General features: G+C 41.5%; 8 protein-coding genes and 2 pseudogenes across 16 annotated transcripts; 4 read left to right on the top strand and 6 right to left on the bottom strand.

The window, feature by feature from the left end:
- The first annotated feature begins 6,398 nt into the window (after nt 1-6,398).
- On the top strand, nt 6,399-10,168 carry LOC144536679 (uncharacterized). Its single transcript, XM_078279942.1, has 4 exons — nt 6,399-6,486; nt 8,545-9,282; nt 9,880-10,031; nt 10,160-10,168. Exons 1-4 carry the CDS (start codon nt 6,399-6,401, stop codon nt 10,166-10,168), a joined length of 987 nt encoding a protein of 328 aa, XP_078136068.1.
- A 2,842-nt stretch (nt 10,169-13,010) lies between these two features.
- On the bottom strand, nt 13,011-20,668 carry LOC144536568 (UDP-glucuronosyltransferase 1-2 pseudogene; annotated as a pseudogene). Its single transcript, XR_013503758.1, has 2 exons — nt 20,540-20,668; nt 13,011-17,689 (listed from the first exon to the last, which is right to left on the bottom strand). The product of XR_013503758.1 is annotated as a UDP-glucuronosyltransferase 1-2 pseudogene (transcript).
- Nucleotides 20,669-25,385: 4,717 nt separating this feature from the next.
- On the top strand, nt 25,386-30,768 carry LOC144536742 (galanin receptor 2a). The gene is made up of 2 exons (XM_078280002.1): nt 25,386-25,874; nt 27,726-30,768. Exons 1-2 carry the CDS (start codon nt 25,513-25,515, stop codon nt 28,363-28,365), a joined length of 1,002 nt encoding a protein of 333 aa, XP_078136128.1. The 5' UTR covers nt 25,386-25,512; the 3' UTR covers nt 28,366-30,768.
- Nucleotides 30,769-34,181: 3,413 nt separating this feature from the next.
- On the bottom strand, nt 34,182-55,942 carry exoc7 (exocyst complex component 7). 7 transcript variants are annotated; one of them, XM_078279902.1, is made up of 21 exons: nt 55,721-55,942; nt 55,488-55,553; nt 53,399-53,583; nt 52,939-53,044; nt 52,337-52,559; nt 51,404-51,571; nt 51,061-51,072; nt 47,964-48,056; nt 46,183-46,251; nt 44,925-45,070; nt 43,674-43,826; nt 43,458-43,556; nt 42,332-42,394; nt 42,040-42,106; nt 39,356-39,421; nt 39,143-39,263; nt 37,107-37,202; nt 36,966-37,029; nt 36,347-36,388; nt 36,076-36,209; nt 34,182-34,470 (listed from the first exon to the last, which is right to left on the bottom strand). In XM_078279902.1, the coding sequence occupies exons 1-21, from the start codon at nt 55,796-55,798 to the stop codon at nt 34,368-34,370; spliced, it is 2,154 nt and encodes a 717-aa protein (XP_078136028.1). In that variant the 5' UTR covers nt 55,799-55,942; the 3' UTR covers nt 34,182-34,367. The 7 variants fall into 7 exon arrangements, with proteins under 7 accessions (XP_078136028.1, XP_078136022.1, XP_078136024.1 ...); XM_078279896.1 differs by lacking the exon at nt 46,183-46,251; XM_078279898.1 differs by lacking the exon at nt 47,964-48,056.
- Nucleotides 55,943-57,126: 1,184 nt separating this feature from the next.
- tvp23b (trans-golgi network vesicle protein 23 homolog B (S. cerevisiae)) lies at nt 57,127-63,246 on the bottom strand. Its single transcript, XM_078279904.1, has 7 exons — nt 63,160-63,246; nt 62,618-62,694; nt 61,153-61,297; nt 60,519-60,608; nt 60,203-60,328; nt 58,436-58,564; nt 57,127-58,342 (listed from the first exon to the last, which is right to left on the bottom strand). Exons 1-7 carry the CDS (start codon nt 63,169-63,171, stop codon nt 58,316-58,318), a joined length of 606 nt encoding a protein of 201 aa, XP_078136030.1. The 5' UTR covers nt 63,172-63,246; the 3' UTR covers nt 57,127-58,315.
- A 1,400-nt stretch (nt 63,247-64,646) lies between these two features.
- trim16 (tripartite motif containing 16) lies at nt 64,647-78,233 on the bottom strand. Its single transcript, XM_078278854.1, has 6 exons — nt 77,344-78,233; nt 73,586-73,681; nt 70,888-71,121; nt 69,753-69,924; nt 67,890-67,985; nt 64,647-67,159 (listed from the first exon to the last, which is right to left on the bottom strand). Exons 1-6 carry the CDS (start codon nt 78,079-78,081, stop codon nt 66,582-66,584), a joined length of 1,914 nt encoding a protein of 637 aa, XP_078134980.1. The 5' UTR covers nt 78,082-78,233; the 3' UTR covers nt 64,647-66,581.
- Nucleotides 78,234-84,965: 6,732 nt separating this feature from the next.
- Nucleotides 84,966-98,080, bottom strand: fads6 (fatty acid desaturase 6). The gene is made up of 6 exons (XM_078279993.1): nt 97,795-98,080; nt 92,307-92,473; nt 89,555-89,735; nt 88,031-88,218; nt 85,342-85,521; nt 84,966-85,115 (listed from the first exon to the last, which is right to left on the bottom strand). Exons 1-6 carry the CDS (start codon nt 98,078-98,080, stop codon nt 84,966-84,968), a joined length of 1,152 nt encoding a protein of 383 aa, XP_078136119.1.
- A 2,914-nt stretch (nt 98,081-100,994) lies between these two features.
- LOC144536282 (pre-mRNA splicing regulator USH1G-like) lies at nt 100,995-112,293 on the bottom strand. Its single transcript, XM_078279330.1, has 4 exons — nt 112,005-112,293; nt 105,289-105,733; nt 103,180-104,000; nt 100,995-101,536 (listed from the first exon to the last, which is right to left on the bottom strand). The coding sequence occupies exons 1-3, from the start codon at nt 112,166-112,168 to the stop codon at nt 103,182-103,184; spliced, it is 1,428 nt and encodes a 475-aa protein (XP_078135456.1). The 5' UTR covers nt 112,169-112,293; the 3' UTR covers nt 100,995-101,536; nt 103,180-103,181.
- Nucleotides 112,294-113,853: 1,560 nt separating this feature from the next.
- Nucleotides 113,854-123,256, top strand: LOC144536135 (proton channel OTOP3-like). Its single transcript, XM_078279090.1, is given in 8 exon segments — nt 113,854-114,331; nt 115,431-115,567; nt 117,833-117,891; nt 118,029-118,165; nt 119,776-120,458; nt 122,751-122,813; nt 122,815-122,916; nt 123,016-123,256. Coding segments are annotated over 8 exon segments (1,719 nt in total). The 5' UTR covers nt 113,854-113,964; the 3' UTR covers nt 123,187-123,256.
- Nucleotides 123,257-127,724: 4,468 nt separating this feature from the next.
- LOC144536569 (proton channel OTOP3-like) lies at nt 127,725-141,742 on the top strand (annotated as a pseudogene). Its single transcript, XR_013503759.1, has 7 exons — nt 127,725-128,627; nt 129,281-129,417; nt 135,759-135,817; nt 135,955-136,091; nt 137,077-137,759; nt 141,197-141,362; nt 141,462-141,742. The product of XR_013503759.1 is annotated as a proton channel OTOP3-like (transcript).
- Nucleotides 141,743-142,740: the final 998 nt, after the last annotated feature.

Raw genomic sequence — 142,740 nt, 5'->3', positions numbered from 1 at the left:
CCATTAGGTGGCGCTATAGCAGAAAAAACCCCGTTTGGCCCTATAACTCCCACACCGTACACCGGACATTCAGAAACCATACATCCACGCGTTACCTATAGCAAAGCTGTGGTGTATTGAAGGATCTATGTCTCTAATGTAAATGTGATCAATTGCTGTAGGTGTTGTAGGTGAGGTAACGATCTGATTGTAACCTTGATGAGTCATTAAGGTTTTTATAGATTTTGAAAGTAGTACATCATCATTGAAATCTCCCATTAGCCTCTCGATATTTACCGACGTACCGAAGTAATATTCTAACAGGTGATTTTAACGTCTACCAAAGTCATTTTCTGGTAAGATACTTGTACTTTAACTCAAGTATTGCTTTCAAGTTCCTTATACAAGACTTGCAGGGTGCAAAGGTTGCAGAGGATCCAAAGCAAAATGGGGAATCATTTATTTTCACTACAACTCCATCCATAAGTAACACAATGACAGAATGTATGACTAATTTGGTCATGAGTTTCATACACTTTCTGTAATAAAATAACGAAAAGCAAAAATCCTATTAGATGGGGGGAACCCCAAACGAAATCTTATCAAAGGGGTGGTCTAATTTGTGTCAGTTCAGGGGTCTTTGATGTGAAGAAGTTTGGTAACCGCTCTGCTAATCTCCTGTGATGTTGACGGCTCCTGATAGGTTGTAAAGGATGCTGAAGATAAGAATCATTAGCACAGAGTCTCACTAACACCATCTTGCTTGTCCTCTGTATGCACTGGAGCGACACACACACACACACACACACACACACACACACACATACATACAGGTAGGTCAACTCAAAGTAAAGTCACACATTCACACCTACACCACCCAAAGCCACACTCTCCATCAGCCCTCCAGTTTCTGTCAACCTAGTGTGTATCCTGTGTGAAACTTTAAACTGAGTAAAGTGATTCACAGCTGACCATCAACACACAGTTACCTTCAGAAATACCTGTTTTCGTGTAATGATCTATGTGCTTTAACGTTACGTTGGCCAATAACGGCCATAGTGAGAAAAAGAACTGATCACATATAATATATTTAATGTCAGTTTGTTACTGTACCTGTGTTTGGGCTCAGTGCAAAGAAACAGGGCCAAAGTAGCCGTGAAATGATACATTTTAAACTATGCTCTGTTACACAGGCAACAGTGTTTTTTTCTAGGTTTTATGGAAGACTTCGGTGCACATATTTGACAGAGGGTTTAGGGGTCCTCCTTCAAGAAAATGTTATGTTTTTCAACAAAAAAATGCAATTTTACATCATTTTGGACCATCATTATAACCGTGGTTGTGTCTAAATGATGGAAAAGCTAGAGATAAATAAATAACACTCAAAAGCTTAAAGACAAAACTTGCTAAAGAAGCCCACTGGGGACCAACTACAATCATTAGATCTGAGAAAAGTCGGCTTAGATGGGGCCCAAGACATCTTGAGTGCTACAGTGTTAGGAAGACCCTGGACAGGAGACAGAGGCTGTTAAAACAATGATGGCCTGCATTTCCTTTCTCATCAGTCATATCAGTGGCAACATGTTTGTTTAGAGCAGATCTCTGCAGCTTCTCAGGGATGATTTTCCCCGCAGAGAAAGAGCATTGTCTCTCTTATCTCGAAGCCTCTGTTGTTACAACATTTCCTGCTGCTACACAGCACAGCAGCATGTTTGGCATTTCACTGCATCACCAAATCAAGCCATTAAGGCCACGTCCACACGTACCAAAACAATCTTTCCCCCCCGTCTTCCCTGGCATCGTTTCAAGAATATTAGCGTCCAAACGGATCCATTTGTAAATGACTCAACACACTACTTCATATTCCCGGCCTATAGATGGCGCTGTTTCTGCTGCAGAAATTCACCAAAAAACAGAGAAGAAGAGGCGGAGAATGCGCATAAAGCTTGCGCGCTGTATACAAACAGAGTTTTAGTTATTCAGAGTTTAGTTAAACTGGGATACATTTTTTTATGGAGCTTGCTTTGTGCACGAGGTCATTCAGTTCAATTCAATTCAATTTTATTTTATTTCAAGTGCAATATCAGCACTGTACAACAGTAAAAGTTAGGATTAAAAATAATTAAAAAAAATACATTAAAATCATTGCGGATATATAGGTACATAAAAATGAAATGAAAAGTGGTACAAGGGTAAAAACAAAAGATAGAGGAAGTCATAATTATGGTCCATAATGTTTGGAAAAAAGAAATGTTTTGAGTTTTGATTTAAAAGTTGTGTTAGAGTTGGCTTCTCTGACACAATACAACGGAAGGTACGGGGCTCGATAAGAAAAGGCACCGAGGCCTGCCGATATCTTTTTGACCCTAGGAATTCCTAAAAGATTGGTACCCAGGGAGCGAAGTGGTCGCGCGGGGGTACATGGGTTAATCAGTTCGGCTAGGTATGAGGGTGCAAGGCCCTTCAGCAATTTGTAGGTTAAAAGGAGGATTTTAAAATCTGTTCTTGCCTGTATGGGTAGCCAGTGGAGTGAGGTTAAGACAGGAGTTCCAGTCATATCTCCTGGCCCTTGTCAGTACCCTGGCTGCTGCATTTTGGAAAAGCTGCAGGCTTCTAAGTTGTCACGTTGAAAGCTGCTGGAAACACACTAATCATGAAACCTTTTTTGGCTTTTGGCCCCTGAAAATGAAGCAGTGTCTTATGGTGACGATGCAACCAACTGTACCAAAGAATTAGTTCTTTTTCTTGTTTCATTTGAATAATTTTGAAAGCGCAGAAAGGTCAAATTATCCAATAATTCACAAGAAAACAAAGCAAAGATTAGACAGAAAGTATGAGAAATATCCCCATGATTTTGTAAAGCAGATTTTTTTTTTTACTTTCCCTCATTGCAAAGAAAACTCCCACACGCTGTCTAACTTGCAAAAAATATAAATATAATAGTAGGCAACGTTTTGGTACTAGACCATCTTTAGGCAAATGGTGTTACATCCTGAGAAGCCATCTTTTGTAGGAGGTGACTGTTTTTGTGGACCAATCAACAACTTCCCCATTAAATTAGGTATAAATACATAACATTCATTCACATATCCATTGCTATAGACATAGGTTAAACTTCAATACTTTTTATTTATTTATTGTAAGAGGAATACCTCTTGAGACATCTCATTTTCGAGAGGGTCCTTGGTAGGACTGGACAATACAAGAGACAAGACATTGCAGTACAACATACACATTCACTCACATACACACTCACTCCCCCTAAACCCATCCCCAGATGTTATTAGTGTTAAAAATGATCATAACAGAGAAAGTATGAGTAGTGATTAAAAACAAAAAGAAAGAGAAATAACAACGAACTGTGAGAAATCAGACAAATCAAAAACAAATACACAAAAAGCAATCACGCATTATGGAAAGCATTTACAACAATTGTTTGTTTGCAAGTAATTGAACAAAGATGTCTTGAAGCAACTCAAAGATGTGGTTGATCTTAGTGACCCAGGCAAGCTATTCCAATCAAAGGGGGCTTTACATTTAAATGAACGCCTGCCACTTTCTTTGGAAATGTGAGGCACATTAAAGGATAGGTATTCGGTGTGTCTTAAGCTAGAATTTGTTTGGTAAGGTGTTAAGTATTGTTTCAAGTAGGATGGATAGTTAAGATATATGCATTTGAAAATGATCTGGAACCAGTGAAACTGTCTCCTGGCGTTAGGTGACAGAATAAAATGGATCCCATGCCTTTTTTCACAAATAAGAGGAAAGTTTTCATTCATGGTGGTTTGCAGTTTTCCGGGCTTTTTCAATGTAAAATATGCCCAAATATAACATGAATGGTTCCAAAAAATGAAATGGTTTCAAAACAGTAATAATATACAGACTACACTTTGACATACAGTAAACCCGTCTGTGATTATCCACTCAACACCCTCTGATCTTAACAATTAGTCAAAATAATTCATAATTTCCATTTTTTTTAACTCAGAAATTTGGTATAATTTCATAGACATGAGGTTTGTTGACCATGATTTCCAACAAGAAGTGTAAAACTAGTGACAAGTTGGAATGAAGTTGGCTAAGAAGATGTGGGCCTAACGCAGAATTGGGAGATAAGTAGGTGAAACAGACCGAGGACAACACAAGGGTTAAAAGCACTCTTTTCTAATTTATAATTGATGGGTGACGTGATAAGTCTAATGTGTGCATCGGTGAGCGTGTCTGACATGTTGTGTTAGTAAAATGTTGCAGCGAAGACAGATCGGTTAGAATCTTAACTGTTAAAAGACCCCACAAATAAATCATTTACTCTATATAGAAGAAACTCAGTTTGTTTTTTAAAGGCCAAACAATGAGATGCAGTTGTGCCATCAGGGACTATTGTCAAGAGAGAGAGATAAGGTGACATCCAACAGAATTGGCCATTATTAGAGGATCTCCACCCATTGGATGTAAAGCAGCAGGAGGTGAGAGGGCTATAAAGGACACGTAGGTTCTCAAAGTATGTTAGGGACGTCAGCTGCTTCAACGAGACAACAACCGCCGCAGGACACGAGTGCTACGGACCACAGGCATTCACTCAGGTGAGTACGGCTGCTACTGAATATATTTAAAACTATTTCTTCTCAAAAGACAGATTTGTGTGGGGATTGTGAGTAATACTACCGAACACTTTAACCCCACAGTCACACACGTTCAGATTGATTTACGCTCTGAGGTCTGAGGGCATTTTTAGATATCTTCTTGAATTCTCCTTTTAAGGGTACTTGCATATAACTGATCCCTGCGTGTTCCATATCAAAATGTTCAGAACAAACTCAGCTTCCTGAATAGTGACGCCCAGAATTGTTCCAGAGCAATGTTTAAAGAGATAATTTGGCCCTAAAGCGGAAGTATGTCTCAAATCTCTTGTGAGAACATACCTACACTCAATTGTTTTGGTGCTTGAAATGAGTTTACAAAATGTCTTGGGTTCACAAAAGTAGCGTAATATATGAATTACATAGTAAATAAATGCATAAAATGAAATTTTGTAATATTTTTAGAGTAGGAGTGTTGTCAGACTCGCCGATGGGTCTTTTGTCCTCTGAGGGTTAAGGAAAATTCATCACTTAAAAAGTGGACAGTGTTAAATAAAAATCCCTTGAGATTGTCTGGAAAGGGATTTCTAAAAGTGTCACTGAGAAGCAGTGGTAGAATGTAACTAAGTACATTTACTCCAGTGCTGTACAAATGTTGAGGTACTTGTACTTTACTTGAGTCTTTTCCTTTCATGCCACTTTCTACTTCTACTCCGCTACATTTCAGAGAGACATATTGTACTTTTTACTCCACTACATTCAACTGACAGCTTTAGTTACTAGTTACTTTACACGTTAAGATGTTCGAACACATGTAGTCTATAAAATCTGATGTTTTATTATGAATTAAACTACCCAACAATATAACAACCTACAAGTCCAACTCGTGATTATTTTCATTATCGATTAATCTGTTTTCTCGATTAATCGTTTGGTCGATAAAATGTCATCCCAGTTTCTCAAAGCCAGTTTTAATATGATATCAAACAGAAAAGAGCAGGAAGTCTCCATATTCAAGAGGATGAAAACAGCATTTCCGGATTCATCAGATTAATCGATTATTAAAACAGTTAGCCGACTAATCGTTGCAGCGGCGAGTCGTGTCATGATATCACAAGCAGTTTGTTTCATTCGTGCTCGTGTTTTGTCCTTTACTTGGGAACTTGAGATGAGCAACCGTTTCTTCACACTTAATACAACATATTATAGGATCATCATCACATTATTATTACAATAACATGTTCACTGCTTTTTAATGTTGTAGCTGATGAAGAAGGATCACATTTTGATGTATTTTAGCAATGGTGTAGTCTACGTGATACGCAGGTATACGCAGTGTACCCACTAAGAAAGCTCCAGGATTTCCATATACCCTCTTTAAAATGCCCAATGACACGTAACAACATGCTTTCCATTATATTTTTGATATATTTTGAATTATCATCTGTGTTCTTTTTCTTCAAATAGGCTAAATAAAGGGATTTCCACCGTACATTGGTGAATAAAAGCGTTTTCAAATGCAGACAATGAAGTTGTTGATGCTCAAAACTTCCCTGGGGGAGGACACCCAGCCCCCCACTATGATATGCCCCCCCTTCCCCAAAGGCAGATTCTGGCCCATGTATATAAGCCAATATATATATATATATATATATATATATATATATATATATATATATATATATATATATATATAATATAACAATTTTACAGCTGTTTTAACACAATGCTTCCTCTTTTTTGTTTTGTTTAAACTGTGCAAGTACTTTGTTAAACAGCTGTCCGATGTATCCCTGACATCAGCAGGGTTCTTGTTGCTCTGCTCCTCTAAAAGGTAAAATGGTCGGTCATCAGTTGCTCCCCTGGATGAATAATCCAACGTCCGGCTCAATCTCAGCCACTTCTGCCAAGAAGGAACAGGAAATATGTGAGTATTACAGCAACACTTCACTTAGCTTTTATAAGCACCAATAAACAATAAAGAAATGGTTTAACATTCCAGCACATCATTACATTAACCTCACTCCTGTCATAAATACTACTAATAATATTGAATGTTTTTTTTTTCTGTTTGTTGCAGCTTCAGATTGCCTCCGAACCAGAAAAAAAGTGAGGTGTCACTACTTGTGTCAAGTGGTCGGTCTCTCGGCACTCTGCTTGTTGCTGCTCGTGACCTGTGTAACACTCTCAGTCTTGTGTAAGTTGTCGACGGGACTGTCAAAGTGACGATGAGCCAAAATGAGTGGCCGCAGAATAGACTTTTGGGTTTTAAAATAACAATCTGAAATTGTTTTAAAGGTACTCTAAGCGATGTCACGCGTTTTTTTAGACTACATGTTTCGTCACATATAGCAAACATCTCCTCACTATCTGCTAGCTGCCTGTCCCCTGAACACACTGTAAAAAAACGCGGTCTCTGTAGATAGCCTAGGGTCCACACACGCCAACAAAAACAAACTGGTCCAACCTGGACCATGCAAACATACACAAACCGTGTTCCAGTATTCAGCCAATAACGAACAAGAAGGATTTGGGGGGGGGGGTGGTAGTGCGCTGAAGCACAGAAGGGAGGGAACGGGATGAGGAGGAGGGAAGAGCGAACTAGTCTTCGTTTTGTTTGAAAATACTTTGAACGTCAACAAGAAGTAACGTCACCCAACATCGCTTAGAGCACCTTTAACATTTTAGAAAGTACTTTTTGTTGCTTTCTTTTCGAGTGTAAGACGAGATGTTTGATATCCCTGTCACGTGTGTGCGATACAAAGCTAGAGTCAGGACGGTTGGGTTAGCCTAGCTTAGCATAAAGCCTGGAAGCAGAGGGAAACAGCTAGCCTGTCTATGACACCTACCGACACCTTTACACCTGCTTTAACACTTGGGGGCAGTAGAAACATGTTGTGAACCTAACTTGGACATATTATCGCCTTTTAAGTTGATAAACTTGTTAGCAAACAGTTTATTTACAGTTTATTTCCATGTCCAGCATCATCATTCATTGGGAGTCTTTGTGTCTACCTAATGCTTTGGCTATATTGAACGTGTAACGTAGGCGGACCGTTGGCAGAGCGTATGTGCCGCAGAATGTATCTTTTAACTGGCTACATCTGCAGCGCACACACGTCGTAGCATTGTTTGAGTCACAGGCGAGACGGAGAGCTTTAGCATTGGGATTGTTGTTGTTTCTTAAAGTGCTCATATAATGCTCATTTTCAGGTTCATAATTGTATTTAGAGGTTATATCAGAATAGGTTTACATGGTTTAATTTTCAAAAAACACCATATTTTTGTTGTACTGCACATTGCTGCAGCTCCTCTTTTCACCCTGTGTGTTGAGCTCTCTGTTTTAGCTACAGAGTGAGACCTCTCACTTCTGTTCCATCTTTGTTGGGAGTCGCACATTTGCAGTACCTAGGTAAGGACTACTAGCCAGTCAGAAGCAGAGTATGAGGGCGTGCCCTGACAGTAGCTAGGTAAGGACTACTAGCCAGTCAGAAGCAGAGTATGAGGGCGTGCCCTGACAGTAGCTAGGTAAGGACTACTAGCCAGTCAGAAGCAGAGTATGAGGGCGTGTCCTGACAGTACCTAGGTAAGGACTACTAGCCAGTCAGAAGCAGAGTATGAGGGCGTGCCATGCTAGCAGCTAGGCGAGCATTATAACGTGTTCCAAAGTGACCACGTTTGTCTCTGAAGTAAAGGCTGGACTACAATAGAGCTGTTTGGAGCAGTTTGTGAACAGTGTTTTCTGTTGGAGATGGTAAGTCCCTTTGGGGTGGACTTTGGGCTTTTTCACTTTGTTAACCTATAACGTGCACAAAAAAGATATATAACACAATAAAGGAAAGGGGAAAAGCCAAAAAGCATAATATGAGCACTTTACATTTTTTGGTGCCGGCACAGCGCTCTGAAAACGTCAATTTGCTGTCAGCTGTCATCAGAGGACACAGGTGACGGAAACAAGAAATAAAAACAGAAAAATGTCTTTCAGATAACAACAAGTCAGACAAGAGGCCCGGATGGAAAAGCCTCCTGTTTGACTACCAGAACATCAGCGACGGCTACCTCGCTCTCACGACAGTGAACAACGACCTGCGAAGAGACAACCAACTCCTGCAGGAGCACGGCGCCCGGCTTCACGGACAGAACCAACTCCTCAACAGGACTGCAGATGATCTGATGTCTGTTAATCTCGCTTTGAGCTTTGAAAGCGCAGAGCTAATGGAGCAGATTGGGAATCTAACTTCTTTAAACTTACACCTCGCGCAAGAACACGAGCGGCTGCTTCGGCACACGTCTGAGCAGGAGAGCAAGGAGCTGAACAAGTCTCAAACTATCAAACATCTGGTCGACTCCAACGCCCAGCGAGAGCAGGAGGTGCAGCGACTCTCTGACGTCAGCGGCCTTCTGAGGGATGAGCTGGTCCGAGCGAAGGAGAGGAATCAAGGACTTCTGGAAATCAACGACGAGTTTCGAGGAGAAGTTCAAAATCTGAGCGAGAAGATCGGAGCTTTGTCGAGCGCCGGCTGCGCGAAGGCATCGGAACGCAGCACGCAGCTACAGGAGAGGCCGCTTCAGGAACAGAAGCAGAACCTGAGCGCCGTGTTGATGAAGGAGAGGCGGGAAGCAGCAGAGCGAGATACAAGCAGGAGAAACGAGCTGCAGTCCATAAAGGAGGCCTACAACTCCCTGGACCTCTACTGCCCTGTGGTTAATCTCAACACAAAAGGTACCTATGCACTTTTACCCCCCGTATTTTACCTCCCATCCCCAAATGCTGTGTGGACTAGCCAGACCCTCCTCTAGCACACTTTGGAGGAGGCTCTGGCAAAGCGAGACTACCTTGTGATTGACAAGTTGCTACCACTTCAGTTTCCTTAGGTTCTCAGTCAGATCCACCTTCTCGTCCAAACATGGTCACTTCTGGCTCCAAAACCAAGATGGCGACGGCCAAAATGTCAAACTAGAGGCTGCACAACGGTCCACGTCCACTTCTTTTATACAGTCTGTGGCTTTTTGTAGTTTTTGGACAACAATGGAGCACTATGGCACAGAGGCAGAAGATACAGTATGTCAGGCTGTGATACGCACACAATACTTATTACACTAGTAGATACATTCGTTGATGTTATCTTCATGGGATCTGTTGAGAGGAGGAGAAATATAGAATATCACTGGACTTATCCTTTAAAAAATCAAAGAAATCAAAAGAAAAGTAAAAAGCAGCACACAAATACAAAGGAAAAAACAGAAGTTAAAAGCTACAAATTTGGCAACAAGCCAACTGCAGTATACAAAGAAAATGTTTCTTTCTTTTCCCCTACAGAACGGATTTGCAAAAAGTGTCCAGACAGCTGGCATCAGCATGAGACCAAGTGCTACTACTTCTCCTCTCAGCAGCTGACCTGGAGCTCCAGCAGAGCCTGGTGCCAGACGCGGGGGGGCGACCTGCTCGTCATCAACAGTCAACCAGAACAGGTAGAGGACAAAAACAAGAGAACATGCAACAATTCAAAGATGGCCATTAGCTCATCTGATAGAGAGGCCCGATGCCCTTTGCTGCATGTCATCCCCCTCTCTCGCCCCCGTTGCCTGTCTCTCTTCAGCTGTTCTGAATAAAGAAAAAGAAACTAAAAAACATCTTTAAAAAAAAAAGAAAAAATCTGTTTAAAACTGTTTCCAGGCCAACACATTGTCATTAATCTGTCCCACCGCTTAAAATACGGACGCTTGGTCACGTGCCTTTGGCGTTGTAAATTTCCTTTAGCGTCGGGACTACTGACGTCACTTTTGACGCTCTGGGACAGGACGTATTGACTGACATGCGGCACTAGAACGGGAGAGTTAGGTTTAGGGAAAGAAGATGGGTGGGGTTACAAAATGTACGTTTCAGTGACACGCGGGACAAGAACGGGACACGAACCCCATTCTCCGGGGTGAAAGTCCTGGGTTGTTTGACCCATCCACCACCACCCCAACCTGCCTCCTTACACGGCATTTCGGTCTTTCATACTACTCGCTACCGTTGTCGCTCTTAATGCTATGTCATCTTACAGCGCCGTGGTCGTGCCGCTGCTCTGCCCGGTGCGTTCCATACAGACGCTGAAGCGTGCTTTTTGCATCGGTTCTGATGCTGAGAGCCACTGTCCAAGCGTCCGTATTTTACAAGTTGGGAGTGAGAACAGAGTTGTCCCAGGCATGGTGTGATTTGAACCATCTTTTCTGTTTTTAGAGGTTTATTTTTGATAGCAGCCGGGCTGTGGAGGCGAGCAGCAGTCGGCTGTGGATCGGCCTGACAGACGCAGAGGAGGAGGGGGAATGGAGCTGGGTGGACGGCAGCCCGCTCAACTCAGATCTTCAGTAAGTCAAAGCACCGGAGGGACACTGTGACCAGAGGTGTCAGACAGGGGGTGGAAAGGGAACTGAGTACCCAGGGCCCTCATGTGAGGAGGGCCCAAAAAGATGCTAGAATGAATAGCTGTGGGTGCAGGGAGGGGCCCATAGGAAATGATTTCTACAGGGCCCAGAATTTTGTGTTATGCCCCCGACCGTAAAAACACTTCAGGCAGAAATGCTTCTCATGCTGATTTGATTTCACTGTTTGTGTATACCACAAAAATACAGAATAAAACAGTTTAGCTTAAATAACATATGTCCATATACAAACAGATTATCTTATATATTTGCAAATGAGTAAGAGTCATACTCATTTCTTTCTCATTTCATACTCCTTTCCTGTCCTACATCCTCCTGTCCAAATTCACTAAAAGCCCAACATTTTCCACTATAAAAAGGATTTTTTTTTATTATTCGTCGTGCTGCATGGTATGTTGCTAAAACAAAGAAATATGTGAAAACACAACATATTTACATTCAAGGTAACTTAAGTATTATGCCGTTTTTGAGCTTTGGGTCTTTCTAAGTTTTTTTTGTTGAGAAACTATTTTTAAAATGTGAAGGTTTGAATTGCACAAACTAAGAATTATATATTTCTAAGAACTGTTAAGTAACACAAAAGTAAATCACAGGTTTTAACCGGCTTAGTCAACTCAACTCAAACCGATCAGTCTATTATCAAAATAGCTGTCGATTAATGTAATAGTTGACAACTAATTAATTAATGGAATACTCTTTGCAGCTCTACCATTCTGTGTCACTGTCTGAAGGATGTTTGCACTAAAGGGACATTGTTACGTGCTGTAAATAAGACAGTTTGAGGATGATGTAACACATCTCTTACTGCAGGTTCTGGCTGAGCAGAGCGGGACTGGGGATGGAGCCTGACAACTGGAACCTGGACGACCCTCTGGGAGAAGACTGTGGACACATAGACACCAGGGAAAATGCACTCAAGTCCTGGATGGATGGTTCCTGTAAGACACTTTACAGATGGATCTGTGAAAGGAATGTTTAGATGCTCCAAGAACATTTTCACATTGTAAATATAGCAGGAACACAGTTAGTTTTCTATATATAGGAAGCTATAGGATTATTACTGTGCAGACTGTTCTCATGAACCATTCGTACATATAGCGCCAAAAAGTAACACTGTAATATGTGTGTATTCCACGTATTTATTCTTGTCAGCACCACATTGATTGCAGCTGTATAAGAGTGCGTAGGACTGTGTAGGGATGAGACCGGGGTGGAGTTTGTGTCCCTGGGAAAAGCTTAAGACTTTCACCCAGGAAGTGCGTGTTTGTGTCCCTGGAGTACTTCTAAAAGGGTAGGTTTGGGCATTGTTTTGATTTTAACAATTCAAATTCCAATTCCGATTCTTCCTTTTGCACCCGGTTCTTGGCGATTCTCAATTCTGAATCTTTGAAGGGTGGAGTTGAAGTGGGTCACATGCTAATTTCACAGATAAAATGGTTTACATTAAGTTTTACCAAGCTTTTTCAACGTAAAATAAAGCCCCACTGCTTACTGTGCTCCATGGCTTCAACACAACAAGCGCCTGGAAGTACTGTACGGTGGCCACTACGGAAACCAAAACATGTTGGAACCGGTTCTCGTTGCCCAATCCTACTTAAGGGGACTGGTGTTTTAACCCAAACCACAATCTTTTTTCTAATCTTAACTACTGTTGTCACCCATGCACTCACTTTTGTCGGCTGAACTCAACTGCAACATCCGCTGAAAGGACCGTAACCCCGCAGTGCTCTGTACCCGGCTCACAGTCACCTTTTCTCTGCTAAATTTCATCATCGTCATGTGACCGGCTAATAGTCACCTTCATTTTGTAGGATATTATACGAATTGTTGTGCCAAAGTTTTCGTATGATATCATACGAACCCGTTCACGAATGCGTTGCTCTGTGACTTGCTATGTATTCAAATCTGAGTGGTGGTAGTGTACATGTTTTTTTTCAAAATTATACAGTATTTTGTCTTAAGAGTACAATTTTTCATTGCTCTTTTGAAAGAAATAAAAACAGTATCTGCCAAATATATTTTCCTACTTTTTTATTTTATTCTGTATACATTTCAATAGGTATAAGTGATAAGTGATAAAACACAACACAAAGTTGCAGCATTCATTAAGAAATGTTGATCCTTATAAAAACAAACACACATGAAATAAGGCACTTAAGTGCATTTTCTACATCTTATTATATCTCGGATCTGCTTGCTATGAGTAAGAAAATGAATAAACAACTAATAGTGTCACTGTTTTACTGTTACTGAGTTGAAGTATGTACAGGCGCACAGTTGTCCGCTGAAAAGAAATCAACGTATCCACCTACTTTTCTGCAGTTGATGTATACAATAGTAAAAACACGTACAGATGTTTTGGTTGTTTCGCATGCTGTACTTTTAAGATTTGATGGTGAGAAGCTCCAAAACGTTTACACATATATCCCAGAGGAAAATCAAGTACTGTATCTTGAGCTTAGTTACATTTGAATTCTTTGAGTGTGTGTCTTTGATGACTAGTTCATTTAACGTCGGCATGCTAACATCAATCAATCAATCTCATTTGTCAAATACAATGTGTACAAGATACAATTCTACATGTTTACAATCACAATGCTAACATGCTGATGTTAAACAAGTAATGTTTACCATGTTCACCATCTTAATTTAGCATGTTAACATTTTGTTTGCAATAAACACAAATTACAGCCGAGGCTGATGGGAATGTCATTAGTTTTGTAGGTATTTGATCATTAACCAAAGTATAGGTTGCTAATTAAGATATTAAGATAAGAGATGAAGATAAAGACATCACCAAAGTTCATCAAAGTTTTTGCAATTCATCCTGGTGGGATCATAAACGTCTGGACAACATTTCATGACAATCCAACATATAGTTGTTGAGACATTTCATCAAAACCACAAATGACACCAAATCTCAAGGTGATGCTTAATGAAAAGTCAAAGGATCGCCACAATTATTAGGAAACATCCTCTGGGCACCATAAATATTTGTACCAAATAAAAATGGCAATGCATCAAAAAGTTATCAAGACATTTCACTCAAAACCAAAAATCTCATGGATTACCAAAACACGATTGTCTTAACAAAATGTTTATGGCAACCCATTCAATAGTTGTTGAGTATTTTCCATCTGGACAAAGTGGTGGACCGACAGACCGACATTGTCCTCCCTAGAGCAACAGCTCTGGCTAATAGTAGGGGTGTGACGATGCATCATGAGTCGGTTGAGTATCAGTATAGATGTGTAAAAATTACAACCATATCGTGAACAATGACATCAAAAATTAATCGCAATGCAATTTTTTTTAAAAGCCTAGGGTGTAATCTACTTTAAATTTCACTTGTTTGACTGATAAATAAAGTAATATCTTTCAGTCATTTGTCTGCAGCTCATTCTGTTAAAGAAATCCTGAGAAAATCGTAACATGACCTGCCTGTTTTAAAAGCCAAATCTGGACACCTTAGTTCTTGAAAACTATCGTCCGATCTCTAAACTTCCTTTTATGTCCAAAATTTTAGAAAAGGCAGTTGTCGTGCAGCTACAATCTTTTTTAGATCTGCATGATATCCTTGAGGTGTTCCAGTCTGGCTTTAAAGCATTTCATAGCACAGAGTCTGCTCTTATAAAAGTTTTGAATGATCTTTTAATCTCAACAGACTCTGGAGATTCTGCAATACTTATGCTTTTAGACCTCACAGCAGCATTCGACACTGTTGACCACAGTGTTCTCATCTCTCGTCTTGAGCACAGTGTGGGGATTAAAGGCACGGCACTCGAATGGTTTAGATCATTTTTATCAGAGAGAGTGTTCAAAGTTAGCTTTGGTGGCTCTACTTCACCCGCAGCACCGCTGACATGTGGAGTTCCTCAGGGTTCTATTTTGGTGCTGATTCTCTTCTCCCTGTATTTGCTTCCCCTTGGTTCCATCTTAAAGAAGCCTAACATCAGCTTCCATTTCTATGCAGATGACTCACAGATCTACTTACCTATAAAAAGTAAGGGTGATAATTCCCTAAAAAGACTGCTCGATTGTTTTTCTGACATAAAAGCCTGGATGGCCTTAAACTTTTTACATTTTAATGAAAGTAAAACCGAAGTCATGATATTTAGACCCAATAGTGCTCTTGGTGCCTCCCAACTGGACTTGGGTCCTCTGACACCCTATGTCAAGTCCATGGTAACTAACCTTGGTGTTAAAATGGACAGTGAGTTTCAACTAGATCAATTCTGTTCTAAAAGCTAGTTTCTTTCAACTCAGGCTGCTTACCAAACTGAAGCCATTTTTATCTTTCACTGATTTTGAGAGGGTTATACATGCTTTTATTACAACTCGCCTGGATTACTGTAATGCTTTATATGTAGGTATTAACCAGGCCTCCCTCTCTAGATTACAAATGGTTCAAAATGCTGCCGCTCGGCTCCTTACCGGAACTCGGAAACGAGATCACATTACTCCTGTTCTTGCCTCCCTTCACTGGTTACCGGTTTGCTTTAGAATACATTTTAAGATTCTGTTGTTTGTTTTTAAATCTCATTATGGTCAAGGCCCAGCGTATATCGTTGAACTATTAAAGCCGCACGCGCCTCTGAGGTCGTTAAGGTCTGCTGACCAGCTACTCCTTGTTGTCCCTAGAACACGGCTCAAAAATAGGGGAGATTGAGCGTTCTCAGTCGTGGCCCCAAGGCTGTGGAATGAAATGCCTCTGCATGTCAGATTGGCCCCCAGCCTTCACATTTTTAAATCATGACTTAAAACTCACTTTTATTCATTGGCCTTCAAACCTGCTTGAGAGTTGTGTTCTGCATTTTCATTTTCCAGTTTGTTACTTGTTTTAAATGTTTGTTTTGTTACTTGCGTGTTTATAATCATGTCAATGTCCAGCACTTTGGTCAACCTGGTTGTTTTAAATGTGCTTTACAAATAAAGTTGGATTGGATTGGATTAAAATCATGAATGGTATCAAATCGTGAGTTGAGTGTATCATTACATCCCTAGCTAAGAGTATAGAATAACGCCAGCCCTATCCTTTAAGATCACTTGTTCATTTAAATGTGCACTAATCTGAGGTGAGTCAGTTACTACTCCTTCTTGGTTTTTCTTCTCCTGCACAATCGAAGGCAAAGGAATCGTATTGATCCAACTACAATGGCTGTCAGCATCAACAAGATTGCTATCAAAAAACATACAACATCCACAGAATAATAAGCGTACCAGGACATCTTATAAGACTCAGTGCGTAAATGTGCAGCTCCTTTGTGCCTTATAACAAACTCAATCCAGAAAATGGCCGTTTCCAGAGGATGCATCGGTTTATCCAGGTGGAGAGAAGAGAGTCGCTTCATGTTGTTTCTGTAGGAGGGATTGTGGATAACTTCTTGTAACGCTTCCAGGAAGTTCTGACGAGTGACTTTGGTCACATCTATCACCTTAGCGGCTCCTTGCGCCTCCAATCTCAAACAGTTCTCAAACTGGTCAAACATAAGGGGGATGCCTACTATCGGCACTCCGTGGAAGATGGACTCGTAGATCCCGTTGGTGCCACCATGAGCCACGAAGGCTTTAATCTTTGGGTGACCCAAGAGGTCGTTTTGGGGCATCCATTTCACCAGGAGGGTGTTGTTGCCCAAATTGTTGGGCCGCTCCCCGACATGCCTCCATATGACTTTTTGAGGAAGGTGGGCAAAGGCCATGGCGATTTCAGAAGTAATTTCTACAGGTAGGCCTTTGACGAGTGTGCCAAGAGACATCAGGATGACTCCGTGCTCTCCTGAACTTTGAACAAACTCCTCCAGTTCCGATGATAAAGGCTCAGAAGGCTTACACTGAAACCCACCGATGTAGACGATGTTTGGCATGGTGGGTCTAGGGAATTCAAAGACAAAGTCCACCCTCATGAGCCAGATGTCTGCTCCCTGCAAAAGGTGATAGAAGTTCACATCTGGACCAAAGTACTTTTCAACCAGTCGATCATAGTAAGGGCATACAAAAAACCTGTCAATGATTGTGTTGAAAAAATAATGTAGCGTGTTCTTGACCCGTTGCCCAAAGTTCATCTTATCCGACACAGCGTTTCCTGAAGTTGGAACGTAGGATGGTGGGGATGGAGCCACCACAAAATGGCCTTCTCCACTGGTGATCCATCTCACATTAAAAACAGTTGGCAGCTTAAGTTCGTGAGCCACCAGAACCCCTACAGGCAACCCCGGGTCCAGAAGAACCATGTCAAACTGAGTGTCACGAAGACTCTGCATTAGAGTCTTGTTCTCTAATATTTTTACCCCCAACAGGCTAGCTTGTTGGTGAATAATTGACAGCGAAGGAAGCATTTCCCAGTAGAACTTCACAAAGCCAAAAAGAGACGCCCCTTCTTTCTGAATCTCCAGCATCTTGGCCAAGAAGGTTAAAAAGAAGTCCTCCTCCTCTATGCTCATGGCTTCCGGTAAGGTGACAGTGATGGAGCGGTAGTTTGGTGCGCTTTCTTTGATGTACCAGCTAGTGGCTGTGCGGACCACAGTGACCTCATGGCCCCTGGCGTGGAGGCTCTGGATCAGCAGGTTCATGTTGATCCAGTGGCTACCATCCAACGGGAACACCAGGATCTTTCCAGCGTCGACACCGGGGCTCGACAGGAGGGAAACGCTCGCCACCAAAAGCAGGAGGGAAACACCTGGGAGGCTCCCCATGGCTTAACCCTGAGGGAAACAACAAACATACAAGTTTAATGTGACTAATCGCAAATTTGTGATGAGTCTTTATATCAAGCTTTAATTATCTACAGGTGCTGGTCATATAATTAGAATATCATGAAAAAGTTGATTTATTTCAGTAATTCCATCCAAAAAGTGAAATTTGTATATTATATTCATTCATCACACACAGAGTGATATATTTCAAATGTTCATTTCTTTTAATTGTGATGATTATAACTGACAACTAATGAAAATCCCAAATTCAGTATCTCCGAAAATTAGAATATTACTTAAGACCAATACAAAAAAGGATTTTTAGAAATGTTGGCCAACTGAAAAGTATGAACATGAAAAGTATGAGCATGTACAGCACTCAATACTTAGTTGGGGCTCCTTTTGCCTGAATTACTGCAGCAATGCGGCGTGGCATGGAGTCGATCAGTCTGTGGCACTGCTCAGATGTTATGAGAGCCCAGGTTGCTCTGATAGTGGCCTTCAGCTCTTCTGCATTGCTGGGTCTGGCGCATCGCATCTTCCTCTTCACAATACCCCATAGATTTTCTATAGGGTTAAGGTCAGGCGAGTTTGCTGGCCAATTAAGAACAGGGATACCGTGGTCCTTAAACCAGGTACTGGTAGCTTTGGCACTGTATGCAGGTGCCAAGTCCTGCTGGAAAATGAAATCTGCATCTCCATAAAGTTGGTCAGCAGCAGGAAGCATGAAGTGCTCTAAAACTTCCTGGTAGACGGCTTCATTGACCTTGGACCTCAGAAAACACAGTGGACCAACACCAGCAGATGACATGGCACCCCAAACCATCACTGACTGTGGAAACTTCACACTGGACTTCAAGCAACGTGGATTCTGTGCCTCTCCTCTCTTCCTCCAGACTCTGGGACCTTGATTTCCAAAGGAAATGCAAAATATACTTTCATCAGAGAACATAACTTTGGACCACTCAGCAGCAGTCCAGTCCTTTTGGTCTTTAGCCCAGGCGAGGCGCTTCTGGCGCTGTGTCTTGTTCAGGAGTGGCTTGACACAAGGAATGCGACAGCTGAAACCCATGTCTTGCATACGTCTGTGCGTGGTGGTTCTTGAAGCACTGACTCCAGCTGCAGTCCACTCTTTGTGAATCTCCCCCACATTTTTTAATGGGTTTTGTTTCACAATCCTCTCCGGTGCAGTTATCCCTATTGCTTGTACACTTTTTTTCTACCACATCTTTTCCTTCCCTCGCCTCTCTATTAATGTGCTTGGACACAGAGCTCTGTGAACAGCCAGCCTCTTTAGCAATGACCTTTTGTGTCTTGCCCTCCTTGTGCAAGGTGTCAATGGTCGTCTTTTGGACAGCTGTCAAGTCAGCAGTCTTCCCCATGATTGTGTAGCCTACAGAACTAGACTGAGAGACCATTTAAAGGCCTTTGCAGGCGTTTTGAGTTAATTAGCTGATAAGAGTGTGGCACCAGGTGTCTTCAATATTGAACCTTGTCACAATATTCTAATTTTCTGAGATACTGAATTTGGGGTTTTCATTAGTTGTCAGTTCTAATCATCAAAAGTAAAAGAAATAAACACTTGAAATATATCAGTCTGTGTGGAATGAATGTATACATTATACAAGTTTCACTTTTTGAATGGAATTACTGAAATAAATCAACTTTTCATGATATTCTAATTATATGACCAGCACCTGTATATTGGGGCAGTGGTTAAAGGTTAGAGACGCGAGCTTGTGACCGGGAGGTCGTCGGTTCAATCCCCAGACCAACAGGATAAAATCTGTTTCGGGAAAGAGCAGCGATTGTCCCTCCCTCATTACCACCACTGAGGTGCCCTTGAGCAAGGCCCTTAACTTCCAACCGCTCCAGTGGAGCTGCTCAGTGGCAACAGATCAGACTGTGGTTGTACTGAGCAGCGTCCAGGTATGAATGTGGAACTGTGTGAATGTGATCAGGGAATTCCTGCAAAGGAGAGGCTGCATCTCAGTGAACCTTCCCTGAATAAATAAAGGTTAAAAAAAATTTGCACCCTCTGGGCCAGTAAGAGCGTTCGCCCCATGTAGGCTGAGTCCTGCAGCGGCCCGGGTTCGAATCCGACCTGCTGCCCTTTGCTGCGTGTCATCCCCCATCTCTCTCTCCCCTTTCACATCTATCCACTGTCACTACAATAAAGGGAAAAGCCCCAAAAAGTAATCTTTAAAAAAAAAAAGTGCTCCCTCTGACAATCTTAAAAAACAACAAAAACATGAGGGAAAGTTGTCACTGATGAACCATTTTCCGCAATGAAATAAAAAGTGACGAAATGCATTACATTTTTGTTTGAACTTTTCAATACTTGGAAAACACATCACTTCAAATATAAATTACTATGTCATGCTGCCAGCAAATTATTTTGTTGCACTTCCAAATCCCATTTTCTAGATGTTAGACCTGTGGCTATAGGGTTTACAGAGACAACCAGAGGAAAATTACCATGTGCGCCACAGTGCCGTCTATAAAGATTAACCCTGAAATGTTGCTTTAATAGTTCAAAATCCAGAGGAATGCATACGGCTGACTAATGCCTGCTGTTGGTATGGTTTCTAATCTCATCATCTGCATTAAGCAGAAACTTGCTAACAGGCTATATAAACTTTGCACGCATAAGAAACATACCCTCAAGTATCCAATTTCCTTTCTGCATGTCTGTTGTTGAGAAAGTTAAAAGAGGAATGTAACACTGTCGCCTACAGATCAGCCACATTCTTTGAGTCCTGCACAAGTTAGAGAGTCTCTTCTTTTCAGTAATGCTGTGTAGGCATTTAACTGAGTTGCTAATGTATTGTAGGAAAAAAAGGAAGTGTTATAACCTACCTTAAATCTATAAAAAAAAAGCAGAAAAATGCACTTTGAGCCTGCTCTGGAGAAGTGAAAGCCCAGCGTCTGTATGGAAGAGAAGTCAAACTCCAAACACGATTATTGTGTCGTATAAGAGAGGATGTTGGGGGAAGGGGGTGCAACAAATGGACTTTAGTATGCATGTATGTATTTGGAAAGGGGAGGCGAGGCAACGTTTTCCCACAGAGCCAATCCTCTTTCTCTGTGTTGCACACAGTGTTTTTGTGGCCTGCAGAATGAACGAGGTCATCCTGCAAACAATTACAGAAGAAATTACAAGAAAAATGTTTTGTCAATGAAAGGGAAATTCCAATACACTTGAGTACTTTGTATGTTTTTCCCCTGATATGTTCAGTCCATTGAAGAATAATGTGTTTGGTATTTCTGGCCCAGTGACTTATTAGCAGCTTAAAAAGTTGTTATAACTAAGGTTATCCACATGAGACACATGCAAATCCAATCAGATTCGAGTTAATCGTATCTATTCTGCTTAAGAAAAAGCAGTTTTTGCACGTGCATTCTCTTCTATTCTGTAAATGGCAAATGTCTGCCACATTTATTAAATATATTAAACAGAATATTTTTGAGTCTTTGACCATTGGTCGGACAAGCGATTAGAAAAGGCCTCAATGTTTGTCAATAAAATATCAGAAAATAATGATTAATCCGGAAAAGAATCAGCGGATCAATCAAAAATGAAAATAATCGCTATGTGCTGTACTTAAGTACAAATGTTGAGGTACTTTACTTTACTTGAGTTCCTTTCATGCCACTTTCTACTTCTACTCCGCTACATTTCAGATAGACATATTGTACTTTTTACTCCACTACATTCATCTGACAGCTTTAGTTACTTTACACATTAAGATTTCTGCACACAAAACACATGTAGTTTATAAAATCTGATGTTTGATTATAAATGAAACTAGCCAACAATATAACGGCCTACAAGTCCAGCTGAAATGATTCGACCATTAAACACACAACTGTTTGGTTCCTTTACACTTTCTACAATGGGAGGATTTTTCTGCATCGAGTACTTTTACTTTTAAAACTAATGTAGTTCAGTGTGACCACAGGGTGGGGCAGACTGAACTCTTCCCAACACATTCTCACTCCCATCGCGCAAAATACGGACGCTTGGTCATGTGCCTTTGGCATTGTTATTGATGCTAAAAGTCACCTTTAGCAACCTGAAGCAGGGGCATTGGACTGGGGGGGAAAAGGGGACTGAGTACCCAGGGCGGTAAGGGCAGTGTGAGGAGGGCCCAAAAAGATTCTAGAATGAATAGCTGTGGATGCGGGGAGGGGCCCATAGGAAACAAGCCCTTTCTACAGGGCCCAGAATGTTGTGCTACGCCCCTGTCCTGAAGGGAAACAAAGGGTCAACAGGTGACTGAAAACAAACTGCTGGCTCATTTGGATTGATTTGCTGCAGTCTGGAAGTCAAAAGCAACCCTAAAAACAACAATAATTGAAGTATTCAAATACACCTATTCTGTTCTAATTTCTTATTTTCTGCCAGATATATTTTTCAAACTGCATACAGTACAGCTGATCATCTATGGGACAGAACACGCGCTGGGTTGGAGTGACCCAAGTGTTGGGAAACGAAGACGATAGATGGAAAAGAAACAAAATGTGTAAATGTGTGTGTGTATGCATGTATGTACGCATCTGTGTCTATGTGTATGCATGTGTTTATGTGAGTGTAGGTAGGTAGATATACGGTGTATGTGTATGTAAACATGTATACATAAGTGAAGCATCAAAAGGGGGTAGGACCAGAAATTTTTTTTTTTTTCCTACTCCTTTTTGAACATGGGAATTTCTTATTTGAATCACTTACAATAATTTTAGAAGATTGCGCTGAGATGTACATGTCTTTATGTATCTGTTATTTTAATTGTATTATACTGTATGTATGTATGTATATATATATATATATATATATATATATATATTATATATTTAATTTTTTTACATGTTCAAAATAAACTACAAACTAACCCAGTTTAACCCAAATGCTGGGTTATCACCTAGTGATTGAAAGTAACTATTGCTGGGTTAAATATTACCCATAAACTGGGTTATTTTCTATATATTGGTATATTGCATTATTGTATTGTATAATTCATAATAATTTCCTATAATCATACAATCACTCATTATACAATAAGAGGCCGTATTCTTAACTGTATAAAAACATCAAACTAAGTTAAAGCCAATTAACTGACTGAATAACTTTAATTAAAGGTTAATTCAATATAGGTTCTAGATCACAAGTCATCTAGACCACTGGTTCTCAAGCTTTTTTCAATAAAGTTCCCCCTTTGAACAGTTTTTTTTAAGCCATGTACCCCCTGACCAGCGCGAATAATCCAGCAGGGGTTGTAGCGGATTCCGTGGTCTGTCCCAGGACCATGGTCTCTGGCAGGGACCAGTGGTTACTGCCACTAGGGGCGCTAGAGACACTGGTCGCGACCAGTTGCTCTGTGGCACGGATAGTGGTCTCTGGCACGGACCAGTGGTTACAACCACTAGGGGCGCTAAAGACACTGGTCGCGACCAGCTCCTCAGTGGTCTGCCCTGTGGTCCTTGTGGTCTGTGAAGCAGCTTTAGTATTTTCTTCCTTTCCTGTCGTTTTGGCAGCACTGTTAGCTGGATAAATGTCAGAGATCATAATCTTTTGTCTATAAAACACACTATATCAGATATATTATGATTATTATTGTTATTATTATTGATTATGAAGATCCGTGTGGTCAGGACCAGCTCCTACCTGGCACGGACCAGTGGTGACAACCACTAGGGGCGCTAAAGACACTGGTCTGTCTTGTGGTCCTTGTCGTCTGCCTGTTGTCTTGACCAGTTACTGAGTGGTCTTTGGAGTAGTTATTGTACATTTAATACACCTTCTCCCCTTTCTCACTGTGCTGAAGAAATGTAAATCATTATCTTTTGTCTGTCAAATATTATTGATCATTACTATTAATAGAAATCATAATAACAATGATTACATTATTATTATTAGTCATAGTTGTATGAGTAGTAAGCTTTTAAAATGCAACACATTGGTAAAGTTTAAACCAGTCAGGAAGACACGGAGCTGCATAGTCGATAGTACTACTCATACAACTAGGACTAATAATAATAATTTAATCATTGTTATTATGATTTCTATTAATAACAGTGATCAATAACATTGGATAGACAAACGAGTATGGCTTCTCACATTAGGCGATTCTGCTAACACAGTGAGAAACGTGAAAAGTTGTATTAAAAATAAATACAAACAAACACTCCACAGAACAGATCACAGAGGAGGTGGTCAGGACCACAGGTCATTTTAGTGCCCTTTGTGCCAGTAAGAAGCTGGTCATGACCGCTGTGCCACTGGTCGCGACCAGTGTCTCTAGCGCCCCTAGTGGTTGTGACCACTGGTCCGTGCCAGAGACCAGCTGGTCCTGACCACATGGATCTTCATAATCAATAATAATAACAATAATAATCATAATATATCTGATATAGTGTGTTTTATAGACAAAAGATTATGATCTCTGACATTTATCCAGCTAACAGTGCTGCCAAAACGACAGGAAAGGGGAGAAAATACTAAAGCCGCTTCACAGATCACAGGGACCACAGGGCAGACCACTGAGGAGCTGGTCGCGACCAGTGTCTCTAGCGCCCCTAGTGGTTGTGACCACTGGTCCGTGCCAGAGACCACTATCCGTGCCACAGAGCAACTGGTCGCGACCAGTGTCTCTAGCGCCCCTAGTGGTTGTGACCACTGGTCCGTGCCAGACCACAGAATCGGCTACAACCCCCTCTCAATTTTTGGTAGAAAAAACTAAAAAGTCTATAAAAAGAGGAAGAATACAGCGATAGATTTACTAAACAACAGCCTTGGACCAGGAACATATTTAAATGCTGATGGAAAAAGGAGATAAAAACTTTTTTTTTAAAAACTACAAAACCTTGGAATAAGACAGTAAAGAAGGAAATAAGGCAAGAATAGATCGAAAATAGTAATAAAAACTTCGAAAAAAAAAAAAAAAGGTCCAGCCAAGGACCCCTTGGAGCAGTGACCCCCTACTACATATATTGTATAAAATGAAGTTGCATAATAAACTGATCCTACTACAACGTGTAGGGTGGCCTAAAGCCTTTATACATACCTGTTTAGTGCCTAGAATACATCATTTTATAAATCATGTTTTAATGTTAAACAAACATGTGGCACAGTGAATCCTTAGGATGAACTGTATCTGTGGATCTTAGTGACTACCTTACCTATGGGCCAGTAAGCCATTTTTTCCATAAATAGGCTAATTTATATTAGCTAATAATATGTTTGATTCATGTTCATTAATTGCCCCGGCCTCAGGGACAAATAAAGTTATTTGAATTGAATGTTAAGACATTTTAATTTTTGAAATCAAATTTTCAAAACATTATCAATAATTTGGTGGCCCCCCCTGCAGTAACTCTGAGGACCCCCTAGGGGTCTCGGACCCCCTATTGAAGATCTCTGATATATCATTTAATTTTCAAGAGAAATGTGAAGGAGAATTGCCTAAAAAAATAAAAATAAAAATAAAAAAAAACTTCAGGAGCTTGAAAAAAATGACATCCTCCGTGCAGCATACAGGAAATAATCACGTCAATGTGTAAATGGATGTATATCACAGTTAGATGACATACATTTCTATTTTGTTTTTTCTTCAAATTAGTTGAGCTGCTCCACAATCATTCTAAGTATCCCCTGGCAACAGCAGACGTACCCCCTGGGGTACAAGTACCCTTGGTTGGGAAGAGATGAATGCTCCAGGTCTAAAGCCTGCTGCGCTGCGTCTGGATATAGAAACTGGGCGCGCAAAAGAAGCGCGCGTCTCCACGAGCCGTGCCCGTTAGTGTTGTTGGAGAGATATCTGCCCCCGTGGATTATGAATGAATATAACATAAATATGAATCTCTCCTCGGTGAATTTCTCCTCCTGGAAAGCGGACTCGGTGGTCATTTCTTTGGGCTTTTCGGTCATTTTCCTGGTCGGCACCGTGGGGAATTCTCTGGTCCTCGCGGTTCTGTTGCGCAACGGACAGATGAACACCAAAACCACCAACATGTTCATCCTCAACCTCGGAGTAGCGGATCTGTGTTTTATTGTGTTCTGCGTGCCCTTCCAGGCCACTATCTACACTCTGGATGAATGGGTGTTCGGTGCTGCGGTCTGTAAAGTCGTGCACTTCATCATTTTCCTCACCATGTATGCGAGCATCTTCACCCTGACAGCTGTTTCCCTGGACAGGTGGGTCCACTACATTTCACAAAGTTCTACACAAGCTGCACGACCAAGAGCAAAACGCCATGTTATATATTGTGAGTGGAGATAGGAAATACTATAATAATATAAGTATGAACTAATATTTTATGGAATTATCAGTAAGTTGACAGGGGCGTTGTCAGGATTTTAGATAGATATATAGAAAAATACTTAATATATAGGCTAAATATATATATTGAGATATAATTAAAAAAAGAGTAAAAGTTTCATGTTTTTGTCCTCACTTCATGATGTTGGGTGACGTCACTTCTTGTTGTTCAAAGTATTGTCAAACAAAACGAGGCTAGCTCGCCCCTCCCCCTCCCTTCAGTGCTTTTGCACACTAACCCCCCCATCCCCCACCCCCAAATCCTTCTTGTCGGTCATTGGCTGGAACAGTTTGTTATGGTTTGGTGGTGCAGGTTGGTGCAGTTTGTTTTTGTTGCCATTTGTGGAGCCTGGGCTGTCTACAGACACAGTGTGTTCAGGGGACAGGCAGCTAGCGGATAGTGAGGAGATGTTTGCTGTATGTGACAAAAAATGTTGTAGCCTAAAAAACGCTTGACATCGCTTAGAGCACCTTTAAATAGAAAACAATGTATAGACTCATACAAAAGCTATCTTTCTCAATCATCATTTACGGCCTACTAGAAGTGTGTGACAATGTCTGTATCTGCAGAGACGCTGCCCTCTGCCTCGATTCTCTCTTTTCTTCTTATTTTAATGAGTGCAGGACGTTTATGGGCGTCAACAAAGAGCTGTTGGGTCCCACATGGATGTGTAACCCCCAGCTAATAACATCATGCAGGGTGTACAGCCCGTTGTAATTTTTTTAACGGCTGCTTTATCCTTCAGCATCTCATAACGACATACAAGTTTAACTGACACGGCCTTAGTTTTGGGATTATTTACACTGTGTGTGTGTTATGGGGAGTGGGGGGGGCTGAAAAAAGGATCAAAGTATATGGTGTTAATTTTGTGTTTTTTCAATAAAACACTGATTAGAAAAAAACAGACAGGATGAAGAGCTGCATTCACAAAAATCCGGCAATACGGCATCTTCCCACGGAGGTGTGTGTGTGTGTTTTTTGCACTCTAGAACGTAACTGCTGTGAAACAATCAGAAAATGGTGTTTTATTCCTCTGACTCACTGCTTTGTTTGGCGAAAAAAAAAGCAACTTGTGCTCATCACTTCTGCTCATCACTTCGATGTCTGGATAAGAAGGTCATTAATAAACTGGCCACTGCGTATTTGGCTGAGATTTTAATGGTTTGCGAGCACAACAGGTCATTGCGTCAACAACGCAACTTATTTTAGAAGTCCCAAGGTCGAGGTACATACTGTGGAGTGATCGCACTTTTGCGGTCACTGACCCCATACTTTTGAACAGGTTACCTTTTAGAAGTTTTGATAGATGATGGTGATAAGCGCAGCAGAGTCGTCAAACAACTGCCAAGCAGCCAAGAAATATGGTGTCACAGAATGTAAAGTACGGAGATGGCGAGGCCAAAAGGCCGTCTTACAAACGCCAACAGAAAAGCATATCGTAGTCCCCAACCAGCCGCTTCCGTGAGATTGACGGAAGGTTTGCGATTATCCATCCATCCATCCATCTTCATCCGCTTATCCGGGGTCGGGTCGCGGGGGTAGCAGCTCCAGTGCGATTATGTGATTGGAAAAACGAAATGGGGCACTGATTTCAAATGTTTAAATGACATGTTGATTGATTGAAATACATATACTGTATATAATCAACACCACAAACTATACAGCGCTTAAAAGATTCACTCCTGTCAGGAATGAACATCTGGATCTCTTCTCTTTGCTCTTACAGGTATTTGGCCATTTGCTACCCGCTCCGCTCCAGAGAGATGAGAACACCAAAGAATACCCTGGCCTCCATCTGCCTGGTCTGGGCCTTGGCCTTGGTTTTCTCAGCACCGTATCTCAGCTACTACTCACAGATCGACCTGGCCGGTACTGTGGTGTGTATTCCTGGCTGGGAGTCCAAACCACGCATCATAATGGACGTGTGCACCTTCATCTTTGGCTACCTCCTCCCCGTGCTGGTTCTTGGCCTCACCTACGCTTGCACCATCCGATACTTGTGGACCAGCGTGGACCCCGTGAAGGACATGTCCGAGTCGAGGCGGTCCAAGCGGAAAGTCACCAAGATGATCATCGTCGTCGCAGCTCTCTTCTGCCTCTGCTGGCTCCCCCATCACCTGGTCATCCTCTGCATGTGGTTCGGACGCTTCCCACTCAACCACGCCACCTACGTCCTCCGCATCCTGTCCCACCTGGTGGCCTACACCAACTCCTGCCTCAACCCCATCGTCTACGCGCTCGTCTCCAAGCACTTCCGCAAAGGCTTCAGGAAGGTGTTCAGCTGCTCGCTGAAGAGGAGGGAGGTCAACAAGGTCCACGTCGTCCAGGCGGTGAACACGGTCAGCAGCATGGAGATGTCCAACTGAAGACAGCGGCCTCCAACCGGACCTGATGTAGAAGAGGATGAGCCGTCTGAACATCATGAGCTACGACCCTCTCTTTAGATCAGGGGTCTTCAACGTAGGCCAAGGACCCCTTAGCTGAAAGAGAGATTGTATAAAAATGTAGTTGCATATTAAATTTGGCCTGATGGATGAATATTCATATATTATGTATACATCATCAGGGTTTCCCCAGTGTATTCTAAGCCTGGTAGCCCACCGAGCCTAAATTGCTCTCCACCAGTCCTAAGCCACAAACATTTTTGAATGTATTTTTAGCTTTTAGCACTGTCTTAATGTAGAGTCCTATGGAATCTGTCTTATAGCTTTTTTAAATTCTCAATTACGCGATTCCGTCCATGTTTCGGTTGTCACAGAAACTATTGGGCTCTACATTAATGCTGCCATCAGTCTGTGACTGGCCCCAGACGGGCCCCCGTCAAAAAAAAACACTTGCCACCGGACTAACAACTTTTCTGGGGAAACCCTTATCATGTTTTAATGTTAAAATACATGTGGAAGGCACAGTGTATTCTTAAGCCTAACTGGGTCTGCGGATGGCTACCTCAGTGGCTACCTTATTTAGTAAGCGTCTCATCGATGTTGTGTAAACCAAATGTTTTCTTGACATTTTAATTTTTGAACAAAAAAACATTTAAAAAAGAAAAATAATAATTTGGCGGCCCCCCTGCAGTGACTCTGAGGACCCCCCCCCCTGGGGGTCACGGACTCCCTGTTGAAGATCTGTTTTAGATGACATAATTTCCCAAAAGTATTAATCTAACCGGACTTCAAAACATCTAGACTTGTCTGTAAGGAAAGACATCAGTGGCAATAGAGACGCTGCCTGCACAGAATTATTGATCGGCAATTGCAGAAGAAAATGATGAACGGAGGAAAACCTTCACCTTTACGGACAAAAGGACAAATGCTGTATTAGACACAGTGAAGGCCATGTGAAAGGCTAACCCCTAAATCCCACCAGGCGGGTCTGCGCTGTGTTCCGGCGGTGCCGTGACCCGGCAGAAATCGCAGCCACTCAAGACAACGCTTGTGATTTCATAAGTCGCAACGCAGTACCCTTTCTTCGGTTATTAACAGTATTATTAATAGGCTAATATTCATACTAAAATAGGCTATATATTATGATTCATTGGGGGAAAAAACAAGCAATTACGTGTAAAATCAAAACATGCAGCTCCCTCACACAGCCCGAATGGAATGATCCTTTGTTTCATAACCACGGTTACAGACGCCGTGAGATTGGTAGTCGAATCAAGCTCCTTAGATCGAATCGTCGACTATTCGGGGTCACATCTACAAGATACACGTATAAATATAAATATATCCAAGGCACATGCAATGATCAGTCATGCAACTGCTGAATTATGGTACTGGCACCTTTTTTTGGACCAATTCAGGCACTGTTTGGATCCATTTTAGATGTAGCTCTAATGGGACAATTAGCAAGTCCTCACACCTTAATTTGTGTCTAATCCGTTCTCTTTGTGGCAGAACTAAACACGTAGTCAGCACGTGGACGCCGCTCTAAACACCACAACGTAGCAACGGTGGACATGACTCAACCGATACTCTGAGCCTGACTTTTATGGTTGGCCAGATTCTCAAGTACCTTTCCTGGAAATCACACAGCTTAAAGGGCAAGACTCACAAGACATGGCTCTGCTACTTAGTTACTAACCTTTTATTTTTAGACACAAAATAAAGGGATTTTACCGCTTTTGTGTTCAGGGACTTGTACGATTAAAGTTCAATATTACTAATAAATTAAGCACTTTTAAATAAAAAAACAAGATACGTGCTTTACCGTATTGCGAGGGAAGTGAAATATAAATTAAATATTAACAAAATGCGACAAAATCGAGAAGAAAAATAAATACTAGTTCAAAATAAAGTGTTTGAATCCAAAGAAAATGTGCCAGATTTAGGCCATTGGTGTCACCCAAAAAGTGTAACAGAATAAGAATTTGCAGAAGGAATGACTCACTACAGTTTAGGATTAAAAAACTCAAGATGAGTCACACATCAAGAGGGTCAGTGCGGAAACGGTCTGAGGACCTGTGGCTGGTGTTGCCATACAGATTTTCAAATCACATATCTGAATATTTGTGTTGCTAATTCAGCATCTTGTACATGATACCTCAACAATCCTCAGTGTTATCTCTAAAGTTATTTTGACTGTTGAAAACATGCTGCATGATCATTTATTGTCAGTGGAAACCTCAGTGTTGTGTGTGGATTATATATGACCGACTGTAACAACTCACAACATAAAGTTGATGTTGCTGTAATATCAGATACAAGTTTCTTTGTGTTTTCATGCCTGCTGACAGTTTTATCGTAAGAGTTGTTGAAATAATAAATCAAGTTACTTAAAGTCCTGCACGTCCTGCTTTCCTTTATTGTGTTATATATCTTTTTTGTGCACGTTATAGGTTTACAAAGTGAAAAAGCCCAAAGTCCACCCAGAAAAAGACTTACCATCTCCAACAGAAAACACTGTTCACAAACTGCTCCAAACAGCTCTATTGTAGTCCAGCCTTTAGCTGCTAGCATGGCACGCCCTCATACTCTGCTTCTGACTGGCTAGTAGTCCTTACCTAGGTACTGTCAGGGCACGCCCTCATACTCTGCTTCTGACTGGCTAGTAGTCCTTACCTAGGTACTGTCAGGGCACGCCCTCATACTCTGCTTCTGACTGGCTAGTAGTCCTTACCTAGGTACTGTCAGGGCACGCCCTCATACTCTGCTTCTGACTGGCTAGTAGTCCTTACCTAGGTACTGTCAGGGCACACCCTCATACTCTGCTTCTGACTGGCTAGTAGTCCTTACCTAGGTACTGTCAGGGCACGCCCTCATACTCTGCTTCTGACTGGCTAGTAGTCCTTACCTAGCTACTGTCCCAACAAAGATGGAACAGAAGTGAGATGTCTCACTCTGTAGCTAAAACAGAGAGCTCAACACACAGGGTGAAAAGAGGAGCTGCAGCAATGTGCAGTACAACAAAAATATGGTGTTTTTTTTTTTTTTTAAATTAAACCATGTAAACCTATTCTGGTACAACCTCTAAATACAATTATGAACCTGAAAATGAGCATAATAGGAGCACTTTAACTCTTCTTTGTCTCATGTCATCAACTTCAAACATGTTACAGTTAATAGCTTTCTGAGATCCTTCCTACATGTAACACCGTGTTGAGTGGCCTCCTATCACACGATATCCCATAATGACTGCTGTGCTGTAGAGGACGTACACTTCAGGCTTCGAGAGGTTGACAAAAGTTACTCGACCCAGATTTAAAACTAGAATTACCGCCTCACGATTGTACGCCTCCTCCAACCAGTCGAGTTGCAGTTTACATCCATGTCTGTCCAGACTCGCATAATAAATGTAGTGAAGACTTTGAAGGTATTTAATAAAAAGATATTAAGGTATTTTTTTTTTTGGCAAAATGTAGATTCTTCTTCAGCTAGACAGCACAGAAGATCTAAACAATCGCCAGTGTCTCCAGTGTAGTATCCGACCTTCTGCTCCTGAGTTGTGGCGTTGGTGAATGACCAGAAATGTGTTTTTGCTTTATGGCTCACACACTGTGATTATACACCCCTCCCCATACACACAGAAACATGTGATCTGTGAATCATTGTGGGACTGCAATCATATTCATATATATATATATATATATTCATATATATATATATATTCATTCATATATATTCATATATATATATATTCATTCATATATATTCATATATATATATATATATTCATTCATATATATTCATATATTTATACACACATATATATACATATACACACATATATACACATATATATAATATATTTATATATATATATATATACACACATATAAAAATACACACATACCAGCCTAATAGCTGGTTTGATTTGCATTGATATGGATCTTATCTCAGTTAGCTATTAGGCTAACTGAAATAAAACCATGCCAATCTCTAGGTATGGTGAAGGGTATGTGATGATGTGGGGGGGGGGGGCTATTTTAATTCCAAAGGCCAAGGGAACTTTATCAGGATGCATAGTATCCTGGATCCATGAAATAACTGGCCTTTCAAAATAAAAGTCTGCCTGCCTCTATGGGAATTTAACATAGGAGTGTGTATAATTATAGCCTGTGTATTTTAAGGAAGAACATTTATTTATTTATGATACATTATTCATTCACAAAGAAAATTGGTGTCCTTAAAGGTTGGATTTTTCCTCATGTTTTTAATTAAGGCATTAAGATCAATTTCCAAAAGTTATGAATACTTATGAGCAGCACTGTATATACACATACATACATATACACACACACACACACACACGTTTGGATGTGGTGTGTGTGCGTGCGTGTGCATGACGGAAAGGTGTGTCAGATGGTTTGTTGGGTGTTTTTTTTTCTCATGTTTGTGTTTTTAATGTTATCTGTTGATCATGGAGTAAGAAAAAAAAAAAAAAAATGATTTTCTGTGCGAACCATAGACTGTATAAACACTTATCTTGTGTGACATTTTGTCATAATAAGAGTAGGAATTATTGTGTTATGACCACCTAAATCTAGTTCATCCTTGACTCCAAGTGGATATTTGTGCCAAATAAAAAGGGTTATGAGATTTGTTTGTTTGAACATGTCGTTTCGAGCCTTTAAAAAAAAAAACACAGCTACTGACTGAACATGTTGCAGTCTTTCTCCACGGAAACACAGCACCGAGATACACACCTCCTCTGCGCACGTGTTTTGGGTGTTTGAGCTCATTAGGGTTTCTTTCACAAAAAGGTCACAACCGGTGATTTCAAGTGTTCCTTCTAGAGGAAACCTTTGAATGCTCGTTACCAACGACCTGGAGGCTCTAATGATGCGTTTCTGCGCTGAGGTATCGAAAAGAGCGGCTTCTCCTCGCTCCTCTGTGGTGATCAACGTAACCAAACTGACACTCAGCGTTCAGCTCCGTCTGTTATTCCTCATGTCAGTAAAGTGGTCTAATTATCGGCCCTGCGCTGTTGTGTAACCATCTTCTACAGCAGTGGTTCTCAAGCTTTTTTCAACAATGTTCCCCCTTTGAACAGCTTTTTTTAAGCCATTTACCCCCTAACCAGCAGGAATAATTTGTAGGAAAAAAAAAGTCTATATAGTCTATATACAACGATGTCAGCGATTAGATTTACTAAACAACAGCCTTGGACCTGAAAAAAACATTTAAATGCTGATGAAAAAAGGCGACACAAACCTTGGAAAAAGACAGAAGTCCAAAATAGTAACAAAAACTTCAGGAAAAAAAACACAGTAGAAAGAAGGAAGGTAATAGGGCGACAAAAGTGACAAAAAATTCAAATAAGCGACAAACTTAAAAAAAAAGTGACAAAAACTGTTTTAAGAAAAAAAGACAGTAGGAAAAAGTAAGGAAGAAGGGCAAGAATAGGTCAAAACAAACGACAAAACCTTCAAAAAACGCGACAAAAACTTTGAAAAAAGCGAAAAAATGACAGTAGAAGTAGTAGAGTAGTAGAAGTAGTAGTAGTAGAAGTAATAGTAGTAGAAGTAACTACAGCCTTGGAACTGAAAAACATTTTGCAAAAAATGTCACGTACTTCCTGTAGTCCTCCAGAGTACCCCTAGGGGGACACGTACTCCCTGTAGTCCTCCAGAGTACCCCTAGGGGGACACATACTCCCTGTGTCCTCTGAAGTACCCCTAGGGTGACACGGACCCCCATTTGAGAACCACTGATCTACAAGACGAACTGCGACCCAGGACCGATTCACAGAGTTCCCTTTTATTTGTTTGAAATGCTAAGCTGGAACGGCTAAATTACATAAATACATCATGATGTTATCTTTGTACAAAAGCATTCATCGGACACAGCGAGGGGGCGGCAGTAGTGTGAGGAGAGTGTGAATCAAGTGTTGCGTTTGGAGAGCGTGAGGAACGTGAGTTGGGGTTGGCTCAGGCCGACGTGTCAAACAGCTTTTCGATCATCTCCTCCACCTCCTCCGGCCGATACTTGTGATACTTCTCCGGGTTCTTGGTGAAAGAGATGTTGGCACATCTAGAAAAGAAAAATTGTTCTGTGTGAAAAGGGAATCGGACCAAGAGGGGTTCTGATTGGCTGGCAGGTGTTAAGAGTCGAATTACAGTAATTCAGGCTACATTTACATCGCTACGTTTTGGTTTCTAAGCGGAGTTTTGAGCCAAAAGCGATCTCCGTGCACACAAGTGTTTTTAGCTCCAGTAGAAGAAGAAGAACAACAACAACAACAACAACCCCGCAGATTCCAAACCAAAACGGGTCAGAAGTGTTTCCAAATGTCTCCGGTTTAGGGGCTCGGAAACACCAGAGCAGGGGGAATGAGAGGGGGAAACACCAGAGCAGGGGGAATGAGAGGGGGAAACGCCAGAGCAGGGGGAATGAGAGGGGGAGACGCCAGAGCAGGGGGAATGAGAGGAGGAAACGCCAGAGCAGGGGGAATGAGAGGGGGGAAACACCAGAGCAGGGGGAATGAGAGGGGGAGACGCCAGAGCAGGGGGAACGAGAGGAGGAAACGCCAGAGCAGGGGGAATGAGAGGGGGAAACACCAGAGCAGGGGGAATGAGAGGGGGAGACAACAGAGCAGGGGGAATGAGAGGGTGAAACGCCAGAGCAGGGGGAATGAGAGGGGGAAACGCCAGAGCAGGGGGAATGAGAGGAGGAAACGCCAGAGCAGGGGGGAATGAGAGGGTGAAACGCCAGAGCAGGGGGAATGAGAGGGTGAAACGCCAGAGCAGGGGGGAATGAGAGGGGGAAACGCCAGAGCAGGGGGGAATGAGAGGGGGAAACGCCAGAGCAGGGGGGAATGAGAGGGGGGAAACGCCAGAGCAGGGGGGGGGGAATGAGAGGGGGGAAACGCCAGAGCAGGGGGGAATGAGAGGGGGGAAACGCCAGAGCAGGGGGGAATGAGAGGGGGGAAACAGCCAGAGCAGGGGGGGGGGAATGAGAGGGGTGAAACGCCAGAGCAGGGGGGGGGGAATGAGAGGGGGGAAACGCCAGAGCAGGGGGGAATGAGAGGGTGAAACAGCAGAGCAGGGGGAATGAGAGGGTGAAACGCCAGAGCAGGGGGAATGAGAGGGTGAAACGCCAGAGCAGGGGGAATGAGAGGACGAAACGCCAGAGCAGGGGGAATGAGGAAAGGAAACGCCAGAGCAGGGGGAATGAGAGGGTGAAACGCCAGAGCAGGGGAGAACCGCAAATTAGCTTATAAAGCTAGTCGTCGGGGCAGAGGGTAAAGTAAAAAGAAATCTCTATTTCTATACCACTAACAAGGCTCAAAATAGCACCACACTTCCACGGTAGCATAATGAGGGTCCCTACAGGCAAACAGAAGCATTGAGAACTTTGTAAGTGTACAGACAGTTCATTAAAAAGATAGATTATAAAGAAAGTACCGTTCACGTATACAGGTGGGCGCCATCTTGGGAAAGCAGTCGCGACATGAACGGTATTGTCTTTTTTAATAAACTGTCTGTACGCGTTCTCAATGCTTCGGTTTACATGTAGGGACCCTCATTATGCTACCGTGGAATATCCCAGAGAACGGTCGACTCGGTACACATATGTAATTAACCCCTAGGTTCATTTTTGCGGCGTGTTTCTCCTTTAAGTCCAGACCCCTCTCACCTGAGCAGGAAGGCCCTGTAAGCATCGGACACCACTCTCCTCTGAGCCTGGCGGATGAAGTCTCGCTGCTCTTTGTCTGGGATGGCCCAACCCTTCTGGATCTTACACAACTCCTCCAGCCCGTCGTTAAAACCCTGAGAGGCAGCGAGCGGGGAGAAAAATGGACACATCCGTTTGTTCTTTTACATTCGTGCTACGAACTGCGTGGCTCTGTACGGGATTTGGTTTGTTGGAAGAATTTTTGGTTACGTGAAAGTGATTCGGGGCTCACCTTGAATTTGTCTTTAATCACCTGTCGCTCTTTGTCCTTCAGCTGGAGGAAGGCGAGACCTCGGTTACAGAACGTATACGTAGCAGACACACTCATGACAGAAGGCAAAATGATTCAGAGTTGACACGTTCTATGGATTTTTAACTAGATATTTTTTTAAGACCTTCGGGATTAGACTCTACAGGTGAATAGGGTCAAAACCTTTAACTGACAAAACCCATCAAACGTCTCCAGTTGATTACTGATATTAAGGCAGTTCTATTTTATATCACACGTTTTCTGATATTGTATGTTTAAATAGGCAAATGAGGCATTGTCTTGCTAAATATGTGCTAATTTGCAGGCATTTACAGAACAGAAATGTGGACATTGGATAAAGCCAGGTTCAAAATGTTTTTACACAGGGAATTATGGATAGCTCCATAATCTCCAGCGGTAGCTAGCTAGCTAGCTAGCTTGGTTAAATGTTTCAAAACAAATCTAGTTGTAGTCTTGCAACGTGTGACCCTGAAAGATCCCCAGTCTTTACATGTTATGACAGTCTTTAACGTTAGATGTGAAATGCTTCTGTACCAAAGTTGGTGCTTTTCTCCGAGAATGAAAGACAAAGAATTCTGACCTTTGTGCCGGGTTGGAAGACGGGCATGTTCCTGTCCGCCAGGTGCTCTGTGACTTTCAGCCAGCTGCGACAGAGTTACAACACATTGAGTCATAGTGAGCGGTGGACAGCAGACACGTGGAAAGACTTGTCGGAGTTTACCTGCGCTGGTACATCTGGATCTGTTGCTCGATCAGCTCTCTGTACGAACTCTCAGCTTTCTTCTGAGTCACCGTCACCAGCTGGATCAACTCAGACCTGAACACATCCACAGGGGACACGTTTCAAATGTACCGGACAGATTCACTCACGCAAATTAGATTAGATAGACTTTAAGTGATCCCAAAATGGCAAATATCAGTGCTACAGCAGCAAAATATCAGACGCACTGCACACATACAGAATATACAAGACATAATAAATAGGATAGAATACAACAAACATTCACAAAATGAAGATAAAATAATACAAAGGAAAGAATGTACATTTATAAAGATGTAAGTAAAAACAGTAGCATGGTTTGGTATGCAGTAAGTGGATGTTTTGTGTAATTTGTGGCCTGACATTTCCTGTACAAAAACCCCTGGTCTGGTCCTTTAAAACTTTAAATGTTAGCTAAAACTCATATACATCACAATACTGCACTAAGTGCAACTTGCACAAACATAAGTTTTACTTACATACTATTTAAGTAGTTGTACATTTTATTCCCAACCTGTATACACGTATATATTCCTTCCTTTGTATTTTTTTTTGTCTTCATTTTTTGAATATTTGTTCTTGTATTCAATCCTATTCATTATTCCTTGTATATTTTGTATGTGTGCAATGTGTCTGATAGTGAGATGATAGCACTGACATTTCCCAATTTGGGATCAATAAAGTCTAATATAATAATAATAATAATAATAATAATAATAATAATAATTTATCTCTGCTACAGTTCATCTACACCAGTGGTTCTCAAGCTTTTTTTGGGCCAGCCCCCCTATCCATAATCCAGGTCCCTTACCCCCCCCCCATCAAATAAGATGTAGGCTAGTTGCCTTGAATATTAATGATTAGGCCCCATTATTGTCATGATTATTATTGTTGGTGCCATTGTTATAAAAAATGACGTTAATGTTTGATGGAGACTTTAAAGTTCACAATAAGACTGATACATAATGCTGCAGTACGGAGTTCTTTTAAGATGATACTTTGACGTCCCGTTCCCGTGAAGGCAGCACGGAGCTGACAGAAACACAGAAGAGAAGAAGAAGTGGCGTAAACTGGCAGGTTTTAATGTTGCAGACCACTGGTTTTTGCAAGTAGTTTAAAGTGCTCATATTATGCTCATTTTCAGGTTCATAATTGTATTTAGAGGTTATATCAGAATAGGTTTACATGGTTTAATTTTCAAAAAACACCATATTTTTGCTGTACTGCACATTGCTGCAGCTCCTCTTTTCACCCTGTGTGTTGAGCTCGCTGTTTTAGCTACAGAGTGAGACATCTCACTTCTGTTCCATCTTTGTTGGGAGTTGCACAGTCGCAGTAGCTAGGTAAGGACTACTAGCCAGTCAGAAGCAGAGTATGAGGGCGTATATGAGTATACTAGCTAGAAGCTAGCGCTGCTAGCGGTTAGCTACCTCGTTTCCAATGGCAAAACACTGCTGCAACACTACAGAACTACTTCCATGTCCCTGCTCTGCAGGTATTCCATGCAAAGTTGGAAGTGCGCCCTTGTTTAGAAGAAGTCTCCCGGCTAATCCTGCCTTGTACTGACCGAAGTTGGAGAAACAGCTAGCTGATGTGGTATTAGCTAAAGTGGTTAGCACACACCAAATGTTTCGGCCATTGACGTAAAAAGCCCTGCCGATTTTGAACAGCTCACCCGGAGACTGAAGGCAGGACACATTCAGAAACCGTATCTCACTCAGAACAGCATGGATGGTTTTTTTTCCCAAGTTTGTATGCGTGTGGAAGCACCAGAGACACAAAATAACACCCCAAAAGTGATTTTTTCATAATATGGGCACTTTAAAGTGTAAACTCGTATTGTTGTGAATCGTTGGTGTAAACTCGCCTTAAAACAAACGCCCCCCCAAGGGCACCTCAACGCCCCCCCTTCCAAAATATTGCTTCCAGCTCCCTGCGTCATCCTCTGAACGCCCCCGTTGGGAAGCGCTGATCTACGCGGATGAAGGAAAACTCACTTCTCCAGCGACTTGAGGATGTAGTTGTAGTTGTTGTGCAGAAAAATGGCGCTCAGCGCCAAATCCTCGTACACTTTGGATTTACTGAGCAGGTTCAGCTGCAGGTTCCCCAACACCTTACCTGAGAGGGGAACACCGTGCATTAGTTCCCAAAACAAAACCTTTTGGAACATTTTACAAGAAAGGGAGGTAGTGGTTTCTTCCTTTACTCACATATATAAGAACTGAGGAGCCTTTTGTTGAACTCGGAGGTGTAGCTGCTCGCCGATGAACTCGTCTCTGAAAGAAATACAGAAAGCTGTTAGAAGAGCAGAATCTACTTTACTCAATGGCCCACAATTTAGTGTTTCACAACTACATTTAATCTAACACTTCTTTTATGTTATTCTTTAGATCAAGACTGGGGGCATAATCTACATCTCCACTCAAAGTATTAATTACAGTGGAAGCACTCAGGTTGCCATGGTAGCGTCTAAAACCTGCACTTCAGCACATGCACATCACAAGCATCTCATGAAAACTGACTCCTCTCTCTCCTGTCCTTCGGAATTAATTAGCTGCAATTACAGTTCCCAGAATCAGCACGAACACACTCAGAATCTAACTCATCACGGGGGGCCCGGACGCGGGTCTTTTTGCTTACCTCGGGGGTCTAAAGGTATATTGTAAGTGTCCCCCAGTACTAAAAGGGCCGAGGCAAGGCAGAAGAGAAAGACAAAAGAGGCACAAGTGCAAAAAAAGGGTTAGAAAAGATTTGTTAGTGCAGAGTAAGCCAAGTAAGCAACCAGTCATCAGCCAGGCAGCGAGGGGGTTGACAAGAGTCGGGTAATGAAAGAGGGGGAAAGCAAACAGGAGGGAGCCAGAGACGGATTGACGACCCCCACGTGAGTTGTGATCGGATTAGAAATGTATAAAACAAAATCTAATTCATCTTAAATTAATACATATTTTCTGAAATATTACTGGGATTGATGCAAGGGGACTGAATCTGCTGGCTCCCTCTGAAAAGAAGAGAAAAGCCATCTGATGCGGCACAAAAATACGGAGGGGTGAAGGTGAAAACAAAATCAGTCACAGATACAGAATGAGTCATGAAGGGGGGGGAATGAGGAAAAGCTCTGACAGTTGACAGCTGAATGTTTTATTCAGGGTTTTCTGCAGGTTTTACCAAGTCAAATTTAAGACTTTTAAAGGGTAACTACCGTTTCTTTCAACCTGGACCCTATTTTCCTATGTTTTTGTGTCTAAGGGACTGATGGGAACAACAATCTTTGACATTGGTCCAGTATTAAGCGAGATTAAGAGAGATGTTAGTTAATAGGACAATTGTCCAGCTTGTATTTACCTTCACAAAAGTGCTCGCTTTGCCACTGAATGGCTCAGATTAATATTCTATGTGTCTGACAACATTATGGAAAGGATCCCTTCAGAGATAGACCTTTAAAACCTCTTTAAGACCTTTCTGTTTAACCTGAAACAGCTCTGAAGTCGCTAGCGCTAAACCCACCAGACTCCATTTAAAAAAACAATACTTTTCGCGTGTATAGAGCAAACATATTTTCTCATGTAAATCAGTAAACTATATGTTTATTTCAACCAAAACTTAGAGTTGTGATGGTTGGAAAAGTGGAAAGACGATCCAAAACGGCTTTTCATAGTTTTATTTTATTTCTGTCGACTTTGAATGAAGTGTGTTTACGATGCTAAAATTACTGTTTATTTACATGGAGTCTGGTGGGTTTAGCGAACACAATTTCACGTATGTTTTTATGTTTAAAAAAAAAAAGGATCTTACTCTTTAACAGAAAGGTCGACCTCCTTAGAAATCCTTTCCATAATGTTGTCAGACACTTAGAATATTAATCTGAGCCAGTCAGCGGCAAAACAAGCACTTTTGTGAAGGTAAATGTCCAGGTTAAAGTTAAAGCTAAATTTCCAGCTTTGAATACGTGATGTTAGCAGGGTTTCCCCCAGTGTATTGCAAGCCTGGTGGGCCACCAGGCCAAAGCCACTGGGAATTTAGTTTTAATATATTTTCAAGACTTTTTTTTCCCCAACTATGGTTACAGTACGGGGCGGCTTGGTTGGAAAGGCAGAAGTAATCATAGTTTCAAAACTCGAGTTAGCTTTTAGTACAGACATAATGTAGGGCCCTACGGAGTCTGTCTTTAACCCTCGTATCGTCACGACAACCATGCACTTGTTGTCCTCTGGTTTGGTTTGCCTGTTTACGAAGCATAAAGTAGCCCATACATTATCACCCAATTCTGTGTTACATCCTCTTAGCCAACTTCATAACTTATTACCATTAGTTGTAAACTTATTTTTGGAATTTATGGACAATAAACCTCATTTACAAGAAACAATGCCTCATTTCTGAGTAATATAAGCAGAAATTATGAATTATCTTGAGTAATAGGTAAGATCAGAGGAGCGTACTGTATGTTTACGGATTATCACAGATTTTCACCATGAAAGTAGTGATCATCAATTAGTGTATGGAAACATCCATGTTATTTTGGAGAAATTTGGTTGAAAGACACCCGTATTTCTGATACAGAAACTTTGAAAGCAGGTCAAATTTGACCCGAGGACAACATGAGGGTCAAGCTTCTTTTTTTTTCTTTTTCTCAATTTTAGCAAATTCGTCACAGAAACTATTGGGCTCTACATTAGCCATCAGTATGTGACTGGCCCCAGTCGGGCTCTCGTCGGAAATAAAAGACACGTGCCACCAGGCTAAACTACTTTTCTGGGGGAGACCCTGATAGTTTAGATCACAGACATGTGATGAGGACCACTGCTGATGTTAGCACTAAAACGGGAAACGGTATCTAAGCGGCCGAGCGGGGCGGTGGTGGGAGGCGGGAGATAACGGCGGCTAACGGCTGTTGAACCTTGTGAGGCCAGCATGGCTCCGGCTGTCTCGTGGAAGTCCAGCAGCTGCTGCAGGAACAGGATGGCCTGCGGGGGGGGGGGAGAGAGGGAGAGAGAGAGAGAGGTCAAGGTAAGCTTCACCTCGGCTTATTCATTAAACTCAGTGCAGTTAGCCGTTCCCATGGAGACCAGCAGGATCCCCAGAGACGGACAAGCAGCGAGGTGCTTGTGGAAACAAGGTGTTGAGTTTGAATAAGCAGAGAGAGCAAATAAATCCAGCCGTGTTACGTGGGTAAGTGAGCGTTGGCTTACGTTGCTGGTCAGCTCGTGGACCGTTCCATCCTTGGGCATGTTGTACTCTTTATCAGGATCATTCTGTGGTTCAACAAGAGACAATTCAGCAAATATCTACTCACTCAGCAGGGGGTATGTGTCCCCCCCCCCCCCACCCCAATGTTTAGAAGAGGTAGATTAGTCCCCCCTTAAAAAAATATCAAAGACTCAAAGACCCACTCAGCACTTTATGGTCCACCTGACTTCTAACTAGTAGCCTGATTATGAGATTGTAACTGGACTTTTTATGCCATATTTATTTAATTTTGTTTGATTGTTTTATTTAACTAATACTACTGTACTTTTTGTCTGCTCAGCTTGTACATTTTTCACATTCCTCCACAGACCAGGATAACTTGAGCTTTGACTGAAATGTTATTTCACTATCTGACCTTCTCGTCTTATTTGTCTTCTGTAAACTGTACCATATACCACATGAGCTGTTTGTCATATTTGCAAATAAAAAATTGTAATTACAAAAAGACCTACTCCGCAAAAGGAGGTAAAAAAAATAACCGTTCAGGGGGGCTCAAAACACACACGGAAAACAAGAAGTGTGTGTACTTGTGCTGCAGTGGGGGGGGGTTAAACAACACAACAGGATTAGGAAAAATTAGGATGTGATTTCGCTGGCTTGGACCCCTAATTGATAATAATAAAAAGATAAATAAAAGAAATAAACGTTAATAAAAGGAAATTGATGCAGAGCACTCATCAAATTCCCCAGAATGCAGGATGTTGTACTCTGTCAGGATTATTCTGCGGTTAAACAAGGAGAGACTTCAGCAAATATCTACTGAATGAATGATCTGATCTGATTGGTGACGGTCGAATCACAATTATTTTGCTCAACGTTGAAATGACGATTATTAAACACGACTACTCACTGTCTTTTGGAAAGATGTTTCAAAAACCGTGAAAAAGTCAATAAGACAAATCAACAGTGAAAACACCTTAAACTGTGATATTTCCCTTAATGCTTTCCCCGTTTGAACACACAACACAAAGTACTTGTTTATCTGCAAAACACAATGGTCAAAATAATTGTTTTTTTTCTACTCCTTTTTTGTAATCATTAAGCGCTGAAATCATAATCGCGTCTTGCCTTGATGCTGTCGGCAAACTCCTCCAGAGCTTTGGCTCCAATAGTCTCCATCGAGGTGATGAGAGTCGGCAGCTTGTTCTTGGTGCTTGCTGCCGTTCCCTGCGCACAAAGTGACATGTATTTAACCCTTATTAAATAAATGATTATTGGTGTACAGCATGTTACTCCTACAAAAGAGCCTGCTGTGCAAAACCATGAGACTAAACTGATGAAGACCTGCAGCGTGGTGTCAAACTCAGACTTGTTCATCTTCAGGTGTCTGAGGATGGGGAAGATGGTGAGCACGGCCGAGTAGTCGTGACGCATTATGGCTCTGCGAGCTGCAGACACGATGTTGTCTCCCTCCAGCATCAGGTTGTCCAGCGCCTCCTGCGGACGGATGAGGGAAACGGGAAGCAGATCACGCATAATGGCACTGATGATGATGGCTACCCATATACCCCCACACGACCACTCTGCTCCCTGGGTACGCAATATCCACATTGATGTATTTGGTCGAAAATATCATGATATTTGATTTTTTTCAGGGTATCGCTGTTTTGTTGTATGGTGTCATAGCAACAACAACTACTCGCAGCGCTGACTGATTATTTCTGGTTCAAAAACCACTCCAGCTGAGTGGAGGAGGGGGCAGTTGGAGCATGCGCAGATGCTTAACCCGATCATACCCCGGTTAAGGTGTATACATGCAGGAATCCCCCGGTTACTGAAGGAGTTCTCTACCTCTATTAATTATGAATTTTGAGAACTCAGATTTTAACCGGGGTAAGGGGTTTACATGGCGTTTGAGAAATCGGGTATCGCCTTAACCCGAATATAATCGTTTTTTAAACTGCATGTAAATGACATCACTGAGAGAGTGTTAATTATGTTTTCCTCAGAGAACTTCTGCTGTAAATCGTACAAAATATGGAAAATAAGTAGAGCTGGGCAATATATCGATATTATATCGATATCGTGATATGAGACTAGAGATCGTCTTAGATTTTGGATATCATAATATGACATAAGTCATCTTTTCCTGGTTTTAAAGGCTGCATTACAGTAAAGTGATGTCATTTTCTGAACTTACCAGACTGTTGTAACTGTTCTATTATTTGTCTTTACCCACTTAGTCATTATATCCACATTACTGATGATTATTTATCAAAAATCTCAGTGTAAATATGTTGTGAAATCACCAATAGTCAACACTACAATATCGTTGCGGTATTGATATCGAGGTATTTGTTAAAAAATATCGTGATATTTGATTTTCTCCATGTCGCCCAGCCCTAAGTAGACACCATTAAAATAAGACAGCATTTTTTATATTGTGTGTTTTTGATACATTTGGAGTTTTAGGGAAGAAAAACCAAGTGACTTCAGAATCCCTGAGGCTGATTTCTGATTAAATCCTTCCACGTGGACTCAATGAGTGTTCAATATTGTTCACATTCTAAAAGATTTCCCTCGTCTCTCTCTGACCTGGATGAGGGAGTCGAAGGTCTTCTTCTGGTGGTGCTCGGGGATGATTTCCGCCAGGAGGACGTACTCGCTCTGGGCCAACTTGACGAAGGCGGTGATGCAGTGGATGTAGGAGTCGATCTCGATGTCCAGAACATCATCTTTCCCTGAGAGGTAGACGAGGAAAGAGCCAGTCAGCCAGTGGACGACAAAGGATTTGCACACAAGACAAGACATGGGATCTGGTGCTGTGGCTGGTAGCGATCAAGCAGTTACGGAGTGTGTTTATATTCACATGAAGGTGTTAATGCTGCAGGCTGTGACTGTACTTGTTTGGTGAAAGAAAAATGTATTAAAAGCTGTAGTAGGGTGAGACTTCTGTTTTATGTCTTATCAGCCTGTGTTGTAAGTAGGGCTGGGTATCCTTCAAAAATGTTCGATACCGTGACTTCGATACCGGTTCCTGAACTATACTTTTAGTATAGTATACTTTATAAATATTTTTGTCCCCCCCCCCGATACCAATTTTATAAAATCCATTAACAAAAAAAAATAATTATTATTTATGATTCAGCTCCTACTACGTGAGCCCCGTCACTGTAACGTAGTTTTTCCTGCGCGTCTCTACGACGTGTAACATTAGACAGCCAATCACAGACATCATTCGATCTTGGTAGAGGAATGCTGCGTGCTGATTGGCTCACAGACGCTGATGAGATTTACTTCTCAGGTATTGAAGTTTGTTATTGAATGACGAGGCGTTTGAGATACTCGATACTAGAGTTGGTCCGATCCTATTCTTTCCTGATACCGATACCTGAACTTGTACCGATCTGATACCAGCGTGTCCTATATTTGATTATGTTTTAACAGCTGTATACTGCTATCCCTGTATGGATGTGATATGGTGTCTATCTTTGTTGTTCGGCCTGGCTCAGGTTAAACTTTTGGTGAAACATGAACAAACCCAAACAATATGCCATAGAACTTGCTTTTATGATCCAGTTTGTCAGTCGTAATGGAAAAAGGACATTAATGAACTACTTTTGTAGATTTTCTTCAGGGATAAACTACGTGGCATCGGATCGGTGCATAAACTCAGGTACTCTCCGATATCGATATCAGCATTTTAGGCGGTATCGGAGGCTTTTCCGATACTGGTATCGGTATTGATACTAAGGAGTCGATTCGGTCGGTGCCGTAAAAGTTTTGAATTCGGTACCCAGCCCTAGTTGTTGGTAATGTTCCTTCTCTTTCCCAACATGTCCGTGGCACTCACCTGCGGCGGCCCCGTGCTTCTCGGTCAGGGCGTCAGACGGGTGTTTGACCCGCAAGTCATGATCGTAACCTGGTGGGTAGGGTGGGGCAGCAGGTACACAAGCCTAGTCAAACCACTGGGGTCCTTACTAGGCCCAGAGGGGGACAGGGGGTGCAAACCTGAACCTGGAACATCTGTACCGACCACCACCAAGCACCCAGCAGGGGTAGGAGAGAAGCAGGGGACACCCACTGAAGTCAACTGGAGGGGCCGCAAGTGCCCGGAGGTTTGTTTTTTGTGTGTGTGTGTGTGTGTGTGTGCGTGTGAGACCCATCTAAGTTAGTCAGTGTGTGTTTCAACTACATTAGAGCTTTAAGAAAAAGAAAGTCACAACAGCTTTTGATTCATCGCAGCTCTTAAAAAAGGTTACTTCCATCCTTTCACACTTTGACACTGTTAAACATGACAAAACAAATGCACAGACTTTTTCTGTCATCTGCCTTATCGACTTCTACCTTCCTACGTTTCCCAGAATGTAGTCCACTTAACCCCTCACAGGATATTTGCGTGTAGCAGACGTGGGTGTATAATAAAATAAAACCATGTGGCTCTTCTAGACTTTCCAAATGTTATCGGAGCGAACGGATCAAATTCTGATAGTGAAACGAGTCATTTTGTGGGGGTTGTGACACTCGAATAAATGTATCCACTGATTTACAGACGTCTCTTTCGCCATGTTAGTCTGTGGGGAAAAGTCTTTGTGGGGCAGAGGGCATCAAGTGACGGACAAGGGAGTTGTTTGGCCGCAATGTCAAAATGGCTTCAAAGCCCAGTGCACTTTCTGTAGGCCTGGTAGCAGAGGGGGGGGGGGGGGGGCGCGATCACGGACGGCTTGTATCATGTGGACGCACTGACAGTTTTGTTGTCATTACTTAGAATTCCACATGGGGGCGACAGAATCTACGCACTATAGCTTTAAACTGATATAAGCTGAGTTACTTTATTGGCTCCCAAAGGCCAAAATTGTCTTGGATTTAAGTCCAATAGTCAATTACTTAAACGGCAGAAAGTTAACAAACTGTTTTGACAATCAATACTTTATATCATTAATCAATAAAACATTGGAATATATGAATAATAATATGAATATGTGATTTTTTTTGGGGGTGGTTTACCATGCAGGCTCTAAAAAAATAAATTAAAAAAAAACGCCTGGGTAGCTCACCTGGCAGAGCACGCGCCCATATATAGAGGTTTACTCCGCGACGCAGCGGCCGCGGGTTTGACTCCGACCTGTGGCCCTTTGCTGCATGTCATCCCCCCCTTTCATGTCTCCATCTGTCCTGTATAAATAAAGGCCTACAACGCCTGTTGAGCTCTTGATTCTGGGAAAAACACTCATCATTAATGTTAAAGATCATGATGTTGCTGTGATGTCTACATTTGGCTCGTTATCCATGGAAATGAGAAAAATACAAAACCACAGCGATCCAGAAATATACATATTTACCAGTGAGAAGCGTTTTAGGATGAATGGGTTTGCTTTTAATCATTTAAATATACGTTTGGCCTCGGGTAGGGCTACAAGACAAATTGGTCATCTGCCTTTCCCAGGATTTATCAGATATAATTTATGCTTCATCTAACATCTGCATGATCTGAAAGCTGTTGTGACAGCTGTGAGGAGATTTGTGTGTGCCTGTTGCTCTGGATGAGACACAACATGGGAGGCACAACATAACGAGGTTCACTGTGAGCAAGGAGGGAGAGAAGACACCGAAGAGAAGACTGAGGTGCGTTACCTTCCAAAGGAGTGAGGTTAGAGCCCCCCTTTTTCCCATCCAGCCCATGCTGTGAGTACTGTTTCAGAAGGTTCTGAGCCTTGCGAATGGTCCCTGGTCCCATAAACACAGAGACAGAGTCCAGAGGAGGAGGAGGAGGAGGGGGGGCAGCGAGGTCCAGACAGCCAAGAAACAAGGAGGAAGAAGAAGAAAAAGAAAGGGAGAGCTAGGAAGTGAGTGATGAAACCCAGACACCACCACCGAGACAGGCAGCAGAGGTTTGTATGACGACAGAGCGCATCGCGTCATACTCTGAAAGCCACGCCCACCAGAGAGGAGAAAATAACTCTCAGCTCTCCATGGACTTGTTTTGCGTAAAGGTTACCTCCTCATCAATTCCGTCTGCTAGCAAACAACGGAAAAATACTTTAAAGCTGCTGTGTGTGGTGATACCTTCCTCTTTCTCTGTGTCGGCGTTCTAACCTCCGGTGGATTTGTGAGGACTATGGTTAACTGCTCCTCAGATCTCTGCAGGGTAAATCCAGACAGCTAGCTAGACTATCTGTCCAATCGGAGTTTTCTGTTACACGACTAAAACTACTTTTGAACGTACACGTTCCACCAAAACAAGTTCCTTCCCGAGGCTATTTTGCAGCGGCACCGCCTGGCGCTTAGCACCGTCCCCAGACGATTGCGATTGGTTTAAAGAAATGCCAATAAACCAGAGCATGTTTTTCTCCCATCCCAGAATGCTGTGTGGACTAGCCAGACCAACCTCCGCAGCGCTGTGGAGGAAGTTCTGGCAATGTGAGACTAGTTTGAGGCTAACTATATGCCTGTAAGTTAAGCTAACACACGTTGCGTCGGACATAACGTTAGCTTAGTGTCTTCACATTCTTCCTGTTGGTTCCTCACGTCTGTATCCACTTTTGCCTTCATAAAAGCTCTTTTTTTTTTTAGGTTGGCAGCTTATAAAAACTTCAGTTAGGAGTTCTTTACATTGTTGGTAGTGAATATCACCAGACAGCTTTTAGGCATTTTTCTGTTTGCTTGCTAGCACACTAAATAGATGAGGAGGCACCTTCACGCAATACAAGTCAATGGAGAGCGGAGAGTTGGTCTGGTGGGGTGGGGTGGGGGGGCGGGGCACAGCCTAGCACCATAGCTACACAACAGGATGACCAGGTGAGAGACAGAGCGACTACAGCTACGTCATGAAAACACAGCAGACTCAGACACACAGTGCCCAGGGTCATGTAAGAGCAGAATATACAGGTTAGGTCATCACAATTAATACAATTAACAGTCATATCCAGCATTAATAACACTAATATTACCAGAACAATCTGTTACACGGTTTAGACAGACAAACATCTACAGTACATTCACAGGATTAAATCACACTGTCGTAGTTTGGTTAGTGAGTGAGTAAGCATGGAGCACACTTAAAGCTGCATTCATTGACTTTAAAAAAAAACATTCGAGACAGAAACCCCCCAAAAAGCTGAAAATCACTGACTTATTATCACTGCTGTAATGGCTAGTGTTTTAGCAATCAATTGAAATAAAAAAAAATTCTTGTTTCATAATTTTAACAGTGAAAACTGATTGGTGCCTGAGGAACGGGAATATCAGCTGTTACACACACACACACACACACCCCCTCTACGGCCTTTAGTTTCATGGTGGCAGTGTCGGCCCAGAGCTGTAGTGATATATTATGTCACCACATCATGATATCTGGGCGTGACAGTGTTTAAAAAAAGCTGAACATTACAGGCATCATACAAGTAAATGCACAGATGTACCTAATAAAATGGACACTGGGTGCATTGATATTGTGTAGAGCTGAAACTATTAGTCGATTAATCAAAGAAACTAACCTGCAGCTATTTTGGATGATCCAGTCATCTTGTTTTACCTTGGAACGTGTTCTTTGTTGGGTTGCTCATCGTTTAGCTTCTGTGCTGCATCTTGTTTTGTGCCAAGTTCTGCTCTGCTCGTGTTGTCTCTTTCTTTCTTGTTTATTTGTATTTTAAAAAGCTCTTTAAAAACATCGAGGCCAGGGAACTACAGATGAAATACATTTTAACATGTTTTCATAAAACACATTCATTTCCTAATTGCAATTTTCTAACAATGTATAAATAAGTTACATAAATTACTGACAAGCTTTATAATTATACATTACACCTTTTGACAGGCAAAATGCATCCAACCCACGTACACTAACCCACGTCATGCGTTTTATTCTTTTGCTCTGTCCCCTTCTAATTTTCCAGATTCTGAAAAGTGAATTATCTTTTGGTTTCTTCTACGATTGTTAACTTCAATATCTTTCAAAACAAGACAACTGAAGTCATCACCTTGGACTTTGGGAGACATTTTTCAGACTTGTCTGACATTTCTTTAGTTTAAACAATCAATCAAGAAGTTAAAGATGAACTAGTAATACAAATCATCGCTATAGTTGTTACTTAAAATTGAACTACACCGTGGTGGGAGATATGAGATATGATCCATGTGGCAATAAACACTTCGCGAAAGACACAGTGATTCTTTCGTATTAGCTGAAAGAATATCAGTAGAAAACTGCACTTTAAAATATAACTTTCATTCTTGTTTTAGTGGTTCCTTTTATATTTAATTCAATGTTCGATTTGTTCAATAAATGAATGTTGGAAATGATTTCCTTTCATTTGTTTTAAATTCAACAAGCAGTTTGTTGTATTTGAGCAGAATACTGAAAGCAGCAGAACTGAGTACACTTTAATATCCGTTTATTATTGCAAGTATTATCGTTATTGCATATTTTCCTCATTTCGTGGAGCCCTACTGCCAGTAAAGCTGAGGCGTTTGAAAACTAAAAAATACTTTCAATTCATTCCATGTTTTTCGGTCTCTTTACTCGTACCGTCGCTGCAGTTTGCGGCCGAGCGTTAACCACAGTGAAACTAGAGGCCAACATCTATACAGAAAATAAACTACGACATCTCTCCGGAGAACAAATACACTCCTGCTTCTCGCCGCTAAAACACACACTCGTGCACGAAAATGAAATGTGGCGTCAGATGGACAGGAAGCAAGCACGAGGCACACGCTAAAGCTTTCTGTTTACCTGGGATGTAGACTGTCATCACAACATGGGGATTATAAAAGAGGGAGAGGAGGAAGGATTAGTTTGCTGTTAAACCACAGGGAGTAGGATCATTACAGCCACATGGTGGAGGATACTTGAAACGGAATCATGTGGCTGGATGGAACTCTAATCAAACAGACTCAATGTAGAGACGATGTCCGTGTGCTGAAAGGTGCTGCTACAATTTAATAAATCAACATTAGTATGCAGAATCATGCTTGTTTTGTTAAGACTAATCTATGAAAGAGGGCTTGAGTGTGATTACAGACTGAAGAGTGAAGTGAGAACGGATTTTTCGTCTGAGAAGGCGTCTGTTGCTGACCTGGTCTCTTGGGAGCCTTTTTGGTGGGCGTGTCCTTGCGTTTGGTCGGGACGGCGGGCGAGTACAGGATCCCGGAGGAGGCGCTGTTCTTGCGGAAGTGATCCTTCAGGCCTTTAATGGAGCGATCCAGCTGGTTGGACCGGATCTGGAAGTAGACGTTCATGAAATCTGCAAGGGGGGGGGGAAGCAGTGTTCAGTATAAAGCTGGCCTGGTACACCCTGTAGTAGGGCTGCACGATATGTGGAAATTATCTAATTGCAATTATTCTGACTGATATTGCGATTGCGATATGAGTCACGATATTGGAGGGAGTGATCATTTTTGTATCATTCTCATTTTCATTGAAAAATATTAAAATCTAAAAAAATTAAAATTATTATAGTGTGATTTTTGTAAAGATCTGTACCAAACAAAGATGTCTTCCTTTAGTCTGTAGGATACGATTTGTAGGCCGCGACGTCTCTGCAGCACCACAATACTATGGTTTGACACATATTTAGCCTTTGACAAAAATGGGGCCCCGCCTGCCATATTGTGTGGAGCTGATAGGCTTAATTAGCTTTGGCAACGGCTTCAATGGAAGGGACGTTCATTAATATCAAAAAGCTTCACTATAGCTTTAAACCACATGGTAGGATAATTATGTTGGTTGTATTTATTGACTTACTCTATGGTGTGTTCTTTGTCTTGTTTTATTTTTGATATGCATATATTTGTGTATTAGTATGTATCAGTATGTATTAGAGTTACACGTTTCCCTGTTTGTTGTATTGCTTGTTTTATGTTGTAGAGTAATTATATAATTACGTTTTTTTCTTTGTTTTTTAACTTGGGACTCTGAATAAGCCTTTAAGGCTTCCTTCCTCTTTTCTATTGTATGTACTTTAAATCTTTGTTTGTGCAAATGAACTAAACTAAATACAAAGCCGTACCCTGGTTGCGTCCGTACTCCACCAGCCAGCCGGCGATGCAGATGATGTCTTGGAGCACGGCTTCGGGCAGGTGTTCCAGCACCACGTCCTCCTGGACCTCCAGCTCTTCGTCCACAGTGATGGCGTCCAGGATGAGGATGGGCGGGACGGGTTTGCTGTAGCGCGTCAGGAGGCTGCGGAACTCCGCCTCCAGCAGCTCTTTGCCCTTCTCGAAGCGCGCTTTCTGCACAAAAGCGACAACATTTGACCGGGAATTTCGGTTTTCTTACACATCAAAAAGGTTTTACACCCACAGTGCCTTTCATAGAGAAAGATCAGTCAATAAACTGGGTGTTCATAATGGAGAACTGTGCAAATGATTTCATTTACGCTATTTTTTTATTTTTTTTTTGCACCCAGCAACTTCTTCATGGTTACCTTTTCAACAATGACAAAATATTCCAAAATTATTATAATAACCACACTGTTCCCAATGATTTAAGTGTGTAACTATGAGGATGTAATGCAAGTTGTGTGTTTGAAACCGAGAAAAGAAATCATTTTGTAACAAAACCTGAAGGAATAGTTAAGAGACAACATAAATATGAAGATAAGCGTCGTACCACTGTGTTGAGCTCGGGGCTGTCGGGGTTGTTATCTTGAAAATATTCCACAGCTTTCTGAATCTTTGCTATACACGCAAGATACTCATCCAGTCTGCCTGTCGGCCTGAAACAGAGAGATCCAACATTAGAATACATCCAGTAGTTATTTAAGTTATTTATTATCTGCTCTAGCTTTTCCAACGTTTTAGACAGATATTAAGATAAGAACGGTCTGAAATGATGTGAAAAAGACGCAAAACAACCCCAAAGGAAACAAAGATGAACAAAAAGAGACAACACAACTACAGAGACAAAAATCACACAAAAAAAACCCGCAACATTTTCTTGAGGAAGGATGCCTAAACCCCTCGCCAGATAGACACACCTGAGTCTTCCACAAAGGGAAACACTTGCATCCAACCCGTTTAAAATCCATCACCTCTACCTAAAAAAGTGCAGGTTGTGGTCATTGTCTCACCCCTCTCTGATGATCCGGTCCGTGTCTTTGGCCACGTGGTAGTAGCTGATGACGTGATCCATGCAGGACAGAGTCTTGTCCACGTTCTCCTGCAGCCGCTGCAGGTTCTCCGTCTGTTTGTGGACGGGGATGATGGAGTTCTCCAGCTGCATCAGGCGACTCTCGAACGACGACAAGATGGAGACCTTTCAGGGATGAGAGGGACGTCATCAGCACGTAATGAATTAAAGTGCTCATATTATGCTAATGTACAGGTTCATAATTGTATTTAGAGGTTATATCAGAATAGGTTTACATGATTTAATTTTCAAAAAACACCATATTTTTGTTGTACTGCACATTGCTGCAGCTCCTCTTTTCACCCTGTGTGTTGAGCTCTCTGTTTTAGCTACAGAGTGAGACATCTCACTTCTGTCCCATCTTTGTTGGGAGTCACACATGTGCAGTAGCTAGGTAAGGACTACTAGCCAGTCAGAAGCAGAGTATGAGGGCGTGCCCTGACAGTACCTAGGTAAGGACTACTAGCCAGTCAGAAGCAGAGCATGAGGGCGTGCCCTGACAGTACCTAGGTAAGGACTACTAGCCAGTCAGAAGCAGAGTATGAGGGCATGCCCTGACAGTACCTAGGTAAGGACTACTAGCCAGTCAGAAGCAGAGTATGAGGGCATGCCCTGACAGTACCTAGGTAAGGACTACTAGCCAGTCAGAAGCAGAGTATGAGGGCGTGCCCTGACAGTAGCTAGGTAAGGACTACTAGCCAGTCAGAAGCAGAGTATGAGGGCATGCCCTGACAGTAGCTAGGTAAAGACTACTAGCCAGTCAGAAGCAGAGTATGAGGGCGTGCCCTGACAGTACCTAGGTAAGGACTACTAGCCAGTCAGAAGCAGAGTATGAGGGCGTGCCATGCTGGCAGGTAGGCGAGCATTATACCGTGTGTTCCAAAGTGACCACGTTTGTCTCTGAAGTAAAGGCTGGACTACAATAGAGCTGTTTGGAGCAGTTTGTGAACAGTGTTTTCTGTTGGAGATGGTAAGTCCCTTTGGGGGGGGACTTTGGGCTTTTTCACTTTGTAAACCTATAACATGCACAAAAAGATATATAACACAATAAAGGAAAGGGAAAAAGCCAAAAAGCACAATATGAGCACTTTAAGGTAGATGTTACAGAAATTAAGAACAGCAGTAGAATATAAAAACAGAAATAGAAATACAATACAGCAACCAAATGTGTTAAAACATGACTGTACATTTACAGCCTGTTACATGCTTTTTTTATTTATTCCTTTTGCACAATAACTAGAATGTATTGGCATTTTACAGAACTAAAATCAAATCAATCAAAATATTGTGCTTTAGGAAATGCTGAAAAGTCAAACTGGCCTTTTAATCATGAATACTAGTAACATAATATTTAACCTTTGAAGGAATAGTTCAGATGTTTAGGGAAATACATAGGCAGATTTATGTCATGTTTGTTCCTGTAATACATTTCTTGTATTTACTGTATGTGTGTGAGTGAGAATGTGTGTATGTCCTTGTAACTTGCTGCTGTAAAACATTCATTTCCCAGTTTGGGATTAATAAAGTCCATCTATCCATCTATTGTACTTAAGTAAGGTTTTGAATGCAGGAGTTTTACTTGTAGTGGAGTATTTTCACAGTTTGGTATTAGTTAGTATTAGTATTTACTACTGGGACCTTGAATTTCCCTTGGGGATCAATAAAGTATCTATCTATCTATCTATCTATCTATCTATCTATCTATCCTTTCACTGCAGTGAAGGATCTGAATACTCCTACTATACTTAAGACTGGACTGGATGTGAATGAAGGGGTGGTCATTCTGAGGGGGTCAGCTCTATGGTCCCAAGGCGCTATGCTCCCACATTTCTAAGACTTTTCTTAAAATTAGGCCCTATGTTCCCACATTTCTAGGACATTTTCAAAATTAGGTCCCTTCTATTTAAGCCCTATCCGCCCACAACATGTTTTAGGGCGGGGACCATTGGGCTGTGGGAACATAGGAACACTCCCATTCTGAGTGAAGGAACAATGAAACCCTGGTGTGTGTTTGTGTGTTCTGGTCGTACCATGCCCTTGGTGAGCTGATCACTCTTCTCCATGTTTTCTCGGATGAATGACAGCGTTTCTTGCTCCTGTCGTCACATCAGACACATCACACAGAAAAGCAATGACTCGTGAGAAGTGACACGATGTGTCAAAATAACAATTTAAACGAGCAAGTTCAAACAGTTTGATAAACATTGCACCAAAGGGCTCGTTTGTGATGCTTCCTGCCTCTCGAGCCATTAACGTTACTGACCTGCTTCAGTTTCTCCTCTATCTCCCGCTTCCTGGCGGACGCATCCTCGGTAGGAACCATCCTGGAGGTAATTCCCATCACAGGACGGCCACCAGGCGATTAAACCCGATATACAGGTCGATTTAGGGCTTTAAAATGACAAACAACGATGACCCAAAGCTACTGTTGTGGATAGCTAAATGCAACGATGTCAAGTTAGGCAGGCTTAGGCTAAAAGACGCACTTTCCCGGTTACATTTTCAAAATAAAAAAAGTTGTCGAGTATAAGCGCTAAAAAAAAAAAAAAAAAACTACCTACCAGGACACGTTCAAGAAGTTTCTTTTTCAACATATACGATACTACAACGTCAAATTTCAGTTGTTTTTCTTTAAAACGTTATCTAAGTTAGCTAATCTTCCAAAGACATAAGCAGCTACCTAATAGATTAAAGATTCAGATTTTACGTTTTTTTTTTTATTCACGTGTGTTACGTTTGTCTCCAAATTTAGCACAGGAATTTCCCTAGTGTGGGATTAATAAAGTCTAAATGTACCCCTAAACACAACATTTAATAGATAAATTTTCCTATTATGAAAGACGAATTAGCTTTACTTTGAAAGTAAGATCTCCCGAGTTCCGGCCTGTAAGGCGAGGCTCCTCTTCCGTGTCCGTCTGGTGATCACGTGATTATGGGAGTGTTTGGGACTGAATTGACGCCATGTTTGTTGTGGCAAACAAGATACTCTTGATAATGAACACATCATTATTACATTACTTACAATACTTGCGTGTAAAAAAACAACTGCTGCGTCTTTTATACCGAAAAAAAACACTGTAACCGTTAGCAAGGACAACGTTACATGTAATAATATAACATTAAACTAACCAATAGGAGTCGCTGCAGTCAACAAAGTGTTCAATAATAAGTTTACCCTCCTGTTGGGCGTTCATTGTGATTGCAGCATTACATTTGACAAACAGATCAGCAATGTTGTTAGAATGAGCTTTTTCCAGCTTCGTCTCCTGGCTAAAGTTCAGCCTTTCCTGAGCAGGAACGACCTAGAAAAGGCTATTCATGTCTTTATTAGTTCAAGGTTGGATTACTGTAATGCTCTCTATGTTGGTCTGAATCAGACCTCCATCTCACGACTTCAACTTGTTCAAAATGCTGCTGCTCGCTTTTTAACAAATACATCTAGACGTGCACACAATCAGCTTACTTTTCTGAAGTTTGTTCATTGAGCTTCAAAATAACTCTTTATAAAAGGAGTTAATTTCAGTTTCTTTTTTTATCAGATTGGTCGAACAAGCCTGTTGTTCGAACACAGAAGCATTATTTGAAGCCTGACAAGATGGATTTTCGTGCGATATGTGATCCGATCTCCAGAATCCAGCTGCAGCGCAAGGTAAGAAAACTACCACACTGTTGGGAAAAATGTTACAAATGTATTTGCACAAAAGAAGACGTTCCACATAGTTTCTTTACGTACATATTTACAAACTCCTGGGATACTTCACACTGTTACTTTACAACCATGTCTATTATACAAACAAAAATGTTTGTATAACACCTCTCAAACACATTATTCATTTTATAAAAGATTAAAAGTAAGGAGGCATTGAGTAGGTTTACATGCACACTAATATTCCACGATTATTCACAATATGACAATGATACAGGTCACGTAAACAGCATATTCGTTTTGGATATTCTGACTAACGCCTTTTTCCAAATACTTTTTAGATTAGGACGTTTGATATTCCGGTATTATTCATTCTTTGGAGATGTAAACAGCACATTCAGGATATTGGTGTCAATCAGGCTTTTTAACCACAGTTTGTGGCACTTTACGGCCTCTTGTCTGTTTACGGCTTACGGTCAGCTCTGTGCGTTGCTATGGTTACTGTACACAAACCAAACAGCCAAGCGTTTGCAAGGCTGTGGTAGAGATGCATGGTCAAAAGAGAAGGAAAAACACAGCTACTTTTAAACATTATGAAAGACTTGGATATCTACAGGTTTTTGAATATGTGCACTCGTCACATCGTCAACGTTTTCAAGAAGCTGGTTGAAGGAATCAAGAGGGAGGCTGTGTTCACGCTCTCCAACAAGCCCGCCACCGCTGCAACACTTGGTGAAAAAAATCCTATTTTGCACAGCTGCATGTAAACAGGAATATTGGTTTTCATTAGCCATGTGAACAGCTCAGTCGGGATGGTGTCTTTTTCATATTACGGGCAAAAAACGCAATATTGTGTGCATGTAAACGTAGTCGGTGAAGAAAAACTAAAGAAGATACCTCAGGGAGATGATAGACTACATGCCACTTTAACATTTCAAGCCATTAAGTCCTTTTTTTCACTCATGCATCAAAGTCTGTGAGGTTTTATAGCTGAGCTTCAGTTACTGGAAACAGCTACCAGACCCATCTGTGGAAAGAGAAACTTTCTTTTGGGACTGATTGTTTCTAATGTAATGTTGCGACTCAAAGAAAAGAAACTGTTATTTCAGTTAATATTTCAAAAAGACTTTTCTATCAAGTTGCTAAAAGAATATATATAAATAAAATAGCATTAATAACAATGCAAACGTGTTAAAATCGCAGAGCTGCACTCTACGATTCCTCTTCTTTAGACAGCGCCTGGGGATGAGAAACACGACACACGTGAGAATTGCTGAAACAACAAAAAAAGAATGCGACTATTCAGCGTATTTCACTCAAAATTCAAGTCACCTGTTTGAGAAACTGTCGTCCGAAATAATTTGTAGCCATATTCTTTAAGCTGGTCCTGCTTCCCACTTTACAGCGCACGTAGCCGTAGAGGTTGGCCCCTTGCAACACCACGCCCATGATCACCACAGGCTGCATGGGGGGGTGACAGTCAGTCAGAGTTTAATAGCTCGGATTTGAAAACACTGGAACATTACACACTCATAACACTCTCTTTAACCTCCTCCCCTCTGGCAGGCGCTACAGATCCCTAACGCACAAAAACAACCAGACAAGATCAGCTTCTTCCCCACTGCCATCACTCTACTCAACTGCTGATAAGTGGGCTCATCCCCACTCTGGCCACTCACCTACTTCTCTACACATGACATACTTATCATTCCTATATCAATCTTGCACACTACTTTGCACTTCACATCCCACTCCATGTGTACTTTTCTTGATATTATGTCTTATTTGTATTTTTTGTATATTATGTTGATATGTGCCTATATGTACAGTATATTGTTGTCTCTACTGTACAGTATGTGTCTATATTACTATTTGTCTACTAAATGTTTACTACTACATGTCTATTTGTTGAATGTAAAGAGAGTTAAGACCTACCGAAGTCAAATTCCTTGTGTATGTAAGTCTACTTGGCCAATAAAACTGATTCTGATTAAAAATGGCCGGTAATATTCCATATTTCTCTTATCAATAGGTACCATCAAAAAACCAATAATGAATGCATCTACTAACAAGTATTGTGTTTGGATCAAAGTCTGATATATCTTCTTCACTCCTCTGTGCCATCGAGCTCCATTGTTGTCCAGAAAAACATCAATGAGCCACACTGTTGCACTGGGGGCCATGTTCCTTCATCACCATCAGGGTTCAACAATAAGGGTTGCCCGATGGCCCGGGGCAAGTAAAACGCCACGTCGGGCAAGTAAATACAACAACCAATAAAGAAAAGTTTCAATCATTTTTTCCCCCGATCATTATCGTATCATAAATTACGTTCTCTATCCCTCTACGATGTTTTGTGAAGTTTGCCGCAAGTTTGAGTCCAAGGCAGAAAGAAGTGGGTCATTTTCCAAAGGAATGTCTTCCTTCAGAAAACAAATGCTGGTGTGCCGTGATAAAAGCAAGCAGCATCTCTTGCATGGCGGCTAAGAGGGCTGCCGACAACCCCCCAGTCGACACAAAGTGGAACCGAAATTTGCGTTCTAATCCGGTCCGATTCCTACCTGTTGCGTAGGAACCGGTTCCATAGTGGAACTGGGTTTTGGTACCCAACCCCATTTGTCGTATTTGATAACCACTAATAAAAAAAACAAATTATTTGTATAGGGGCCAGTAAAAATTGACATTTGGCAAGTGAAAAAAAAAAAAAAAAAAAAAAAAACCTTAACGTTGAACCCTGACCATGAACACACAGACTTTTTTGACTCAATCCCACACACACTGTCCTGCTGCCACAAACACTCACTAGAGCACCAAATGTGGATTAATGCACCGCTGAAAATAGTCCCCAACAAATGCACCATTTCCTCCCGTTTGAGTCATGTTCGTTAAATTTCTGAGCCTTTTTAAAAAGATGAAACAACTAATGTATGAAATATTCACATATTCAGTAGGAACCAGTGGGCTTAGTGTGGCCGAGTCTCAAACAGGCTAGGACAGTCGGAAAGTATCGAGAGACTGACTAACACAATGATGATTTGTTGAAAATAAGAAAATTACAAAAGAACAGAGCAGTTTAATCCTTTAAAGTCAAGAACTTACCACCCATTTAATCTTAAAGGAAAACAGGGTGCTGAAAGCAAAGACGACCCAGAGGACCGGACAAACAATCAGTCCGATCCAGAAGATTCGGGACTCAGAATCTGCCGCCGGTTGCTTCCCGGTACCCTGAAGAAAACAGGATATTCTCACAGTAAGGACACCTGCAAATACTATAAAGCCTGATGACAAGTAAACACGTGTATTTATCAACTCCATACAGTACAACAGGTCACGTGGGGTTTAGGATCCACTTGTGGGACAAAACGACTACTGCAAAACACCAAAGCAACATGGAACGAGCCAAGGAGCATCTTACCTTCCTGGACTCAAACACCCAGTGGTTGCGTCCGTCATCATCCACCTGGTTCCACCACCGCAGACTAACCATCAATCTTCCAGTGATGTTCTGGAAATACATCAGGGTTTCCCCCAGAAAAGTTGTTAGGCCCCCTGGCAAGTGGCTTTTTTTTTTTTTTAAGAGGACCCGGCCGGGGCCAGTCAGACTGATGGCAGCGTTAATGTAGAGCCAAATAGTTTCCGTGACAACAGAATCACAGACGGAATTGCGTAATTGAGAATAAAAAAAAAAAGCTATAAGACAGATTCCATAGGACATTACATTAAGCCAGTGCTAAAAGCTAACTGGAGATTTGAAAATATGACTATGTCTAAGTTTCCAAACGAGCTGCCCCACTACAACTAGTTTAAAAAACGTCTTAAAAATACATTCAAATCCCCCCAGTGGCTAAGGCCTGGAGGCCACCAGGCCTAAGCCTGATACATCCACATGATACAAGCCTTCCGTGATTGCGCACCACCCCCTCATTTGGTAATGGCTTGAATGTAACGGACGTTCATTAATATATTAATACCAACATTGAAAAAAAAGAATTCCTGTTGTTGACTAGAGAGAGAACGTATCATGTAAAACAATAGACAGAAAAACACACCTTTACTGTCCAGAAGTCACAGGAGAGCAGAAGGATTATTGTGACCATGCAGGCGATGAAACTGCTACTAAAAATCTCACAGAGCAGGTACACGATGATGGCACTAACTCTGAAGAACAGGTGAAAGAAGGAAGCCACCGGATGCCTGGTAACAGAACACATTTAATGCAATGTTGAGCACGTTTTATCTGGTAGAACAGCTCATACTGTACTGCAGGGCTGATTACAACAGAGACAGTCACAAATCACATCCCATCTAATAAAGTAAAATAAACTAATCAAAGATAAAACACCAGATTAAATATACAAGAACAAACATAAGATAAGTTTCTAACAAATGCCATGACTGAATCAGAGAATCTTTGTTTTTTCATAAAAAAAAATAAATGTATTTGATTCTTAAAATAGTTGCCGATTCATTTAACCCTGGTGTTGTCCTCGGGTCAAATTTGAGCCATTTAAAGAAAAAAATAATCTTTATCAGAAAAGTGGGTTTCTTTCAACCAAATGTTCAGAAAAATAGCACGGATTGTTCCACACAACACTCTTCACAAGTACAAAATGATCAGCCCACTACTTTCTTTAAATGTGGGTGTTTTATTCAATTTTATAACATTCAAAAAAACATTTTTATGAAAGAACGTTGACAAAAGTGACAAAGTGTCCGCAAAAGCTTCAAAAACGTGGGGGGGAAAAACACAAAAACATCAAAAGGTGCAGATTTTTTTTTACAAAAACATGGGAGGAACATAAGTTTTGAAAAAGACCAAAACGTTGAAAAGAAAGTGTAAAATTTTGACCCAGAAAAACTAAAAGTTGCACGGTCGACAGGAAGACAACAACCTTTTTCACAGCAGACATGTTGACGTGTCATAGTAGGAAAAGCACAGGTGTATTCAGAACCATTAATGATGGCTGCATTCCACTTAGGAGAGGCCCTGGTATTGTTCATGCTGACTCACTGAAATAGCTCACTGGGACACTTGATGGAACTGAGCCATCGTTAAGGTTATCAGTTTCAGCTGTGCTTTTCCTACTATGACAAGTCAAAATGTCTGCTGTGATAAAGGTCCATAGCTGAGAACTACTTGACTAACAGATTCATTTTGCAGCTCAAGTGTATTGTATTCAGCCTCCTTTCTCATACAACAGTTACTTTGTATGCATACATTTGTTTTTCTGTATTTATTGCCCCTTTCACCAAGGCAAATTCCACATAGGTGTACTTATTGTGGCAATAAAACCTTTTCTGATTCTGATACCATATGTATACATACAATTTCGTTTTATATACAAACATGTATGTGCACCGCATAGTAGTCACATGTTTTGTTCACCTTGTTGTCCCTTGTTATTTGCGGTACGTCTATGTCTAGCCGGAGTTCAATCCCTTGTATGTGTTCACTTAACTTGGCCGTTAAAGCGGATTTGAGAGAGAGAGAGTTAAAGCCACCTGTTAACTTACCTAATACTCGTTTTCTTTGACCTTTTCCCTGCATCCTCCTCCGCGTCAAACAGAGACACGTCTTCGTCATTGTTATCCTGAGGGACCGATAAAGAAGATGCTAAACCCACAAAGACTCGGAACACCAACAAAAGTCATTTAAACTAAAGCTTCATCTTTGTTTACATACTAGTCACCTTGCTATCGTTAGCTGGCTATTAGCGACAGCAGTTTGAATGCATGCCAACTTATGCAAGCCGAAAGTAAACACTGTCGTGGGTGTTTTAAAGGAGAAAAAAAAACTAAACAGTTGTACGGTTTTGGGGAAAGGGGGAAGCTAAATTAACGTTAGCTGTGTACGTGAGCAATGTAAATAGCTACAAAAGCTAGCGTGCTAGCTAACTACTTAGCAACATTAGCACGACAGATGTTCACTTTAGCTGGAAAATATTTTGTTTTGACGAGCTCATTTACTGTTCTTAGCTTTATTAGTTGACGCTACGTTGGACGGTTGACATATTCTACCTAGCAGGTAAAAGATAAACACTAAAAGTGTCACTTACGTCTGTTAGCATGTTGGATGTTGAGCAGGCTCTTCCTGGTTACGTCCACGGAAGGCAGAACGTCGTCGTTCTACTGGTGGTCTTCTTCTTCTTTTGGGTTTTACGGTAGTTGGCATCCTATGCGTTGTATTACTGCCTCCTACTGGTAATTACTCGTTATCTATTATTTCATTTCATTATCATTTTCTAAGTAATAATAAAAATAACTTTATTCAGGACACAAATGGAAGGTCCATGGTACATTAAAAATGACAATATTCACAAACACATAGCAATAAATATACAGTACAATTCATATAAATTAATAAAAGGTCAACAACCTTCACCTGTAATATACAAACAGGAGCGCCAATGTCTCCAGGGTCTAGATGCATACCTGACAGAGCTAAACTCAAGCTTGTATAATTCTGTTTTCTGAGACAGACATTCTACATACGATACGTAAAATATGTGTAAGTAGTCCGGTGCTTTTCAAAAATGTAAATATATGTTTCCTTCTATTTATTTACGGAAACCCCACTTTCAAGGACACCTTTCAACCTGATTTCCACTGGTCCTAACGTATGTAATACTGCTAACATGAGCCCTCTTTCTTGATTGTATTTCCTGCATGAAATCAGGACATGCTCCACCGTCTCCTTTTCCTCACACAGACTGCAGTGCCCTGTTTGGCGTTTTCCTATTATAAAAAGTGTACTGTTCAATCTGCTGTTACCAATTCTCAATTTACTGATAATTATTTGCTCTTTTCGGTTAGCCCCACTGTTTCTAACTCCTCCTACTTTATTTTGTATTGCATGCAAGTGTCTCTGTGCATGTTATAGGTTTACAAAGTGAAAAAGTCCCCAAAGGGACTTACCATCTCCAACAGAAAACACTGTTCACAAACTGCTCCAAACAGCTCTATTGTAGTCCAGCCTTTACTTCAGAGACAAACGTGGTCACTTTGGAACACACGTTATAATGCTCGCCTAGCTGCTAGCATGGCACGCCCTCATACTCTGCTTCTGACTGGCTAGTAGTCCTTACCTAGCTACTGTCAGGGCACGCCCTCATACTCTGCTTCTGACTGGCTAGTAGTCCTTACCTAGGTACTGTCAGGGCACGCCCTCATACTCTGCTTCTGACTGGCTAGTAGTCCTTACCTAGATACTGTCAGGGCACGCCCTCATACTCTGCTTCTGACTGGCTAGTAGTCCTTACCGAGCTACTGAGCATGTGCAACTCCCAACAAAGATGGAACAGAAGTGAGATGTCTCACTCTGTAGCTAAAACAGAGAGCTCAACACACAGGGTGAAAAGAGGAGCTGCAGCAATGTACAGTACAACAAAAATATGGTGTTTTTTGAAAATTAAATCATATAAACCTATTCTGGTAACCTCTAATTACAATTATGAACCTGAAAATGAGCATGATATGAGCACTTTAATGTCGTGGGGAAAGCTCGAACTATGAACAAAAACAGTCACTTTTTGGTGTGTGCAAATGAAGATACAAAGTTTTATTTGCATACAGAAAAACACCTTTAAATTCACAGTGGGATGAAAAGTAACAGTAGTCCCAAAGGTACACAGGAGGAGTAGGCTATAAATATGAATTGAGCCCAAATAAACATTCATAATTTATCATAATAGTTTTACAAAGAACGATTCTGCTAAACAGGTTGAATGTGGGAAGACTGTCCATTTTTGTTTCACATAATCCGTATTTTGTCGCGAGGCAAAAATTTCATTCAACAGGGCCAAGCCACACAAAAACAAAACAATAAAGACAATAACAATAACAACGTAATTGTTGGGTGGTACAGATACGTGTTAGTGATGATGGCGCCAGAGCTGCTTTCTTCGCTTTCACCACAAATTCATCGTTTCTAGCGCCTCATCACCCCAGGCAACACAACAGCTCCTAAAATACTCATGTTCACGTAACACAAACACTACACAGTAGTATAGTACAGTATAGTATATAATATATTCTCTGAAAGGAGTCCAAGGGGCGCCAAGACCACGATCATAGTCTGCAAGGGTTGAAGCTGCATTCTCCATAGAAAGCAAGTCCAGAAACTCCTTCAACCAGTTATATTTGTTATACCATTATAATTTGCGTATTTTCCAATTCATGAGTATAGTCCTCTTCACGGAGAGAAAAGCTAATGCAACTATACGTTGTACAGGTCTTGCTTGTATATTTTCCAGTCTGCTTCCCAATGTATATACAATAGGGCATTTAGGAATATGAAGATTTAGAATCATTTTTAAACATCTATTACCTCAGTCCAAAATCTGTGGACAGACCCACAATAAATGCATAAAGGTACCACGCATGCATTGGGTCCATTTTTTTAAAGGTCCCATGGCATGAAAATTTGAGTTCCCCCAGCCTGCCTATGGTCCCCCAGTGGCTAGAAATGGTGATAGGTGTAAACCGAGCCCTGGGTATCCTGCTCTGCCTTTGAGAAAATGAAAGCTCAGATGGGCCGATCTGGAATCTTCTCCTTATGACGTCATAAGGGGAAAGGTTACCTCCCCTTTCTCTGCTTTGCCCGCCCAGAGAATTTGGTCCACCCATGAGAAAGAGAGACATCATGGCTTTCAAACAAGCAAAGCATGGCAGTTGGTCAAGGCCACACCCCCACCCTCCTCCTTGCCCCCCCTCTCTCCTCCTCAATACCATTTAAAGCTACAGACACAGAAATGGCACATCCTAAGGAAAGCTCATTGTGGGACTGGCTCTAGTGGCTGTAATTCTGCACCAAGGCTGAATTTCGGGAAAGAGACTTCAGATACAGTATTAGGGGACCACTAAGGTCTATATAAAAGAGACTTCAGATACAGTATTAGGGGACCACTAAGGCCTATATAAAAGAGACTTCAGATACAGTATTAGGGGACCACTAAGGTCTATATAAAAGAGACTTCAGATACAGTATTAGGGGACCACTAAGGCCTATATAAAAGAGACTTCAGATACAGTATTAGGGGACCACTAATGCCTCTATAAAAGAGACTTCAGATACAGTATTAGGGGACCACTAAGGTCTATATAAAAGAGACTTCAGATACAGTATTAGGGGACCACTAAGGCCTATATAAAAGAGACTTCAGATACAGTATTAGGGGACCACTAAGGTCTATATAAAAGAGACTTCAGATACAGTATTAGGGGACCACTAAGGCCTATATAAAAGAGACTTCAGATACAGTATTAGGGGACCACTAAGGTCTATATAAAAGAGACTTCAGATACAGTATTAGGGGACCACTAAGGCCTACATAAAAGAGACTTCAGATACAGTATTAGAGGACCACTAATTGGACATGGATATAGTCTTATATTGTTGAATTGTCACTTAAACGATTCAGAAAATAATCTGACTTCTGATCACTGCTGTGCTGCCGTTTTGGAATCAATAGCTCTATTCTCAGGTGGGGTGGACGGAGAGGGGTTTTTTGACCTGCAACGGCTCTCCCGGTGCCACCAAAGCAACTAGATTCTCCTTCTTGGACAGCCAGAAAGCCGGGTAAAGAGGCTCCAGGAACTCGGCCTTGTATTGGTGGATGGGCGTCATGGTGTCGTCCACACCGTAGAAAGCCAGGAAGCCTTTGGTGTAGTCCAAATAAACGCCGATACGAGTGAACTTCTCTACGCTGAGGGGGATCTCCATGTCGCTGTGCCAGGCGGAGAAGGTGCGGCCGTTCCACTGCAGACACCAGGAGAAGTTGTTCCCTGTGATGCAGCCGTTGCTCTCGTTGCTCTTGCGGTCGATGCTCTTGTAGGTGAGACCGATGTGTGTGCCCTCGCCGCTGATGTCCGCCTCAAAGTAGTGGCGCCCCAGGTAGAAGCTCTCCGTCGCCAGGACCTGGCGCCAGTTCTCGAACCTCTCGGGTACATCGGGATAAGGATGCTGCCAGGGCGTGGTGTTAGTCACCTTCCTGTTATCTTCTGTCAGCCGCAGGAACCTGTGAGCGGTGTCAGTGTCGAAACTCACTTGGACGGCATCTGGGAGGAGGATTGTGAGATGTTAGTTTACGTGTTATGTAAGTGTTACATAAGACTGCAGTCAGGAGTGCAAATAGCAGTGAGGTCTCCGAGGGCATATCCTCCATATTGTTTCTTTTGTTTGCAGCCACTACACACAAATGTGTTAAGCTTAAAGAAGAAAGACAAATACATACAGTGGTCAGCATAAGTGAATACACCCATGCTAAAGTTGACTAAAAAGAGGAATACAAAAATCATCTTTTAGAAATTTGTCTTAATGCCTTAATTAAAAAAATGAGGAAAAATCCAACCTTTAAGGACACCAATTTTCTTTGTGAATGAATAAGGTATTGTAAATAAATAAATGTTCTTCCTTAAAATACAGGGGGCATAAGTAAGTACACCCCTATGTTAAATTCCCATAGAGGCAGGCAGACTTTTATTTTGAAAGGCCAGTTATTTCATTTCGATGAGAAAACTAATAAAACTAAAAACATGTAAAAAAAAAATGAAGAAGTAAACCAAAAGAATAAAATAAATACCAGGGTTAAAAATGAAATAAAAACCAAAGTCAAACACTTATAAACTGATGCTACAACATTACTCCAAATTAAGACTTGTATATACCTTGGCCTGCATAATAAAATATAACAAACACACAACAGATGTGAGACTGATGATCTCAGCATTTCTAAAACACTATGACTGCAGTATCTCAGCCTGATATTCAGAAAAAGAGAACACTCACACTTGAGGAAGTCGGCATGCGTCACTGGATCTGGTATAGACATGTTCCGCTTGGCTGCAACAATTTCACGAACTGTTGTCTTTATCCCCATTTTGTCTGCAAAGGAAGAAAATCTATTTCATTCTCTGAAAACATAATCGGGGTCAACAAAAGTACATTTCCGGGATAAAGCAACGGAGTATCTTTGGATTCAACTTTTGGGGGAAGGTTGAGATCAGCAGACATTTTTTGCATATCAAACACTTCATTTGCTGCATTCTGGTGATTTTTTTCTGCAACAAGTTTTTCCTTTTCTGCATCAATTTATGGTGCAAATGTCTTTATTATTATTATTGGGTAAAGGAAATTATTATTAGATATTTGGATAGGTTGCACTTGCCAGTTTTGATTATAATGGTAAATTACACCTACGGGATAAAGTCTGTCATCATTTCATGCTTTGTCCCTCTCCTTCCTCTCTCGGAGTGTTGACGTTCTCAAAATCCCTTCGCTACGGGAAAGAACATCAACAAACTTCGAGCTAGCGAGATTGTGCAACAACGCAGGCCTGCTTGGTTCTTTCGGGGAATGATTGTAAAGATTTACAAAGAATATGTTTAGGGCATTTCCTCTCTAACTGGGACATTTTGGGACCGATTGGTGGGATTGCTGTGGACGAAGTACACACGGAGATACACTGGTAAGAGCCAATGAGGTTTAACCATGTATCAGCTATTAAACAGCTCACGTTACTGCATTGTGTCAACAGTTAACTTCATTTAATATTGTATGTGGCAAATGTTCCACCAAAACCAGTTCCTTCCTGAGACTATTTAGCAGAGCCCCCGTCGCTGCGTCCAGAGCTTAGCGCTGCCCAAGACGATTGTGATTGGTTTAACCCTTGTGTTGTCTTCGGGTCAAATTTGACCCGTTGTCTAAATGTCTATATCAGAAATATGGATTTCTTTTTAACTACCTAATTTTGATTACCCAAAAATAACATAGATCATTCCATACAACGCGCTTCGCAAGTACAACAAAAATCTATACTTTCATTGATTTTTGTGTGTTTTGTTCAATTTTTTAGCATTTTTCAAAAGAGTATCCCGACTGAACGTTGACATATACCAGTCCTTCCTTTAATATAAGTCTAAAAAATTCATATTTTCTGCTTTTTAACTCAAGAATTAGGTATAATTTCCTATAGATGAGGTTTATTGACCATGAATTCCAAAAATAAGTGTAAATCTAGTAATGAGCTTGTGTTAGTGGTGTTTATACATGCTCGTGAAAAGAAGCATTAAATGTCAAAAAAGTACCAAAAACATTGAAAAAGAGACAAAAACGTTAGAAAACGTGACTTTCAGTTTTGACCCGGGAGGATGATGCATGGTCAAATGGAAGACAACACAAGAAATGCAAACAACCCAGAGTGTTTTTTTCTTTTTCTCCTATCCCAGAATGCATCTGTGGAGTAGCCAGACCTTACTCCACAGCGCTGTGAAGATAGGTCTGGCTATGCGACACTACTGATAACACATCGCAGTTCAGATTTGCATAAAGTCCGTCATCAGCTGGCACAGAGATGCAGCACAAGGATACAAATATGTGCTGTCTTTCGGCTTCTGTAGGTGACACACAAAAGAGGTGAGTCATGTAGGACACAGGTGTTTTTGTAAAAAAACACCTGTGCAAACTGTGGTGTGTGCAAACCTTTTGCACACACCACGGCACACGCCACACCTGAGGCTCTGAAGTTATAACACACGAAAATTCCTAACATGTGCGAACATGTCCAGTCATCTATCTGTACTATCTGTTGGAGTTGTGTGCTGGAGTCTAGTTTCACCCTGCAGTAGGTTCATTTGTGCCAGTTTTTCTTACCCTTCTTGCACGTCTCTTTAACTTTCTCTACGTATAAAGACACAAGCATGGCACGCAGCTCCTGCGTCGAGTCGACGATCACGCGGCTGAAAGAACTGAGGCGGTCCATCAGGCCGATGTAGACCCCAGGCAGAGAGATATCAGTGGCTTCTTTCTTCCACTCTGAATACTCCTGTAGAACAAACACAGCATTCAGGAGCAAGACAAGTCATCTTTCTATACACTCTAAGAAATATCTGGGTGTTAATAGTTGTTTGACTGTAGGCTATATCTTAACAGAAACTGTCCATAGAACGAGATAGGGCTGGGCACTGAACGTCCATACTTTTATGGCACCGACCGAAATACTCCGATCCTATGAGTATCGAAAAATTATTTATCTTTCGGTACCAAATTTCGGTACCTGAGATCGCGTAAGCGCAAGCTTATCTGTCCTCTCTGCATATTGACAGAGAGCGGAGCTCCGACACACACACACACACGCACACACACGCACACACACACACACACACACACACACACACACACACACACACACACACACACACACACAGGTTTGTGGCACTATCTTTGTGGGGACCCGTCATTGACATAATGCATTCCCTAGCCCCTTACCCTAACCTTAACCATCCCAACTAAATCCCTAACCTTAACCCTTACCCTCACCCTAACCAGAACCTCATTCTAACCCTAATCCTAAAACCAAGTCTTAACCCTCAAACAGACCTTTAAACTTGTGGGGTCCAGCATTTTGGCCCCACAAAGCTGTCGGGACCCCACAAGTATACTGGACTCCCAGTGTTTGGACCCCACAAATATAGTTAAACAAGCCCACACACACACACACACACACACACACACGCACACGCACACGCACACGCACACACACACACACACACACACACACGCACACACACACGCATGCACGCACACGCTCAGAGGTGCGGACGGAGTAAAGTCGAGCAAACTACGTTGGCTAAATTATTCATTTATATTTCATTTTAATTTTAATTTTCATTCATTTTTGTTAACCTGGCAATATAGTTTCAGTTTAGTTTTGGTTTTGCTAAGAACACGTTTGCAGGCTTTATGACTCTGTCTCTGTCGTGGATTTGATCGTGGTGGCGTTACCTACCTGTAAGAAATCCACATCATTTTTGTTCTTGGAGAGCTTCTCCATCTGCGCCTGAGTCTTCTTCAGCTCCGTGCACCTCTGCTCCAGGTGAACCCGGATGCCCTCGGCTTGCTTCAGCGCCTGCTTCTCCTCGCCCTCCAGGATCTCCGTCACCTCCCGCTTCGCCCTCTCCATCACCGCCCGCAGCTCCTCGAACTGGCTCTCCATCACCGCGCGCACCTCCTTCCCCGATTGCTGTGGAATGGTTTCACATAACAAAACCGACTTATGATATGATGGATTGATTGATAGATAGATAGATAGATAGATAGATAGATAGATAGATAGATAGATAGATAGATACTTTATTGATCCCCAAGGGGAAATTCAAGGTCCCAGTAGCTTAAAGACATCACACACAACATACATCATACATACATGTACTAAGGGATGTATAAGCATGAGAGGCTTGCAGTGACAGGGCAGGGACTGACCCTGGGATTCAGTCTGCATGGTAAGGTGCTCTAGGAGAGTGTGTGTGTGTCATGGTGGTAGTGCAAATAAGTCCAATAGTGCAAGGATGAAGTCTAGAGACCAGCATTAAATATGGACAATATAAGATAATAATGTAGACATAGTAATGCCGCGTTCACAAAGATTTTGGCCTTCGTCTGTGTTTTCTTGGATTTGTTCTTAAGTAAGAACAGAATCTACACACACATTTAAGAGCACACATACGCACTTTTGAGTGCTGACATATTTGGCTAACCCTTCTTCTACAGTTGTATAATATAGTAGATTTAACTTAACTTTTACAATATATATAAACACAGTTTTTAAAGATTATTTTTTTGGGCAATTTGGCCTTTAATGGATAGGACAGTTGTAGACAGGAAAGGAGGGAGAGAGAGAGGGGGGAAGACATGCATCAGCCAGCAGGGCGCCTCACATTTAATTTTTATTAAAGATGATTTTTTTTGGCCATTTTTAGGGCTGTATTTCTGACAGGACAGCTTTAGAACACTAAATAATGAATGATTGATCGGGCTATTTATAGGCCCATCGTAGGTCTGTTTCACCCTAGGCCTACTCGCATAATGGGATATAATCATTAGCTCGTTTGGCGACCATTTCCTGCAGAAGTACCTGCACTTCACTTTGGAGTCTGGTGCTCCACCCGCTTTAGACTTTCGTTTGGGCATTCTTGACTTAATTCTCTTAACTTTCGATCTCTGTGTGTGTGGCCCTGAGGTTTCACGCCCTTTCATGTGGATCAACGGGGCGTTTACGTGCTACTTTGAATCTAACTGGCACATGCTTTGAATTTACCAGGACAATGGGATTCATCATTATGAGAACACAGGTGCGTCCAGTTCTTCTGTTTAAGAACACGTCATAAATCAGATTTCTTTGGAATTTCTCAAGAACAAATTCAGGAAATAAACTTGGCCCATTGTGTGGGTCGAGCACTTTTTGCATGTCAGTGATGCACAAGCTCCGGTAACAGATAACAGGTTGGGAATGCATCGGGTCAGTGAAAGGAATGCTTTGCGCAAGAAGGAGCGCTACCACAGCAGTCAGACTCTTTAATGTAACATCATATCGTAGCACTGCTAGCTGATTCTGCAACATGAGCCATCACTTGACAATATTCTGCACTCTGCATATTTATTTATATTTTGACTGTGTCACCTCCCACTGTGCAATATCCCACTTTTATTCATCTGCACCTTATCTCTTTACATCTATATATATATATACAGTATGTTTATTATGTTTTGTCATCTGTATATAATAGAGGTGTATATAGTGTACATATTATTAGTATTGTTACTCCTATTCTTATTTGTCTATTTCTTATATATTTTTTCGATTCTATTTCTATTTAAAGTGTATTTTTTTCTGTTGTGTTTGAATTTTTGAGCTGCTGTAACAAGGGAATGTCCCCAGTGTGGGATCAATTCAATCTTATCTTGTTGCGACACCACCACCACCACCACCACCTTTGAACCATGGACTTCCTCACATGCCTCAGGAAACCTGTCCGGCGGATTGGGTGGCTCCAATACCTCAGTGACTACTGGCTTCTCAAGCCAAAAATAGCAGCCGCTGACAGATGTTATCTAAGTATTGTGAAATTCACATGACACACAGTGAGCTCATTCTAGATTAGTCATACGGTGTGCAGGGGCAGGGCTAGAAGGAGGGCATGGGGTGGCACTGCCCCCCCCCCCCCTTCCGAAATATGATTGCCCCCCCAATCCATTGGGCTACAGTGCTGTCAATCTGACAAATGTCATTTCCATTGGATCAGAGTACTATCACTTGGCTGCCTGTTCTGCCAAGCCCTTAGCTGCGTTCCCTCACTCACTCACTATTCCCTATTTAGTGTTTATTAAATAAATTCTGACACCATGAAACCAGAAATGGAATTGTTTTTTTTAAAGTGTCAGACTGAGCCTTTAGAAAACGTGTATTGTATTTGGATATACAGTTTGTTTAAAATGAAAACAAGTGAAATTAATAATGAATGTGATGTTTTATTTGGCAGAATTACATTGTGTTGTTCTATCCTATCCAATATTTTCTATATTTCTAAGCAGATTTTGCACGCTGTATTCTTGTTAAATGCCACCCCCCCCCCACCGACTGATTATTGGTCCCGCCCCGTGCCACCCCACTTAAAAAATACTGGAATCGCCCCTGACGGTGTGTTTACCTCAATATTGACTGTGTTGAGTTGAAGTTTGTTGATGGCGTTCTCTGCTGCCGTCAAAGTCTTCACCATCTCTGTCTTCTTCTCCCTCAGTTCCCTCTGTTGAGAAGGGAAGAGAACAGCATTCAACTCCTCACAAAACACCAACACGTCATGCTGAAAATATTTCAGATTCTAGCAGACTCCAAGTACTTGAGCAAGTATTTGGCAGATGTAAACATTTAGGGCTGCTTCTTCAGGAAAACAGTGTTGTTTTCTAGTTTCCTCTACTCTCTGCGGGAGTAGTCACACATCCTATTCTTCTACACTCTAGACATTTGAAGTTTTAAAAGCATGAACTTGTTTTAAAGTGCACATATTATGCTTTTTGGCTTTTTCTCTTTCCTTCATTGTGTTATATATATTTTTTGTGCATGTTATAGGTTTACAAAGTGAAAAAGCCCAAAGTCCCCCCCAAAGGGACTTACCATCTCCAACAGAAAACACTGTTCACAAACTGCTCCAAACAGCTCTATTGTAGTCCAGCCTTTACTTCAGAGACAAACGTGGTCACTTTGGAACACGTTATAATGCTCGCCTAGCTGCTAGCGTGGCACGCCCTCATACTCTGCTCCTGACTGGCTAGTAGTCCTTACCTAGGTACTGTCAGGGCACACCCTCATACTCTGCTTCTGACTGGCTAGTAGTCCTTACCTAGGTACTGTCAGGGCACGCCCTCATACTCTGCTTCTGACTGGCTAGTAGTCCTTACCTAGGTACTGTCAGGGCACGCCCTCATACTCTGCTTCTGACTGGCTAGTAGTCCTTACCTAGCTACTGTCAGGGCACGCCCTCATACTCTGCTTCTGACTGGCTAGTAGTCCTTACCTAGCTACTGTGCGACTCCCAACAAAGATGGAACAGAAGTGAGATGTCTCACTCTGTAGCTAAAACAGAGAGCTCAACACACAGGGTGAAAAGAGGAGCTGCAGCAATGTGCAGTACAACAAAAATATGTTTTTTCTTGAAAATTAAACCATGTAAACCTATTCTGATATAACCTCTAAATACAATTATGAACCTGAAAATGAGCATAATATGAGCATTTTAAGAATGAAGTCTGACTACTCAGGCAGGCCCAGACAACTCCAGAGATGAATTGTTTTCCACAAAGGTTAGTCGCTGAGGGAAACACTACAAATCCTTTGCGTGAAACTGTGTTAAAGAGCATCAAGTCCTCATGTCGATATTTTGTTTTGAGATATAAAAGTTACAAGTATTAATTAGTTCAATTATTTATTGTGTCTCACACGTCCAAATGCCCGGCCCACATGGGCTTACTGTATAAGACAACAGAAATGCAGTTGCGGAGGTGAAAGCAGGGAATAAATCCATGTACATACATGTGCAGATGATCTTCTGATGTTTTTAACCATCATTATGACTTTTTAAAGTCATATTTCTGAGCTTTTGATGTACCAATCATTAATGTTCTGTCTGTATTAGAGCTGTGAAGATTAATCAAGTCTTTGCTTGTCAAGTATTAAATTAATCACCAATTACAGACTGGACAGTAGGAACGCAGGTGTGAACCCGAGCTCTGAACAGGAAGTTATTTCACTCGATTGTCTTCATGTTTTCATGTCTGTCTTGTGGAAATGAATCTCTAAAAAGGGAAATGATTCCGAGTTGGAAACATGCAACCAGTTGATTCCCTCTTTAGCAGAATCTATTTACTGTACATATAAACTTAAGTGTTTGCCTCCTTGTTTTCTTATTTATTTAATTCAATTTGATGAGAGGGATTGTTTCTGTACAGCTGCGCTGATAAACTGGAAGTGTGCGAGCAGCGTTTGTGGTATTTTCACTTACATTCACCGACATTACGAGCCTCCCAACACTGTTTGCTTTACAGCGTTAATTAGGCAGTTTCAGGTTTTGCAACAACACACTCTGCAAATAACAAGTGTAGGCTAAAAGCTACAGAATGCTGCAGGAATTCGGTCTGGAGCAAGTAACATGAGGGTCATGGACTGTCATAAAGAAAGACAAATAACACTGTAGCTGTGGCGTGAGCCTTGTCTGCGTCAGAAGGGCTAAATAGAGTTTAGTTTTGAGCGTCAAGCCTGCTAGAAAGCATAATGATCCTGTTAATCACAAAGATTGAACCCCTTTGCCGACCTTTACAGTGGATATGAGGTCAGAATTACTGTCCTAACTAAAGAGATCAGAGCTGCATTGTCTGTCGGACATGTGAGAACAACTCTGTGACGTACAAAGTACTTTAAAGATACAGCTCATCCCCGCTCCACTGGTGCTGAAGGTTACACCCATCAAAGCATCTATACATATCTATATATCTGTGTGAAAGCAGCAGTGTGGATGATGATGATTTACAGATTATTGCAAATTCTTGGCACGTGTGCTGTTACATTTTGTTCTTTTGATGTTAAAAAACTTGATTTATTACTCAAGTTGATTCCTCAAGAAATGACTTTGAGCCCTGATGTGTCTGCTCAAACTTTCATGGACTCTACCTTTGCCACTAGCACTGCAAAGATTATTCAGTTAGTTTAGTCAACTATTAACTTAATCGACAATCGACTATTTTGATAATCGCCGAATCGCTTTGAGTCACTATTTTATGGGGGAAAAAAAGTATGAATTCTCTGATTCCAGCTTGTTAAATGTGAATATGTTCTAGTTTCTTCTCTCCTCTGTGACAGTTAACTGAATATCTTTGAGTTGTGGACAAAACAAGACCTTTGAGGACGTCATCTTGGGCTTTGGGAAACACTGATCAACATTTTTCACCATTTTCTGACATTTTTATAGACCAGACAACTGATCCATTAATCGAGAAAAAAAATCAACAGATTAATCGAAGATGAAACTAATCGTAAGTTGCAGCCCATGTTAAGATTCTAGCCGCAGCTTTCTGGACCATTTGAAGACTTTTGGTACGAGAGAGTGTTGTGTTTGTGTCTTCCTCTGTGTGCTCTGGCAGTCCATTAAAAAGTGTGTAATACATATATATAGTAACATTTCTGCTCCTACGATTCGTTTATCATTAATTAGACGTAGTTGAGTTCAGTCTAGCAGTGGTGGAATGTAACTAAGTACATTTACTCCAGTGCTGTACTTAAGTACAAATGTTGAGGTACTTGTACTTTACTTGAGTCTTTTCTTTTCATGCCACTTTCTACTTCTACTCCGCTACATTTCAGAGAGAAATATTGTACTTTTTACTCCACTACATTCATCTGTTACAGCTTTAGTTACTAGTTACTTTACACATTAAGATGTGTAAATCTGATGTTTTATTCTAAAGTAAACTAGCCAACAGTATAACGGCCTACAAGTCCAGCTGACATGATTAGACCATTAAACACACAACTGTTTGGATCCTTTACACTTTCTACAATGGGAGGATTTTTTTGCATTAAGTACTTTTAATACTTTAAGTCCATTTTCCTGATGGTACTTACATACTTTCACTTGAGTAACATTTTCAATGCAGGACTTTAACTTGTAACAGAGTATTTTTTTACAGTGTAGTATTATTACTTCTACTTAAGTAAAGGATCTGAATACTTCTTCCACCACTGCAGTCTAGTAATACTAAAGAATGACAAAAACATCCTGCGACAAAGTCAGATACGATGGATGTTTAAATGACTGTTAATCGATTACTCTAACACTTGCAGCCCTAGATGTAGATATTTAGAACATGCACTTTTTGACTGAAAGGAAAACAAAACAGAGCTTCTGAGAGCACTCGCCTCTATCCGACTGCGAGCCTCCACCACGGGGACGGCGTTGTGGCCCTTGTGTTCCTCCGTCACGCAGTCCTGACACACGCAGACGGCGTCGGCGCAGCAGAAAAGCTCCAGGGGCCACTTGTGGCTCTCGCAGGTCCGTCTCTCGATGTCCCTGAGCGGCTCCACCAGCCGGTGGTTCTGAAACTTGGGGTTCTCCAGGTGAGGCCGCAGGTGGGCCTCGCAGTACGACACCAGGCAGATGAGGCAGGACTTAAGGGCCCTGCGGGGGCTGTCGATACATGAGTCGCACACCACGTCGTCGGGGCCCAAAGGTTCCTCCTTCACCGCCTCTTCTTTCACCTCCTCTTTTGCTCCATTTGTCACAGGTTCTGTCAGTGGTTCCCCCTCTTGCTTCCCCTCCTCGGGCTTTTCGGGGTCCTCAGACTCCTTCAGGTCTTCTTGGATTTTGATCTCCTCTGTTGCTTTTATAACATCCTGCTCCTCTATGCTCTCTGTCACAGGGCCTTTAGCCTCTGTCCCATTCTGTTTGGGACAGTCAGCAGGTTCACGGTTGTCCCTCTCGGGGCTCTGCAGACACTCGGGACATCCTTTATGTTTGTCCCCGAGGCAGGGGCCACAGACAGAGTGACTACAGGCTGCCGGCATGTCTCCGCTTAAAACACCTGAGCAGACACCACACAGCTGCTGCTGCTGCTGTTTGGAGATGGGAACTGCTTCTTCAGTGGCTGTGTTTGCCATGTCTTCCACTCTCTTATGCTCTCTGAAAAATAACTGGCTCGGACACTTTTTTTCTCAGCCATTTAGTTCCTGGAACACATCGAAGAGCCTGGAAAGCCACACCTATAGAGGATGTGAACACTAGTCAGGGCCCGTAGTTTGAGTCAAACAGCTCTCCGCCCCTTCAGCACTCACATGCAACCAGGCAAACATTGATTCACCCTGACACACAATCACTGCCCTCCCCTTTTTCTGATAGTGAAAAGAAACCACTGGGAGGGGCCGGCACTGCAGAAGAGGAACAGAGAGGTGTAGAGTTGCATGGATTGTGTCTGAACAACTGAAACATACAAGTTTCATTGTTAGCGAACTTTTTTATCTCAGCCCACTGACAGGCTCGTCACGTTACTGCATTATTGTTGTGATTCATTTTACATTTCACGTAACATTCTGTCAAAACTCTGAAGAAAGTCGCTCTCATCTGATTTATTTGTATCCTAAATTGCAACACTGTTTTCCTATCTGTGTGAACAAACCTCGGGACAATCCTTCTGCCCATCCTGACTCTTTCCTATCTCACTACACTCTACTAAATGAATGTAGTGATAGTTAGAGAATATGTATATCGCAGTTTTCCTTGGATTAGTGTGGCACCTAAATCATGATTGCAGCTGCCGCCGTGGTCCTGCTCAGCACCCTTCTACATCCTGCTACGCCCTGCAGTGCCCTGCTACACCCTGCGACGCCCTGCTATGCCCTGCAGTGCTCTGCTACGACATGAACTACTACAACTACTATTTCTAGTCATAGTTCTATTATCTTTATTGTGACTATAATTGCCACTGTTCATCACACCCCCAACCAGCACCGTCAGACACCGCCTACCAAGAGCCTGGGTCTGTCCCAGGTTTCTCCCTAAAAGGGAGTTTTCCTCACCACTGTCGCACTAAATGCTTGCTCTTGGGGGAATTACTGGAATTGTTGGGTCTTTGTAAATTATGTGTGTGTGTGGTCTAGACCTACTCTATCTGTAAAGTGTCGTGAGATAACTCTTGTTATGATTTGATACTATGAGTAAAATTGAATTGTGTGTCCCATTACACCTTTAGAACATTGTGAACTGAACCCTTGCTTCGTGTTGCTTTGTTCTCCGAGATCTCGCCACCGCTTTCAGAATCAACTCACGGGGGTCAAGCCAGTAGATCATAGGATTCAAACCACAAAACACTCCTGATCGGATTGTTTCACACCAATGATTGATCTGTCTTGATGATGAAACTGAGGTAATCAGGGCTGCAGCCTTTAAGTCTGCTCTGCCTCTCTGACATCATGTGAGCACATCTCTGCTGCTCCAAAGTTTAAGTGTAAATGCAAATATTGAGTCAGCAAGATCCCAAAGCAAAACCAGAGCAGATACTGCCACCCAGTGTCCAGAGCCTGTGGTTATCACCAGGGTTTTCCCTGCCATTATAAGGTTTAGGTGCAGCACCTAACCCTTAAGAATGAATTAAACTAAAAGGCTTTTCACAGATCTAATGATTGTAGATTGTTTTTTTTGGCAAGTTTTGTCTTAAAGTGCTCATATTATGCTTATTGGCTTTTTCCCTTTCCTTTATTGTGTTATATATCTTTTTTGTGCATGTTATAGGTTTACAAAGTGAAAAAGCCCAAAGTCCACCCCAAAGAGACTTACCATCTCCAACAGAAAACACTGTTCACAAACTGCTCCAAACAGCTCTATTGTAGTCCAGCCTTTACTTCAGAGACAAACGTGGTCACTTTGGAACACACGTTATAATGCTCACCTAGCTGCTAGCATGGCACGCCCTCATACTCTGCTTCTGACTGGCTAGTAGTCCTTACCTAGGTACTGTCAGGGCACGCCCTCATACTCTGCTTCTGACTGGCTAGTAGTCCTTACCTAGGTACTGTCAGGGCACGCCCTCATACTCTGCTTCTGACTGGCTAGTAGTCCTTACCTAGGTACTGTCAGGGCACGCCCTCATACTCTGCTTCTGACTGGCTAGTAGTCCTTACCTAGGTACTGTCAGGGCACGCCCTCATACTCTGCTTCTGACTGGCTAGTAGTCCTTACCTAGCTATTGTCAGGGCACGCCCTCATACTCTGCTTCTGACTGGCTAGTAGTCCTTACCTAGGTACTGTCAGGGCACGCCCTCATACTCTGCTTCTGACTGGCTAGTAGTCCTTACCTAGCTACTGCACATGTGCGACTCCCAACAAAGATGGAACAGAAGTGTGATGCCTCACTCTGTAGCTAAAACAGAGAGCTCAACACACAGGGTGAAAAGAGGAACCATGTAAACCTATTCTGGTACAACCTCTAAATACAATTATGAACCTGAAAATGAGCATAATATGAGCACTTTAAAGCTTCTTGAGTGTAAGTTATTTATTATCTGCTCTAGCTTTTCCAATGTTATAGACATATAGACAAAAGATGCAAAACTACCACAAAAGGACACAAACCGACTACGAAGAGATGCCAAATGACCACATAGCAACCAAAACAACCCCAAAGGAAACGAAAATTACCAAAAAGAAACACAACACGACTACAAAGAGACAAAATCCCACAAAGAGACACAAAATGTATGGAAAAATGCTTTTTTTTTTCGCGCACCGAATTCTTCCACAAATCTATGGAAACACTGATTACGTCTGTGTGAATAAGCACTCTCTACTCACAGGAGGAACATTTAGAGCAGTTATACACAACCACGGGGCACTTCTGCTGTTGCCAGGGGGTACGTAGAACGTTTGTAGAGCAACTCAACTAATTTAAAAAAATAAATAAAAATTTTAAATTATGATATGATTACAAAATATATAAGCTGTAACACCTGGACACTAGATGTTGCAGTTATGTAAAAGTGCTTGAAAACTAGTTAGCAAGCGAGCACAGAAGTTCAAACAGTTAAACTAAAAGTAATGAATAAAAGTTAGGAATAAATAGCTAGTACACCAAGTATTGATGGAACCAGTTAAAATAATTTGCTTAAAATATTGCGTAAGAGGCTAAAAGTAATGGATACATGGTTTAATGTACCACGTGTGTTCAGCCAATCAGAGACCTCTGTCTGCCCCATTCATTGATTTTTTTCTAACTTAAAGGTACAGTAAGCAATGTTAATCTAATAAACCTTTTTATCAAATTCAGGGAATGTCTCCTCTCGTCACCTAGCTCTCTATTTTCTGTGTGCTGAAAAAGAATCCGGTGTTAATACCCAGCCCTGGCTGTGTGTACATCTAGGCCTATATCAGTTTAAGCGTACGCTATATTTAGAATATTTTCAGTATTTTTAATTCACAGACAATGTGAGTGAGTGTGTGAAGAATTTTTACTCTTGTCCATATTTTTAATCACATCTATCTGTAGCCTACTGTATGTTTCAAAGAAATTATGGGTGGTTTGATTTTTCAAATACACAATCATTTCTCTAATCAGGAATGTCACTTAAAAAATGTAATATAGGCCGCACAGACGATTGAAATATAGGACAATCCAGATGTGTCAATGAAGGCAAAAAAACTAAGTTTTATTCATGAAAAATCAAGTTAAAATGTGTTATCAGAAAACAAACTCACTTGTCAATGTATCACAGTCAGTATCACCATCAAAACCAGGGGCCTGTCTCACACTGCAGGAGCAGAGGGTTAAGAAATTATACATTTTTTTTTTTAAAACATGTGTCCCCTGCCTGCAGTACTCTTTACATCCTAGTAAAGGAATAGTTTTTTGGGAAACACACTTGTTTGCTGAAAAAACAGCCCTGTTTCCAACTTGGTGACGATGCACTTTCCAGCTGATCCTTGAGGCTTTTCTTAAGACTTTATTTAGCTTAAGAAGGAACACTTCATCCTTCAGTTTATCGCAAACATTTAACATCAACACATCTGGAGATACGTGGTTTCCACTGGACAGGATGGGGATAAAAAACTGTCATCTGAACAGTAAGGAACGCTGTCAGACAAATGTTATTGATTAATGATTAAAAAGTACAATATTTTCCTCTGATATATATAGTAGAAGTATAGAGTTGCATAAAATGGAAGTAAAGTACAAGTACTTCAAATCTGTAGCCTACTTAAGTACAGTATTGAGTAACTGTGCTTAGTTGTATCCAGGACCAGCAGATGAGTTAAATCTACTTCATGAGACAGACCTCAGGTCAGTTCCCCCTGTGATTAATCCCCCACTGGGATTTTTAATACAGCACCCATGAAATCAACTCAGCTTTTGGTTGAGCGTTTGTCTTTGTGCTATTTACTAAATTACCTCTAAAAGTGTAGAACATTCATTAAGTTCATATGATGTCTAAAAAAGCATTTATTAGGTTTAATTATTGTTACATATACATCCATCTTTAATGTGTTATTGATTAAAAACCTAGAGAGCTCAACAGTGTGTTTCCGGACGTGAAACTCACGTTCATTTTCTCCATAAGGGTTTTAAATATCAGCCATAATGTCTAAACCATCCGAGGTAGACTGACCACGAGCTACGAGAGATTGTGAAACAAATGTTTCTGCTCCTGCACTCTCGATCTACGCACATGGCGTGAAGCGCCTGGCGCAGGTGCGTTTAGGGCGTGTCCAAATCCACTTTTGCTAGTTTGACGGCGGAAAAAAGAGTCCGTGTGCCGGGCGCATGGTTCAAAAGGGTTGTACTTAGTGTCTTTATTAATCAGAGGTGTGTTTTGGGCGTAACATGCAATAAACCAATCAGAGATCATCTCCCATTCCCTTTAAAAGCCAGGCGTGTTTGTACCTTGGCGCATTGCTATTATGATGCCGGATTTGCACTGTAATATTTTTATTTGTAATATTCTGCATGTGTGTGTGCTGCTGCGCTTCCCTGTGTGTGTAAGAAGCATAGTGTGTGCGCGCTGTGCACGAGCCTAGGAGCATTTTACTAATGCGCTGTTAAAATAACAATGAAATGCTGCGTTATTGACTTTAGACCAGGTTTTTGTTGGTCACTTCCGCTGCCTCAAGATAGCAATACGCCCAGAATGCACCTGAACACACCTCCCTGTAAGACCAGCACGCCCATGGGCGCACAGATGGGCGCAGGTGCATTTTCTATTTAAACGATGCAGGCGCTGGACGGGAAATTGACAACCGGCTGAAAGCATCGGAAAAAGTGATTAACGTCGGAAAAAAGCAAAAATGTGGACTTCTATAATCTCCCAAAACCAACATCTGTGGCTGACAAAAGTTGTCGGAGCACAAATTATGCAATTCAAAATGAAAAAAACAAAAATATAACTGTAAATCACAGTCTAAGAAACAATTTCTGTTAAAATATACAGACATACAACTGTTAATACACAGATATTTTTGTAGAGTGTGTAGAAGCTAGAAGTCGGTATGAAATTGACCTTGTTTTAAAAAAACTGTATTTATTTGTGATCTTATGGAGAAAAACTACACTACCCACAATCCTAAGCGTAACAGCAACGTCTCTTGATTGGTGGAGATTGCTGTTACATCGGAAATGTTTACCGCAACTGCGAACGGCTAGAGAGAGCTGCTACCATTGAAGTTTATGATAGCTTGTGTACACAGTCTTGTACTTTTGGCTCTTTTTTTTGCCGTTTTCAAAATGTTCTTTTGCGCCGAATCAAATATTTTAAGGTCACGAGTCATCTCGTAGCTGGTGGCTTGGTCTCAGGCTAAAAAGTTTTCATATCAGCATTTAATGAAACGTCAGTGGAGATATTGAACGGGTAAAATCACTCAGGAACCAGAGCCATTCAAAAAGTGGGCAGGGAATGTTAAGAGGCAAGTCCTTCCCCTTCCGGTGGACCCATGGTGGTCCACCGGAAGGGGAAGGACTTAAAATAATATGTACGGTAGTGAACGGGGAGAGAATCATTATTTTATTTTTACACATATGATGTTCGTCAATTTAAAAGATAATGCTGCAAGTCAAGAAAGTCTCAGTTTGTTGTAAAACTGTTGACGTACAAGATGGTAAAAAAATGTAATTAGAAACTACACACTTCAAAATCACATGGGTGACGTCCCGCTGAAGCTACGGTGTCTGTGTGTGTTTCGTATCCGTAGTGTAACGTCACTCAAACGAGCAACGGATCTTGCTCGTTCTTTCTCTCCCCGGCTTATAAAGAATCGCTGGATAAAACACATCAGGTACGATAACGTTACGTGTGTTGTGGAACAGAGCTAAGCTAGCTAGCTAGCGAGCAAGCCAAGCATCAAGGAAGGTGGCGTATTTTGTGTGAGACAAGAGATGTAGTTTACTGAGCAGTTCCACATAAAAGTGGTACTACGACAAACTGAGACTTTCTTCACTTGCAAACTTCTCTTTTAAACTGACGAACATCATATGTGTAATTCGTCTCACAAAAATACGTCACCTTGCTTGATGCACGGCTCGCTTGCTAGCTAGCTAGCTTAGCTCTGATCCTGATCTGTTGCTCGTTTGAGTAACGTTACATCCCGGATATGAAACACACACACACACAGACACCGTAGCTTCAGCGGGACGTCACCCATGTGACTTTGAAGTGTGTAGTTTCTAATTAAGTTTTTTTTACCATTTTGCACGTCAACAGTTTTACGACAAACTGAGACTTTCCTCACTTGCAAAATTATCTTTTAAACTGATGAAGATCATATGTGTAATTCATGGCTTAATTCAAACGAGATCAAAAAATAATTAGTCCTTCCCCGTTCACTACCGTACATATTCTTTCTGAAATAAAGTCCCATGGTGGTCCACGGTAGGGGAAGGACTTGGCCTCTCAACTGAGACTGTTCAAAGCTGGAGCCTGGAGGTTGTAACATGTCACTGAAACACTGAAGCTTTTCGAGCAGAAACAAGCCTCATTAGTTTTTTTCTGCTTCACTGCTTCCTTCATCACTGCACCCCCACCAGCTCGGTGATCGGCGGGGCAAACACCATCAGCTCCTGGTATTTGTGGAAGAAAAAGTGCAGGCGGTTGAGGTAGCTGTCCTCCTGGTAGGGAAGCTGCTTTTCAGTCAGGTACTTGGACACAACAGGCTTCACCTGGAAGAGAGACATACAAAGTAATGAATGCAGTGGGCAATAACGTAGCTTCCTGTTTGTTCCCACCTCTGAACTCTTTAACCCAGACTAAACAATAATTTCTGTGTTTCTGTGTCATAAAGCAGAAATCTCCCTTTGTGCTGCAAAACAACCCAATGAATCTGCAGTTAAAAATCCACCCAGCATGGAACTGTTAATATGTGACGATTCAGGGTTCAAACGTTACCTTTAGACACATGTTATCAGACAGAAAGGGGAAGAGATGGTGCTCCACGTGGCAGTTGATAAGCGAGTGTCCAAAAATCCAGTCCAGAAAGGGGTTACGAGGCAGGTTCAGGACTCCGTGGGTCATCTGGTAGATCCTCTTTGGTCGGTTGTTCGGAGAGAACATGTGGAGGCCGATGTGCTGCCAATTACAGTTTACAGTTTTATTATGGTTAACTGTTGTGCATCCCTTTAAAAAGTTGCTCTGATGTCTTTTAAGATGACAAAAGTCTGCATCAAAAACTGCCATAAAATACTTTTACTTAAACGGAAAATATGTAATTTTCTGCCGCTAGGGGTCTCTCGATGGAAACCTATGGGTGTAAACTCAGACTTTTGAGGACGACGTGAGGTTGCGTGGGATAATGGGGGTTATTGTTATGGGCAGTGGTTGCCTAAAGATTAAAGAAACAAGCTTGTGACCGGGAGGTCGCCGGTTCAATCCCCAGACCGACAGGATAAGGTGGGGAAAGTGAAAGTCCCTCCCACCACTGAGGTGCCCTTGAGCAAGGCCCTTAACTGGAGCTGCTCAGTGGCCAGCAGATCAGACTGTGGTTGTACTGCGTAGCTTCCAGGTATGAATGTGGACCTGTGTGAATGTGGCAGGTTGTCGTTGCAAATGAGAATTTGTTAATGTTTTATCTGCGTCTTAAACAACGGTGAATAGCGCCGAATTACGGAGAGGGCTGGCCGTCTGACGGGGCAATGGATCTTTGAGGCAAGGACGACAGGTAAGCCCAAGGGCTTAACTTTGGGTTGAACATTGGGGGGGTTGAGATCTCGGGACATGTCTGCATGTATTGATAAAAGCCCAAAAACATCAAAAGTTGGTGACAAAAAACGTCCAAGGTCCAAACGCGCCTGGCTTTTAAAGGGAACGGGAGATGACACTCTGATTGGTTTATTGCATGTTACGCCCAAAATACACCTCTGATTAATTAAGAAACTAAGTACAACTCTTTTGCACCATGCGCCTGGTGAACGGACCCTTTTTTCCACCGTTAAACTAGCAAAATTCATGATTTCATACACGCCCTAAACTCACCTACTCCAGGTGCTTCACGCCGTGCGCTTAGATCGTTAAAATAGGGCCATCAGTCTATAAATGAGACATCAGAGAAAAGATTATCCTCGGCTAGTACAGGAACACTGAGTTTAGGGGGAAAAGATAGAACGCTGGCCAAAAACAGCACCAGGATCCAGGGGAGAACAGGTTTTCAGTGTGAACCCCCACAGAGAACAAACATTTTTCCCTTTGACTTCACATCAAGAACCTGTGTTTTCTAATCCGCCTTCAAAAATACTTTGATCAGAACAATGCACAATGAGTTGCAGTGCTGGGAAAATCATGCATGAATTGTTCCTCTTTATCCCTCTTTATCAGCTGATCCAGACTGCTGCTGCCAGAGAAGGCTGAGTATATCTCCAGCTCTCAGATCATTACATTGGCTACCAGTTCCTCACAGAATCAACTTCCAAATTATATTGCTTGTCCATAAATAAGTAATAATTCAGGTCCAAACCTCGCATACCTCTCAGGTCGGCTGGCTGTTCCCACAGTCTGAACTAAACCCAAGCTGCCTTTAGATTCTATGCAGCTCCAATGTATATCAAATTGCCAAAAGAGCTTAGACTTGAGACAATGCTGATTTCTTTTAAATATAAGCTACCTTTTTACCATGGCTTTTAATTTATTATACTTTTCTATGTTTATATTCCGTGTGCATTTGATCGTTTCTTTGTTTATTTTTTGATTTACTCTTTGTAATCTGTAAAGCACAATGGGTTGCCCTTGGGTATGAATTGTGCTATATAAATACATTTGAATGACCTTTAGTTCACTGACTGGTCTGATCTATGAGAACAGAATGTTGCATTATCATTTGGTGCCAGCAGTCTTTACCAAACCTGTGAGATATCAACACATTCCAACACAAATTTGCGTTTCCTAGAATGGCAAAATGCATGTCCTGCCCTGCTCTACCTTACTCTGTCTCTGATTGGCTCACCGTGGTATTTTTACCCTAACCATAGTCTATATCCAAGACAACGTTCCACTTCCGGGATTGCTCCGGTGCTGCCGGAAATTCCGCCAGATGTCACTCTTTTCGGCCGGATGTCCGTCACCTTCCTCTTTCTTTGTGTTGGCGTTCTAAACTCTGGTGGATTTGTGAGGACTATGGTTAACTGCTCCTCAGATCTCTGCAGGGTAAATCCAGACAGCTAGCTAGACTATCTGTCCAATCGGAGTTTTCTGTTGCTCGACTAAAACTACTTTTGAACGCACACATGTCCCACCAAAACAAGTTCCTTCTGAGACTATATTGCAGAGGCACCATACGTCCTGCGCTTAGCACCACCCATGAAGATTGTGACTAGAAATGCCAATAAACCAGAGCATGTTTTTCTCCCATCCCGGAATGCTGTGTCTACTAGCCAGACCTTCCTCCGCAGCACTGGGGAGGATGGTCTGGCAATGCGTGACTAAATCCAACCAACGAAACCAATCAGAGTAGGGCGTGTCATGCCTTCGCCATCCTAGGAAACGCAAATGTGCGTGCCTCACAGAGCTGCTAGCATGTCTGCAGACTCTCGTTCTTGTTTGAGAACATGTCGCCGCTGTACACGGCTGCAGGTACAGTATATCTCACCTGGAAAATGTTGACATGGATGTAGGGCACAGAGAACATCGCTCTGCACACAAGCATACAGAGCAGAGCGCTGAGAGGCGACAGGAACCCGGAGACGTGGATCAGCAGCCAGTACTGTGAATACAGGCCCAGTGTTACCATCAGGACGGTCCTGACCACGAGAGCCAGAGAGTGTCCTTTGAGATGAGCTGCAATAACCAGAGAACCACATGGATGAGAATAAACTCACACCTCTAGAGCTGCAAAGATTAATGGATTAGTTGTCAACTATTAAAGTAATCGCCAACTATTTGGATAATCAATTAATCGGTTTGAGTCATTGTCACTGATCCCCTTTATTTCACCATTTTCTGACATTTTACAGACCAAACTAATCCATTAATCGAGAAAATAATCGACAGATTAATCAACGATGAAAGTAATCCTTAGTTGCAGCTCTAAAGCTAAACCTGCTCTGTATTTAACACACAGACATGAGAGTGATATTGATCCCTCTCTCAGAAATAAAGCAAATATATTCCCAAATTGTTAAGCTATTGCCTTGAAATCTGCTCTCTCTCTCTCTCTCTCCATCCCTCCGTCAGCTTCTGTCCATCGTGTCTCCGTCTCCTCTCATCATCTCTCATCTCCCCCCGTCTCAACTCCTCCTTCCTCTCCATCTACTCTTTGCTCTTTCATGTGCTGTGTCTATTTATTTATACCCATATATACATGTCTGCATGTATTTAGAAAAGCGACAAAAACGTCAAAAAAGTGGTAGAAAAAAACCCCTAAAAAAAGCGGCCAAAACGTCGGGGGAAAAAATCACAAAAAGAGAGAAAAACTTTGGAAAAAGTCACAAAAACGTAGAAAAAAATCCCCTAAAAAAGGCAACAGAAACTTCGAAAATAAACCTCCAGAAGGGCGAATAAACGTTGAAAAAATTGTCCCAAAAAAAACCCTTGAAAAAAGCAACCACCCCCACCCCCCCTGTAAATTACGCCTATGGTGCGTCTGTGTGTTACACAGGAACTCGAACAGCATCAGACGGTAAGAAATGGATCTCAACTTTAGGCGATAATTCCATATTATAATTTATCGTATTTCAATGGAATCATATTGTGATGAAATCATATATCGAGATATACAATGACGTTGTCTAAAATGATAATATACTAACTCAATTTTCTCAGAAAATCAGTTGTGAAACATTTTGAGTGAATATCATTTGAAGAACTGCAGATTTGTTTTAACAACACAAACTGTTTTTTGTGCATGCATGTGAACAACGTCAGTACATACTGTAGCTCTTGAATTTCACTTGAAACTGTTTACCACATTATTGATGATTATTTATCTAAAATGTCACTGTTGTTGCCAATTGTCAACCGTACAATGTCGTCGCAATATCGACATCGAAGCATTTGGTCAAGAATATCGTGATATCTGATTTTCTCCATATCGTCCCCAGCCCTAGAATCACATTTAAAGTTCAGTATTTGAGTGAAGCGTCTGTCTCTCTTTGGCCCCTTTGGCGCCTCTTACCGAGTGCAACAAGCGGAGTGATGATGGGCACGGCCAGGGGAGCTATGAACAGGTAGACGGTGCGAGGCAGGAAGGGCACTTTCCACACGCTGGAGTCGCCCAGGCCAATGACATTAGTATGAGCATGATGCATCTTAATGTGGCCGTGAACGCCGGCTTGCTCTGAGAATGAACCACAGATCTGAGTGGATGAACACAAGGACAGATGGGACATGTTTATGAACATCCAAACAACAAAACTGTCACTGATGCAACACAAAAACTACCAGGATCATAGATGTTTATATTGATGGACTTTTCTGACTTCACCCTTAACCCCTAACCCTAAACCTGAATACTGGACCTTTTTTTCTAGAGCCCATAGATGGATTACGGCATGGGCAAAGTGGGCATGTGGTCATGATAATCCGTCCCCGAATTAAGAAATTCTTAGTCATGATTTTGTCGACTATTCGAGTAGTTTAATTGACAGATCTTTAGAATCTAGAGTTTCTTCACAAAGAATCATGCAAAAGTGCCACTTTAAATCTTTCTTTACTTGAGATGTGCTCATAAGTTTCTTGGAAGTTAGTCATTCAGCCAGCGGTGGGGCTGGACGGGGGTAAATGCTACATCAAATCTGACGTGTCGACGTAGTTAGGTTTAGGCATGAGAAGTGGGGATTGGATAGGGTTAGGGTAAGAATAACAGGGTAAGCCAATCAGAGGCTGAATAAGGTAAAAATACGGCGGGACACGAGGCACGTCCTGTGGCGTCGACACGTCTAGCGGAACCGATCTAGCATCTAACCTGGATATATAACCTGAAATATGAAAACGGCACATTAATTGACCAATAGACTAAGAGGGGGCAGCCCTACATTTTACAGAAGAAAAAGTGCTTCACAAGAGTAACATTTGTTTAAAAAAAGAAAAACCATTTGCTTTGATAAGCAGCCAATAATAGCACATAGAACAGCAGAGGTTATGATGACATTTTGTTTCCCTAAAGAGCAACTGAATGTGAAAGAGCAACCAAAACATCTGAGTTCACAGGTTCAACAGTTCACTCAACGCCGAGCTAATGAAATGTCATTAAACACACAGCTTTAATAACCTGGTTGTCAAACACATCACTCGGCTTTAAATCTCACTAATTAACACTTTATATCTTGTTCTGTTTAATTTGTACAAAAAACAAAGCCTAGAAAAGACAAGTAGTGGTTTTACTACCACTACCATGAGCCATAAAATCCCCCGTAACACGCCCGTCTTTTGTGTATTTGTACGGATTAAACACACGAGATAGAGCATGTTATCGAGATTATTGAGCTCAAGGTCCTGGTTGGAGGATTTTGTTCCTCTTTGCCACAGAGAGCCACGCTGGCTGTTTCCCTCCCTGCCCCCATGATTATGTTTTCAGGCTTTATGCTAAGCTAAGCTAAGCTAACTGGCTGCTGGCTTAAGCTATATTTAGAGAGCGGTATCAATCTTTTCCTCTCGGCAAGAAAGGAAATAAAGTTTTTCTTAATAATCTTAATTTACAGAGCACTTTGCAAAATCCTCGACACAATGTGTCATAAAAACATCAGGGTTAAAAATAAAAACAAAATAAAAACTATTTGGTGTATAAAAACCTGTAGGTAAGAATAAGAAAATCATTTTAAGGGGGGACTCTTGAAGGCAAAACCATAATATTTCAATTTTGAATTTTTGGGCTATTTTGCTTCCATAGCATGTCTTCTTTCAGACTACACATTTAGATGTTTATTTTACCCCTACTTTGTCTATTTGCGCCTGTAAATGTCTCCTAAATTCACTAAAAGTTAGCGTTACATATCATCATTTGTATATTAAAACATAAACATTTCAGAAAACTTAATACGAACCATATTCTGATTAATGGAGTGATAAAAAGAGAGATATCAAAACCCCCCCTGTAAAAACCTTTGACTCTAATATGTCGACATATTGAAAGACCAATGTTGAACCTTATCCAATGTTCACATTTCTGTTCCGGAAACGTATGCACATTAGCACATATTTAAGAGGATAATGCCTCGTTTAAACATTTCAGAACGCTTGTAATACAAAAAAAACCATTTGTCTTAATGTCAGTAATAAACTGGGGGAGTTTCGTGGTGATATCCAGGGCTTTAAATTAACACCCTCCAACCCGCCAAATGCCGGTAAAAATGCACTTTGTCGGGTAACGTTTTAAAGTCACGAGACAATTTGGGTTGGTGATGAAAAGCAGCAAATAACTCTGCTGGCAGAATGTTGGCAGATTGCTCAGTTTTCTGCCTGGAACTTTGGGCGGTTTTGTGTGTGTGTGTTTGGCTTGGAAACGTACTCTTATTCTGGCACTAATACTAATCCTACATTTCCCATGAACACCATGTTGTGATGTGTCATACAACCGTTGGTTACGTGTCTAGCATGTGGTAGTAATTAAGTTATTATTTGTTGAAATTAGTAAAAAAAAAAGTGGCTAGTGATTGGCTAGTAAAATTTAAAATGTATTAACCATGTTGGCTGGTGATTAAAAAAGTTCCTTTAAAGCCCTGGTGATATCTATTTTTTTTCCCTATTCACCTGGGGGTGTCTCCCCTTAAAAATAAATAAAAGAAAAATAAAATTGGGAAAAGCTCTTTGATAAAAGTATGTTTTAAAGGAGAACGCTGTCTCAGCTCGCTGCTACATGAGAGAAGAAGCTTCGCCTCGGTGTGTTTAACGTCTTAACGTGTCTTCAGTTTGTTTTCTGAACATCTCACCTCGATGAAGAAGACGGCCCAGAACTTGCCCCAGGCCTGCGACTCGCTCAGCGACCCGTGGCTGGCCAGATGTGTCCCTTTAACCGTGATGACGGCGTGAGCCACTCCCATCAGCAGCATCCCTGCTGAAAAGCTCAGGACCTGAGAGGAGCCCAGCAGCAGGAAGGCTGCAAGACACAAGACAGCAGGGACTTCAATCTGAATGCATTCATTAGTCTGTCCAGATCAGGAGTGTCAAACTCAACTTCCTTAAGGGCCACACAGGAACATGAGAAGCACATCAAGGGCTGGACATGCAGAGTTTATTGCTTTTATTTAATCGAAAAAGTCAAATATCTTTGACTGTATCGCTGCATGTCTCATGTAGTCTACTCACTTACACCTTGGTCGACAAAAATGTAAAAAGAAAATGACAAAAAGCTTCAAAAACATCAAATAAAGCAAAAGACATAACGTAAAAAGCATCAAAAACGTTGTAAAAAGTATCGTAAAAAGCATCATAAAAAACGTCGTAAAAAATGTCGTAAAAAATGACGTAAAAAAATGATGTCAAAAATGTCAAAAAGTGGCGTAAAAACGTCGCAAAAAATGTCTTAAAAAGCGTCAAAAACTGCTGTAAAAAACGTAATGAAAAAAACGCTGTAAAAAACGCCGTAAATTGAGTTTGACACGTGTGGTCTAGATCAACGGAAGTACGTTTCCAGGATAAAGCCTGGACATTCAATGATCGCTCTCTGTGTTGCCGTTCGCTACGGGAAACACCAACAACCTCCGTGATACCAAGCTAACGTTACACGCTGAAAATGACAAGTTTTGAAGAAAATTTGGATCGTGCAACTTGGCCTGCTTGGTTCTTTCGAGGAATGATTGTAAAGATTTACAAAGAATATGTTTAGGGCATTTCCTCTCTAACTGGAACGTTTTGGGACCGATTGGTGGGATTGCTGTGGACGAAGTACACACGGAGATACACTGGTAAGATCTAATGAGGTTTAACCATGTATCAGCTAATTGAAATAGCTCACGTTACTGTATTGTGTGAACAGTTAACTTCATTAATATTGTATGTGACGTTTTCTTTTGCGGAGTGCAAATGTTCCACCAGAACCAGTTCCTTCCTGAGACTATTTAGCAGAGCCCCCGTCGCTGCGTCCGGAGCTCAAGCTTAGCACCGCCCAAGAGATTGTGATTGTTTTAAAGAAATGCAAAAAACAGTGTTTTTTTTTTCTCCTATCCCAGAATGCATCTGTGGTGAAGCCAGACCTTACTCCACAGCGCTGTGGAGACAGAGCTGCGAGAGTATTAATGAATTAATTAGAGGTATTTGACTATTTGCCAAAGTGGGGGATCAACAGACCACACAGTGTTGTATCTGTTATCTGTGAGCAGCAGCGGTGTGACTTTCAACCATGACACACCGGAAGATCAGGTGAAAGAATGAAACTTGATCCTCCAGGTGACTGTGTAACCATTTCATCACACGGGGGGGGGGGGGGGGGGTGACATCACCCGTACCGTTTCTATTGACTACATTCCACAATTGAAAATGTATTGTTTGGGTTCTTCTCTTACGCTTCCATCAAGACACATACTACATCATTCATTTGATACTGTTACTCGCTAAATTTCATATTCATAAGACTACATTTTGCCAACCACAAACCATCTTTTTTAATATTCGAAAATGAACTCAACATTACATTTCATCAATTCAATATTCTGAAAACAAAAAAGCTCAGTCCAAGCGATGCTCGACAACACTCCTACTCAAAAAGCGATATTACAACATTTCATGTTAGAGATTTATTTACTATTTATATATTACGCTACTTTTGTGAACCCAAGACTTATGTAAACTCATTCCAAAATAATTGAGTGTAGGTATGTTTTCACAAGAGATTTGAGAAATTACTTGAGCATTACTATATAGGGACCTGTCTAATGTATATGAGAGTATTACTATATAGGGACCTGTCTAATGTATATGAGAGTATTACTATATAGGGACCTGTCTAATGTATATGAGAGTATTACTATATAGGGACCTGTCTAATGTATATGAGAGTATTACTATATAGGGACCTGTCTAATGTATATGAGAGTATTACTATATAGGGACCTGTCTAATGTATATGAGAGTATTACTATATAGGTACCTGTCTAATGTATATGAGAGTATTACTATATAGGGACCTGTCTAATGTATATGAGAGTATTACTACATAGGGACCTGTCTAATGTATATGAGAGTATTACTATATAGGGACCTGTCTAATGTATATGAGAGTATTACTATATAGGGTACCTGTCTAATGTATATGAGAGTATTACTATATAGGGACCTGTCTAATGTATATGAGAGTATTACTATATAGGTACCTGTCTAATGTATATGAGAGTATTACTATATAGGTACCTGTCTAATGTATATGAGAGTATTACTATATAGGTACCTGTCTAATGTATATGAGAGTATTACTATATAGGTACCTGTCTAATGTATATGAGAGTATTACTATATAGGGACCTGTCTAATGTATATGAGAGTATTACTATATAGGAACATGTCTAATGTATATGAGAGTATTACTATATAGGAACCTGTCTAATGTATATGAGAGTATTACTATATAGGGACCTGTCTAATGTATATGAGAGTATTACTATATAGGAACCTGTCTAATGTATATGAGAGTATTACTATATAGGGACCTGTCTAATGTATATGAGAGTATTACTATATAGGGACCTGTCTAATGTATATGAGAGTATTACTATATAGGGACCTGTCTAATGTATATGAGAGTATGTTTTGTGTTTCATGAGAGTATGTGTTGAGAGATGCTTATTTTCTGTATTTTGTGTTGTCTTTGTAAAGCTGCGGAACGGACAAAGTCCAAAACTAATTTCCCTTCGGGGACAATAAAGTATATCTTATCTTATCTTATTTGTTATTTAATTGCAACCCCCCCTGGCATAATGTATATTTGTGTTGTGTTTATTTATGTTCTGACTGCCTTTGTCTTTGAATGTTGTTTAAATAAAGACCCAAAACAAAGTATCTGTTGTCTGCACTTGACTTAACTGAATTATTTTTTTTTTGCTGTGCTGTTTCTAATGTTTTGAGTTTGTTTTTTCAGCTTCTGCTTCAGCGTAGCAGGTGTACCTCGTCTTCATTTGTGGTGTGGAATTTTTCTGTATTTGTCGACGTTGCCAATATGTTATGTTTGTCGACATTGTTGGGATTTGATGCCTGCTTCAGATCCAATTTCCTTCTGGATGATAAAGTGAAAGTTGAGCTGAAATTAAGCAGTTTCTGCATTTCAATTCTGAGGATTTTCTTGCTTTGTCCTGTATCCAACTCTGCCTCTGACCATATTCACAAACATTAACTTATATTAATTATATATACGAACAGCTGAACTTCCTGTCAGCCAGTGAGGCTTCTCTGGCTCGGTCTTGTAGCAGGGTTTTAGATGACATGTTTCCTCCCTAACCCAATAAAGCAGTGCTCATATACTGCACCTCCTATTTCAAAGCAAACTATTTCGAGGGGATAAGTCACAAGCTCTCATATACCCAAAGACAGATGCCCCCATTGCGCCAGTTGATATTGCGATGACGATAAAAAAGATATATACAGTATTGTGCAGCCCTAACTGTGGGACTAAAGTGAGTATTTATTAATCACCCTTATACAGTCAGGGATATACTGTATGGCTTCAAATTATAAAAGAGCAGCTGCAGTAGGACTTTGTTGAAGGGAAAACTGAAGCCGTTATCTCTGCTCTCTTCAAAGCCACCAGACTCCTCTGACAAAAACATCATTTTACCTCGCAGAACACGGGAGTTTCTGCTCTACCACTGCCTCCATCGGTTAGTTACTTACAATTTCATTTGTAAGGGGCCACGTGCAATATTACGATACAAGTACGATAGACTGATAATTAACTGGTAACAATTTTGATTATAATAATAATTTAAGCACACTTTCACTAGTTTCAGCCTCTGAAATGTGAATATTTCAAGTCTTCTGTGACAGCAAACTGAATATTTTGTGGTTTTTGACAGCTATTTTGTATACATTTGTTTCTGTTTCAGAGGACTACTAGCCAGTCAGAAGCAGAGTATGAGGGCGTGCCCTGACAGTACCTAGGTAAGGACTACTAGCCAGTCAGAAGCAGAGTATGAGGGCGTGCCCTGACAGTACCTAGGTAAGGACTACTAGCCAGTCAGAAGCAGAGTATGAGGGCGTGCCCTGACAGTACCTAGGTAAGGACTACTAGCCAGTCAGAAGCAGAGTATGAGGGCGTGCCCTGACAGTACCTAGGTAAGGACTACTAGCCAGTCAGAAGCAGAGTATGAGGGCGTGCCATGCTAGCAGCTAGGCGAGCATTATAACGTGTGTTCCAAAGTGACCACGTTTGTCTCTGAAGTAAAGGCTGGACTACAATAGAGCTGGATTAGGATTGCACTGTGTTTGATAGCGTAAGGAAAGGGATAAAGCTAAAAAGCATAATATGAGCACTTTAATCACTCAGGGACATTTATTATCATCAATATGACGTAAATGTGTTTATTTTGGATCTGCTTTTTATCTCCTTGAGCCGGTTGGGTCACAGTAACTAGTCCACAAAGACATAAACAATAACTTAAAGTACAACATGTACTTTTTTAGTTTCTGTAATAACTTTATATCAGTTATGACATTTGAACCGTTAACCCGCGTTAACCTGTTGTCCTTCCAAAATTGAAAATCAACCTTTTTCTGTTACTTTTTCCCCCCCCTGATGTTTTTGTCGCTTTTTCCAATGTTTTTGGAGCGTTTTTGGAGCGTTTTCAATGCTTTTCTTATTCATGGTCAATAAACCTAATTTATATGACATTATACCTATTTTCTTTTTATTTTAACCCCCCCCCCCCCAGAAATGATGAATTATTTTAACTAATAGTTAAGCTCAGAGGATGTTGAGTGGAACCTGTCAAAGACTATTCAGGAAATGTTTTGAAACCATTTGAAACTGGTTTTTTTTCAAATGCTATGAATTTAATAAAACACCTAAAGTTCAATGAAAGTAATCGTTCATTTTACCTGCGAGGCACATCCATGCATCCATGTTATTTTTGGGCAATTTGGTTAAAAAAGAAACCCATATTTCTGATATTAAAAAAACAGTTACACTTTACTTTAAGGTATCTACATAAGAGTGACATGACACTGTCATGAACGTGTCATAAACATTATAAACAAGTCATAAACGTTTAAGACATAACGCTTCTTTAGTAAGTTTGTCATGACAAGTTATGGTTATGGTTATGGTTAGGGTTTACTTTAAAGTTAAGGTTCATGTCATGACGGTGTCATGTGTTCATGACAGTGTCATGTCACTCTTATGTAGATACCTTCAAGTAAAGTGTTGACCCGAAGACAACACAATGTTTAAAGAAAAGTTGTATACGGTCCCCAGAGTGTGCACGTTAGTCTTACCCGGGGGTAGAGCGAGGAAAGCAGCTGCCAGGATGCTGCAGTCGACCCCCCTCCTCTCCCACCAGCTGCTCTCCTTTATTATCTTCTGCACCCGTCTCGTCAGCTCCATCATCAGCGACTCCTTCTCCGCATCTTCCCCTCTGCTGCCTCCATTCTTCTTCCCCTCTCCCTTCATCTCGGAATCCACTTTCCTCTTGACTAACATCTCCCCCGTCCTCCCATCCTCTCCTCCTCCTCCTCCTCTCTCCTCCCATCCTTCCCTCCACTCCTCCGGTACATTCTGCATGTCAGCTGCCACCCGTGCTGGTAAACCTGCTCAAAACAAAGTCACCATGTGGTCTGTGTGGTCTTGCAAGGCGCCCGGTGTTTAACGCTGACTACACACTGCACTCTGAGCATACGGTCCACATCTTTATTGAGGAGAAACATTGTCAGAGGCCCAGCCCCCTTCCCTGCTGCTTCCAGAGCCCTTTTCTGCACCCTCCTCTTCCACGTCCTTGTTTCCTCTTTTTTTTCCCCTGTCAGCTGACTCCTGATGCAACCCAGAAGCAGTGGAATTTTGTTATCCCCTGACCCAAAGATGTAAAAAAAAAAAAAGCCCTGTGATGTGATGGAAATCCTCACAACAAAACCGCAGCAGCTCAGCTCAGCTCAGAGTCGACTTCTCCCTCCTCTCTGGTGTCTCATGTATTCTGCATGTCGCTCACAACCCCCCTGTTGTGCTCCTTTGTGTCGGCTCCCCTCCCCTCCCCTCGCATCTCTGTAACCTTGGCAAGTGTCCTGGGAAAAGAGAGGGAGAGACGAGCAGAGGAGTGGATAAACAGTGGCTGTTCTGTTGTTTCTTCACCAGGGGGAAAGGTCCAAAATAAAAAAGGAGAAGACGCTGCGCTGTGCTCCTGGTAGTTGGGGTGTGTTTTTAAAGCTGGGGTAGGGGAGAGTTTATGTATGCACATATATCTGGTGTCAGCGCTGCTTTTTCTTCTGGAGACAGGCCAGTGTTCTGGGCTTGAGGCCATGCTGACTATTTAAAATATACACTGTGTATTTTACTCTTAAAGGACTGCAGATACTGCAGAGAAAAAACCGGGCGAGGCAAGGCAGCTGCATTTGTATAGCACAGTTCAGCATCAAGGCGAGTCAAAGTGCATTAAACGTTAAAGAGCTGTCGAAAAAAACATCAGTTGAAGAGAATATAAAACAGCTAAAGGAGAATAAGACAGGCATGAAACACAATAATAAAAGTTGCAGTGCAGTGTAATTAATTAACAATTAGCGTCATAAATAAAAGTCTTAAGCTGGATTAAAGTGGCCATATTATGCTCATTTTCAGGTTCATAATAGTATTTTGAGGTTGTACCAGTATAGGTTTACATGGTTTAATTTTCAAAAAACACCATATTTTTGTTGTACTGCACATTGCTGCAGCTCCTCTTTTCACCCTGTGTGTTGAGCTCTCTGTTTTAGCTACAGAGTGAGACATCTCACTGCTGTAACATCTTTGTTGGCAGTCGCACATGCTCAGTAGCTAGGTAAGATCTAGCTAGCTGTTTGTTTCTACAACTTCAGTAGTACAAGGCAGGATTAGCCAGGAGACTTCTTTTAAACGAGGGCACACTTCCAACTTTGTGTGGAATACCTGCAGAATATGGACATGGAAGTAGTTCTTTTGTAGATTATGGTGAACTAGTGTGTGTTGTAGCAGTGTTTTGCCATTCAGAACTAGCATGCTAGTGCTAGCATGCTACGGTTAGCCACCCCGTTTCGGTTTCGGCTAGTGATGTAGAAAGCCCTGCTGATTTTGAACAGCTCACCCGGAGACTGAAGGCAGGACACATTCAGAAACCGTATCTCACTCAGAACAGCATGGATGGTTTTTTTCCAAGTTTGTATGCGTGTGGAAGCAGCAGAGACACAAAAGAACACCCCAAATCCCAGAAAAAGTGATTTTTTCATAATATGGGCACTTTAAAGAAGTGAAAAGATAAGGTTAACCCTGTCTGGTACAGCTTACACATATGAAAGGACCTAGAATCCCTTTTTGTTGTAATTTTTCCTTGGTTCTGAACTGACAACTATAACTATTGATTGACAGATTGAAACTGTTTTTTTCCTCATGTGAAAATCAATAAAGTTATAAAAAAAGATAAAAAAGGAAAAGAAAGAAAAGTCTTCAGGCTTGATTTAAAAGAACTGAGAGTTGCAACGGATCTGCAGTTTTTTTCTGGGAGTTTGTTCTAGATATGTGGAGCATAAAAAGCCGTTTCTCCGTGTTTGGTTCAGACTCTGGGGACAGAACGCAGGCCTGACCCAGACCACCTGATTGGTCTGGATGCTTCATAATGTAGCAGCACATCAGCGATAAAACATTCAGTTCTTTAGAATCCAGCAGTGGTGGAATGTAACTAAGTACATTTACTCAAGTACTGTACTTAAGTACACATTTGAGGCACATGTACTTTACTTGAGTCTTTTCTTTTCATGCCACTTTCTACTTCTACTCCGCTACATTTCAGAGAGAAATACTGTACTTTTTACTCCACTACATTCTTCTGACAGCTTTAGTTACCAAATTAAGATTTCTGCATACAAAACACATGTCGTTTATAAAATAAGATGTTTTATTATATACTACCCAACACTAAATGGCCTACAAGTCCAGCTGAAATGATAAGACCATTAAACACACAACTATTTGTATTGTTTCCAGTTTATAAAATGAGAGGATTTTTAGGCATGAAGTACTTTTACTTTTAATACTTTGAGTGCATGTTCCTGGTGATACTTACATACTTTTACTTAAGTACCATTTTCAACACAGGACGCAGGACTTAAAGGATCTGACTACTTCTTCCACCGCTGGAAGTCAGCATATATTTTGAAATCAGTTCTTTGAGAGACAGGACGCGAGTGTAAAGACTAAAGAGCTGGAGTGAGAAGGGAACATAAGAGCACCAGGCGGTCTGCCAGCTCCACTTCCATCCTCCCGCAGCCTTGAGCTTGTTGTTTTTATTTATACTAAGCCCTAATCAGCCGTCGGTGTCACTCATTTTGCTGGAGAATGACACGTGAAGGGTGCAAGGGCGGAGCTTATATTCAGTAAACACTGCTCGGTTATATCCAAATATATTCACACACACAAAACGATAATGGTTTTCACTTTATTTTAATAAAAGATAATTATGGTTGTGGTTGTGGGTACATATATTGATTAAAAAACTGATTTTCTTTTTACTAACATAAAATGAACATTCATGCACAGTCATACTCTCACAGAGTTCGCAGACAGACGGACCTTCAGTGAAACCATACACGCCCCGGAGCAACCTGAGATAACAGTGTTATCTAGCACACACTCACATAACCTCACAGTAGCACCCTTTTGTTTCACTTTTGCAGCAGTGTTTGCCGAGTAACAGTCAGTCTGTGGCTATTTGCATCCATAAAATAATAGTCATAAGTCGCCATTGTGTATGTGCCGTTGAGTAAAATAACGTGTTTAAAGTAAGAAAACTGTACAACGAAGACATAATAAACACTATATTCAAAGGGTTAAGTACATTCACTGATACATGAATTAATACAGTATGCAAAGATAACATGTCAGGCTACATTTCACTGGAAAGAAATCCATAAAAAAAAACATGTATCCATGTGTACAGTACGTGGCAAAGCTTTTCCATAAAGCGTTGATAACTTCTTTTCCAAATATCAGTCTGGATAGCGAGCATCAAGTGTGTTTATCCTGTAAATAGATGAGAAAAAAAAGAGTATATATGACTTTCTTGTGATAAAAATGTATAATGAAATACAACATAAGTGTCATGTAGGCCTGCACGATAAATCGTTATAAAATCGTGATCTCCATTCACCCCCGTTCACGATTTAACTTTTAAATGACTTTGATTTTTTTTTAAAACATTGACGTTGACATTAACATGTTTTAATTATGTAAATACATGTTCAAGGAGATCAGATAGAGCCTGTATCAGGGCCATATTTAGTTCAATGTGTTATATGTCACTATTTTTGGTAGCCTACTGTACTTAAATGGCCAGTATGTACTTTATTTTCTTCATTCATTGAAGCCTCTGTGTTTACAGGCTTGTGATGATGCGCAATGTGCTATAGGTGCCAAAAAAATGCCAATTTGTTTTGTTTTGTCATGGTTCATGTGTGCAATAAACATTACACTAAAAAAATCGTGGCAGACAATCGTGATATCAATTCTAAGCTAAAAAATTGTGATTCATATTTCCCCCCGAATCGTGCAGGCCTAGTGACATGGTACTAAAATGATTTACAGGCCTCTCGTTGTAATCATAAGTCGCCACTAGATGGTGACTTTTAGCCGGTAAAAAGGCTCTGCTGTTAACCCACACAGTAGTTCTCAGTTACTCTGGCTGGTTGGAGTTGGGTGGAGCCATGTTCGGAGGAGTTTGCTTTGGTCACTACACTCTATGTACTTAAAAGGAATCATCCAGAGTTAAGTGCAACAAAAGTATGATGAAGTTAGTTTGATGTCAAACATGCCCACATGAGCAAATGGTCTAATCAGCCACATTCAAGGGAAAGATCTTTGTTGGAGAAATATGCAACTGCAGGAGCTTAAAGTCTAATTTATTAGGCACACCTTGGTAAATCTGTGCAGTCGTTTTGGAAGCTGTAGTCCGTGGCTCTCCATTACATTATGCTAGGTGCAGCTAGAGGTGTGCGATATGGAGAAATGATATCATTATATAGTGAATGAAATAAATACATGTTAATAGATGGAATTACCAGATGGGAAAGTCTGCTTTTGAGAGATTCAACAAAGTTAAAGACTAGCTGGTGAACATAGCTGAGCATTTAGCAGCTAAAGAGACAGATATTTCCCTCAGGAGTTGCTACAGACCAAATACGGAGCTAAAAAAGAGACAATATTGGACTTACATTTGTCAGGTGGACAGATAAATGACAGTGTTGCTCTGTGTCAGCTGGATGTGTAAATAGGAAAGTCATATCAACAGGACGTCACACATGGGCCATTTAGTGACTGCCTCACAACCCTGCGGTGAGTCGCCTGATCACTTTTCTAGTTTTTGATTGGGCCCTAATGCCTGGAAACAGAGCCAAGAGGAGGTGCACCAGTCTAGTTTTATCTCAGACCACTTGAATTACAATATGCTGAAAGATTTGATGGAATGGAAGTGCCCACCACAGCTTTAAGGCCATCTACACCCATTTCTATTTTCACACTTCTGTGATGTCTGTCATCTCCACTAAAAGTAATCTACACAACATGCGGATTCATGCAGAAACAGTAGCTTATGTGAGACATCAACGGGTTCTCTGAAAGGAGAGTGGTGCTTCCCATTTAAAACAAAATATAGATTCCTTCACACTGACCTTCAGAGCTCAGTGTCTTCAATGGCCTCTGGTTCATCTATGGTGTCCAGACGTTTCTTGCAGGCATCCAGAAGTTTCTTCCTGGGGCCCAAAGGGATGTGAATGCTAGCGAGGTCCTGATCTGAACAAAGCAGCAGAGCCTCCAGGTCGATCTTCTCCCGCCTGAAGATCGCCATGAACTCACTGAGGCTTTGAGAGGCCAGGAAGGTCTCCAGCGGACTGCTCTCCGGCTCCAAGTCCTCATCCAACCCAACGTCAGTCTCCTCCCAGGGCAACTCCTGAAGGTTTCTTTCTTGCAGGCTCACGGCGCTACCGATACTGTCCTCATCGAAGCTGGGCGAGCGGCGGGGCAGACGTCCTCGTAGACGAACATTGGGTGCCCGGCCCACAGGTTCACTCCCTACTACACTCCCTTCCTCCCGTGCCCCGGTACTAAACATGCCTGCACTCAAATAGTTCCTCCTGAACACCATGGTGCCGAGCCCTGGGCGGTTGAACAGGGAATCGCGTCCGGAGTCGGCACTGATCTCCGAATACGCAGCCTCGTGGAGGCCCGGGTCGCTCATGGCACGGGAGACGCCGTCATCGTCGTCATTGTCAGGGTGGAACATGTCACGGATGTTGAGGCGAGAGCGCTCCTTGGAGTTGGCGTATGTACCCTGTTTGAGAAACATGACGTCGTTGCCGAGCTGCAGGCCGGACAGCGAGCGCACACTTTTCCTCCCGTCCTCATAGATCTTGAACGATCCATCAACCTGCTTCTTCTTCTCCAGCTTCTTCTGTATCTTGGCCTTGCCCTTGGCTGTAGAGAGCAGGGTGGCCTGAGAGGAAAGTATAGACATTAAGAATTATGAAAAACTTTCATTTATTTATTTCATTTAGACCACTGAATGAATAAACCCACATGACTTTAAACAATCACTGTGTTACAACTCAAGTAAAGTCAACGTCTTGCCCCCTTTTCAAGCTGCTCTCTGTTCCACGAGACCTCGGCAGACAATCAAGGGTTTCTTTCATTTGTTTTTCTAAAGAACTGAAACATGATCTTGGAGTTTTATGATTCATTTTCAAAAATAAAATAGTATCTACTACTTTACGAGACAGTAAAATGCGAGAACCTCATTGTTTAGACAAAGAATTGAAAAGCAATTATTTTATTAACGAATAAAGACTACAGATACAATGAGGTTTGGCAAAGAGTCCAAACGACAGACAAAGTTAGTTACTAGCCGACTCTTAAAGAGACAGATATCTCCCCTAAGCAGGTGGAGACCAAACTAGAGCTTTAAAAGGAGAGTGACTTTTCAACTTCCATCAGGTCAGGAACACGACTGATGAAATAAATGCTAGTGTTGCTCCTGTTTGCTAACAAGTCAGCCTGTACAAATTCACCGTTTATACTTATACCCTCGAAAAAGTACTGCACTATTTAATTTGTATATAACCCACGTAAGCGCGAGCCAGGATGTACAGGGCTGCCTCAAGGAGGACGACATATTGTCAAGCGACATATTATAAAGAACGACAAAGTCGGCGTAGGGAAGAGGTCGGGTGGATTGATGGGTCAAATACCACAGAACTTTCACCCAAGAGATCGCTGTTTGCGTCCTGTGTGAAAGCAAAAGTCCACTTATTTTGTTACGTAACATACGTAAGTAACGCCACGAGTAAGTTACGTAAAAAACGTACTTATTTGAACCCAAACCCCAATCTTTTCCTGAACCTAACCAAGTAGTTTTGTTGCCAGGTTCTGCACCGCTCTTACTGTAGGATAACGAAGAAAACTGTGCGCCTAACTTGTTCTAAGATATCATACGAACCGTTGTATGAGGATATGTTTAAAGATTTTTCCATATCAACCTTACGAGGTGAACATCATTGTTGTGTTTACAGGTTATTCTGCTGCTCCCCAGTGGCCAAAAATAGTTAATGCTGGTTTCAAGGAAGGTGCTTGTTAAAACTCTTTTTTCATTATGTTTTGGCAGCTTTTCAGAAAGAGTGATTAAAGAAACTTTCAGCGGTATAATATGTTGAGAACCAAGAGCAAATGGAACAGTAGCTAACCCGGAGGTGATATTCCACTTTAACACAAAGTCAAAGAGCAACCACCTGCGAGTATGGCATGTTGGAGGTGACAGTGTTGAACTTGCTCAGTGTGCTGCCGCTGGCATAGCTAGAAAAGCTGATAGCATCTAAGTTGTCTAAAGCCGCTGACTCCTTCATGAACTTCCTCTCCATATGTTCACGGTGCTTCCTCTGGAGCTTTGCGCAGTCTTTGATGCGGCGCTCGGCGGCTCGAAACGCCCGGTCCTTGAGTTTGTTGACCAACTTTGGGTTGAGGGTGATCTGCTTGGCAGCGATGGAGTCCAGGTAGCGAACACAGTCCATGTGTTCCTTGGTGGCGGCCATGTCCAGCGGTGTGTGGTAGTCGTTGTCCAGACACCACACGTTGGCACCGAAAGCCACCAGGAAGGACAGGCAGTTGTGGTGGCCGTTGGCAGCTGCCAGGTGAAGCGGTGTGTTTCCCCAGATGTCACACCTGTCCGGGTCGCCCCTGGAAGACAGGGGACGAGACAAGTTGCCATGTTACCAGAGTCACACATACAGGAGCACACCAGTGTTCTGCAGGTTTTAGCCAATGTATGTCATGCACAATATCCCTCGTCTTAATTGATACTTTTATTGATCCCCAGAGGGGAAATTAGAATTTTTTCACTCTGTTGTTAGACATTACACACAGGCCTGAAATACACACATGACCAGCCACCAGTCCACCCTTGTACTTTGGTCCATACAGGGAATTTAACCAGCAACCCTCCAGTTGACAACCCAACCCCCCACGGACTGAGCTACTGCCACCATAGATAATCCCAGAACAGGCATACATGTAAGAGTTAGGCTTTGTTCTTTATTCATTTCATTTTTTTAATGAAGTTACTAGTTTATGTTAATCGCTTTTATTTAGATTAGTTTTTTTTTCTGTGATTTCTTTAAAGCTATAGTGCGTAGTTTCTGTCGCCCCCATGAGGAATTCTAAGTAATGACAACAAAACTGTCAGCGCGTCCACATGATACAAGTCTTCTGTGATCGCGCACGCAAAACCTGGAGACACTTGATAGGCTTTTGGCCTCCCTTTGCATATTTTATGTTATTATTAATATTGCTGTGTTAGTGTTCTTTCTTTATGTGCTATTAAATAATTAAAAGGAATGAAATGAACTATATAGACACACCTATCCACGTGTTGTTTTTGTGTGGGATTATTGCCATGGTTTGCTCTCCCCTCAAGATTGAATAACATAGAAGCATTACTTTGTAATGACACAATGGAAGAGTTTAGGTGCAAGAAAGTCTTAATTTGTCTTGATCCCATCTACATTGACCAAGAGAGTAACTCAATGTATGCCCCATTTTCTGTATATGTTTCTAATTTAATCTTCAGCACCAAACAGAGGTTTTCTTACAGAGAAAGATGTGGCACGCTGCAGATTTAACCCAGATTCACTGAGAAACTCAACCTCCGTTTGCTGATGGGAATGACTCAAATGACCAGCAACTATATCAGTTCATCTCCTACAGTGAAAAAGATCCTTAGGTTTAACATGTCATTACTTAAGTTAGGCAATGTAATGGTAACAGCAATGTTTTTTGATCCATCAGAACAAAAATGGGCTCGTTGCATGGGTGGAATACGGACTCCAAATCAAGGCACACTGTAGGGTTTGTGCTAAATGAAAATGCCTTTATTTTACAATATGCATCTGTGGCAATATGAAGTAAAGTGACCAAATAAAGGCATTTTAATTTCGCAGGGGTTTTGCAACCCCAACCCCATTGTCTCTAGAGTGTTTTCCCTTCACGCTCTGTGGTTGTGAGTAAAATGTTCAAAAGGTACGGTATGTGATAATAGGGCAAGCTACATATTACTAATGCTAAAGTGATTAGTCGATTAATTCAATAGACCAAAGACAGAAATGTCACCTGCAATGACTGTGATAAGTGATTAATCGTTTGCAAGACATTTTTGGGGGGTACTACATTTCCGGTTGTGACTTCTCAAATGTGAGGATTTGCTTCTTCTGTCTGTTTGATTTGATTGTAAACTGAATATCTTTGGGTTTTGTACAAAATAAGCAATTTGAAAACGTCATTTTTAGACATTTTTCTGACCTTTTTCAGTCTAAATTGATGATTATGATATATCATTTAATCAAAAACCTTATTGATAAGATTTCCAGAAATTTACGGTGCAATCATGCACGAGTTTTTGCAGTCTTCTTCCACCCTTGTCAAATGACAGTAGCTGAAGTTAATCAGTATAATGATTTGACTCGAGAATGAAATATCACAGAAATATTGCCGTGATATCAGTCAAGCAAGCAATATCAGGACAAACAACAACAACAAACACTGGACTCTAGGTTTTGGTTACATATTGATTATAGTTCACAGACACACAAGCAGCATGGTGACTCTTCCACCATGCACAGGACAGTTTGTATACACGGATGGACTGTGTTTGCATCAAGTCCCTCCTCTTCCTGTTTTGGCCGAGTCCTGATCAATAATTGAAACGCTGCAGGTTAAACAAGACAGAGGTGACTTTGCATTATTTATCCCACACACCAAGAGCCTTTTTTTCTACAGACACCCAGAGACACTGTTACCACACTCTGCACGGTCACCACCTTTATCAGCCTGAACCCTGATTGCACTTCCCGTCAGCAAACCAGGCAGTCTATAATCTGATATTAGAGCCAATCGTTTGTGGTTTATTTTTATGTTCCAGAGCAGCATCATATTTTACTCGTATATATTTCCCCGTCAGCTGAAAGGGCAACGCAGCAGATCATATTCCAAAAGGCACAGGGCAAGAAATGTATCACTGTAGTAACACGAAGGAGGTATCACGCCGAACTGTCTTACATAGTAACACAAGCGTCTGCCGCTCTGCCAGGAGCTCTGACTCAGAGATGATTCAAAAACCTCAAACGGCCACCTGTTTACGAGCAACATATAAGGCTGGGTTAGTCTGGCTATCACCAGACCGAGCTCAATCTTTTAAGATTGAACATTAGTCTGGGGAGTCTGCTCTGTATTTTCTACTGCACAAGAGGCGTGATCAACGGGCATAGTTCAAATGACTCTGGGCACAATTGGATAGTCCTTCGACCAATCAGACCAACGATCTGGGTGACGTAGCAGCAACAGCGGCATCAACGGGTTGCTGCGCTTCGGTGGCCGTCATGTTGAATGTAAACAAGAAGCTGCTCGGTCGCTTCTCTATCGTCATCGTGTTAAACCAGCCAATAGCGCGCCAGGTGGATAAGCCAGTTTGTGATTGGTTCCTGCAGATTTGTAACAGAAGCAGGATAGATAAATGTACAGGTTTCCAGCCTGAGCTGCAGGGTCAAATCAAATCGCCGGCAGATTGGGCTGGGTTTACCCAGTCTAAGGCTGGGTATTAAACTTCCATACTTTCTTTGGTAGTAACTGAAACGTGTCTGTAGCATGAGTAAAAACAACTCAAGTTCAACTCAAATTCCCAACCTCTTAGGGGCCCTTTGGACTAAAAAGTGCTTGTTGAGCCCACAAACTTTCCTGTCCTCTGGTAATAGTTGCCTTCAAGTTCCCATCCCGTACAGGGCACACAGCAGACTGCACATCAAGCTCCATTATTTTCCCAGAGGTCCAGAAACGAACCACTACTATTGGAAGAACATCCTGTTTTTCAGTGTGGATCTGGAAATGTAGGTCTGTTGGTCGGTCCGCCACTTTGATCCAGACTGAAATATCTCAACAACTGCTGGATTTATTGCCATGAAATGTAGTGTAGACATGTATGGTCCCCAGAGGATGATGCAGGAGACTTTGGTGCTCACCTTTCCTCTAGCGCCACCACCAGGGGAAAATATCTATTTGTCCAGTACTTTGGTTTTTGACCAAATCTGTAGTGTTGTCTACGTGATAGGCAGGCATACCCACTATAAGCTCCGTATGCATACTTAAAAATGGCAAAGGATACATGACAACATAGTTTTTTTCTGACAGAACTTCAGCTATTTGTTTTCGCAGATATTGGGTCGAGAGATTTGACAGTATACTGAAAAAACGCAGCAGAACACTGCAGAGAGACTGGTCGTCTTTACTCGCCCCCCAAACCTGCAATCGGAGCAGAGAAAAAATTAACATTGAAGTGTTCCTGTGTTAGTAAATTGATAGTCTATATTGATGACATTTCATTTTCGGGACTGTTAGGTGCCACCCGAAATTCCGCCGGATGTCCGTTACCTTCCTCTTCCTTTGTGTTGGCGTTCTAACCTCTGGTGGATTTGTGAGGACTATGGTTAACTGCTCCTCAGATCTCTGCAGGGTAAATCCAGACAGCTAGCTAGACTATCTGTCCAATCTGAGTTTTCTGTTGCACGACTAAAACTACTTTTGAACGTACACATGTTCCACCAAAACAAGTTCCTTCCTGAGGCTATTTTGCAGAGGCACCGTGGCTCCGTCCGGCGCTTAGCGCCACCCAAGACGATTGTGATTGGTTTAAAGAAATGCCAATAAACCAGAGCAGGTATTTCTCCCATCCCAGAATGCTGTGTGGACTAGCCAGACCCTCCTCCACAGCGCCGTGGAGGAAAGTCTGGCAATGCGAGACTAGTAAATTGACAGTGTAGGTTTAAGGTTGTCCATGAATGAATGCAGCTCCTCAAGACCCAGTACAATTCCTGAGTCTTCTCTCAACTAGGGCGGCAACTAACGATTATTAACATTGTCAAATAATCGGTCGATTATTTTCTAGATTCATCGATTAGTTGTTTGGTCTATAAAATATCAGAAAATGGTGAAAAATGTGGATCAGTGTTTCCCAAAAAAGCCCAAGAGGACGTCCTCAAAGGTCTTGTTTTGTCCACAACTCAAAGATATTCAGTTTACTGTCACAGAGGAGAGAAGACACTAGAACATGTTCACATTTAACAAGCTCCATTCAGAGTGTGACTCAAACCGATTATGAAAATAGTTGGCGGTTTATTTAATAGTTGACAACTAATCAATTAATCTTTGCAGCTCTAAACGAAAGAAAATAAAATGTTCAAACGTTACTGAAAGAAAAAAAACAGCCTATAAAGCGAGATGTATCTCTACTCTTCTCATTTACCTTTTGCTGTGAACTTTGATCTGCAGCTCAGCTCTAGTCGTCAGTCTTTGCTTCATGCCCAGTCTGCACTGCCTCCTCCAGGGACCGTAGTAGGAAGATGTCCTATCCATCACTGTGACCTTTCCCTGTGTCTCCACTTTACTCCTCGCCTTATAAACCTGCCAGCAGCAGCGTGACATACAGCGTTCTACCCTCATTTTAATCTGCTGCCGTAGAGAGAGCAGGCAGTAAATATCACGCTGCTTCGTCTCATGAAGCTTAAACAAAAGACGTCTCAGATACATTAGCTACAACTTATCTCACAGAATATAGACTTACTCCCAAACTCATGAACCTTTTTATTATCATCATCTCAGTTTTCGCTTACTAATACGCAGCAATGCACAAGGCTTTCAGAGCATATCATATCGTTGATCCGCCGCTTGTGAGTTTACAATGGCTTCTATATTGTAACAGAATCAGATTTAGATCATTATACCTGCTGCTCCGGCTCTGGCCTGCTATGTAACGGATTAGCCCCATCTGTGAGATGAAATATATAGTTATCACTCTTCGGCTACATCAGCACACAGTCTTTCTACGACTATAGATTGTTTATGTTTGAGCATTAGGGCATCAAGTGACCTTTTCTCTGTAATCAGGCTGTTAAAATGTAAAGCCCTCCGTCTCCAGCAGCACTGATTACAACAGCGATGGGGGCAGGAACATATGTGGCCCAATGTGTTTATATTCATGCTGATATGAGCCGGCACAGATCACTGAGGTAAAGTAATGTAAAATATATCCTAATAGAGTTTATTTTTGTGAAGCTGGAGGATTCTCGAGAGTTTATAACTGTACATTTTATACGAACAAACAGCAAAGTGGGGCCATAGTACGTCTTCATCTTTCTGTGTACAGAATAGTCAGCTCTGACTTGATTATAGTTTGTCTCAAGTTAAATAAGCTATTTAAAGCTTGCTTCTTAAAATAAGTGAGTTTGTATAGATTGAACAAGTTAAAACCAACTTAGGCTCTTGCCATTGAACTTTCACTTTTGACAAAATGGTCAAAATAATAGAATACAAAATAAACTAAAACTGTACATCTCCTGGAGAGTTTATATATAGGTGATAACAAGCTGTTTTATATGAACAAACAGCAAACTGGGGACATGACGGCTCTTCTTGTGAAAAAAAAAAAACATTTTAACATCTTACTGTTTACAGAATAGTCAACTCTGACTTGGTTTGTTTAAAGTTTCAAAATGAAAGCCTTCTTAAAATAAGGGAGGATTTTAATTGAACAAGGGATGAATCCATTTAGGCTAGTTTCCAGTAAACTTTCACTTAAAGAAAAAAATAATAGCATGAATATATATATTTTTTAAACTGTCAAAATATTGTCACAGGAGAGAATAAGTCTCCCTAGAAAGAACGAAAAAAAAAATAAGAAAGAAAGACTAACGTTAGCTAGTAATCTTAAAATAAGTGAGTTTTTTTGGATTGAAGAAGGGAAAATCAACTTAGGCTATTTCCATTAGCCTAACTAGCTATAGAAACAGACAGGTGAATTATTTTAGCCCCACTGGAAGCTTTCACGGTGACTCCGGTCAGCCGATGAAATGAAACAAGTTGTGGATGATTTAACTGTCTGGTGAGAGGGACGGATGCTCGGACTCACCCTCTCGCCACTATGAGCCGGAGCGCCTCCAGGTTGCCGTGGTACGCGGCCCATAAGGTCGGTGTCATCCCATCCTCATCCGGGCCGTTCAGCTCCTTCCGTGTGGCCTCCTTCAGCACGTCCAGGTAGCCGTCCCTGGCCGCCCGGTGGTACCGGTCGTTCATGGCGGCGCCCTCGGCTTCTGCAGCCCCGGCTCACTCTCAGTTTGATTCCATGGAGGTTTCTGGAGGGTTTGCATCGGTATTTAGGCAACTTTCTGTCCGGGTCGCGGCGGGTCCGGACGGGCGGACGGCCTGGAGAGGCACTGAGCGTGCTGACAGGCTGGTTGCTAGGGGACGAAAACGAGGGCGCAGGTTGTCATGACGGGGCGGGGCTATGACGGTGAGACACCGCCCCTTTCAGAATATAAGCGTTCAAAAATTGAATTACAATCCAGAACAGTGTTGTATAAAACAACAGAATATAGAACAGAGCAGAGGCTTTAGCGTTTGAAACAGTAGGCTTACAAAAGAAAACAGTAGAGTGCAGTAGGCTACTGTAGACCATTGAACTCACTGGCATAAGACCAAATAGAAGTATGGCGGCCCTGAAGTGCAAAACACAACAGCATTTTTACCCGATTAGGTGAGTAGGAAAAAAAGAGCGTAAAATGCAAAACTAAACTGAGAAACCTCAGAACACAATCAAAGATAATATTAGGCCTACTGCTCAGACATTTGACGAGTAGGCTAGGAAGTGAGACTGTGTTGCATTAGAAGATCCTTTATATTTATCCGTTATATAGTAAATGGGATGAAACATGCAAAAACTAGTGGTACACACACACACACACACAAACACACACACACACACACACACACCTCTTCTGGGAAGAGGTCTAATGAGCCAGATTTGTCAGATTTGTCCTGACCTAACAAGTGCAACAAAGCTAACAAGAGACTCAGAAGAAATCAATCAATCAGTCTAAACACACAGTCCTGAGAAGAGGTCTAATGAGCCAGATTAACTGAATACATCTGTGTGGGTGTTCAGAGCCTTTAGGAGTTAAAACTTGCAAACACACCCTTAGACACCCTCAAATGACACATTTATCATTCTTATTGGTAGAAAATATTTATGACCTAATGCATTCCCATCAAAGTTCCGACCAACCTTCACCATGAGCAGAGGTCACATAGATTATACACTTATGCTGATCATTTCACAAACATTTTGCAACACAAAACACTGTGTGTGTGCACTTAATCTCATATACAAAAGTGGAGGAGCGACTAATAACTAATGATATTAACTTTATAACTGTGGTGATGATGGCCTTTGCTCGACCATTTTTATTGTCACATACACACACCGTTAAGAGTTGAATTATTGCAAGACATTTTTTTACACTTAGTTAAGGTTGTTATTCCAATGATATATTAACCTTTAATGATACAGTTTACTTAGTATTGATAATATTAGTTACCATTAGTTTATTTTAACAGGTTGTAATCTTTCATACCGTTTTTTTAACCGACTCACGATGCATTGTTACTCCCCTAATAAAAACAACAAAATAAGCAGACACCACCAAACAGAAGATCTAAACTTTCCAACAATAGAAACTACACAGGAGGCTCAACACACATTGCAGGGCAAAGAGCCAAAGACTCTGCTTGGGTCATTCGGGCCCTTGAAGCAAACTTTGTCCAAGGGGCACAGCAGCTAAAACAAAGGTCAACTTGTAAAGTAAACATGAAGGTGTGTTAATGTACTGGATTGTGACCACACCTTGGTATGTGAGAAGGCGGATCCAAAGAATGATAAGTTTTCTTAAGCATGCCTTCACATATTGAACTGCAGGATTTCATCTTAAGTACAGAGAGAAAACCCGGCAGACTGAATGGAAGGGAGGAGAAGAAGACGGAGGGTGTAAGAAACTAAAGAGTGAAGAAGGACAAACAAAGAAGGAGGGGTGAATATGAATCGAGATCCTGGAGTCCCAGAGCTAGATTCCTCCTTGGAGACACCTGGAAATCCTGACAGTGATGAGAACTCAGAGGATCAGATGGAGGACCCGGAGATGGATCCGGTGGTGGTTTGGGTTCCCAGTGGGAGACGTCTGATCTCCGGGATGCTGGGTCTGAATGTGGTGCTGCTGGGAGTGGCCCTGTTGGTCGGAGAGTCTCTACCCCCCGAGGGCCTGAAGAACCAGGAACCCCAGGTGTTCTTGCTGCTGCTGATGGGGGTTAGTTCGCTCTGGATGCTGTGGTACCTGCTGTGGGCCCGGAAACAGCCCGGCATCTGCCCGCACAAAGACCACCATGCCGGGGGAATCCCTGTCACCGGTAACCTGTTTTACCATCATGACCAAACATAAGATACACAGATACACTGTAAAAAAAAAAAAAAAAAATGTAAAAAGGGTAATATTCAGGCAGCTAGGGCACCCAAAAAATACTGGAAAAGTAAAATAACTTTCTCGTATGTATAGTTCTTTTTAAAACAAATGAATATTTTTTGTATATTTAATTAAAATATAATTTTTAGCTTTGACTTTACATTAAATGTTGTGTATTTTTTGGGGATTTTTAATGTTTAAACCTACATTGTGTAATTTTTTGAGTTGATTCTTAGCAAAAACCCCTTTGTTCTTTCACAAATATATGTGCTCATTCATGTGTAATTACTTCCACCAACTAATCAAAGTATTCTCCTTAGCGTAGAATCTGACATTCAAAATCATTCAGAATACATATGAGCGAGTCGCTGGAATGACGGCCGCCATGTTGCGCCTCCATCTTTAAAATACATTAGCCAAAGAGGGACATACCTCCGCCTTTTGCCCTCTTACACCTATTGGCACCGTGATGAATGCCAGGGGGAGATTACTCGCCAGGGAAGTGAGAGAATTAAGAGAATTAAAACGACAACGCGACAGGCAAAGCAACAAGACCAAAGTTAATATTAGAGTGGCTAGAACAGCTGCGTGTAAACGATGGAGATACTAAGAGATCATTTCGGGTTCAGCCACCGTAGGAGGAAGGGCTAGAAAGTAATATTCAGTTGGTTGTCATATACCATTTCACCGCTAGATGGGAGAAATTCTTACACAGTGTAGCTTTAATGAACTAATGTTCTCCGTTTATCTAATTAAGAAATGCATTTACAGTATTAAGCTTGAATTTAACAGTTTAATAAAAGAAGAAAATATTTGAAAAATAATGATACATTTGTGAATGCATTTTAACAGTCCTCATATGACAACAAATTCATTTTCTGAAAAAAAAAAAAGAAAGAAAGAAGGACATTTTATGGTTATTCAGGTTTTTTTGTTCTTTTACCATAGACATGTACATTCACAGTTGGTTAAATTAGTTTATTTTACAGTGTATATATTTTGCATAGTGTAATGAAATGTCTCTCCTCTCTCCTGCTCTGGTCCAGGGGTCCTCATGTTCTTTGCTGCCTTCAGTCTGCTGTTGCATATGTTCAAGACCGGTTATTTGATGATCATGATGGACTGTAAGCCTGTCGTTAAAGTGATCTCTCCGTTCATCGAGGCTCCTTTTATCGTGTTGCAGGTAATGACATTTATATTCTGGTGGAGAGAAAACATCATCAGATAAAACATGTGGAGATAAGTGGACAAAGCCTGCCATAAATTAGGTTGGAGACCTTTTTAAAAAGAGAACTATTATATAACATTTCCAGGTTCATAGTTGTATTTTGTGATTCTACTAAAACATGTTTACATGCTTTAAAAACACTTTATCTTTCATACTGCCCATGGCTGCTGCTCCTGTATTCACTAGAGCTGTCAATCTTCCTCTGTAATACTATTCAAATTTCATTTATTTAAAAAAAATATTCAAATAATATTCAAATATTTAATGCTCACATGCAGCCTGTTATTAATATGTACTACACTACTCAGGCTTATGCATTGTCAATGCCACTATAAGCATGTGGTTGTTGTTACATCTTCTGTCCACTAGAGGGACTTCTAACATTAGCCTGGCCTTGAAGGGGAACTACCAGTGTTGCCAACTTAGCGACTTTGTCGCTAGATTTAGCGACTTTTCAGACCCCCTTAGCAACTTTTTTTCAAAAAAGCGACTAGCAACAAATCTGGCGACTTTTCTACAGAAAGTCCAGCGGGCACGCAAGGTATTTCTCTCCTGTGGCCGCCAAAACAATCTCCTCTTCTGTTCTGTGACTCACTGTGGAGCAGAGGAGCTCCTCATGTGCAGCAGCACTGCACAGACAGGTAGAAAGGGGAGAAGGGACAGGGTGCGGGGGCCGATGTAGGTACGAGAGACAGCGGGACGCAACGGGAGAAAGACGCCGCTCAGCTGGCCTGAATGAGCTTATGATGACATGAACACTTTGGCTCGGTGGATGTTGATTTTAAAGTAATCTTAAAACTATTTCCAGTCCTTCTTCCGATTTCCAGCCACAGCCGTGATGTTGTACTAACCTTACTCGGTACGTAACGTTAGCTTACACCTCACAATGCCTTGTGTTTCTGACTCCCGCTAACTTATTGTTCATGGGGTACTTTCCATAAAATCATCTCTCAATGCAAATCAAACCAGCTATTAGGCTAACTGAAATAAAACCATGCCGATCTCTAGCTATGGTGAAGGGTATGTGATGATGTGGGGGGGCTATTTTAATTCCAAAGGCCAAGGGAACTTTATCAGGATGCATAGTATCCTGGATCCATGAAATAACTGGCCTTTCAAAATAAAAGTCTGCCTGCCTCTATTGGAATTTAACATAGGGGTGTACTTACTTATGACCCCTGTATTTTAAGGAAGAACATTTATTTATTTACGATACATTATTCATTCACAAAGAAAATTGGTGTCCTTAAAGGTTGGAGTTTTCCTCATTTTTTTAATTAAGGCATTAAGATCAATTTCCAAAAGATGATTTTTTTTATTCCTCTTTATTTTATATATTTATATATATATTTATATATATATTTATATATATATATATATATATATATATATTTCAGCCACTGCTTTGAAATTCAGAAATAGCATCACTGCCATGCTGCTCTCTACACAGAGGTGTAGCATGAAGTATAGTCAGAAAGAAGCTGCTCGTCTCTCATTTCAACAACTTCCATTATTATTATATATAATACATATTATACTGTGCTTCTCAAAAAGAGAAAGATAATACATTGTCTTGGATGAAAGGTAAACTTGTCTCGTGTGAAATAAAAGTTCACAGTTCAGGACTCTTAGTGAGGCGACATCACTAAAGCTCTGTGTGTTAAGATGGTGCTAAGGCATGGTTTGGTTGAGTGGTTAGCGAAGACAACCGTTGTCTGGGAGACCAGATTTCAAGACGTGGGAACCTTTCATTCTAACAGTAGTTTATAAGAACACTTATTTAAACTTTGTTCTAATTTGAAGCATAATGGAAAGAAAAAAAAAAACAGTATTGTTACGCTTATTTTCACTTTTATTGTGATACAAATACAAATCATTTTTGCTGTCTGAACAAATTGACAAGCGCATTCACAAGTGCCTGACGGGGCAACAATGCCTCTGCAAAATACCCTCGGGAAGGAATTGGTTTTGGGGGAACGTGTGCACGTAGGGAGGCGAACTCTGGAATCTCAATTTCACTGCAATACTAAGTGCTTTGCGTTCTGTTTTTGCATTGTTTACACTGTAATATTTCTGCAAAACCACATTGCACATTCCTCTATTAACCAGAGTCGAGGGTATGTTCGGTGTGGGAATGTCGTTTTTTGTCGGATTTTGTGTTTCAAATCTACGTACATTGTAAAATTCAATACAAAATAACTGCTTATTTGTCTTTTGCAGACCTATTTACTGTGGGCTCACTCCAAAGACTGCATTCACAGACACAAGATAATCACCAGGTGCATCACTCTATATGTGTTTTTACCTATCTTTTATAAATGTTCTACATATGTATTAGTTTATATTCAAGGATGATAGCTTCAGGTGTATGTTGTTTTTGTCATTTCATGTGTGACACTGTTTCTGTGTGACGCAGGTCGGGGATGATGGTGGTCCTCTCGGCCGACCTGCTGCTGTGGCTGAACGCAGTGATGGAGGACACCATCCACGAGGAGATCGAGTTAGAAAAAGGTTTCAGCAACACAACTGAAGCAGACACGTCTGATTTAGCAGGTGAATGATCTCCATAGATATAATCATCAATCTTAGGGCTGCAACTGACGATTATTTTCATTGTCGATTCATCTGGAAAGGTCATGGAATTAGTAGTCTTGCTTTGCCAGACCTTACTCCACAGCGCTGCGGAGGAGGGTCTGGCTAGTCCACACTAGCGCCCTTTATATAGAGAGTGTGGCCAACTCAAATCATGGGCGCCATTTTGGATACCAACGTCAGATGACTTATCTTAAATTAAATATATTATTTTCACCATAAACAGGCATATACATGTTGTTATTAACATTTGTTAATATCTAATAAGTCTCTGAGCAGGGTTTACCTTTCTAATGTCCGCTAGCATACAGGCTAACTATAGCTAGCTTTGTGTGTAACGTAACAAAAACCCACCCAACTTAGAGGAGCGAAGCTTAATATTTCATTCAATAAAATTAAGGTACAAAAGGAGCACTAACACCACATGTCTTATGTTGACAACGTGGACGCAGATATAGGAAACTCCGAAGGCAGTCGTAATATTTACCTAGCAGGCTAGGCTAACACTGTTGCATGTTAGCAAACGTCGGCGTAGCGTTAGCTAGCTGCCCAAACTTGTGAAAAGCCAAACAACATCCCCGTCCAAGCTGTGTTTCACTTCCCTCCAATATTATCATGAACATAACAAAGACACCTGGAGTTGGTCAAGACCATAAGCTATATGACTATGGCAAGATCACAAGCATTTACATGGAGTGCTAGCAAAAAAGCTAACGCTAGCATAAGGCTAACTTCAAACTTCATTCATTTCTAAAGCAGTGTTAGAACTTTTTTTGACAGCATGGTACACATTAATGATGGTATTACTATATTTGTCCTATGTAATTTGTTATCATATCGAAGAGAGAAATTGACATTTACCTCACACAATGAGTAGTCACTTAGCTAGCCTCCAGTTTGATCTTTTCACCTTCAGCTTCAGGAACTTCTTCCAGCTTCCCTGTCTTTCAGTGCAGCCAAACGTGCAACAATTGGGCATTTTTTTCTGTGATTTATGCCATTTTTAAAATAATTTATTACACTTTTGCACTATGTCAATGGGAATCAGATGAATGTTGGTATCCAACATGGAGTCCACGAAACACGTGACCACCTCGGAACCAATCGCTTAACAGGATAGCTCAGAACATTTGATTCACTAGTTGGCCAAACTCTCTCTAATATACAGCGCTGGTCCACACAGCATTCTGGGATGGGAGAAAAACGTGTTCTGGTTTATTGGCATTTCTTTAAACCAATCACAATCGTCTTGGGCGGTGGTAAGCGCCGAGTGGAGCCACGGTGCCTCTGCAAAATAGCCTCAGGAAGGAACTTGTTTTGGTGGAACGTGTGCACGTAGGGAGGCAAACTCTGGAATTAAAATGGCTGTCGAGTGTGTGTTGAGAATTTTACTCAAAAAATAGATAAATATAATTTGATTGTTGGTTCTAGCTCGGAGGATGTTTCCCAAATCGACCGGAGTTTAGAATGTCAACTAGTTGACAACTGATCGATTCATCTTTGCAGCTCTAATAATCATACCCCCCTGCCTTGTACTCTATAGAGTTTTTAAAGTCCATGCCTGTTTCCAGGAACGGCCAATTTGACCCTCTGTGATTGCAGTGCGAGCGCCGCCTGCCTCGCCTTCAGGAAAGGCTACGAAATCCTTTATCCCTTCAACATGGAGTACTACCTGATGGCCTGCTGCATGATCTATGTGATGTGGAAGAACGTGGGCCGCAGGATGAGTCCAGGTCCCCACCATGTCGCTCAGAAGCTGACCCTCCACGTTGTCTACCATGGTGGGGTGATATGCGGCCTCGTGTTTGGCGCCCTGGTGCTCATAGTGGGACTTTCCGTCTTCATTCTGTATCAGGTTTGGGTGAGCCAGGACGAGCTTCGCTTCACCGCCTTCCTCTTATTTTACGGCTACCATTTGGTCGTCATGCCCCTGATGTCTGTGTGCTCTCTGGCTGGGATGCTGGTCCACCGGCTGGAGAGAAGGGCGAAAGAAGCGGGACACAACCCCACCCGGAGCCTGGACGTGATGCTCCTGGTGGCAGCGGCTATGGGCCAGTTCGCCCTGTCCTACTTCTCCCTGGTGGCGGCCCTGGCCGTGGGGACGAGCGGCCTTCTCGGGGAACTCGACCTGTCCTACTCCCTCCTCAGCCTGCTGCAGCTCACCCTGCAGAACATCTTCATCATCCAAGGCCTCCACAGGCACCCGAGCCTCCTCGCCAAGAAGAAAGAGAAGCAGCGGAGGATCTTATTCAAGGTACCTGCCGTACATGTGAAGGTTTAGTGCACTGGAACAAGTCAGTCATTAAAAAGTTTCTGTTTAAAGGAGACCTATTCTACAACATTTACAGGTTCATACTTATATTTTGTGTTTCTACTACAACATGTTTACATGCTTTTGTGTCTGCTCTGATTGGTCAGCGTTTCCATATTTTTTTTTAGTAGGGGCAGGACTTTATAAGCATTATCTTCTGCCTGCTCCTTCTTGAACTCATCGTTCTTTTTGGAATTTTGATAGGTTTGGATTTATTTCTGTATGATTTGTTTTTGTGTTTTTTTAAGAAATTTATTTTGGCCATTTTCTGCCTTTATTTTGACAGGACAGATGAAGACATGAAAGGGGAGAGGGGGGGATGACATGCAGCAAAGGGCCACGGGTTCAGAGTCGAAACCTCGCCCGCTGCGTCGAGGAGTAAACCTCTATACATGGGCGCCCGCTCCAACTACTGAGCTATCCGGGCGCCCTATTTTTGTGTTTTCTTATCAGATTTTATTTGTTGTTTTTTTCCATCTTTTACAGTATGTACAGTAAAAAAATAATATCCTGAGTCTTCAAACTCTTTCGATCCGGTGCCAATTTCGATACCTCAGTTTCGATGCCGGTTCCTTAACGATACTTTTTTCCGTTTTAAAATCCATTTCAACATCAACAAAAATACATTAAACACAAAACTTTTATTTTCCACCTTAATTGCGAATCAAAACAGTTATCAAAATTAAAAAATTCTGGTAACACTGCTTACTCAGAGTACCATTAATAACACTGGTTGTGCTTTTGGATCGGGGTGCGCCAGTCAGATCCTCAGGATTGGTATCAATCAGAACTTTAAAAATTAACAAAAAAAGAGAAACCTTTTTGCCACAACATGAACATATAAATAATAAATAAATAAACAAATTACATTGTGTACAGGCTAATAGTGAACTAAACTGCAAAGGAATGTAAACAACAAAGACTTTTTAGTGCAAACTGCATAATGACACAAACCTTTAACAATAAACTTGGTGACTGCCCTGTTGTCAACATTGAACTAATGGAGAACTAACTTAAGTGCAAAGGAATGTAATTGAATAGCCTTGTTGCTGAAAGGTGCTGTAGAAGTAAAGTTGCCATGCCTTACAACCTCAGCCTGTCAGTCAGTCATCAGGGCACAGAAACCACTGTTGTGCCTGCTTGTCTCAGAGGAAGTATAACGTCAACAGCACCGCGACCGCTTTCGGCTCGCCATTAATATCATATCGCAGCAAATGCTATCTGCGTGAAGTTTTGAAAAACTTTAACCACACTTGAAACCACTTTATCGGCATTGCCGTGACTCACTGTGACTTCAACAAAACTGCAGGGCCGACGTAGTTTACTCCGTCCGCACCTCTGCGCACGCGTGTGTGTGTGTGTGTGTGTGTGTGTGTGTGTCGGTTGAAGCTCCACTCTCTGTCAATATGCAGAGAGGACAGATAAGCTTTGGAACCGAAATATGGCACCGAAAGATAAATCATTTTTCGATACTCATAGGTGCCATAAAAGTATCAACGTTCGGTGCCCAGCCCTAGTGCTCTGCCGTCGCTGCTGCTGCATGGCAGGGGCGGAGCAGAGGGGGTGGCTTCTGGGGCTTCAGCTCTTTAAAAAAAAACAAAAAGCCCTAATCTTTAAGGTTTTTAAAATAATCCCCTCAGTCTCTCTGACTGGACCGGCAGATCAATGGAGCTACCCTATGGAACTTAAAAATAGTAACATCCGATTGCCTTTCTTTAGGTTGCAGGGGTGAAAATGAGACATCCTCAACATTTGTTGTGTTCTGGTTTCAGAATGACAGATATTTGGCAAAAGCATTTTTATTTTATTTTTACTTTGTTTTGACGAAAGCGTAAAAAAAAAGTGCCAAACGTTGGAAAAAAAGCAATGAAAGCATCGAAAATCAGGATGTTACAACTAGCATCATTTCCCAAATTATGTAAAGATTTTTAGGTATTTTATTACGTATATTATTAAATTGTTTGGAAAATAGTGCATATAGCTCTTAAATGGAACATGCACTGTAGCGTGCCTGCCTGGAGCAGATGACCAAATATAGAAAACCAGCTCGATATGACATCATACAGAACCAGAGGTTTTGGCTCACAGGCATTTCTTTCAGATTTGTTTAAATCATTATTTGAAACTTTGGCCGCGTTTAACATGAACATCTGGCATTGTAACATTAAAGATATGACAGAAAATACAGCAAAGCATAATTTGTCTCCTTTAAATACTCTATAAACCCTCCCACAGCTTAAGAAAAAGGTTGTGGTGCCAATAGAAGATGAGAAGAAGACGGATATGTCAATGCTGGAGGGGAAACACGCCAGCTGCTACGCCAGAGCATGATGGGAAAAAGCCCTGGACCAAAAGAGCAATACAAGAAATCTGTTCTTTCCTCATCTTTTGTAATGTTATGGTAATATGATGTGTGTTTATTGTCTGATTTAAGAAGAAATACAAGTTTTTTTGTTATTTCGGCATTCATAAAATACATCCCTGTTCCCTCTTCTTGCAGCTGTGGGTCATCCCTGCGTTTGGAGTCCACCCCCAGTTTGAGAACGGCCTCGGGAAACAGTTTTTCGGCTTCTCTGCGTGGTTTGTTCTGGTGAACTTGGGTCAGCCGCTCAGCGTTTTCTACAGGATGCACTCTGTGGGCGCTTTAATGGAGCTGCTCATCTCTGCGTGATATCCCTCTACAGTTTGTATTTTACATTGTCTGTTCCCTTTAGTTCCAATTAAAGATATAATATGTAACTTTTTTTTAGGGCTGTCAAAATAACGCGTTAATTTCAATTAATTAATCTGAGAAAAAATAACGCGTTAAAAAAATAAATAACGCAGATTAATCCATTCCATATTGACGTTTGACCCGGAGCCGTTCTAGCCACCATTGGACTGTAAAATGAAGGAGGGAGACGAGAATGTTCTGCCTGGATTATTAATTGGAACATTTACTTGTAAAAATCTTCTTCCTGCCAACCCTGGCTACCGAAATCTGGTGCCACTGATATGTCTGCTCTTCTCTCTGCTGCTCTGAAACAGACGATACAGGCAACACAAACACCGCTGCACGTGACGCTAGTTAACACTCTACTCAACAGCAGCTAACGTTAGCCTACCGCTAGCTAGTTAACACTATACTCAACAGCAGCTAACGTTAGCCTACCGCTAGCTAGTAGCTGGATTAAACACGGTTATGATGCTGACAGCTAACGCTAAACGGTGTAAAGTGTGACTGTGTTTTACTGTAGAGGATTCAACACGGGATGTAACAATCTGCAGCTGCCGACGGAGAAACAACACAGACGGTGCGTTCAATGAAACTGGTAAACTACATCCTCGTGGTGCATTTGAAGTTATTGTAAATGTCCTTTTCCCATATGGTGGTTGTTTTTGTCGTTCAACAGCAATTTACTAGTGAAATAAGTTATTGTTATTGTTATACATTATTAAATCATTTCATTTTGACCATATGGCCTTAGCAATAAACAAGCCGTTCTTTAATGTCACCAACTGTTGTTTAGTACCTTTTTTTTACTTTCTTAAAAAGTATCGGTTCAGGCACCGTTAATTATGTATGCGATTAATTTCGATTAATTAATCACAGAGTATGTAATTAATTAGATTAAAATTTTTAATCGATTGACAGCCCTACTTTTTTTGCATTGAAATGTCGATGGGGGCAGGAACATATGTGGCCCAATGTGTTTATATTCATGCTGATATGAGCCGGCACAGATCACTGAGGTAAAGTAATGTAAAATATATCCTAATAGAGTTTATTTTTGTGAAGCTGGAGGATTCTCGAGAGTTTATAACTGTACATTTTATACGAACAAACAGCAAAGTGGGGCCATAGTACGTCTTCATCTTTCTGTGTACAGAATAGTCAGCTCTGACTTGATTTGTTTAAAGTTTCAAAATGAAAGCCTTCTTAAAAGAAGGGAGGATTTTAATTGAACAAGGGATGAATCCATTTAGGCTAGTTTCCAGTAAACTTTCACTTACTACAAGTACTTACTTATACTTTTTCGTTTGTTTGATTTCCAATTTTGAAACGATATCCAAATTTGAAAAAAGGGTCATTTTAAACCTTGTTAATATTGATGACAATGTGTTCAAACGGAAAACGAGACATATTTCAGGAAATAAACTTGTCCATGATTCTATGGAGAGACTTCCAGCTGACAGCTGGGTCTGTGAGCATCACTGGCCGGCCAGCGAGCAAGCGATCTCGGGCGAAATGTGAAAAGCCAAATGTTAAATCGAAAAGCCAAATGTTAAATCGAAAAGCCAAATGTTAAATCGAAAAGCCAAATGTTAAATCGAAAAGCCAAATGTTAAATCGAAATGTAAAATTCAAAAGATAAATCATTTTACATTTCAACTTTACTTTTTCAGTTTCCTTTTTCTTTTTTAAATTCAATTATGGCATGATTTTTTCTAGTAGCGTAGTAAAATAATAATATTTTTAATTTGATCTTGCTTCGTTTTCTCTTTGGACTTTCAATTTGAATTATAAATAAATATATCCTCCATACGTTTCAGGAAGGCGGTTTAACAAACTCTGATGGTCCGTTCATGCCACCTGGGAATATCAGGGACCGGCCCCGTGATTATGTTGTTTTTCTGACTGCCAGCGCTCATGTGCTTCACTGTCTATGCGTGTTCTTCTTATGTTATATCTTTCATAAAAAATACCCATCGGGGAATGTTAACTGGGTTGTCGTTCTCTAAATGAAAAAAACTTTCATGAACGCACCTCTCTCTCTCTCTCTCTCTCTCTCTCTCTCTCTCTCTCTCTGCGCACCGAGCTCCACCGGATCTTCTAACAACGGTGATGCCGTTATCAATCGAGTATTGATTAGTCAGTAGGCGGTGCTTTTACACCGGTTGATCTCTGATCTCCAACCTAACCTGCTCCCGACCAGGTTAGGTGTTCAGCATAAATTACCACTGCGATTTAACCCGGTAACAGGTGATCCACCGTCGTGATACACAAAACCCTGGGTTGAACCTGAAGTTCCCTCGGTAACGCCAAATCTTGCTTCGTAGTACAGGCCTCTGCTTTCTGAAACGGGCCCTTGTGCTTTTCCTACTATGACATGTCAACATGTCTGCCGCGAAAAAGGGCTATGAGCCAGTTAATACTGAATACATCCGTGTGGGTGTCTAAGGGTGTGTTCGCAAGTTTTAACTCCTAAAGGCTCTGAACACCCACACAGATGTATTCAGTTAATCTGGCTCATTAGACCTCTTCTCAGGACTGTGTGTTTAGAATGATTGATTGATTTATTCCTTTGTTGCACCTGTTAGGTCAGGACAAATGACATATTTATCATTCTTATTGGTAGAACAGATTTATGACCTAATACATTCCCATCAAAGCTCCGACCAACCTTCACCATGAGCAGAGGTCTAAGCAGACAGAAATCACCTGTGTGTGTTCAGAGGCTTTACATTCAAACCACATAGATTATACACTTATGCTGATCATTTCACAAACATTTTGCAATACAATTTCAGACTTTTAGATGTATTTTGCAACTGGTTTCCATTCATTCCTGTGTGTGTTAAAGAAGGAACTTGAAAGGTAATCAATAAACGATAAATGTCTAAGATATTGTCTCCCCCTCCCTCCTCCACTCCCACACTGTGTGTGTGTGTGTGTGTGTGTGTGTGTGTGTGTGTGTGTGTGTGTGTACGTGTGTTCTTGTTTAACTATATTCGTTATGGACGCCACAACTTTAAAGGTCTGTCTGAGGGTTAAGACTTGGTTTTAGGATTAGGGTTAGAATGAGGTTCTGGTTAGGGTGAGGGTAAGGGTTAAGGTTAGGCATTTAGTTGTGATGGTTAAGGTTAGGGTAAGGGGCTAGGGAATGCATTATGTCAATGACGGGTCCCCACAAACATAGTGAAACGCACTGTGTGTGTGTGTGTGTGGGGCCACTTAATCTCGTATACAAAAGTGGAGGAGCGACTATTAACTAATGATATTAACTTTATACCTGTCGTGATGATGGCCTTTGCTCGACCATTTTTATTTTCACACACACACATACACAATTAAATGTGCTTCCAGCCACCTGCTTTTATGCACAAAATAACCTGAGTTGGACCAAGACATTTTTACACTTAGCTAAGGTTGTTATATCGATAATATTTTAACCTTAAATTAATGATACAGTTTACTTAGTACTGATATTAGTTACCATTAGTTTATTTTAACCGGTTGTCTTTCATATCGTTGAATCGTTGCATCGTTACTCCCCTAATAAAAACTACAAAATAACAGCCAAACACAAGAGTTACAGTTTTTGCCGATTGCTTACACACTGACATCAAACGTATTAAGGCGCTGACACACAGTCTGGTGAGGTCAGTGACTCGAGTCTGTTCGGTGTGTTCTGTGCCGTTGTCAGCCGGAGGAGCCGTCGGCCTTCATTTTGGACAATTTGACTTGTTGAATCAGTGGGCGGGCAGTCGGACTCAATGACCAATCTGGTTGGTGGAGTGCTAACCCGGAAATGACGAGCGGGTTGAGCGTGACAAGAGTCTCTCAAAATCTCATGAAAATCTTTCAAACTGACCTTTGTCGATCTGAAATGAAGACAGATTCAGCAACTGCACGGCCTATTCCTCACTTAAAATGTTTTCAGAAACATGTTTCGGTGAACTATTTTTGTAAAATACAAGATCGTATTCCGAACGAGCCGCCATTATGGTCGGTTTTGAAATTCCGGAGAAGCCAGACCCACGTGATGCGTTCGTCCAATCAGCTGCCGGTTTTCATTTTTTTGGGCGACAATACAGATAGGCGGCACCTGCTGTTATGGAGACGTATTACGTCTCGCACCCGCACAGAACGTACGCTCAAGTCGGCGTCGCTTCAGTGTGTTCAAAGGCACTTTTTGGACCAACTCGGGAGGCAGTCAGTCCGACTGCCTTTTCTGCCAACGGTCGGCTGTCGGGTTGGTGTGTCAGAGCCTTTACACAATTATCAGAACCTTACACTCAAGGAGCAAAACATTGGCGCAGATGTGCACCACTATAAGCACAATGTCAGCCTCACACTTTTTGCAAAACACTACACACAGTGATTTGCAAAACATAAACAGACTTGTATACATTAGACACAGAAGTATATCATGATGTCACTTCCTTGCAATTCCAAAGCACTGGCTGTCAAATGACCACACCTATGAGCCAATCTGGGAAACACATAGCCTGACAAGCCAGCCCCACATCCAGATGTTGGGTCTGGGAACCCCCCATTGGCAGGGCTCAATCCGAGGGGTGGGATAAACGGTTGTCTATCAAATCCTCTCTGCACGCAATAGGATAGCGCTACAACCAACCAGAGCAATAGAAACTACACAGGAGGCGCAACACACATTGCAGGGCAAAGAGCCAAAGACTCTGCTCGGGTCATTCGGGGTCTTGAAGCAAACTTCGTTCAAGGGGCACAGCAGCTAAAACAAAGGTCAACTTGTAAAGTAAACATGAAGGCTCTTTTGCGAGGTGGGTTAATGTACTGGATTGTGACTACACCTTGGTATGTGAGAAGGCGGATCCAAAGAATGTTTTCAGTTGCAAGTCAGTTGAAGTTTTCAGATGCATGCCTTCACATGTTGAAGTGCAGGATTTCACCTTAAGTACAGAGAGAAAACCCGGCAGACTGAATGGAAGGGAGGAGAAGAAGACGGAGGGTGTAAGAAACTAAAGAGTGAAGAAGGACAAACAAAGGAGGAGGGGTGAATATGAATCGAGATCCTGGAGTCCCAGAGCTAGATTCCTCCTCGGAGACACCTGGAAATCCTGACAGTGATGAGAACTCAGAGGATCAGATGGAGGACCCGGAGATGGATCCGGTGGTGGTTTGGGTTCCCAGTGGGAGGCGTCTGATCTCCGGGATGCTGGGTCTGAATGTGGTGCTGCTGGGAGTGGCCCTGTTGGTCGGAGAGTCTCTCCCCCCCGAGGGCCTGAAGAACCAGGAGCCCCAGGTGTTCTTGCTGCTGCTGATGGGGGTTAGTTCGCTCTGGATGCTGTGGTACCTGCTGTGGGCCCGGAAACAGCCCGGCATCTGCCCGCACAAAGACCACCATGCTGGGGGAATCCCTGTCACCGGTAACCTGTTTTACCATCATGACCAAACATAAGATACACAGATACACTGTAAAAAAAAAAAAAAAAAAAAAAAAAAATGTAAAAAGGGTAATATTCAGGCAGCTAGGGCACCCAAAAAATACTGGAAAAGTAAAATAACTTTCTTGTAAAATACAGTTTGTATATTTCTTTTTTAAATTTTAGTATTTTAAATTAAAATATAGTTTTTAGCTTTGACTTTACATGAAATCTTGTGTATTTCTTTGGCTTTTTAATGAAGGCTATTTACACCTGTAAAAACTAATGTTCTCTGTTTTTCTAATTAAGAAATGCATTTACAGTATTAAAATTGAATTTAACAGTTTAATAAAAGAAGAAAATATTTGAAATCATGGTACATTTGTGAATGCATTTTAACAAATTCATTTTCTGAAAAAAAAAGAAAGAAAGAAGGACATTTTATGGTTATTCAGGTTTTTTTGTTCTTTTACCATAGACATGTACATTCACGGTCAATTTCTGTATTTTTTTTACATTCTCGGTTTTAATAGAAAATACAGGAAAAAATCTCTAAATCTCTAAAATAAAATTTGGTTAAATTACAGTTTATTTTACAGTGTATATATTTTGCATAGTGTAATGAAATGTCTCTCCTCTCTCCTGCTCTGGTCCAGGGGTCCTCATGCTCTTTGCTGCCTTCAGTCTGCTGTTGCATATGTTCAAGACCAGTTATTTGATGATCATGATGGACTGTAAGCCTGTTGCTAAAGTGATCTCTCCGTTCATCGAGGCTCCTTTTATCGCACTGCAGGTAATGACATTTATATTCTGGTGGAGAGAAAACGGGTTTCAGCTGCTACTTCACGCTCTGAAAGCGGTGCTAAAAACCAGAAGAAAGAAAAGATGTTTAGCAACATTTGATGGTAGAATGAAAGGAACTTGAACCTTGAGACACAGCATTTATCTATAAAACAGTGGAGATAAGTGGACAAAGCCTGCCATAAGTGAGGTTGGTGACCTTTTTAAAAGGAGAACTATTATATAACATTTTTAGGTTCATAGTTGTATTTTGTGATTCTACTAAAACATGTTTACATGCTTTAACATTCAAAAAACACTTTATCTTTCATACTGCCCATGGCTGCTGCTCCTGTATTCACCCTCTGTATGAGATGCTGTGTAGTAGCGCCTGTCTATTTAATCCCTCCTCCCAGAAAAGCCCATTCTGCTCTGATTGGCCAGCGTGTTTCCTGGAATCTGCGCACTGCTGTTGTTTTACTAGTTTAAGCTGGAGCTACTGCAACGGAGTATATAACAGGACTTTGTAGCGTGAAAAGTCAACACTAAAGGCTTCTATGCTAAATACTACACAACCGGACATGTCCCAGCAGTAAACTGGAATTTGGGGAGAAATGACCAGCATTGGCCACCAAGATTAGCCTACAGCTATCTGGCGTTAGCACGCAGCTACGGTTGTTAGTAGTGGACACTAATAGAATATAGCAGCACTTTTTACCGTCAAAAATCACAGATAAAGGCTTCTGTACCAAATACTACATAACCAGAAATGTTTCAGGAGTAACCTGGACCTGGAGAGAAATGACCAACATTGGCAGCCAAGATGACATCTTTTGCTGCCGTTGGCATGTAGTTACATGCAACAATGTTAACACTGTAGTAGCTTTAAAAAAAACAAACAAAAAAAAACAGTAGTTACTGCCTACCTGGAGCAGATGACCAATCCCGATGTCCCATAGAGGACCGGCTTATGTGACACCGAGCCCAGAGTAGAAAAAACAGGGGCACGTGAAACAGGTGATACCCAATCAGTCTGTAAACTCGTGGTAATGAAAAAGCAGAGCGCTTGGCAGACAACAGAGTGTTTCAATGCACCCCCGTTTCAGTTTAAAAAAACGTGTTGCTACGTTTAAACCGGAGTGTTCAGAACAATTTGCCTTTTATGGCATAAGAGTGCATTGTATATACCAGACAGATAAGCAGAAAAACAGGAAAGACAGTTAAAGTTAAGAGAACAGATGAGAAAGTTGCATCAGACAGAGGCGTGTTTTGACACCTTGGTGTCTGTGTTTGTGAAAGAGAACAGTTTCTGTCTAGAAACTAGAGGACACCCACCCCCCCGTGAGGATAGGATAAAAGCTTGAGGGAGAGAATAGAGGGACGTTAATTTTCGGAGGAAATCTTGGTGGACCGAGCTCTGACTTTATGTCTGTCGCTAGGGAAACTTAGTCTCTGTTTGTGAACCCACAATTGTGTTGTAACTTTTATGCTGGACTCAGTAAACTTTGCTTAACTGAACTCTTCGTCTCAGATTGATCCTTGTGTTTTGGTAAACTTAAGTCCAATCAAAGAAGGCGCGGGAATTAATAAATTGGAGTCAGATTTGACAGGCCTTAGGGCCTCATTTCGACAAATTCCCACTACAAAGGAATGGGCTATTTATTATTGAAATAGTTATATAGTCTCACCTTAACACAAAGAAAAAAGTACACATATGTTAGATTAAATTGATTAACACGAAAAGAAAAAGACAAAAAATGGCAAAAGAATGAAATAAGTTCGGCAGGCGTAAAATGATCTAGAAGAATTAGAGCTTCCAAACTTGACCACTAGCAAACATCCCCCAACATAATCTTGAAAATGCCTGAATAAAACCATAATCTATAAAATCATCCCATAAACTAAACTTAAGATATGTTTAACTAAATTATTTTAACTCAGGTAATCATCACGTGAACAAATTGTTGAATTTAATAATTGAAATTCCTATAAAACGTGTTTTCGGAATGCTCCGTGCCATCTCCTCAACTTTATTTTCATAACATTGCACTTTAACATTATTTTTACGCCGGCTTGCCCTTAAAACTGTGCTGTAGCCTGTCGGAAGTGGGTTTATGTCAACATGCCCAAGAAAGACGATAGTCAGAGGGACACATCCAAGACGAGTTCGTCGGCCACTAGCAACGATGCTATATTAGTGGGTATTGTTAACCACAGGGCTGAGCTTCTGAAAATCTCCTCTCTCGTAGATGGCTTAAAGAAATCTTTGGAGGGCCGCAAGGGACGCAATTGAAGCAACGCTATCATCGCTTCAAAAGAAAAACCATGAAGCTGAGCGCCGCTTTGATGATTTTGACGAGGTCATGTCAGCTAACGACAGTCGCATAACAGCTCTGGAAGCTACGTGCAACGAGCTACAGGTGGCTAACGGTCTCCTCAGGGCTAAAGTGAATGATTTGGAGGGCTGCTCCCGCAGACTCAATGTCAGGATTGTGGGCATTAAAGAAGGGGAAGAGAAAGGCAGCCCTACTGATTTTGTTTCTAAGCTGATCCCAGAGCTACTCTGCCAAGACAACTTTAGACCGGGCCCACCGTAGCCTGAGACCGAAGCCTCAGCCTAATGAGCGGCCGCGGATCATCATTGCCAAGGTCCACAACGACCGAGATGTGATTGGCATACTACGACTTAGCCACCAACAAGCACCCCTGCACTACCACGGTGTGAGAGTCTCCATTTTCCCTGACTACACGGCGGAGGTCTCGGCACAGAGGCAAGCCTTTACAAGCGTGAGGAAGCGCCTAACCGAAGCTGGTGCTAAATGTTCCCTGCGTTTTCCAGCCAAGCTCCATGTCGACTACAACAACACATCGAAGATGTTTGTGTCACCAGGTGATGCTGAACGGTTTGCCAACTCTTTAGCCCCAGCGAATGACTCCTAAATCCTATATATTATAGATTACTATTATTGCGTATATATATATAAATATTTTTCGGACTGGATATTTTCCAATCCAGCATTTTGATAAATGTTCAGGTCTAAATTTTATTTTTAGCTGATCATTGATGCTGCATAATGTAACGTTATGTGTTTAAATAGCGTTTCACACACTGCTTTCTCGGGTGCATAAATCTAGCACCGCGACAATTTTATTTTTTACCTTCGGTTTGTATTAATATTGATTGATACTCCCGGTTATGTGTATTTATTTAAGCGTTTACCTTTTCTATTATCATGCCCTTCGTCTGGGCCTCCAAGCCCCCCCGTATTTCAAAGGCCCACTTACAGAAGCCCACTGTGGAGGGTGGTTTAGGCCTGCCTGTTTTTCGGCATTACTACTGGGCCTGTAACGCCAGAGCATGGGTTTTCTGCAATCAGCCCACGGCTGGGGGTGTACAGGAGGGCGGACCCGGCCCTAGATGGCCTGAGATTGAGCTTAGTAGTGCTGTGTCACTTACTGGTGCCTCCTTGTCAGCCATTCTATTCTCAAATCCTGATTTTAAGATTAAATCGCTACATAATAGTTTCTTATTCTGCAACTCAATAAAAATTTTAAAGCAAATTTAGGGAATTCTGAACCTCCCAGAAAAGTCAATTCATGCCCCCATATGTCAGAACGTCTGTTTCAAGCCTGGTTTGATGGATACTGTCTTTAAGCACTGGTTAGATAAAGGTTTAACTACTATCAGGGATCTCTACATTGATAATCATTTTGCATCTTTTGCCCAGCTCCAGGCTAAGTTCAAACTCCTTTCTAATCAATTTTTTCGTTATCTACAAATTAGGAATTTTGTCAAGCATTCTTTTTCTCGCCTAGATGCGACCCCCATGCAACATGACTTTGATTTTGATATTATGACCAGACCTCCCACCTCCAAACATCTGATCTCTCGGTTTGTTAACCTCTTCGTTGTGGCAACCCCCTCTCTTCATATTAAAGAGGTGTGGATCAAGGACATCGGCGAAGTAATATCTGACGAGCTACTATTAATGCTCTATTAATGTTCGACTTCAGCTCATTCAGTTTAAAGTAGTTCATAAGTTGCACTATTCCAAGACTAGACTGAACACATTTTTCCTGCTGTCTCCCCCACTTGTGATAAATGCAAATTAGCTGATGGAACTCTTGGGCATCTTTTCTGGTCCTGCTCTAAGCTCTCAAGGTTCTGGGTTGACATTTTCAGTTTGTACAGTGCTGTTTATAATAGACAACTGGTTCCTGACTGTCTCTTAGTGATCTTAGTGAACTGTTCCAACGGTTCTTTGGCTCTTCCATCCGCTTTACAACAAGCCCTCATGTTTGGTATGACCATTGCAAAACTGGTTATCCTAAAGGAGTGGAAGTCAACTTCCCCTCCTTGCTTCAAGAGGTGGCTATATGATATGGTTTCCTGTTTACATCTTGAAGAAATTCGGTTTTCCATGTCTAACTCTCAAGATAAGTTCAAGAAGATTTGGGGCCCTTTCATAGAATACATCAGGAAGGATAGACCACAAACTGGGACCTAAATGCACAGCACTGTTTTATTTTTTTAACTTTCATTAGTTATCCATACTGAGACTTTGCCACTCCCCTCCGGCTCAGGACTCCTTGACTCAATCTGTGTGAGTGGACTTTCTGGGACATCTGTTCAGTGAATCGACATGTATATTTATACTTTTTCTTTCCATATAATGAGTAAGTGCTGGCTGTGTGTTGTTTTTTTTATTATTATTTTTTTTAATTGTCTGGTTTTCTGTCTTTTTTTTAATTTGTATTATGTGCGCCTGTATAGATAAAAATCTGCATAAATAAAATTTACAAAAAATAAATAAATAAAAATGTGCAAGATTAAGGGACAGCCAGCCTAAATAAACCTTCAGTTATTTAAACTGCTAATAATGTATTAATGTGAGAGTTGGTAGAAGAGTTACATTAAAGGTCTAAGGGATTTAGGAAATATATAATCAGCGTTTCTGTTCTCAATCGACTACAAACTAAAAAAAGACTTCTTTTCTTTCCAACAAGTCCTCAAAACCATACAACGTTAGTCGTTTGTTCCAGTGGTGTAGTCTAATATATTGTAGTGGGTATACTGTACTGTATATTGGCCAGAATCTGCATTTGGGGGAGGGGGGGCCATATCATAGTGGGGGGTCAGAGTGTCCTCCCCCAGGGAAGTTTTAAGCATCAACGACTTCATTTCGTGTATTCTGATACACTTTTATGCACCAGTTTACGGGGGAAATACCTTTATTTAGCCTACGTGAAGAAGAAAAATACAGATGACAATTCAAAATATATCAAAAATATAATGGAAAGTATGTTGTTGCGTGTCATTGGGAATTTTTAAGTGGGTATATGGAAATCCTGGAGCTTTCTTAGTGGGTACACTGCGTATACCTGCGTATCACGTAGACTACACCACTGATTTGAACGTACCCCGTAATATGACCTACAGGAGCGTTTCATAACATAGCGCCTCTATAGCTGTGGCGGAGCCAGAGAACGTCGCTCGCCGTTTTGAACAGACAGGTCGCAATTTTCTACGTGTCTTAAACGTTGTGAAACGGTCGCAGTTTGGGTAGGTTAAGGCACCCAAACTTCTTAGTTAAGTTTAGAAAAAGATGGTGGTTTGGGTTAAAATCCGACAATACTTCACTTGCAGTTACGCACGTGACGCTGCATGTGCCGTTTGTTAAGTTAAAACAACAACTTATTTTTTTGTTAGTCTAGACCTTCCTCCACAGCGCTGCTGGGGAGGGGTCTGGTGAGTCCACGAAGCATTCTTGAATGGGAGAAAAACGTGCTCTGGTTTATTGGCATTTCTTTAAACCAATCACAATCATCATGGGCGACGCCGGACGAAGGCGTGGTGCCGCTGCAAAATAGCCTCGGGAAGGAACTTGTTTTGGTGGAACATGTGTACGTTCAAACGTTGTTTTAGTTGTGCAACAGAAAACTCAGATTGGACAGAGATGTCCAGGAAGCCGCAGATGCAATTCTGTCGGTCCACATAAGGCATCGCAACCCTGACCAGCTCAGCCCGCCCTGGGGCATCACAGGAACGCTGTAAGGAGGGTGGACAGGTCGACAGTTAGCTGACACACTCATTCAGAACAACTGGTCCCACGAATCAACTTCTCAAACAGGTTAGAAGAGATAGCCCTCTCTTTTAACTTTACCCTAGTCTCGCATTGCCAGACCTGAAGGTCTGGCTAGTCCACACAGCATTCCAGGATGGGAGAAAAATGTGCTCTGGTTTATTGGCATTTCTTTAAACCAATCACAAGCACCAGATGGAGCAACGATGCCTCTGCAAAATAGTACGTTGTAAAATTCAATACAAAATAACTGCTTATTTGTCTTTTGCAGACCTATTTACTGTGGGCTCACTCCAAAGACTGCATTCACAGACACAAGATAATCACCAGGTGCATCACTCTATATGTGTTTTTACCTATCTTTTAGAAATGTTCTACATATGTATTAGTTTATATTCAAGGATGATAGCTTCAGGTGTATGTTGTTTTTGTCATTTCATGTGTGACACTGTTTCTGTGTGACGCAGGTCGGGGATGATGGTGGTCCTCTCGGCCGACCTGCTGCTGTGGCTGAACGCAGTGATGGAGGACACCATCCACGAGGAGATCGAGTTAGAAAAAGGTTTCAGCAACACAACTGAAGCAGACACGTCTGATTTAGCAGGTGAATGATCTCCATAGATATAATCATCAATCTTAGGGCTGCAACTGACGATTATTTTCATTGTGGAGGAAGGTCTGGCTAGTCCACACAGCATTCCGCGATGGGAGAAAAATGTGCTGTGGTTTATTGGCAGTTCTTTAAACCAATCACAATCGTATTGTAGCATGTACGTTTCTTCATTTTCTCCTGGCCAAATCTCCCTCCATGTATGCCAGTTAGATGAAACGATGTTTGAATAGAGTTTGAATCTGATTTAGGGCTGCAACTAACGATTATTTTCTATATAATATTTTCTTTGGTTAGTTGTTCTTGGTCTGTAAAATGTCAGAAAACGGATTCAAAATGTGGACCAGGGTTTCCCAAAAAGCCCAGTCAGAGAGGAGAGAAGAAACTAGAAAACATTCACATTTAAGAAACTGGAATCAGAGAATCAGAGGCCTATAGGGACCAAAACGTTTCCTCAATTAATTGGGATGCTTAGCAAGAGTAGAGTGCGTCATCTTCTTTTTTCAAGTCTAATGTGATCTTTTCCAAGTGCTCTGGTTTATTGGCATTTCTTTAAACCAATCACAATCGTCTTGGGCGGTGCTAAGCGCCGAGTGGAGCCACGGTGCCTCTGCAAAATAGCCTCAGGAAGGAACTTGTTTTGGTGGAACGTGTGCACGTAGGGAGGCAAACTCTGGAATTAAAATGGCTGTCGAGTGTGTGTTGAGAATTTTACTCAAAAAAGAGATAAATATAATTTGATTGTTGGTTGTAGCTCGGAGGATGTTTCCCGAATCGAAAAGTTTAGAATGTCAACACAAAGAAAGCAGAAGGTGAGGGACATCTGGCCAAAAATGAGGGACATCCGGGGGGAACTGTTCTGTAAAACGTCATCAATATAGACTAGTTGACAACTGATCGATTCATCTTTGCAGCTCTAATAATCATACCCCCCTGCCTTGTACTCTATAGAGTTTTTAAAGTCCATGCCTGTTTCCAGGAACGGCCAATTTGACCCTCTGTGATTGCAGTGCGAGCGCCGCCTGCCTCGCCTTCAGGAAAGGCTACGAAATCCTTTATCCCTTCAACATGGAGTACTACCTGATGGCCTGCTGCATGATCTATGTGATGTGGAAGAACGTGGGCCGCAGGATGAGTCCAGGTCCCCACCATGTCGCTCAGAAGCTGACCCTCCACGTTGTCTGCCATGGTGGGGTCATGTGCGGCTTCGTGTTTGGCGCCCTGGTGCTCATGGCGGGAATAACCATCTTCATTCTGTATCAGTTTTGGGTGAGCCAGGACGAGCTTCGCTTCACCGCCTTCCTCTTATTTTACGGCTACCATTTGGTCGTCATGCCCCTGATGTCTGTGTGCTCTCTGGCTGGGATGCTGGTCCACCGGCTGGAGAGAAGGGCGAAAGAAGCGGGACACAACCCCACCCGGAGCCTGGACGTGATGCTCCTGGTGGCAGCGGCTATGGGCCAGTTCGCCCTGTCCTACTTCTCCCTGGTGGCGGCCCTGGCCGTGGGGACGAGCGGCCTTCTCGGGGAACTCGACCTGTCCTACTCCCTCCTCAGCCTGCTGCAGCTCACCCTGCAGAACATCTTCATCATCCAAGGCCTCCACAGGCACCCGAGCCTCCTCGCCAAGAAGAAAGAGAAGCAGCGGAGGATCTTATTCAAGGTACCTGCCGTACATGTGATACATCTCTGCTCTGCCTTCGCTGTTGCTGCACAGCAGGGGTGGAGCAGAAGGGGTGGCTTCTGGGGCTTCAGCCCTGTTAAAAAGCCCTAATCTTTAACGTTTCAACTTTTTGTCATTTCCCCTCAGTCTCTCTGACTGGACCGGCAGATCAATGGAGCTACCCTATGGAAATTAAAAATAGTAACATCCGATTGTCTTTCTTTAGGTTGCAGGGGTGAAAATGAGACATCCTCAACATTTGTTGTGTTCTGGTTTCAGAATCACAAAGCTATCTGGGAAAAGCGTTTTTTAATTTTTTTACTTTTTTTGGACGAAAGCGTAAAAAAAGTGCCAAATGTTGGGGAAAAAACCTCTTCAAGTATTTTGATGTATTGAAACTGATCCATGATCCCTGGTATGGAATAAATAGGCCCAACACCACAGTATGAAAAACATCCTCATAACATGATTTTTGCACCACCATGCTTTACTGTTTTCACAGTGTACTGTGGCTTGAATTCAGTGCACGGGGGTCGTCGGACAAACTGTCTGCGGCCCCTAGACCCAAAAAGAACAATTCTGCTCTCATCAGTCCCCAGAATGTTGCCCCATTTCTCCTTTGGCCAGTCAATGTGTCCTTTGGCAAATTTCAACCTATTCAGTACATGTCTTTTTTTTTTCAGCAATGGGACTTTGCGGGGGCTTCTAGCTGATAGCTTAGCTTCACATAGCCTTCTTCTGATCGTAACAGTACTCACAGGTAACTTTAAGTCTTATTTGGTTTTCCTGGAGCTGATCATTGGTTGAGCCTTTGCCATTTTGGCTATTCTTCCATCCATTTGAATGGTAGTTGACCGTTTTTTTCCCACGTCGTTCAGGCTTTGGATGCCATTTCAAGGCATTTAAAATCATTTTGGCTAAGCAGCCTATAATTTTCTGCACTTCTTTATACGTTTTCCCCTCTCCAATCAACTTTTTAATCAAAGTCCGCTGTTCCTCAGAGCAATGTCTGGAACGACCCATTTTGCTGAGTATTTCAGTGTGAAATGCACTATAACCAGCATGCACAACATTTGCTTCCTTCCTTCCGTAACTGACATCTGTTTCTTCACAGAATCAATCACCTCACTAACTGAACACAACACTCAGGGATGTCGTTGGGTCTATTTTAGGGGGGCTGAAGCTACCCCAAAATTTTCCTAAGCCCCCCCCAAAAAGGCTAATAACAAAAATAATAATTATATATATATATATTTTTTTTTACAGTGCACTCTGTATCACTCACTACGTGGAATCAATCTTCCTTCACCATTCATCTGTTGGTGTCCTCGTGCACTGCAGTCTTGTTTTATTTTTATTTCACGAACTGTCAGCTGGTGGAAATGGCTGAAACGGTGTTTTAGAGAGAGGCTCACGAGCGGCCGCTTGTAACAGTATGTGGACGAGCGAGGTAGAGAGTTACTGAAGAGAGAGAGGCAGCATTAAAACAAAGCAGTAAATCAGAGAAATAATGTTTTTGCCGATTTATCACTCGAAATGCAACTGTAGCAAGTATCTCACTGTATTAACTTTATCCAAATTCATAATTAGAAACAACAAATAATATATCCAGCTACAAAAAAGCCGGAAAGTCAAAAGTTAGACAGAAGTACAAAGAGTCAATGACTATGAAGTTGATACACCGTCTCGTCTCTTCTCATTGGTTTAAACTGGCAGCTTTCAGAACGCTGCAGACCGCTGTGTTGCAAGGAGCTGCAGGATTTATCTCGTCTCGTCACTAATCTTTGGTCTGGACTTGCTACCCCACACACAGTGAGTGATACAGAGTCAAATTGTAAGTTGTTGTTAATGACTTTTACTTGCTTCACTTCAGCTACATTTACTTGAAGTAAAGATGAAGGAATATTTTAGTTGGCTATAGAAAACATTAGTCTAGCTAGTGTAAACAGCTCGCCTAGTAAAGTATCCGAAGCTCTCTATTCTTTACCATTAATATAACCTGCTATCGCTATAGTATTAAAACAATATCAGTCCCTAAATATCATAGTGTCACTGTTAATGCCATTGTACCAGTATAACCTTCAACATACTACACACATGGACTGGAAGATATTTAAGGAGAGAGAGAGAGAGAGAGAGAGAGAGAGAGAGAGAGAGAGAGAGAGAGGGGGGGGGGCACCAAGGCATAGCCTAAACTAAATTATTTCATGATATTTATTATATATGCTTGATTCTGACCAACTTAACTTTCTGCATTCCTTTGCTGTAATAAATTAAACAAGTATGTAGATGTTGCCTAAATGTAGACTAGGCTATATATGAGCATACATACATACATACATACTAGTTCATCTCGCCATCAGGTTATTAATTTAGACAGACATACTTTAAATCCTGGTCAACCATATTGCAACGAGCTAGTTCAGTGTATCATGCCTGACTGGAGTAGTGTGTTTTTCTTTAGGAGTGGGAGGGGCAGACAGCATGTTGCCCGTTTCGTCATATGGGCTGCCTTGTTGAGTGCAGCGGCACTGAGAACATTATATTTTCCACAATTGAAGCTCTTTTTTAAAAAATGTAATAGGATTAGTCCAACGAATCGTTCCGTTTGTAATGCGCACCTAACAGAAAGCCTTGCACCGAACGGTTCAATACGAATACGTGTATCGTTACACCCCTAGTAATGAAATATAGTCTTATTTTGACCTGCAACTCATCTAATAGAGAGAGGGATTAGGTATGGTATTATTTTACCACACATTTACACGGGCAGATAGATAGCGGTTAAGTCTTAGCCTACAGAAGAACTCAGCAGGAGCACAGCCTGGCCTAAGTAAACCCCCCCCCCCATGCAGCTTTGATGTATCTAAAAGCTAACTTTAGTTAGTAAGATTGTGCAAGGGAAAGTTGTGCATAGCCTCGGGGCTAAGCCCCCCCCGTCTTTCAATCCTAGTGACGTCCCTGACAACACTGCTATTATTTTGAACACGCCCCTTTCAATTACAGATTCAGTTACACAGAATGAGCAGCATCATGTCATGACTGTTGGGTCTGTTGCTTTTCTATGACTCTACAACACTAGAAATATCACTTCTACCAAAAAATTGGATTCATGAGGTTAGTGAAGTTGGACTGCTATTATTTTGAACACAACTGTAGTTCTTAAATGGAGCATGCACTGCAGCGTCCTGCCTGGAGCAGATGACCAAATACAGAAAACCAGCTCGATATGACATCATACAGAACCAAGAGTAGAAAAAACTGTTGAAACCGGAGCGTTCAGACCAGTGGGAAATCTGAGGTTTTGGCTCACAGGCATTTCTTTCAGATTTGTTTACATCATTATTTGAATCTGGCATTGTAACATTAAAGATATGACAGAAAATACAGCAAAGCATAATTTGTCTCCTTTAAATACTCTATAAACCCTCCCACAGCTTAAGAAAAAGGTTGTGGTGCCAATAGAAGATGAGAAGACGACGGATATGTCAATGCTGGAGGGGAAACACGCCAGCTGCTACGCCAGAGCATGATGGGAAAAAGCCCTGGACCAAAAGAGCAATACAAGAAATCTGTTCTTTCCTCATCTTTTGTAATGTTATGGTAATATGATGTGTGTTTATTGTCTGATTTAAGAAGAAATACAAGTTTTTTTGTTATTTCGGCATTCATAAAATACATCCCTGTTCCCTCTTCTTGCAGCTGTGGGTCATCCCTGCGTTTGGAGTCCACCCCCAGTTTGAGAACGGCCTCGGGAAACAGTTTTTCGGCTTCTCTGCGTGGTTTGTTCTGGTGAACTTGGGTCAGCCGCTCAGCGTTTTCTACAGGATGCACTCTGTGGGCGCTTTAATGGAGCTGCTCATCTCTGCGTGATATCCCTCTACAGTTTGTATTTTACATTGTCTGTTCCCTTTAGTTCCAATTAAAGATATATGTAACTTTTTTGTATTAAAATGTCTACAAACAAATAGACCTATGTTATGTATGTTGTTGAGTTGTGTACTTTCATTCTCCTAAATGTTTCCAACAATGCTTAAAGTAGGGATGCACTGAATCCAGATTTTTGGGGTTTGGCCGAATACCGACTCCACTGGTTAAGATTCTGCCGAATCCCAAACCGAATCCTCCTCCCATCCTCAGTCCATTAACACAGTAAACACATTAATGAGGTAAACAACGTCCACAGCAGTGTATTTTTCATTTTATTTTATTGTAGGGCTAGCAAAGCTGGTAAAAAGTTTTTAACTGTGACTGTCCTTCCTTTGCCGTACCTGAAGTTGCTGCATTTTGGCTGCCGTCTGTAGATTCCTTCATGCTCAGCTCGTATTCTTCCAGATGTTTCATACCAAATGTTGTAACAGCGGTGATGTTGTGTGTTGTTTAGGGTCCTCGCCACCACGGGACAAATCGGCATTGCAGATTGAACATGCAGCTGGACTTGAACGGCCTTCTTTTGACTGAGAGTACTGCCAAACAACACTTTTTGTATTCATGAGTTCCATTTCCACTTCCTCACAGCCTACTGCATTGAAGCTCCACCTACGTAAACACCTTCCCGTAATCAACGGCGTTGTCATTACATCGACCAGCGTAGCGCGCGGAGTGCAAGCATACCACTTAGTTGTAAGTCACTATTGACATCTTGGAAAATGGCCATATGAAATTAGCCACTTGTCTTTTGCTCTCTCCTTTTATTTCTGTGATAAATTCATTGATTTTTTTCCAAAATGCACGTCTTACATTGCCATTGCAGTGATCAAAATGTCCACATCCCAAGGTGACATCAAGGGACTCTTGCAGAAACTACTCAACAACATTCGTCAAAGTCGGTTTTCTTAAAATGTTGCGTAACTCTCGCCAAAATGCAACCTAGGGTTTTTTTGTGAATGTACAGGAGTCAAACTTTTGTTTAAAAGCATATTTAGGACGGAATCGCCACTTTTAAGATTTACCGTATTTTCATTTTTCGGTCAAATGGCCT

The sequence above is a fragment of the Sander vitreus genome, chromosome 21, assembly GCF_031162955.1.
Source record: "Sander vitreus isolate 19-12246 chromosome 21, sanVit1, whole genome shotgun sequence".
Lineage (NCBI taxonomy): Eukaryota > Metazoa > Chordata > Actinopteri > Perciformes > Percidae > Sander > Sander vitreus.
Note: the sequence above shows the minus strand (reverse complement) of the source record. Positions and strands in the feature narration are given on the sequence as shown.

Bases quoted from the DNA above. Each gene is read 5' to 3' on its own strand.
- fads6 (XM_078279993.1), bottom strand. From the start codon at position 98,080: ATGCAGAATGTACCGGAGGAGTGGAGGGAAGGATGGGAGGAGAGAGGA. The intron at 92,474-97,794 runs GTAAGACTAACG...TGTGTCTTGCAG, and splicing joins TTTCCTCGCTCTACCCCCGG to CCTTCCTGCTGCTGGGCTCC. The intron at 85,522-88,030 runs GTGAGATATACT...TGTAATTGGCAG, and splicing joins TCCATGTCAACATTTTCCAG to CACATCGGCCTCCACATGTT.
- LOC144536282 (XM_078279330.1), bottom strand. From the start codon at position 112,168: ATGAACGACCGGTACCACCGGGCGGCCAGGGACGGCTACCTGGACGTG. The intron at 105,734-112,004 runs GTGAGTCCGAGC...CCTGTCTTCCAG, and splicing joins CGGCTCATAGTGGCGAGAGG to GGGCGACCCGGACAGGTGTG. The intron at 104,001-105,288 runs GTGGTTGCTCTT...CTTTCCTCTCAG, and splicing joins CCAACATGCCATACTCGCAG to GCCACCCTGCTCTCTACAGC.
- LOC144536679 (XM_078279942.1), top strand. From the start codon at position 6,399: ATGGTCGGTCATCAGTTGCTCCCCTGGATGAATAATCCAACGTCCGGC. The intron at 6,487-8,544 runs GTGAGTATTACA...AATGTCTTTCAG, and splicing joins CAAGAAGGAACAGGAAATAT to ATAACAACAAGTCAGACAAG. The intron at 9,283-9,879 runs GTACCTATGCAC...TTTCCCCTACAG, and splicing joins GGTTAATCTCAACACAAAAG to AACGGATTTGCAAAAAGTGT.
- tvp23b (XM_078279904.1), bottom strand. The intron at 61,298-62,617 runs GTAAGTTAACAG...TTCTGTTACCAG, and splicing joins TCAAAGAAAACGAGTATTAG to GCATCCGGTGGCTTCCTTCT. The intron at 60,609-61,152 runs GTGTGTTTTTCT...ATGTATTTCCAG, and splicing joins GTGACTTCTGGACAGTAAAG to AACATCACTGGAAGATTGAT.
- LOC144536742 (XM_078280002.1), top strand. From the start codon at position 25,513: ATGAATGAATATAACATAAATATGAATCTCTCCTCGGTGAATTTCTCC. The intron at 25,875-27,725 runs GTGGGTCCACTA...TTGCTCTTACAG, and splicing joins ACAGCTGTTTCCCTGGACAG to GTATTTGGCCATTTGCTACC.
- trim16 (XM_078278854.1), bottom strand. From the start codon at position 78,081: ATGGCAAACACAGCCACTGAAGAAGCAGTTCCCATCTCCAAACAGCAG. The intron at 71,122-73,585 runs GTAAACACACCG...ACCATTCCACAG, and splicing joins TCAACACAGTCAATATTGAG to CAATCGGGGAAGGAGGTGCG. The intron at 67,160-67,889 runs GTGAGTGTTCTC...TCCTCCTCCCAG, and splicing joins GCATGCCGACTTCCTCAAGT to ATGCCGTCCAAGTGAGTTTC.
- exoc7 (XM_078279902.1), bottom strand. From the start codon at position 55,798: ATGGGAATTACCTCCAGGATGGTTCCTACCGAGGATGCGTCCGCCAGG. The intron at 55,554-55,720 runs GTCAGTAACGTT...ATGTGACGACAG, and splicing joins TAGAGGAGAAACTGAAGCAG to GAGCAAGAAACGCTGTCATT. The intron at 37,203-39,142 runs GTGAGTTTTCCT...GGATGTGTTCAG, and splicing joins ATCCTCAAGTCGCTGGAGAA to GTCTGAGTTGATCCAGCTGG.